The sequence below is a fragment of the Balaenoptera musculus genome, chromosome 1, assembly GCF_009873245.2.
Source record: "Balaenoptera musculus isolate JJ_BM4_2016_0621 chromosome 1, mBalMus1.pri.v3, whole genome shotgun sequence".
Lineage (NCBI taxonomy): Eukaryota > Metazoa > Chordata > Mammalia > Artiodactyla > Balaenopteridae > Balaenoptera > Balaenoptera musculus.
This window is the reverse complement of record NC_045785.1, coordinates 116,059,418-116,203,596: the sequence shown is the minus strand read 5'-3', so window position 1 is coordinate 116,203,596 and position 144,179 is coordinate 116,059,418. Positions and strand designations below refer to the sequence as shown.

Sequence of the window (144,179 nt, the reverse complement as noted above, 5' to 3'; positions counted from 1 at the left end):
GGGACTTGGGCTCTTCAGTAATCCCTAGTTCTGGTACCCAGTTTATGCCTTTCTCTTAGAGACCCCCAAAGTAGGAAAGGTTCCTTTCCTAAAAACCAGTGGACTGAGAAATGAATACTTGAAAGCAAGGCAGTTTATTGTGGTGTCTTTGATAAGCTAAGTAAACTGAGAGAGACTGATAAGCATGAAATAGTTGCTAGGCATTTGGTTCAGTTCCACATAGTCTCTTTCAAGGCCCTCAAATATTTACCGAAGAGCAACTGCAAATACTTAGGCTCATAAGCCATTAAGATCCAGAGACTTACAGCTAAGAAATAGATATGTAGTATATTTATCACTGCTTGGGAATGGCCAGTGCATATCCTCATTTGAACTGTTTAAAATCCTTTGTGGAACAGCTAAAGGAAGGCTTAAAGCTGGGCAGCAGGTCTTAGCAAGACCTTAAAATAATCATTAAATCTTGGGCCTTATTAGTCAATGTCCATTCTTCACAGTTTTTCTGGTAGCTCTGTTTAAATATGTATCTCTGAAATTAGAAATTTAATGGAGTCTAAACCCATGAAGAAGGAAAGGAAACCCTGATATTGAAATTATGAACTGAGAAATGACTTTAAAAAAAATATATGATTCTTATTGTACATTTATCTGAAAAAGACTGAAAAAAATCTGGAGTGGATGGAGATTCGGAGGTTTTTTTTTTTCTGAAAAAGGAGTGAGTGCATCATCGGTATGTTTGGGAAGTTTTGTCTTTTCCATTCTGATTTTTTTAATATCTCTTCGTTTGGCTTATTGCATTTAGTTATGAACTACAATACAGGATTGAATAAAGGCAGTTGCAGAGGCATTTTTGTCTTTTTCCAAATTTAATTTAAATGCTTCTCATGTTTTGATCACCATTAAATGTGATGCTTGCTGTAGATCTCAGACAGATATCCTTTATCACATTAAGGAAGTTCCCTTCTATTCCTGGTTTGTCTGCAAGTTTGTCACTAACAGTCTTTTCAATGGTTTAGTTCCTTTTCTGTATCCATTGATATAATTATATGCTTTTTATTCTTTAATTGGTTATGGTGGTGAATTACATTAATAGATTTTTCTGATGTTGACTCATTCATATGTTTTAAAGGAAAACCCTGCTTGGCCTTTTTATACACTATTGAATTCAAGTTGCTATTTTTTCATTCATTGATTATTGGTCGATAATTATCATTTCCTACTTTATCTATTTTTTGTACAAAAGGTTTGCAATTAGCAACCTCTTTAAATGCTGGGGAACTTTCACCCCTTTTCTATCCTCTGAGCCTGGTGTCTTTTTTTGTTTTTGCTTGTTTGCTTTTTGAGAGAATAGGTTTTCACTACAATCATTTCCACTTTTTAGGGTTATTAGTCTAGGAAATTTTCCATTTCTTCTTAGTATAATTATGGTAATTTATATCTTCTTCTGAATTTGCCCATTTTACATTCTTTTTCAAATAGATCAGTGTAAAGTTGTTCAAGGTATGCTTTTATAATTATTTTGCTCATCTGTATCTGCCCCTTTATCTTTTTTCCTACCTGATTTTGTTTATTATGTCTCTCTGATTTATCATAGTTGTTAGAGGTTATATTTTTCAATTAATCTTTCCAAAGATCCAAAATTTTTAGAAAGTTTCTAGTATTTTATATTTGCTTTAGTATTTTAATTAATTTTATTTCATTATTATTTGTTTCTATTTTCTTTGGGCTTATTTTGTTATTCTTTTTTAAGCTTTTTGAATTAAAATATTTATATTTCCTCTTGCTTTACAGTAAATATTATAAGGCTATAAATTTCTTTCTGAGAACTGCTTCAGATTTACCTTGTTCATTTTGATGTGTAGTGCTGTTGTAAGTTGTATTATACAAACTTTCATTTTTATTTTTTCTTTAATTCACAGTTTATTTAGATGTTTATGTTAAGATAATACACTTAATACAAAAGAGCTCAGATCCTGGAGTTGGGATGCCTGGGTTTGTGTCCCATCTGCCACTTGCTATATGTCACCTTGGGCAAGTTGCTCAGCCCCTCCATGCCTCAATTTCCTTATTTGTAAAATGTGAAGAATAATAGTATTGACCTCAAACAATTGTTGTGAAGATTGAATGAGTAAATATTTGAAAGTTCTTAGAGTAATGGCTGGCATATAGTAAGTGCTATTAAGTGTTTATAAAATAAATCTTCAGTACTATGAGGGGTAATGGAAGGTTTGGCTACATTTTTGGATTGATTTCTTTATTGCATTATGGTCCATGAATATTATTTGTATATCATTGTTTTAGAATTTGTTGAGGCATCGTTTGGGGTCAAAACATTCTCTGTATGAAGATTAGAGTTTTAGGTTAGGCTTGGTACTTGTCATAACCTTTTTAGTCCTATTAACCCATTGATTATTTTATTAGTCCAAAAGAAATGTGTTAGTATCTCCTACTATGATTGGGTGTTTGTCAGTTTCTCTCGGTAGTTTTATTGGGTTTTGCACAATACATTTTGAAGCTATGCTGTTAGGATCTTACAAATTCAGGAATGGAATACCTTCCTGGTGAACTGTTTCGTTTACCAATATTATGTCTCTTAGCAGTTTTCACTTAGAAAGATATTTTGTCTGATATTCATAATGTTACATCAGCTTTCTTTTTGTCAGCATTTTCCTGGATAACATTTCAACCTCTTCATTTTCAACCTGTGACATATTTTTTTTTTTTTTTAAACGGGAAAGTGGATCCTTCCTTTTTTTCAATTTATTTTTAAATTTTATTTATTTATTTTTGTCTGTGTTGGGTCTTCGTTGCTGTGCACAGGCTTTCTCTAGTTGCGGCGAGTGGGGGCTACTCTTCCTTGCGATGCACAGGCTTCTCATTTTGGTGACTTCTCTTGTTGCGGAGCACAGGGCTCTAGGCATGCAGACTTCAGTAGTTGTGGCTTGCGGGCTGTAGAGTGCAGGCTCAGTAGTTGTGGTGCACGGGCTTAGTTGCTCCATGGCATGTGAGATCCTCCCGGACCAGGACTCGAATCCGTGTCCCCTGCATCGGCAGGCGGGTTCTTAACCACTGTGCCACCAGGGAAGTCCCTGTGACATATTGTTTTAATAGTATAGTGTAGATTATTAAAATTCAGTCTGAGAGCCTCTGTGTTTCAATTGATTAGCTTAATTCATTCACATTTATTATAATTAGAGTAGTTGTTAAATATTACTGCCATCTTATTTTATATTTTTCATGTGCTAAGATTTCTTAACCTCTGTTTCTTAACAAGTCTTTTTGTTTGATTAATTTCTTTGTTCCATTTTTCTGGTTAGAAAGTTATATATATACATCATTTCTATTTATCCAAGAGTTAACCTTAATTTTTACAATTTAATTTTATTTTTGTAGAATTAAATGCAGAATTAAAAGGTAGAATTAAAAATACAAAATAGTACTACATTATTAAAACGTTTTCTCTATCCACCCATGATTCTTGCTTCTTAGAAGCACCTACTTTCAACTCTTTTACCTGTGTCTCATATTATTTGCTTCCACATTTCTGCTATATTATATATAAAATGCATATAATGGTATTTAATTCCTAAATTTTAGGCATTATCTCTTCCTAGCTCATTTATAACACCATCATTTGTACACATGAACACAAACCTATGCACATACTTCTCCTCTTGTCATCCTCCCAGTAAGAATTAAATCTATTTTCAAAATATACATTATTACAATATGCAACTATTACTCACAACTGAGCCATGCAGCATACTCTAAGTGTACATCTCTTCCAGTGCAATTTTTGTTTTTCTCGCTAAGTTTTAGTAATTGAGTCTGTGAATGAAAAATGTTGCCTGCCATATCAGTATACAAAGGGTGTTGCAGCCATCAAGCTATCACATTACAGCCGCCCCCAAGGGTGATCCCTGAGGGAACCTAGAATGGAAACAGGATGCCAACTACCAAGCCCTCAGCCACTGTAGCCACACACACCTCCCCTTCCCCCTTCCCCCACCAACCCGACTGTGCACCCTGAGGGGACTCAGGATAGGAAATAACAGGATCCTGGCCCTATATAGCTAGGGTGCATATCAAAGAAATGATTTCAGTGAGCCCAGACTCTTGCATCTTTCCATACATAGTAAAGTACTAAATTCCTTAACTTGAGCTGTCTGGTTTTCTTTAGTTAACAGTAATCTTTTGAAGTGCTGACTACCTGTTCTTTTTTGCAAAAACTCCTGTATATCCTGGCTCCTCCCTTACCTCTTTGCAATAGTCCCTCAGAGCTATCTGAGAGGCTGTGTCCCAGTCTTAAGTTCTCAGTATTGTCTGCCAGATAAAACATAACTCTCAACTTTTAGGGTGTGCACGTTTTTCAGTTGACAGGTCCATTTATTTGTTTAGTTTTCAAGTAGCTGTAATTAATCCAGCCTCAAATTTTCCACCAGAACAGTAAAACCTTCTTCCATAGTTAGATACAGTCAAACATATCAGGTAATATTCCCAAGTCACTTTTATCTGTCTGTCTGTCCATCTATCTATCTAGTTAGTTGGCCTCCTAGTTAGTTTCTTTTTGTCTTAAGATCATCTCTTTCCATCTTCTCCAATCCAGCTCTTGAGTTGCTCTGTAGGACAGCTGCAGGGCTATAATCCTGGAGCTTTCCTTCACCATTATTCCTCCCACTTTAATAATTCCTCCCAGATTTATTAAAGTATAATTGACAAAAACTGTATATATTTAAAGTGTTACTGTGTGATGATTTGATATACATTTACATTGTTAACGATTACCACAATCAAGAAGTATTAACACATCCATCACCTCATAGAGCTACCTTTTTTTGTGTATATGTGGTAAGAACACAAGATCTAATATCTTAGCAAATTTCAAGTATTCAATACAGCATTATTAACTATAGTCACCATACTGTACATTAGGTCTCCAGAACTTATTTATCTTATAACTGAAAGTTTGTACCCTGTGACCAACATCTTCCCATTTTCTCCCAGCCCCTGGCAACCATCATTCTACTCTCTGCTTTTGTGAGTTCAAACTTTTTTTGGATTCCACCTATAAGTGAGATCACACAGTATTTATATTTCTGCATTTAGCTTATTTCACATAGTATAATATCCTCCAGGTTCATTCATGTTGTTGTAAGTACCAGAATTTCCTCCTTTTGTATGGCTAAATAATATTCCATTGGGTGTATATATATGAATGTATGTATACATATGTATATAAAATCTCCCACATTTTCTTTAGTCATTCATCAGTTAATGGATGTTTAGATTGTTTCCATGTCTTGACTATTATGAATAATGCTGCAATGAACGTAGGAGTGCAGATATCTCTTTGACATACTGATTTCACTTCCTTTGGATACATGTCCAGAAGTAGGATTGCTGGATCGTAAGGTAGTTCGATTTCCAATTTTTTAAGGAACCTCTATACTACTTTTCACAGTGACTGTAAACAATTTACATTCCCACCAACAGTGCACTAAGATTCCCTTTTTTTTCCATCCTTACCAGCTTTAGTTATTTCTTGTATTTTTGATAATGGCTATTCCAACAGATGTGAGATGATAGCTCATTGTGGTTTTAATTTGCATTTCCCTGATGATTAGGTGTTGAGCACCTTTTCATATACTTGGCCACCAGCATCCTGAGATTCCCTGATCTCTTGCCTATGTTAGTTTCCCTGTTTCTTGGAGCACCTCTTCAATAACTTCCTGAGAACAACAATATAGGATATACATTTCTTGAAATATTACTTCTTTGAAAATATCTTTATTGTATTCACATAGGTTGTGAATCATTTGCTTAATATATTAACGTAGCTTAGAAATAATTATCCTTTACAATATTGAAGGCATTGCTTCATTGTTTTCTAACTTCTAGTGTGGTTATTAAAAAGTCTAATTTCATTTGAATTATCAGTCTTTATATATGATTTTTTTCCCTCTCTTTCTCTTTTTGGAAAATTTTAGCACTTTTTTACCCCTAGAGTTTTGGTATTACAAGATGATACTCTTTGACATATATACTCTTATTTTTTTTTTTCCACTATGCTAGTCACTCAACCTGGAAGTTGATGATATTTAATATTTTGAAATATTCTTTTCATTGATGTTGTCTCTCTTCTATTTTCTCTATTTACTTGTTCTGAAACTGGTATTTGTTGGACATTAAACCTCTTCTATTGATCCTCACATTTTGTTTTCTTTCTCTTTCATTACCTAACTGTTTTATTCTTTTTAATACAGTTTCTGGAAGACTTTTTCAATGTTATCTTTTTAAATTTACTAATAGAATAAACTGTCTTCTAACAAACTTTTTTGTTATAGAAACCTTTTTTGTTTCATGAATGCACTCTATTTTCTCATCTCTTTGAGAATATTAAATATATATAAATACACATGCATCTATATTTAAATTTTTTTCTCTTCTCTATGCATTGTCTCTCTTTTTCCCAGTATTCATGTTTTTTTCTGTTTGTTCCATCATGGTCTTTCATGTTAGAAACCACCTTGATTTTTCATTTGTATCTAGGAGAGAAGCTCTAATAAACCAGTTGGAAGTTCTGTGTATATGTCTGTGTATATAGGACAATAAAGTGACAAATCAGTTTTCACTGGGAAGTACCCATGTCAATATCTATAGATGAATTCTTTTGGGATTCTCTATTTCCCCAGGGAGGATTACTGTAATGTTCTTTCTGGTGGCTATACACCTTGTTGCCAGAATTCTGGCAGACCACAGGGAAGAAGGAGACTGAGGGGAAGTCTTTCTGCTTGCTATATGGACGTTTTCTTCTTCCCCTATTTTCTACACAGCATTTTTCTTTAGTTCTGCAAATATCTCTGGAAAGTGTGAATTTCCAGTATTTTACCTGAATGTGGGAGGGGCACTGACATTGTTATGCAGAGTGGAGAAGGAACCCCCATTTTACATATTCTGGAAGAGCCACATTTAGAGAATTAAGAAAGTTGGAATGAAGTCATTGTTGAGAACTCTGAAGGATCTGAGATTTACCTTCCTTCCAAACTTACAGATGAGCCTGCTATAGTTCCATGGATGCAGGTGAAAGATGCAAAACACCTTGGACTGAAGCAAAAGACATTATTACTCACAGCAATAGTATTGACAGTTGCACCAGTTCTCCAAGCCCCAATTCTTACAGAGGAACACAAAGAGAGCCAGGAAATACCTGAGCATGCAGTGAGTTGCGTTAGAAAAGTGGAACTCTAAGCTTAGGGAACCTGAGTCTGAGATAATATAAGTAAGCCTGCCTACTCTATGCTCCAGAGAGAGACACTCTATCTTCCAAGGCTGTTCATTATAAAAGTACCCTTGAAATAATAATCTGGAACAAAGGCAGTCAGTGTGTCTCCTCACAAGGCATGTAGAAATGCAAGAGACCCAGGAGAACTGTCAGAGTTCAAATATGTACAGCAAAGTCTAAAAGGGAAGGACGATGTGTTGTGTGTGACAGTGGATGGGCATAAATGTTGGCTTCTATAATAAACTTTAGAAATATTGAGCATCACCTATGGAGTAAAAGCAGCGTGGCTTTTATAAGGGGAATGTATCCTTTAAGAGGCTAGATGAACCATTTGCTGTATAAATAAGAGAAATAATATACCTTTAGTTCAAAAATTGGAAGGGCTCTCTCTCTCTAACATTTGAGCCATTAAAATGAAGAAGCTTTATTATGGTTATATTAGAGGTAGGTAATAAAGGTCAAGATTAATGGTTATTTATCTTCATAGAAATGTATATACTCCTCAAATGTGTGACGATATAAAGTCAAATGAAAATAAATGGCAGGAATTTCTTTGCAGCTGTCAGGAAGAGGCAGCTAAGTTTCCGTGAGAAAATGAAAAATAATGCATTAGAAAAGGAGAGCATAGAGCATGATTAAAGCACAAAGTGCTCTGAGTTATTAATGAAAAAGAAAGTATAATTTGAAGTTACTGTGGGCTACTCCTCAGTATGCAGGGCTAAATGATTTTTTTTTTTAAAGGTGAATTTAATTAGGGAGCATTAAAAACAAAAGCAAGAACCCTCACACAAATCCTTGGTTCACCTTCATGCAGTGCAGGTGACTCCCCATCCATGCTACTTGAGAAGGTTCAGAGAAGCGCTGGTAAATGCCCTTGTGAGAGTGGCAAGGGCTCCCATGTGCAAGTAGCCTGATAAGACAGAGACTCTGAAGTCTGCAATGGCAGAAGCAGAGAAGGGATGTGATTTTACTTCAATACATTATGAATGGTGTGAACAGAGCTAATACAGGTTCGTTCAACTGACACAATATTAGGAAGTACACAATGACGTATGTAGTTCAATCAAATTCAACCTTTGTATTTTGGAAAATCCCACACACCAAGGCACTCTTCAGCTTCAGGATCTCAGCTGAGTTTCTCTTTCTTCCTTATAGGAAGCCCCAAGGACTCAGTCTCTTTAAAGCTGCTATGAACCACAGAGCCTAGACCCATTCAGAACCACACTTGTTTCCTAAAAGTGACATGATTGTCTCTAATAATGATAAAAATCATGGCCAACATCTTTTGAGATCTTACTTCGTGTCTGTCATTTTGCTCAATGATTTATGCATTAACCTATTTGAGCCTCACAATATTCTTCTGAGTTAAGAACTAGTATTGTATAGATAAGGAAAATATGTTACAGAGAGGATCAGACCTTGCCTAAGGTGAAATAAGATTCAATCGTAGGAACCTATGACTTCAGAGCCTCTGTACTTAACTGTAGTGATTCTCTTGCTGCTTCATCTGTATCTTTATAAATGCTGGTCCCTCTAACTAGATGTCCGCAGTGACACATGCATCATTCACCTTTTTCTTACTGTCTTGGGTAATACCTCCTTGATAGTATACTCTGGCCCTACTGCTGAGTTAGATGCCCCTCCTTTATGTTTCCATACCATCTTATACTAATCTCCATCATAGCACTCATTACTCTGTACTGTCATTCCCATTTACCCTTCTCCTCTAATGATGTTCTGAGTTCCTTAACATCAGGGATTCTTTACAATTCATTATTCAGTCAATAAATATTTATTGAGAAACAAGTATGTAGTAGCCATTGAATCCATAGACCTTAGCACATAGTAGAGGAATCAGAAATATTTGATGGACAAATAAATTAATCAATACTCTTCTTTGGGATTCCTCTCCCCTTAAGATCAATTGTGGATTTTTTTTTTTCATTAATCTCACAGAAAACTATAGGAGTTAATTGCATAACCACATTGAATGAGATATAAAACTAATTGCATTCATGCAAGCTTCCTGTAATTATTGCCTTTTATCTTTAGCTTCCAATTCCCACTCTGAACTGATCACTGCAAGTCTTCCTGGTTAAGCACTTCATGTTTAAGGATCTCTGCTTGTGGGAAGCCTCAAACCTCCTATATACTTAGAGTTGACTTATATAGCATTTACTAGGTGCCAGACACTTTTCTAACCACTTTGCATAAATCAACAAGTTAGTCCTCACAACAACTCTGTGAAGACCTTGCCCTCATTAAGCCGTTTTAGAGATAAAGAAACCAAGACACAAAGAAGTTAAGTAACATGCCTATGGTGACATTGTTAGGAATTGGAGGAAAGAGGATTCAGTCCTGGGCAGTGTGAATCTAGAGTCCATGCTTTTAATCACTGGGCCCTATTGCCTCTCATTACTCTCTATCTCCTCTAGAAGCATAACGATGGGAAATTACATTTTGACACATTTTGTGAGAGATCATTTGGTAAAAATTTGTAGAGAAGAACAATACTCTACTAAATACTCTTTAAAGTTTAGGATGCTCATAGTCTTTAACTTTGCATTCTCACTTCCCGGTGTTCACTTATGTGTGAAACGACATGTTTACAGAGTTTTCTATTTCAGAATTGTTTACAATGGCAACAGCTAGAAAAAAAAAGGACCAAAACATCCATCAGTAATAAACTTAGTTAACAAAAATGGCATATCTATAAAACAGAAAGTTACGCCACCATTGAAAAAAATTCAGATAATTATTTAAGTGCTTTACAGAAGGACATCCCAGATATTGTTAAGTATAGTGGGGAGAGTATTAATGTGTATGTGAACACATATGTGTTTTTATATTAGCTAGTATATGTAAGGCATCTCTGTATTTATATACTGTATATTGCCTGGAAGGAATATGGGGTGGAGGGGTGAAGGGAGAAAGTGTGCTTACTGACTATGTTAATGTGACTTTGCTATTTAGTTGTTTTCATAATACAACTTTACTCTTCCATTACCTTCATCAGCATGGCATTACTATTCCAAAACATTCTTGCCCAGGAAGACAAAAGTTGTATATAACTTTATTGTTCTTCTTAGGAACCTCTACCAAAAACTTATGTCAATGACCATCAGACTGTTTGGATTTTTAATAAATAGCATCAAATGACTGTTAATGATGTAAGGAAATTGAAACTCTAATCTCAAAAGTATTACTTTGTTGAGTCTATCAGTCCTAAATTCTTAAGCCATGATCCTTACCCAATCCTAATCAAGTCCATGAATTGAAAGACTGGCGTACACCATACTCCAAAACTTTGTAAATAGCCTAACTTTGCACTTCCTTCTAACTTTGCACTAATACTTTGTCAAGGTGGTATTCTACCTTATCAAAGTAAGAATAATCTCAGCTTTGTTTATCAGTAGGTTATTGGGGTAGTATTTTCAAGGAACCAGCATCCTAAAAGCAACAGGAAGGAAATTGAAAGAAGAATAATATTTAACTATAAACCTGTTTTACTTTTGGATTGCTGTGCAATGTCTGTGTATTACTTGTTCAATAAAAGAATTGGAAGAAAGGAAGGAGGAAAGAATGAAAGAAAGAAATTAAGGTATTGGATGGGAACACTTCAAGAGAGAATATAAATGAAAAATCCCAGACCTCAGTCCTTTGTCATTTCAATACGTAGAGGCAAAATAGGAGCAACCAACAGAGAAGCAGCATCTATGATACGACTGAGCTTAAAAAAAAAAAAAGTTCCAAATGCTTTAAAATTCTTAGATTGAAGCAGGGTTGTTTGTAGAAGAAAGGGAGAGAGGAGGACTGTAACTTACGTTTGTGGTTGTGATTAAATTCCATGAATTCTAGAACACCTTAGAAGCAAGGGGCAAGTAAACTTTAATGTCTCCATATTAAATTCATTGTTTCTTAAGTAACTGAGTCATTCTTTGGAGGGGAGGAAAGATTCCGGCTGCACCAATTCAGGTAAGCAAGACAGAGAGTAGAGTTAACTTGCCACACTGGCATGCCATTTCTTCCTCAATAAATCCAGTGGTCTGGGTCCTGTCTGGAGAGAAAGTGCTGTGCAGAAGGAGAAAAGAGCTGGAATTGTAGTTGGAGATCCAGCACAGACTGCTTTCTCCTAAGAAAAGACGTTTGCTTGTATCTTCCTTCCTCAGTTTCCGCTGTGGGTTCAGTGGCCAACCCCCCTTCCAAATTTGATGAGAAACATTAATCTATCCATCCAAGAAAGACAAGACACAAAGAAAGCCACATGTGGAAACATTATAGTCAGATTGTTAAATGCCAAAGACAAAATCATTAAATCAAGAAGAGATAAAAAACTCATCATATAACAAGGGCCCCAAAATAAGATGAACAGCTGACTTTTCTTCAGATAGTAGAGTCCAGAGTCAGTAAAACACATCTAAATTGCTGGGGGGAAAATCCTGTTCATCAATAATTCTTTTTTTTTCCCCCAAGTTTTCTTTTAAAGGAATGTTTAAAGTACCCAACCTTAAAAAGTGACTTCAGGAAAAGAAATGCAAGTAACTGTGGATCTGAAGAATGTCTGTAGGGAATGATCTATAGCTTCCTCTTAAATACAATCTGAAGCTTTCAAAGCATAATGCCCAAAGTCTTAAGGTCAAGAATTCTATATTTAGCAAAACTATCATTCAAAAATGAAGGTGAAATAAAGACATTTCCAGGTACTCAAAGACTTGAGAGTATTTGTTGATAGCAGACCTGCCTTACAAGAGTACAAGAGGAAGTTTTACAGGCTGAAAGGAAGTAACACTCGATAACAATTGGAGCCCATACAAAAAATATAAATAGTACCAACTATAGTAATTACATAAAGCATAAATGTATGCTCTTATTTAGATTAAATTTTTATATCAAAAGTGATCATTTACCTTTCCCTTCCTACCCCAGCATTGGCTCCCATGGTGGTTTCATGAATGAATCTCTGTTCCAGTAAACTATGACTCCTTATATTTGCCTGTCTCTGCAATCTTAGGGGCAGTACTTTTCCCTGTGTCCTCACCTTTCTTATGGATTCAAGAACTGTTGATTTTTCAGCCTGTTCAGGCTTTCACTTTCTTTCATTAGGATAGAATGGTGTGTTCCACGCTCCTTACATGTGGAACCAGGAACCAGAATTCCCAATCAGATTTTTTTTGTCAAAAAAATCCTTTCGAATAAATCCCCTTTCAAGCATCCGAGTTGAATTAATTCTAGATTTAGTTAACTGTATGTGTTATTATAGTTTATTTCAGTTTATGGTGTACATTGAACATTTTAAGTTTGAATTTTATGCTGAAGACCATATTTTGACTTCATAGAAATCTCAAGAACTAGAATCAGTGGGCATCAATTTAGAGGGCTATATACTTATAATATTAACAATAGGCTGAGGTTATAAGAATTTTTTTTTTGAAGTTTGTACTTGAAGCTCACTTTTATGCTGGCCCTAGTTGTGTCACACGACACATCACCAGTCACCTGAAACCTTGACACCAGTGACTTTATTTACAATATTTCTGTCTGGAAAATTTGCAAAACTACTTGAGAAGAGATTTTAATATCCTTCCAATAATCCTGGAAAAGAGCTTTATTAGCTACAATTATGTCAAGGCATTCTTGACATCTTTACTTTTAAGTATTACAGACTCTGATTAGAGTTGGTCATTGAGATCAACTAATTTTAACCTTTGCTGATCTCACTATCATGTTTGAAGTAAGCTCTAAAGGCATAGCTTTACCAGATGCTCACCATGGTGAGATGAGAAACACAGAGGCAATGTCTTCTTCTGGCTAATGCTATCCTGAAAATGGTAGAAATAATGAAGATATAAGAGTCAAAAGGACAATTGCAAAGGTAGTAGTCAGAAGACTGTCAGTGACAGGATCAGTGATTGGACTAGCAGAAACCAGGTCCAACATGACTTAGACATAACAGAGAAAATGATCAGTGAGTGGATCACAAAAGGTTAGTTAGAGAGTGGCCACAGCCTGAACCAGTGATAGAAGCAATCCTGTTGCACACACTGAGGATGCCAGCCTGACACAGGTCCTCCAGGTCTTGAACTGAGTAAGAGTGGGTTGCAGGTGCCAGTGAAAAGGTATTACCCCATTACTGCTATGGATTGGTGATAAGAAAGCAAAGAAGATGATGATCTGTGTCTCACAGTTCTCCAAGGAGATACTGATTCTTGCCTACAAGACTTGAAAGCAAAATGAGAGAATGCCCATGCTGAACATCTTTGAAGGAAACAGGACACTAAAAAAGAAACACAGGGAGAATGTGATAGTGGTAGCTAATAAAGATTATAGTCCCAATGATGACATTATCAGCCACTGTTATGAAGTATAGGCTTAGGGGCAGAAAAAATCATTCTTGAAAAATAACTCACTCACCTCTACGTATACCATTTCATTGAAAAATTTCACATTAGGAAGATATTTAGAGAAAGTCAACATTATTTATTAACACCAGGTACTGTTCTTTTTCTCTAGGGAGTATACTCTATAGATCAAGAAAGAGACATGTCAAAATTTACTTCAAAAGAGCATTGACCTCCATGTCTGGAAACATGGCTAGTAGGGTAGACTGAATGGCCCTCCCAAAGCCTGGCCATGTACTAGTCATCTTCTCTACACAAAGAAGCAGGAAAGGAGAGCCCAGGACTCAGGATACTGTTCTGGCACAATCCCGGGGCACATACTTTGTGTTGGCAGTCACATTGACAGAGACGAATGGATCAATCCCAGATATTCATCATCCTTCCTTGTGTTGCTGCCTCCTCATTGTGTCATCAAAGGCCCAGATCAAGGATGAGTACAGAAGGTGTTGAAGTGCCAGGCTCACTCAACACCTGCATCTTCTTTGACCTGAACCCACCTCTTTAATGGTCAAGTAAGGTAGTTGTTTTCATAATTCTGCTGTTCATCTTATGTTGAAACTTTCCCTCCCTTCAACCCCTGTCCTAAATTTAGTAAATCATGAAAAACTTCTTAATTTTTTCTCAAGGATGGTGAGCTTTTGGACAGTGGAAGAGCACTGATGTTCCCCTGAGCCTCGGACATTATTCAGTAGTGCTGCTCAGAGTACTGTGTAATCTGTTGTATAGTTAGAACCTCACCTCTCCCTTTCCTTTGTCCAGTTCATTCAGATCCAGATCTTCCTTAGAGTTTAGGCCAAACTCTACTGCTGTTACTGAGATACTCTTTTAAGATTTCTCCAGCTTTGGGTGGTAGCACAGCCTTGTTCTCTTTTTTTGTCCTGTTGACTTTGTACCTGCTGACTCTCTCTGGCAGTGTCATCATTGTGACCATCATTTGCTTGGGTTGTCACCTCCATACTCTGTTGTACTTCTTCCTAAGCATCCTGTTCATCTCGGAGACCTGCTACACTCTGGTCCCTACATTCTGTCTGGCCTCCTGAGCCCATTGCCATTCAAGACTATGCCATCTAGCTCTTGAATGCGTGAGCTATTTCATGTATGCAACCAACAACTATTTCCTGTTCATGGCCATGCAGTATGAGCACCATGTGGCCATCTGCAACCCCCCTATGGGATTCAGTCCTTATATTAGAGTTCTCCAGAGAAACAGAACCAAGAGAATATATATTGATATATGTAAGAGATTTATTATAGGGATTGGCTCATGTGGTTATGGAGGTCAAGAAGTCCCACAGTGTGCCCTCTGAAAGGTGAATAGCCAGGAAGGCTGGTGGTATCATGTAGTCTGAGTCTGAGGGCCTGAGGAACAAGGGGCAAATGGTACAAATCCCAGTCTCAGTGTGAAAGCCTGAGAACCAGGAATGCTGGTGTCTGAGGGCAGGAGAAGATGGATGTCTCAGCTCAAGCAGAGACAATTTGCCCTTCCTCTGCCTTTTTGTTCTATTCAGGCTCTCAACAGATTGGATAATGCCTGCCCGCATTGGTGAGGGTAATCTTCTTTACTCAGTCTACTGATTTAAATGCTAATCTCTTCTGGAGATACCTTCACAGACATACCCAGAATCAATATTTTACCAACTAACTCTCTAGACATCCTTAGCCCAGTTAAGTTGACACATAAAATTCACTATCACAGTCACCCTAGGTAAGAGGCCTATGCCAGTTGGCATCTGGGTCACTGGGAACTGGCCTGGACATGACATTGTACAGGTAACATCTGTGTTTGGCCTGCCCTTCTGTGATACCTTGGTCATCTCTCGCTTCTTTTGTGATGTGAGGTACCTGCTGGAGCTGGCCTGCACAGACAGACATCACTGTCAGTGAGATCATCAATTTGTCATCAGTGTCTGTGGCTTTGTTTTACCCGTGGGCCTGGTCTCCATCTCCTATGTCCTCATCTTCTGCACCATATTTAAGATTGCTTCATAATCTTAAGATTGCCTTGGAATCTTAAGGCCTTTGCCTTTAAGAGTCAGAAGAAGGCCTTTGCCACCTGTGCCTCTCACCTCACAGTGATCATCAACCACTATGGCTGTGCCTCCATCATTTACCTGAAGCCTAAGTCCCAGAGTTCCCTGGGGCAGGACAGACCCAACTCAGTGACCTACACTGTCCTCACTCCCTGGTGGACCTTGTCATGTTCAACCTAAGGAACAAGGAGGTCAAAGGTGCTCTTCACACAGCCACAGTTAAGATACTACTCAGGGACTTCCCTGGTGGTGCAGTGGTAAAGAACCCGCCTTACAATGCAGGGGACGTGGGTTTGATCCCTGATCAGGGAACTAAGGTCCCACATGCGGCAGGGCAACTAAGCCCACGTGCCGCAAACTACAGAGCCCACATGCCCTGGACCCTGCGCGCTGCAACTAGAGAGAGAAAACCTGCATGCCACAACTAGAGAGAAGCCTGTGCGCTGCAAAGAAAGATCCCACATGCCTCAACAAAGATCCTGCGTGCCGCAACTAAGACCTGACGCAGCCAAAAATAAACAAAATAAATAATAAATCTTTTTTTTTTTTTTTTTTTTTTAAAGATACTACTCAACCCTCAGTGCATCCAGACTAGGACAGCTTCTCTGTGTACTCACTCTTCCAAAGTGTTTACGGTCAGGAACGCTCTCCACTACACCAGGTGCCTCCATGGGGACCGCTCCTGCAATGGCATCTCAGGAGATGGCTCCTCTCAGACTGCCAGTCACATTCCCATGACACCAGGTACAAGGCCCTGAGTCTGGTCAGTTCTTATTTTTGCTGAATAATACAAAAAAGGGAAGATTCATGTTAGACACCTTGGAAGAAGCTCCAGGAATTTTATTCTGCTTTGAGGCCAGGGAACCTTCAGAAGGGAAGATGACATTTGTCAATTTAGCTGTCCGTTATACAATTTCCCATCATGTTTTTGTTTACAAACTTTGGTACACGTGCACTGATCTCTCTTTCACCCCCACCCTGTAAAAGCTGGGCTGAGCCTTGCCTGTATGCTGTTTCTCCTCCCTACAAATACCTCAGGCCCTGCCCATCATTAACATGGGGTGTAAAGACTGGGACTTAATATCACACTGATGATAAAATTCTTTATCTTTGCACATACTTTACGGGAAATTTGCACATACAGGATTTTACTTGATCCTCAGTGAAGCCTGTAAGGGAGGCAGGACAACAGTTATCATCCCTATTCTGTAAATGAAGAAAGTAACACACATAAAGATAGGACTGATTTGCCCAGGCATATAAAACTAGGCAGCTGCAGAGTCAGGATTTAGATCTAGTTCTTCTACTGTTGTTTCTTGCTTTTTCTAATTAATCAGTTTACAAGAAGCAGAAACTTCTCGAGCAAAGTTAGGGCCTTCAGTGAATAGGATAGGGAGGACGGCTGCTGGTCTATAGGGTGCTTGTGTGTATTTGAGAAAAAAAGAAACATTCCATCCCCTCCTCTAGACACTGCTGTCAGAAGTTGCCATAGTTATTTTACTGTCTCTCCCAGAAATTATCATAAATCTGTGATGCCTAAAATGTGAATGGCATTCCCTTAGATGTGGCACTGTCCTGTACTGCACAACCTGCAGAATCCTACGCTGTGATTCTGACTGTGAAGATGAAAAAGGGGCCTAGAAACAAGTAAGTGCCAGTTTATATCCCAGAGTCTTTATTTAGTCCTAGATTGTCAGAAAGGCTGAAGTCACTGACTGCTATTATCCACTAGAATACCTCCAGTTTCTCTAAATCAAGTCTGGTCAAGAGAATGTTTAAAATTTATAAGTTCTGGAGTTATTACAAAGGTGAGACCCAACACGGGGATCCTAGACAGGACTAGCCTCTCTGGGTCCTGTAAACCAGAACCATCCCCAAATCTAGCAAGAGCTAGTGGTACAAATTTACATGCATTGAGTTAAATGCCATGGTTACTCACCCTGCCAGCATCCTAGGATATCTTCCTAACCAGAGCTCACATATACAGGGGCTATGATGTTAAATTCCCAGTTCTGAGCCTGGTGGGTCTTGTTCTGATATCAAAGAAGAAAACATGCATGCTTTAAGTATTTACTGTATAACAAGCACTGTGTTAGAAATTATAGGGCTTCCCTGGTGGCAGAGTGGTTAAGAATCCCCCTGCCAATGCAGGGGACATGGGTTCGAGCCCTGGTCCAGGAAGATCCCACATGCTGCAGAGCACCTAAGCCCATGTGCCACAACTACTGAGCCTGCGCTCTAGAGCTCGCACACCACAACTACTGAAACCCACGCACCTAGGGCCCATGCTCCCCAGCAAGAGAAGCCCACACAATGAGAAGCCCATGCACTGCAACAAAGAGTGCCCCCACTCACCGCAGCTAAAGAAAGCAACGAAGACCCAACACAGCCAAAGATAAAAATAATAACACATATATATGGAATCTAAAAAAAAAAAAAAAGTTCTGAAGAACCTAGGGCCAGGACAGGAATAAAGAGGCAGACATAGAGAATGGACTTGAGGACACGGGGAGAGGGGAAGGGTAAGCTGGGACGAAGTGAGAGAGTGGCATGGACATATATACACTATCAAATGTAAAATAGCTAGTGGGAAGCAGCTGCATAGCACAGGGAGATCAGCTCGGTGCTTTGTGACCACCTAGAGGGGTGGGATAGGGAGGGTGGGAGGGAGACACAAGAGGGAGGAATATGGGGATATATGTATATGTATAACTGATTCACTTTGTTATACAGCAGAAACTAACACAACATTGTAAAGCAATTATACTCCAATAAAGATGTTAAAAAATAATTTCAAAAAAAGAAATTATATAGTCAGTACCTAACTATACTTGTATTCTTTAAAACCTAATATATCAATTCTTTATTTCACTCATTTATTCAAGTGATATTTACTGAGGGCTTCATTACCTGTTCATGTTGATGTGATGAAGCTGGTTCTTAGAAGGCTGGTATCATCCCAAACTTTTTGATCAAGGAAGCCTGTATTCTTTGTTCTTTTTCTTTTAAAATTTTTATTGGATATAGTTGCTTTACAATGTTGTGTCAGTTTCCGCTGTATAACAAAGTGAATCAGCTATACATATACATATATCCCCTCTTTTTTGGATTTCCTCCCCATTTAGGTCACCACAGAACGCTGAGTTCCCTGTGCTATACAGTAGGTCCTCATTAGTTATCTATTTCATACATAATAATATATATGTCAATCCCAATCTCCCAATTCATCCCACCATCCCTTTCCCCCTTAGTCAAGGAAACTTTTAAACTCTTAAAAATTATTGAAGACCCTAACAGCTTTTGTTTATATGATTTTACTGTAGTAACAATTAAAACTAAAAAAAAATTATAAGTATTTTTATTAATTCATTTAAAGATAACAACAATAAACCTATTGGATGCTAACATAAATAACATGTTGTTATGAAAAACAAGTATAACCAAAACAGAAAAAAATATTTAGAAGAGTGGCACTGATTTACATTTTTGCAAATCTTTTTAACATCTGGCTTTAACAGAAGATATCTGGATTCTTGTGTGTGCTTCTGTTTATAAACTGATGCCATATCACATGTAGCCTCTGGAAGACTCCTCTCACAGGAAAGAATGAGTGAAAAAGATAATTAATGTCAGTATTATCATGAAAACAGTTTTGACATGACAGACCGTCTGAAAGGAATCCCCTGACCACTCTTTGAGCATGTCTGAGCTAGTGTATAAGACCTTGTCTGTCTGTTGTGAGCTGTATTTGCTGTTTCCCCTCCCTGCACTGACTACACTGACTTTATTTATTTATTTATTTTTTAAACATCTTTATTGGAGTATAATTGCTTTACAATGGTGTGTTAGTTTCTGCTTTATAACAAAGTGAATCAGTTATACATATGTCCCCATATCTCTTCCCTCTTGCATCTCCCTCCCTCCCACCCTCCCTATCCCACCCCTCTAGGTGGTCACAAAGCACCGAGTTGATCTCCCTGTGCTATGCGGCTGCTTCCCACTAGCTATCTATTTTACATTTGGTAGTGTATATATGTCCATATACACTGACCTTAGAATTTAAAAGGGAGCTAGAGGTAGGAGTGGGGAAGCATCACTTCTTAGAAGTAGTGAGTAAAGGAACCAGTGAGAGCTCACAGGTCTCTCTCATCTTTGGGCATTTCTATGGTCCATCGGAAGGGGCATCAAAAATGCCTGAGTGGGTGAGGGGAGCAAATGAGATGTAGAGCTGGGGTCAGGAGGTTCTAAATGGGTCTCTTCACCCGTTAGTGTTTGGTGTATGGGTAAGAGATGGGCTTTACAAAATGTGTTTTCCTGTTGATTTTCTCTTATTCCTGGATCCCAACCAGCAAATTGGAGTCTATGCTGTGCTTCATAGCATCGGTTTCTGAGAATCAAGTGAGACCCTTTTTCCTCCCTCCCTCCCTCCCTTCCTCCCTCCCTCCCTCCTTTTTTCCTCCCTCCCTCCTTTCTTCCTTTTTTCCTCTCTTCCTCCCTCCGTTGTTGGCACACTGGAGTTCAGAGCCAAGAAGTTCAGCTAAAAAAAAATCTAAAGAAAAAGAGCTTCATCATTGCATATATCTAAGTGGCATCTATTAGTCATAGTCCTTTCTTCTTTATCATTTGCCAAATTAGTATATGTGTACACAGCTGTTTTTTATTCTGTTCTTAAGTATGGATCAATTTTGGCTATTTTTGTGCCAATTTTATGCTGTTTTAATTAATATAGATTTATGATTTATCTTGATATCTGTTAGATCAAGAAACCCATTGTAATTTTTTCTAAAAGTCTTGTCTATTTTAGCATATTACTAAATATAAGCCTTATGAAAGCAATGATACTGTTTATCATTTTGATTGCTGCACCCCAGCAGCTTTAATAGAAGTGACACAGTGTAAGCACTCAATAAATCTTTGTTAAATAATGAACTAATTTTGGAATTAGTTTTTCAGTGTACATGCAGCATCTTACTGGGATTGTTCATAGGATTGCACTGAATTTGTAGATTGACTTGGGAAGAATGGACATCTTTGCATCCTTAAGTCTTCCCACCAATGGATATGGCTCCATTTATGCAATTCTTTCTTTAGGTCCTTCAGTAAAATGACATAACATTCTCCAGGAGGACCTTGTCAATTTTTGCTGTATTTTTATAAGGTGCTCAGGTGTTTTGTTATTGCTGTAAATGGATATTTTTATATAACAGCTCTATTGAGCTATAACAGAACATAAAGTTCACCCTTTGAAAGTGCACAATTTAGTGGTCTTTATTAAATTCACAGAGTTGTGCAACTATCACCACTGTCTAATTTCAGAATATTTTCATCACGCTAAAAGATAACCTGCATTAGCAGCCACTCTCCATTTCTCCCCCTTCCTCAGCCACTCACAAACACTAATCTACTTTCTGTCTCTATGGATTTGCTCATTCTGAACATTTTATATAAATGGAATCATACAATATGTTATCTTTTGTGATTAGCTTTTTTTTGCTTAGCATAATGTCTTCAAGGTTCATCCATATTGTAGCATGTATCAATATTTCATTCATTTTTATGGCTAAATAATATTCTAATATATTGATAAACTTTATTTGTTTATCCATTCACCAGTTGGTTGAAATTTGGGTTGATTCCACATTTTAGGTGTTATGAATATAATGTTGCTATGGACGTTAATCTACAAGTTTTTGTGTGGACGTGTGTTTTCATTTCTTTTAGATATATGCCTAGGAATGAATTGTTGCTGGATTCTATTTTGTTGAGGATTTTTGCATCTATATTCATAAGGAATATTGGTCTATAGTTTTTTTTTTTTTTCTTGTTATGTCATTGTCTGGTTTTGATGTTAAGTTAATACTAGTCTCATAGAATGATTTGAAAAGTTATTTCCTCTTCTGTTTTTTGGGAGAATTTGTAAAGTATTGGTATTAATTCTTAATGTTTCATTGACTTTACCAGGGAAACCGTCTGGTCCTGGGCTATTCTTTATGGGAGGTTTGTTCTTGTTATAAGTCTATTTAGATTTTCTATTCCTTCTTAAGTGGATTTTGAGAACTTGTGTCTTTCTGGGAATTTTCCATTTTATATAGGCTGTCTAATTTGTTGGTCTACAGTTGTTCATATAATTCTCTTATCTTTTAAAATTTCTGGAAGGTCACTGGTAATATCTTCTCTTTAATTTCTGATTTTGGCAACTTGCATCCTCTCTCTTTTTCTCTTGGTCACCTTAACGTAAAGGTTTGTCAACTTTGTTGATTGTTTTAAAGAACCAACTTTTGGTTTTCTTAATTATTCTATTGTTTCCTATTATCTAATATCATATATTCCCCCCAATCTTTTTTTTTTTCCTTTTGTTTGCTTTAGATTTAGTTTGCTCTTCTCTTTCTACGTTTTTAAGGTGAAATCTTAGGTTAATGACTTGGGAACTTTCTTCTTTTTTAATATACACATTTACATTTATAAATTTCTCTCTACGCACTGCTTTTTCTGTATTCCATAAATTTTGGGATGTGTTTCCATTTTCATTCACCTTAAAGTACTTTCTAATTTCTTTATGGTTTCTTCTTTGACACATCGGTTATTATTTAGGAGCGTGTTAGTAGCCACATATTAGGGAATTTTCCAAATTTCCTTTTATAAGTGATTCCTAATTAGTTTCATTGCATTCAGGAAATATACTTTGTTTGAAATCAATCCTTTTAAATTTACTGAGGCTTACTTAAGGATCTAACATATGTTCTGTCCTGAAGAATGTCCCTTGTTGAGAAGAATGTGTATTTTGATAGGGTGGAATGTTCCTTGGATGTCTGTTCTAGTTGGTTCATAGTGTTGTTCAAGTCTTCTGTTTCCATGTTGATCTTATGCCTAGTTGTTTTATCCATTACTGAAGATGGAGTATTAAGGTCTCCAACTATTATTATTGAATAGTCTATTTCTTCCTTCAATCTGTCAGTTTTTGCTCCATGTATTTTGGGGCTTTGTTGTTAGGAACACGTACAATTTATAATTATTATGTTTTCCTGATGGATTTAACTTTTATCACTATAAAGTGTACTTCTTTTCTCTTGTAACAATTTTGGTCTTACAGTCAATTTAGTCTGATATTAATGTATCCATTCCATTTCCTGGTTACTGTTTGCATGGCATATCTTATTTCATCTTTTTACTTTTAATGGAATTTGTCTTTGAATGTCTTTGAATCTATAGTCTGTCTCTTGTGAACACCATAGAGTGGGATCATATATTTTTAATTCACTCTGCCAATCTCTCCATCTTGACTGGATTATTTAACTTATTTCTGTTTAATGTTGCTGGCCAGGTAGGACCTACATCTCCCATTTTACTATTGGTTTTCTTTCTTTCTTTTTTTGTTTTAAGTATTTGGTTTTTTTATCTGAAATTCAATTTTTAAAAAAAATTCTTTATTTATTTTGGCTGCACTGGGTCTTTGTTGCGGTGAGTGGGCTCCTCATTGTGGTACGTGGGCTTCTCTAGTTGTGGCGTGCAGGCTTTTCTAGTTGCGGCACACAGGCTCTAGAGCACGCAGGCTCAGTAGTTGTGGTGCGTGGGCTTAGTTGCAGTATGTGGGATCTTAGTTCCCTGACCAGGGATTGAACCCGGGCCCCCTGCATTGGGAACACAGAGTCTTAACCGCTGGACCACCAGGGAAGTCCCTTACTATTGGTTTTCTTTCTGTCATTCTTTATTTTTTATTCTTTTCCTTTTGTCATCCTATTACTGCCTTCTTTTTGTTAAGTAGATATTTTCTTTTGTAACATTTTAATTCCCTTGATTTTTCTTCTCTAGATTTTTTTGAGTTATTTTCTTAGTGGTTGCCCTGAGGAAGATTACAATTAATTTTTACTTAAAAAAAATTCTAGTTCTTATTAATACCAACTTAATTTGCAAAACATACAAGGACTTTGCTCCAGTATAGCTTCATTCCCTCACCTCTCTTGTGCTATTATTGTTATATATATGTGTAATATCTTTATACAATTTTATACAAGTCCATCAACATAATTTTGTTTTGATTGCTTTATGGTTGTATTTTGAGTCAGATAGGAGAAGAGCACAAACAAAATAGATCTATATAGTGTTTTATACTTACCTATGTGTATACATTTTTGTCTTTTTCCTGGCTTTAGTTGGAACGTTCAAATGTTTTGTCATGATATATGCTGTTTGCTGCAGACTTCTGATAGATGCTCATAGGTAAAGGAAATTTCTTTTTAGTCTTAGTTTGGTAAGAACGTTTATGATTAACTGAATGTTGGATTTATATCTAAGGTTTTATGTTTTTCACCTTTTGAGATAATCATGAATTTTATCCTTTAATTTTTATTATTCTGATAGATTCTTTTAATGTTGAATCTTCTTAATATTCTTAGTCTAAACTCAACTTGGACATGCTGGGTTTTTTTTAAACTATGGATTCCTTTTGTTAAAATTTTATTTAGAATATTTGCTCCTATCTGTTGGTGGCATTGGTGTTTAATTTTGTATTTTAACTGCCTATTTCTGGTTTGATATAAGGTTTTTGAAGCTGGTGTTCTCATGATTTGAGGTGGGGAGATTGCCCTCTTCTTATGAGACCTAAAAGAATGTGCATATTTTCTCTTAAATGTCTGGTCTTGTGTCTTTCTCTTGAGTAGGGGTAGAAAGTGTATTTTGATTAAATTTTAATTTTTCTTGATTATTGGTCTATTCATTTTTCTAATTATTCTCAGGCCATTATTAATTTATATTTTTATTAAAATTGTGTATTTAATCTACATTTTTAAATTTACTGATCTAAAAATTTTCCTGCTATTCTCTTACAGTTTTAACAATTTTACTTGTATCCCTAGTTATGTAAATGTCTTTATTTTATTTGTGGTTTTATTTAGATAGTGCTTTTCTCAATTGTTCTTGATTGTATGTACCAAAACTTTTTATTTTCAAGATCTAATTTTTATTTTTATTATTTTTTATTAAGGTATAGTTGATTTAAAATATTATATTAGTATCAGGTGTTCAATGTAGTAATTCAATATGTGAGTCACTATATTGATTTATCTTCAGTATTCATATATTGTCCCCTTATTTCACTCCTATTTGTCTTTTTGTTCTGCTATTCAAGACATTTCATCAAATTTCTCTTGCCACTCTCATACTTAATTTTTTATTTCAGCTAATGTATTTTTAATTTGTAAAATATCTTTCTGCTTCTGAGAACATGCCTTTTATGTAACACTGCTTTTATTTCTCTGATAAAGGATTTTGTTGTATCCTTCTGAAAATGTTAAATAAGTATCTTTTGAAAGATTTTAATCTACTCCCTGCACTGTATCTGATTCTTCCATATTCTTTTTTTTTTTTTTTTTTTTTTTTTTAAATTTTGTTTTTTTAAAGAATTTCACTTTATTTATTTATTTATTTATTTATTTTTGGCTGTGTTGGGTCATTGTTTCTGTGCGAGGGCTTTCTCTAGTTGCGGCAAGCGGGGGCCACTCTTCATCGCAGTGCGCGGGCCTCTCACTATCGCAGCCTCTTGTTGCGGAGCACAGGCTCCAGACGCGCAGGCTCAGTAGTTGTGGCACACGGGCTTAGTTGCTCCGCGGCATGTGGGATCTTCCCAGACCAGGGCTCGAACCCGTGTCCCCTGCATTGGCAGGCAGATTCTCAACCACTGCGCCGCCAGGGAAGCCCCTTCCATATTCTTTTGTTATGTGTTTATTAGGTTGATGTCTCTTTTCATGTTAGTGGTTTTCCTCAAATGCTTGGTGATCCTTTCAGTGCATTATAACTATGATTGACATACTAACAAGCTGTTTAGAAACTGTGTGCATGTATGTGGTGAGGTGGGATATATTGGATGGTGGGCTTTATTTACTAGGGTGATAATGCTGGTTAATGTGATAAAGCTGGCTTTATTAGGGTAAGCTTAATTTTTCAACATAGGACATTGAGCTGTCCATATCTAAGTCTTTGTTCTTGACATGCTGAATTCCTCAGGGGAAAATCCTTGAGTTTCTTGGTGGGGAGCTATAAGCTTCCCATTGAGCAAGAGAAGTGAGTTTAATTTTCTTATAATAAATTACTTTATAAAAAATATTACAGCTTTTTAGCTCAACACTTCTAGTATCTAGTTGCTTCCTCCTGTATTTATGGGGTTTTCTCCCCCTAGTTTTTGTTAGGGCTAGACTCTGTGTCACTGCCATACCTCTTTCTCCATGCCTTTTCCAGACAAGCATTGCTCTTGTCTGGAAACCACCAACACTGTTCTGCTACTGCCTACCTGGGAGCAATAGCTGATGGGGAGGGCTCCTTCTTCTGGGCTAATACCTCCTGTTGCTTTCTCCTGGCATTTATAATTAGTCTTACTTTCCTCTGTCTCTGGGTATGAAGCAACTTTTGTGTTGCTCCCAAGTTTTGTGACTGGACTTTCATTTTTATTCCCACATACTTCTAAGATACCTTATCAATCTGATTACATTTGTTGGGAGTCTCTATTTCATGCCTCATTGTAGCTCAGCATGACTCATATTTTTAGTCCACTAAATAGTCCATTTTTTAAAGCAGTGGCTATATAATCCTAATTTTAAAATCTTTTCTTTCCCTTCTTGGGTTTGGTGCAGGGGTGGGGTTGGGGAGTGTGGAGAGGAGAAATGTTGTATGTACTTATTGGGCCATAGTGAACCTCCAAAAAACAAACGTTCCACTTTCTTCTTTATAATTTTCTGAAACTTTTTTCAAAGAATTAGTATTGCTTTTGTGATCAGGAAAATGCCAATTCACATACTATTATTTTAGAATAAAAGGAGAAAAAAGAAAAATAGGGGACCTCCTTCTCAGATACTTACCTACCGTTTCAGCCAGCGTGGCGTGTCACTCATGCATGCAACACTCCTTATGGCATCCATATCTCCCCATGTTTTCCCTAAGTTTAGTGGGTCACACCAGGAATACCTCAAAGTTCTGCTTTGCTTTTGGTGTTTGGTCAAAATCTGCTGTTGGGTTGCTACTTTGGTTTTCAATCTCTGCAAAGTTGATGGCTCAAAATCTTGTATGCCATTTTTTTGGCATCTCTGAATTTGTAGGTGAACAATGATCATTTAATAGTATGGGTTATTGTCTCTAATCAGTCTAACAACATCAGTACTCTGAATAAAGCAAGTCATTTAGATTTTTTTAAATGTTCAAATATGCATTTTCAAATTCAGTTAATCATTTTATCTGTGACTTAGACTGTGACTTAGACTGAAATAGCTTTATTGCTTTTCATGATAAAATTATATCAAGCAATTGAAGTATACATTTCATTTATTATTACAAGAGTAAAATGCAAGAATAATTGATGATATTGTGAAAGTTGTTAATTTTCTGGACAAATTTAAGAGTTTTAAATAGTTAAATAGGAAAATAATATTTCATATAAATATTGAAATAGTTTGTTGCTTATTAGATAGTTTTAGAAAGAACACTATATCCTTATAAAGCCAATAGATATTTATAAAATTTAAATTGTACAAAGCAGAATAATGGAAATTAGATATCAGAATTCTAATCTTTGTAAAATCATCTGGTGTTTTATATTTATAATATTAAATAAAACAACTTTTAAGCACCGTGTTTTTAGCTTCTTAATTCCATTTAAGCCATGAATCTTATCAAATTTTATACATGAGTTACAGCACAATTTCAGTTTTGCCACCCAAATCATGTATGACAGTATCCAGTATAAATTATTTCTAATCCGTATCTAATAAAGAATATGAAGAAAAGAAAGTGTTAGAGAACAATGAGATATTACCCTCAAGATATTTTGATTTTCTACCAATCTCAGTTTCTCACTTGAAAAATGAGCATCTATCTGGTATACCAAATGTGTGTTTTAGTGACTGCTAGAACAATCTAGCAGCTACAGTGAAGACTAAATGTCCTTCCTCTGAAATGTCAAATGTTTAAATATGATTACCGAATGTTTAATAATAAAATTCCAATGTTATTAAATTTTGAAATAAGATTTTAATTTTATTTCAGTATCCCAGAGACACAATCTGATGATATTGGGCTGAGGCATTGACTTCCGTTGAATATTTTAACTCTCAGTTATTGAGTATTTGGTCAAAATGTGTCTTAGATGCACTTCTCTTCACTAATATTACTTGAATAAAATGAAATAGAACAGAATTGACTAGAATGAAAAACATCAAAATGCATTGCATATAGTAAGGGTAAGTACTGTTTTGTCAATGTTTTGCTTGTTTGTATATGTATGTGTATGTGTATATATACACAGACACACAGAAAATGTATACATGCATACTGGGTTATGTTACAGTATGCATTTCTTATTGAGGGCCATGGACCATGGTAAAGAGTTTGAAATCTACTAAACTAGAAGGAGGGGAAAGTGTTTGATGTAGAGCAGGATAGGCATTAACTGCTGAAGTTGCTAACGAAAGATAGTAATGCAAAGTTTGGAAGTGTTTTTATTTATTTATTTTATAAGGAACTACAAATACATGCCTGCAGATTTAAGGAAGGATACAACAGCAGTTAGAACTTAAGTACAAGTGGGAGGTAGGTAGGAGTCAAAAATTAGTGAAATAATATAAAATAGCCAGGAAAAATTGGAGAGGTAAGAATGCAAGGATCATGTTAGCTAATAATAATAGGGATAATGATACATTATATTTCTTAACACCTCCTGTGGTTATCACAACAATTTCTGCTCTGTTAATTCTACTATAGTTGATTCTTACAATAGCCTAATGGGAAAGGCAGAGCCAGCATTGGTAACCCCATATCGTAGATAAGGAAAGATTCCATTACTTCCTTTGGAATACACAGTTGGGAAGGAATAAAAGTATGTCTTAAATTCACGTCTTCTTATGATTTTGTGTTCTTCCCAACAAAAGAGGCCAGTTGAGAAATGAAGGGTGGAACCAGTATGTCTGGGGAAACTAAGTAAAACAATCACTTTCTGTGCTCATGAGATCACTGAAGCGCTGTGTCAGGCTAAATGACTGGGATGTGTCTGGAGGATTAATCATCCAGAAGCAGAATTGCCCTCATCATTCTTCAGGGTGTCTAAAGAAAGAGACTCGACCTTGCACCAGGAATAGAAATAAAAGTGATAGCAGGCAGACAAAAAAGCAGAATCAGAAATCTCTGTGGCAGTACCCTCCTCAGATGGATGAGATTGAACCCTCTGGGTTTCGTTGATATAATTAGAAGTTTACAGAGATTAGAGCGCTTTTCTTACTCCAATAAAAATAAAGAATATTTGCCCCTGTTGTGTCATTTACAAAGGATTTTCACACTTCTTGTTTCATGTGTTTGTCGTGAGAAACTGACGTTTTGTAAATGAGGAAACAGTGGCTTAGAGAAGTTAACTAATCATGCAAGTATATGTGGTGAATAAGAAGCAGAGCCAGGACTCAAAGTGCAGTCTTTTTCTTACAATGCTTATGTTATATCCACTTCACTCTGCTGGCTTCCAAAAACTGCTACCTAACATTTTCAGTAGCTAACTTTGCCGATATAGATTATTATTAATAAAGTTGAATGAACAGGGCAGCATTTTTGAGGCTACAGTCTAAAATTTAAAAAGTCTTTTTATTTACTGAGTAAAAGTGGTCATTGGCAAACCTGCGGTACCTTTATTTTGGGGTTCTCTTGGATTCCACCACAAATTTTAAAAAGTACTCAAATTTATGTAAGACTGAACCATAATGGGCTATTTATAAAATTACAATATTTGGACATAACCCTAACTTTTGAAATTAACATGAAGGAGAACGCAGCCTGTGAAAAACAGGTCACTTGGTACAAGTAAGACATTAAACTGTCCACTTAGCGAAGTCTTCATCTGGTTACAACATCACTCACTGCCCATTTCAGACTTTGATCCATAAAGACATCATGGGAAATGCTCACTATAGTAATATAATGCATGTATGAGTTTAGAGGTAAGAGAGTGAGGGAGTGATTTCTTCTTCATTAGAAAGTTCATAAAAGAGAGATGCTTTAGTTTGGTGTTTTAAAAGGAGAACACCCTGGTTGAGTGGGCAGTGAGGGTGGCAGTAAGGGATTTCCATTAAGTGGCAATAAGCTGTAGAAAAGCATGAGAATACGAAATGGGAAATGGGAAGCCACAAGTCACCAGGTGTTCTGTGTGGGACTGGATGACAGGCTGGGGGAGGGGTGCTGGAAGTGGAGGTGACTAGTGAAGGATGGCATATTAATTCAGGTCCTAGGGGGTCTGAAATGTTAGTGTTGATAATTTGAGTCTTTTTCTTTTGTTGAGTCACTAAGTTACCATATGGCTATTTCCTTACCCATCCAAATCTTCCCAATCCTCTCACCTGACTAATCCTTGTTATAGATTCTCTCCTGTATTCCCATCCACTAGACACTTCTTTTCATTCTCCAAGCATCTCCAAAGGCAATACTAATTTTTTTTAACTGGGTGAACCATTCACATATATTATCACCAACAACCTTTGTACATTCTCATAATATAAATGCCAATATGATTACTTGGTGCTACCTCTTTCTTTAATTAAATTGCCAAAGAATTTTAATCACTTTCCAGAAATGTTTCTATTACATGGTCCTGAAAACTTAAGTTCCAGGTCGGTCATATGGGAAAATGCAGACTTACGTGAAAAAGATCCAGACTTCAAGGACTGATGAATTGTGTAGATGCTTATTATCTCTGATAGCCATTTATTTATTTATTTTTAATAAACTTATTTATTTACTTTATTTTTGGCTGCACTGGGTCTTCGTTGCTGCATGCAGGCTTTTCTCTGGTTGCGGCGAGCAGGGGCTACTCTTTTTTGAGGTGTGCAGGCTTCTCATTACGGTGGCTTCTCTTGTTGCGGAGCATGGGCTCTAGGTGCGCGGGCTTCAGTAGTTGCGGTGCACGGGCTTAGTTGCTCCACAGCATGTGGGATCTTCCCAGACCAGGGCTCGAACTCATATCCCCTGCATTGGCAGGTGGATTCTTAACCACTGCGCCACCAGGGAAGCCCCGATAGCCATTTATTTATGATGTATAAGATGCAAGGAACTTGAATTGTCCATAAAAGAATGACTTCAATTGGGTGTTAAGCCTTTGTAACTTTAAATGGATAAAAGGGAATCCCATGTCCAAAAAGAGTGTTATAGAATACATTTAAAAGTTTAGTCCTGCCTTGGAGCAGCCTCCCTTCATTAATTCGTTCTACTATCTTGATCTTATTCTGTCCCAGGTGTGCAGACAACCCATCTACTTCCCCAAATCAAGTTCTTTCTTCTATATATATTGCTCCATACCATCTGTGCTCTCTTGTCAAATGCAGGCTTGCTTGTGCTTTGGAGAACCTTCTCCCTTTCTCCAGGGGCTGGTTTTGTAGTCCTTTTTTCTCTTCTACCCAACCACTTCTTAGTAGGCTGCAGAATTTTCACTGTAGGTGCTGTGGGCACTGCTTTACTTTTTCTTCTCTATAGAATCTTCTAAGACCTTCTCTGAAACAGGCCCATCTTCTCAGGAAAGCTTCCTGCCAGTGGCCCGGAGCAGAGCATCCTTGACCTCTTTGTTCCTCAGAGTGTACACCACAGGGTTCAGTAGGGGGGTGATGATGGTGTAGGTCACTGAGATTAGCTGATCCTGATCCTTGGTGTTCTCTAACTTGGGCTTGAGGTAGGCAATGGAGGCACAGCCATAGTGGACCATGAACACAGTGAGGTGGGAAGCACCTGTGGCAAAGGCCTTCTTCTGGCCCTTAGCAAAGGCAATTTTAAGGATGGTGGAGACGATGAGGATGTAGGAAATGAAAACCAATCCCATGGGAACTAGGATCACCAGGATACTGATGATTAAAGTCAGTATCTCATTGACAGTCGTGTCAGTGCAGGAGAGCTTCATCACAGGTCAGATGTCACAGATGAAGTGGGCCACCTTTGTAGCACAGAAAGGTAACCTGAATACAGATGTAACCTGTGTCATGGCTACAATCAGCCCAATGCTGCAGGCCCCCCACACCAGCTGGATGCACGCCCTCTTGTTCATGATGACAGAGTACCTCAAGGGGTTGCAAATGGCCACATAGCCGTCGTGCCCCATTGCTGTGAGCAGGAAGCAGTTGTTGATGGCCAAAATGATGAAGAACATCTGAGTGGCACAACCTGCCAGAGAAATGGGCTGACTCAGGCCTGTGAGGTTACAGAGCATCTTGAGTATAATGATGAATGTGTACATGGTCTCTGAAGCTGACAGCATGCTGGGGAAGAAGTACATGGGGGTGTGGAGGTGACAATCAAGGCTAATGATGGTCATAATGATGATACTGCCTGCCAAGGTTAACATGTACAGTGCAAAGAACATGATAAAGAGGGTGAGCTGGTGCTCATGGAAGCTGGAGAAACCCTGGAAAGTAAACTCACTCACCAAAGTGTGATTCTCTTTCTTCATTAAACCATATATGGCATCTAAGAAAGTAAAAAATTATATAAGGAACCTAGATGGTTGATTTCTGTCAATAGCAGGCTGGGCAGATTCTTTTGGTTCATCTACTTCAGGTCTCTGCTTATTTATATTCATACCCATGCTCATTTCTTTTGGGAATAAACAGTGGAGTAATGTTCTTTTCTCACTAAGGAAAAAGTACATGGCTTTTAGAGTCAAGTGGTATAAACTCATATTTTAGTTCTATCATGTACTAAGTTACCTTGGGCAAGGAATTTACATCTCTAAGACCAGTTTCCTCACCTTTTTATGGATGCAATTGTGATAACAACATCACAGAATTTTTGGTAGAAACATTTTAAACTGTTAAGTATCAACTTATATTAGAATTCAAACAATTATTGAATCCATTCAAGTTCAGTGGTGTAATGTCGTGCAGAGCTCTAGGCTCTGTAGCTACCTACTAATTCCCAAGCTTCTAGGGTTTAAGGTAAAGCTCTTGTCATTATGGTTTACACACTGCATTCTCATTTCAGTCTTTCAACTCTGATGGTACTACTCCTCTCAACTTCTGTGCTACACTCCTTTTCCCTAGACACTACTCAGTTTTCAAAGCTACACAAAGCCCATAACCTCTGTAAAATCCTTTTCTATTCTCTCTCTCTCACCCTGCTCCCTCCCTCCCCCCAGCCCCAAACACGTGTCCTTGCACATGGAGGTAGCATACAACTGTATACTAGCTCTTTTGTGTTGAAAGCACCATAGTGCATTTGTGATTACAAAACGTGTTCACATACATTATTTAATTTCATCACCATCCAATGGAACAGGGAGGGCGAGGATTATTGTTTCTCTTCAGAAGCAGAGACTGAGGATCTGCTCCGTTTAAGAAATTGCCTGTGAACACACAGGTGTCAAAGGATGAAAATCAAGACTTGAACTCATGTCTTCTGATCCCGTGTCCATTGTTCCTCCCATTACACAAAACTGCATCATGGAACTGTTCCCATCATGGCTAGATTATATAGTCTTTGAGAGTAGGGACCATGTATTTCAACGCTTTATAACCCTATGACCACTGCAATGTAGGGCACAATGTCTGCTGATGGAATCATTGCAGGTAACTGGTCCATCAAACAAATTGCCTGTTAGAAAGCAGAGTGCTGGGGCATCACAGTGAGCTCTTCTTCAAAGAAGAGGAGTTTTCAATGTTTTTTAACCTCTGTCTCCTTTCCCTCTGTCTATGTCTGTGACAGCAACAAACAACTAAAGAACTGGGCTGGATTTTAACATTGGAATTATAACTCTAGAAGAAAGCTAACACTATGAACATCTAATTGGAAAATATACTGGTAGTGTAACTTTTCTAGTAGCCTTTACCCTATTACTAAACAACATATAATTATGTAACAGGTTAGCTATAAAAATAAATTTAATAATAGAACACATGGAGTTGACTAAAAAGTGCATTTTGCTGGAAGTAAAGCAAATTAGTCACATTGAAAAATGACTTACTATTGGGTAAATTTCAAAGGCAAGCTTCTTTAGTGCTTTTAAGATTAATCTATTTTTCAGAAACATAACATTTTAAATAAAGGAAATCTACAAAAAGGTATTTATAAGGGATTGGTGCACAGTTACACTTCAACTCGTCCGAGCATGATATGAAAAGAAATGGTATGAGGTTGAAAAAAAAATTTGACGTTAGATGTCAGGGACCATTTCTTAACAGGGAAAGTTGTTTGGCCTTGATGTGTGTACCATGGTAAGTAACTGTAAATGTATACTATGAGGCTTTATAAACAGTGTCTCTGTGGATTATGATTTGTGTGAAGACAAAAATATAGACAAGGAAACATAGCTGCTAAGTAGCAGAGCCACATTCTTTATTACCATATTAGTCAAGATAGTCTTTAATTCTGGAAGTCTTTATTCCTTAGGATTAGCAGAGGATCTTTGAAAGTGGTAAATTAAGGCTAAAGAAGAACAAAAATTCATATACACCTGGACCCTTTCCAGCTTAAAATAATTTGACCCTTTAACAACAATAAAACCCATACATGTATTTTATTCTGTATGTGGCTACCTCTGTAAATGATTGAAGTCTTTTCCCAAATCTCACTTACTTTTCTTCCTGCAAATCTGTGGCTCAACAGAAAAATGGAGGTAGAGATCAGAAATGTGGCCTATTGGTCACAAGTATTCACAAATCAAGGTCATGAAACAAAGGCACCTGAATGTGGTCCTTTCTACCTGCTTTAGGGCCAGTCTAGGGCTGGAGGTAAAAGGAAAGTTACACGGGGCTCCTCAGATACTAGATATTCTCTCCAGCTGGGGGAGGAGCTTTTGACACCCAAGAAAGGCTCTCTGGGGATCATCTCTCAAGGTTTCTGGGTGCCATTCCCTGAGCACCCTCAAGAGTCACCCTGGGGCTAGAAGCAAGCAGACAGCCGGTGCCCAGGGACCTTGTTATGTAGAGGGCACATTTACCAGATTATATGGGTTTGTGCTTTGGGACTCTCATGGCACTTTGCACTGCAAGTAGAAACAGCAGTGGCTTATTTGTCAGGTTTTGTTTTTTAAATAAATATTCTATTTTTATATAGTTGGGCCTTGGAAAACCATGGTTACAAAGCCCAAGTGAGCTCTAGCTAAGAGCCTCTGTCTTGGATTCCAGGAAATTATGCAGCTCTCCCTGTAGTCAAGAAACCTGCTCAATATCTTTTTTATTTTTTCTTCTTCTTCTTTTCTGGAACGAAAACAGTCAATCTGGCTATTGTTTCTGTCCTACTGTGGGATTCAGAAATGGGAGACCAAAGCTCAATAGACAGTAGAGACCTCTCCAGAAGGCCAGGAGACCACTGTCCGTGTCTAAAGAAACCTGAGCCAGGATTTCATTCCCCAGGCCTGTCCAAGAAAATGGTTAAATGCACAGGGCTTCACAAGCCCAGTCTGGGGTTACCTCCACACTGGTTTCCCAGCCCCAAGTCCAGCTGTTTTTTTCTCCCCCTAGGAGTATCTTATTCTCACTATTTTCCTCTTTTATATTGGTAAAAGACTAACTGAGGCATATTAAAAATTTTAAGCTTTTTTTTTTTTTTTTAACAAAAATCAATGCAAATTGGGTAGTGCCAAACCAGAAGTTGTTAGGGGTGTCCCAGGGCCAGGAACTCAGGGAGAGACTTCTATAAAGAAAAAGCAGAAACAAAGTAAGGAGAGTATTGACTGGCTGTAGCTTAAAGCCTGGTTGGCTTTTTGTGATTGTTTGTCCTGAGGCTTTGATTTTATAACCTGGAGGCATTTCCAGCCTTAGATTTTAGTTTGTTTACATAGGCTGCCATGGCATTGGAAGCCCCTCAGTTTGATGGCCTCCTTGTTTAGTTAATTTAACAACATGTACCTTACCTATCTCATGGCCAGATCCTGACAATTCTCCAAGTTAATTTTTCCACACATGGCAAAAAAAATGAAGTGCCTGCATTCATACCTTGATAAACTTAAAAAATGCCACTTGTACTTGGTTTTGGTTTGTTTTTTGGTTAAGTGGGGTAGGGGGTGTTGTGTTTTTTTTTTTGTTTGTTTCGTTTTTTTTGTATTCCCACTTCTCCTTCTCTACTGAATTTGTGGTAGCTTTTAAATTTAGAAAACTATAGAAAGAAAGGTTTATAGCAAACATGAAGATGTTTATAATATTTGCTTTTATCCATATAAGTTTCAGAGACATAAGAGGAAATGCTAGCCAAATCAGGGTTTCTTAGAAAACTCAAAACTTTTCATTAAATTATCATTAATGAAGTTAGTGTCTCAACTTCTTTTCCTGGCTGTTTGCAGCTGAGTAGTATCTTCATAGCCATTATAGCCTTCAGTATTTTGGGGTCAAAGTATGATTGGATAATCTTCCATTTTGGGGCCACCCCTGTGATTAAACTTGTTTTTTTTTTCTCTGCTCTAGTGAGAGAAGAGCCAATTTGTCACTCTAGATATCACTGCAAACACAAATCAGCATTGAGGCATAAAGAGGCTCCCTGCCCCCAGTGGGAAGCAGGTAGAAAGCCTCTTTCATAGGAGACAATCAAGACAGCTCTAGCAACACACAATCAGGGTAGGAAGAACTTTGTACTGTTACAATCTGAGTTCTCTGTGAAAAATTAGGAGACCATGCTGTTAGAAGATGCACTAGTGACCTTATTTTTCCTGAGGAGGTATCTTTTTGTTTTAAGAGCTGAAAAGGAAATCTAGCAGAATCCTAGGTTTATGAATAATCAGGAGAGGAAGGACAGTGGTTAGGGTTCTGTTAAGAGGTTGATGGCCAAACAACCTGACTCCTGGTTAGCAGGTCTCTCTGGGTATGGCTGTGAGAACAACTAAAGGGCTGAGCTAAGGGAAGTGCCGTATTCCTGGGCACTGTGTCCCTGGGTGCCTTAACCTCAGCCTAGCGTTGTGTGGGTAGGCTTGTCCACATGCATGACTGTACTTGTCCACATCCGTGTTTGCTTGTACTGAAACTTGGGTGTTCCAGTTAGTGGCATAACAAACTACTTGAACTTAGTGTCATAAAGCAACAACAGTCCTTCATCATCCATCTCTGGGAGACTGGTCTCAGTGAGGCTCTTCTCACATCAGGTCTCCCATGTAGCTGTGGTCAGGAGGTAGCGGGGGTTTGCTCACTCACATGTCAGTCAGTCAGTGCTGGCTGTTGACTGAAATACCTACACGTAGCCTCTCCAAGTAGCCTGGGCTTCCTCACAGCCTGTGCTCTGGATTCCAAGAGCAAGCACCCCAAGACAAAGAGCCCGACAGAAGCTGTGTGATCCTTTATGTACTGGTCTCAAAAGTCAGGATGTCACAGCATGACTTTCACACCACCATAATTGTCCAGTCAGTCACAGAGACATGCCCAGTCTCAAGGGGAGGGGTACAGACTTTGCTTTGTAATGGGGGTGCAGCACACTAATAGGAGAGCATATGGAATGAGAGATACTGCGTCCAGTTTTTGAAAATACAGCCTATTTGCTATAGTGAATTAGCAAATGACCAGGATCTTCTCTTGAACAGTTTAGGCTCGTTGTCGTCAAAGGGAAACAGGAAACAAAATAAAAATTAGACTAACCAAACTCCAGGCTCTACCTACTTAGGTGTTTCTGTAAACCTGACCACTCTTTTTTTTTTTTTTTTTTAAATTCTGAGGAATATTAAATATTTTTTTACATTTATTGTGCACTTTATTTCTATTATTATTACATTGTAATATATAATGAAATAATTATACAACTCACCGTAATGCATAATCAGTGGGAGCTCTGAGCTTGTTTTCATTTGCCACTCACTGATAGGGTTTTATTTTGTTTTTTAATTGGGGTATAGTTTTTTACAATGTTGTTAGTTTCTACTGTACCCCAAAGTGGAGTTCCCTGTGCTATACAGCAGGTTCTCATTAGTTATCTATTTTATACATATTAGTGTATATATGTCAACCCCAATCTCCCAATTCATCCCACTCCCCCTCTTTCCCCCCTTGGTGTCCATATTGTTTGTTCTCTACATCTGTATCTCTATTTCTGCCTTGCAAACCGGTTCATCTGTACAATTTTTCTAGCTTCCACATATATGCTTTAATATACGATATTTGTTTTTCTCTTTCTGACTTGCTTCACTCTGTATGACAGTCTCTAGGTCCATCCATGTCCTACAAATGACCCAATTTTGTTCCTTCCTGACCACTCTTTTTGAAATGCTTAAGTTCCGGGGATTCTTGGAAAAATGAAGGGGAAATGTGAACAACTCCTCCCCCACCACAACCACCAAGAAAAGGGAAGAATCTAGATCTTCTGCTAATCTAACGTTAGACACTTGAGATGACATTAATGAGTTAGAAAGTAAAATAGGTATATATTTAGTGCATTACATGATAACTGGAAAGGCATACCAAAGTTCTAAACAATTTCAAAATTAACAAAACTCTGGCTAGGCTGACAAGAAGATTTTGAAGCTACTGGTTGCCATTTGCCTATAGGTTTTTGTATATGTTACGTTTGGTGTATGTTATGATCTTTCTTTATTTAAAAAAATATTATATTTACTATAACATGTCATACTTACAAAACACTATGTTTAAAATATGTCGAGATGCATAACAATAAAATAAACATTTGGAATCCCATCACTCAACTCAAGAAGTACTCGACTCAAGAATCACTTAGGTAATTCTCATTTTTCCCACTTCCTTATCTCTTTGCACTGCACCCCCCTACCCTCACCCTCACCCCCAACAGTTACTACTATCCTGAGTTTTATGTTTATTTTCATCTTACTTATTTTATACCTTTATTATATATGTATGTGTGTTTAAACAATACATTTTTTAGTTCTGTTCTTGAACTTTATAAAAATGATATACTGTATACAGTTTTTTGAGACTTGTTTTTTAAAAAATTCAGTGTTCCTTTTCTAAGATCCAGAATGGAGCTACAGTTTATTAATTTAACTGCCTTACGCTATTCCATCATGTGAATATACCGCAATGTTTTTTGTCCATTGTCCTGGTGAGGGATAATGGGGTTGTTTCCAGATTTTTGTTATTATAAATTGTAATGTTTCAAATATTTTACGGCATACTTTCTTGATTAAATGTGCACAAGTTCCTCTAAGGTTTATATCCTTTCAATAAATAACTAGCTCATGGGATATAAAAAGTTTCAACTTTACAGGATAATACCAAATGGAATTTTGTAGTGGTTGTACCAATTTACACTGTGACAAGCGAAGAATAAGAGAAGTTCCAGTTGATCTACATCCTTTCATCCTTGTTATTAGACTTGCTAATTTCTGTCAAACTAGTAGGTGTGACATGGTGGTGGTTTTAATTTACATTTTCCTGAATAATAAGAGGTTGAACATCTTTTCAAAGTTTATTGACTATGACTGTTTTGTCTTCTGCAAAATACTTGTTCATGTTTTTTTTAACATCTTTATTGGCGTATAATTGCTTTGCAATGGTGTGTTAGTTTCTGCTTTATAACAAAGTGAATCACCTATACATATACATATATCCCCATATCTCCTCTGTCTTGCGTCTCCCTCCCACCCTCCCTGTCCCAACCCTCTAGGTGGTCACAAACCACCGAGCTGATCTCCCTGTGCTATGCAGCTGCTTTATCCACGTTTCCATTGGGTTGTTTGTGGTTTTTTTTTTTATTCAACTGTAGCAGCTTTATATGTACTCTGGACACCAAACTCTTGTCCTTAATATGTTATGCAAATATTTTCTACCACTTTGTGGCTTGTCTTTTCACTTCTTTATGGTGCTTTTTATTGAACAAAAATTGTTTTAATGGAGTCAAATTTATCATTCTTGTCTTTTTTGTTAGCACTTTTGCATCTTCCTTGGAAAAAGAAATTTCTACCTCAGTGTCAGAATAGTCTCTTTTATTTTCTTCTAAGCCTATTAATATACTTTTCATATTTAAATCTATCTGGATTTGATTTTTGTGTATGAGGTAAGATAGATGTCCAAATTCATTTTTCTTTTTTCAACTGGATAACCAGTTCTGTCAGCTGTTTGAAGAGTCCTTCCTTTCCCCACTGGTCTATAATTTTATCTCTGTCATACATAATAATTCTTTATAAGCATTGGTCAGTTTAGCCACTCCATTCTGCTCCGTTGGTCAGTTTTATTCCATGTACCCAGATGACACTGTCTTAACAACTATAACTTTATAATAAATCTTAGTTATCAGGGAGATCAACCCATCTTCTTTTATTTTTATGTAGCTGGATCTTTACCTTTCCATACAAATTTTAGATCAGGTTTTTGGAATTGCATTAAACTAAAAAATCAGTAGGGATGAACTGATAATAGGCTCTCTCTCTATTTATTTAAATGTCTTTAATTTTTGTTGTCAGTCCTCAAGATCACTATCCAGCTAGGTGATTCTCTTAGAAGGATTCACAGGGTACAGAAAAACTGTTACAGTCATGGTTATAGTTTATTACAGCAAAAGGGTAGAAATTAAAATTAACAAAGGGAAAAAAGGTCCATGGGGGCAAAGTCTAGGAGAAACCAAGCATAAACTTCCAAGTGTCCTCCCCCAGGGGAGTCACATGGACTTGAGTAATTTTCTCAGCAACAATGCAAAGTGATCATAGGTGCAAAATGTTGTTGACCAGGGAAGCTCACCTGAGCCTTGCTGTCAGGCTTTTTATTAGGAGACAGTCACGTTAGGCATGTAATAACCTGCATTACTGACCTCAGGTACTCAGACTCCAGCCCTTCAGAACAAAAACAGGTGTTCACCATAAATCACACTTTTAGCATAAATGATCTGATCAAACAAATATCTGTGGTTCAAGGCCTCTGACATATCAAAACACTTATCAAGCAGAATTAATTCAAGAGCTCAGAGCTCATCTCCCATGAGCTGGCCGAGGTCCAGTCCTAAACACAAGCCTTTCTTGAGAATGTGCAGGGTTTGAGCAGCCCAGGCCTACTGATTTAACCCTTTCCTGCACAAATATCTTTAAAGAAATTTTAATATTTTTTTCACTTTTTTAAAACTTTTAAAATATACAATTTCAGACTTACAGAAGAGTTGCAGGAGTACTATAAAAACTCCTAAATGTCTTTATCCAGGTACCCCAATTATTCACATTTTGTCCCACTTATTTTATCATTCTCTTTCTTTCATCTGTAATCTATCTATCTATATCTATCTACCTAACTTTTTTCCGAATCACTTGAGAGTAAGTTGAAGCCATTGTGTCATTTTACTCCTAAATATTTTAGTGTGTATTTCCTAGGAAGAAGCTCATTCTCTTATGTATAATTATGTATAATTACAGTATAATTATTAAAAATCAGTGTATATGTATATATATAGAGAGAGAGAGCCACATACACATATATATTAATATCAAATACAACAATACTATTACCTAATCCACAAATCATATTTAAATTACCCTATTATCTCATAATGTCCTTTATAGCTAAATTTTTTTTTGTAGTTTAGTATCCAATCCAAGATTACCCTTTGCGTATTTGTTTTCCTGTTTCTCTAGTGCCTTTTTATCTGAAACAGTACCTTACTTTTCTTTGTCATTCTCTACCTTGATACTTCTGAAAAGTGCAGGCCAGATATTTTATGGAATGTCTCTCAGTTTGAGTTTATCTGAAGAGTTCATCATTTTCCCCTTGCACTCATCTTTGATTCTGTTTCCCTTCTTTCCCTTCTTTGTACTTACTTTGATTTAATATCCTTCATGACTAGATTTAAATTTTGAATTTTTAGTAAGAATATCATGAAAGTGATGTTGTATCATTCTCAGTGCATCATACCAGGACCCACATGATGTCAATTTGTCCTAATATTAGTGATGTTAACTTGTTTAAGGTGGTGTCCACGAGGTTTCTCCACTGTAAAGTTATTATTTTCCCTTTTTATATACGTAATTTGTAGAGTGATATATTGAGATTAATATCCTGTTCCTCATCAAACTTTCACGCTCTAGTTTTAGGATCCATTGATGATTTCCTAACTCCATCATTTCTCCTATAGACTGATATTCTATAAGAAAGAGATACTATTTAGATACTAGTAGACTTAGATGATATAGATACTATGAGATAATGTTAGTTACTGTTAACATTATTTATGTTGATGTTCAAATCATCACAGAATTGGCAACTGGGAACTGCATGAGTCTGGCTCCTTTGTTCTTTTGACATGTCTCCATTATTCTTTGAGCAGTTTTATTTTTAATTGAGGTATAATCGATATATAACATTATATTAGTTTCAGGTGTACAGTATAATAATTTGGTATTTGTATATGTTATGAAATGTTCACCACAATAAGTCTAGTTAAAATACATCACCATACCTAATTATAACTTCTTTTTTCTTGTGATGAGAACTTTTAAGATTTAATCTCTTCATAACTTTCAAATATGCAATACAGTATTATTAATTATAGTCACCATGCTCTACATTACATCCCCATGGCTGACTTATTTTATAACTGGAAGTTTATACCTTTTGACCCCATTCACCCATTTCATCCACCCTTCCCCTAGCCCCCATCTCTGGCAACCACCAGTCTCTTCTTTGAGCACTTCTTTAACCTCAAGATAGAGACGTTCCAGGCTCATCTTGTACTTTCTCTGCACTGTCCGCGGAATCAGCCATTTCTCCGAGAAGCTATGGTATCTTTTAGTGGAGAATTGTATTTAGAAACCAAGATCAGGATGCTAGGTGTACTTATTGCCACTGCTGTATACTTAATTTTAGACTCTAAAGCTAGAAAATTGGGGGGTTGTATTAATATTTATATCGTAATGACCATGATTCAATAATTATACCTCCAATTCTAAACTAATATCTCAGAGTGTGTTCTAGGGTTCCCCCTTTCTCACTTCTTTTCCCAACAATAAGAAACCTATTATTCTTAGTATATTTGCATATTTGTTCAAGTCTAAAATACACAGAATTTTTTTTTATAAATTACTAATCCTTGCCATATCTAAAACCAAACCTGACTACTACAAGCAACTCTATGCCAATAAAATGGACAACCTGGAAGAAATGGACAAATTCCTAAAAAGGTATAACCTTCCAAGATTGAACAAGGAAGAAATAGAAAATATGAACAGACCAATCACAAGTAATGAAATTGAAACTGTGATTAAAAATCTTCCAACAGGGGCTTCCCTGGTGGTGCAGTGGTTGAGAGTCCGCCTGGCAATGTGGGAGACACGGGTTCGAGCCCTGGTGCAGGGGGATCCCACGTGCTGCGGAGCAGCTGGGCCCACGATCCACGGCTGCTGAGCCTGCACGCTGGAGCCCACGAGCCACAACTACTGAGCCCATGTGCCACAGCTACTGAGGCCCGTGTGCCTAGAGCCTGTGCTCTGCAGCAGGAGAGGCCGCCACAGTGAGAGGCCTGTACACCGCGGAGAGGAGTGGTCCCCATTCGCCGCAACTGGAGGAAGCCCGTGCACAGCGGCGAAGACCCAATGCAGCTAAAAATAAATAAATAAATAAATTTAAAAAAATATCTTCCAACAAACAAAAGTCCAGGACCAGATGGCTTCACAGGTGAATTCTATCAAATATTTAGAGAAGAGCTAATACCCATCCTTCTCGAACTCTTCCAAAAAATTACAGAGGAAGGAACACTCCCAAACTCATTCTATGAGGCCACCATCACCCTGATGCCAAAACCAGACAAAGATACTACAAAAAAAGAAAATTACAGACTGATATCGCTGATGAATATAGATGCAAAAATCCTCAACAAAATACTAGGAAACAAATCCAACACATTAAAAGGATCATACACCATGATCAAGTGGGATTTATCCCAGGGATGCAGGGATTCTTCAATGCACGTGAATCAATCAATGTGATACACCATATTAACAAATTGAAGAATAACAACCATATGATCATCTCAATAGATGCAGAAAAAGCTTTTGACAAAACTCAACACCCATTTATGATAAAAACTCTCCAGAAAGTAGGCATAGAGGGAACCTACCTCAACATAATAAAGGCCATATATGACAAACCCACAGCAAACATCATTCCCAATGGTGAAAAACTGAAAGCATTTCATCTAAAACCAGGAACAAGACAAGGATGTCCATTCTCACCACTATTATTCACATAGTTTTGGAAGTCCTAGCCACGGCAATCAGAGAAGAAAAAGAAATAAAAGGAATACAAATTGGAAAAGAAGAAGTAAAGCTGTCACTGTTTGCAGATGACATGATACTGTATATAGACAATCTTACGGATGCCACCAGAAAACTACTAGAGCTAATCAATGAATTTGGTAAAGTTGCAGGATACAAAATTAATGCACAGAAATCTCTTGCAGTCCTATACACTAATGATTAAAAATCTGAAAGAGAAATTAAGGAAACACTCCCATTTACCATTGCAACAAAAAGAATAAAATACCTAGGAATAAACTTACCTAGGGAGACAAAAGACCTGTATGCAGAAAACTATAAGACACTGATGAAAGAAATTAAAGATGATACCAACAGATGGAGTGATATACCATGTTCTTGGATTGGAAGAATCAATATTGTGAAAATGACTATACTACCCAAAGCAATCTACAGATTCAGTGCAATCCCTATCAAATTACCAATGGCCTTTTGTACGGAACTAGAACAAAAAATCTTAAAATTTGTATGGAGACAAAAAAGACCCCGAATAGCCAAAGCAGTCTTGAGGGAAAAAAATGGAGCTGGAGGAGTCAGACTCCCTGACTTTAGACTATACTACAAAGCTACAGGAATCAAGACAATATGGTACTGGCACAATAACAGAACTATAGATCAATGGAACAAGGTAGAAACCCCAAAGATAAACCCACACACCTATGGTCAACTAATCTCTGACAAAGGAGGCAAGGATATATCATGAACTAAAGGCAGTCTCTTCAATAAGTGGTGTTGGGGAAACTGGACAGCTACATGTGAAAGAATGAAATTAGAACACTCCCTAACACCATACACAAAAATAAACTCAAAATGGATTTGAGACCTAAATGTAAGACCGGACACTATAAAACTCTTAGAGGAAAACATAGGAAGAACACTCTTTGACATAAATCTCAGCAAGATCTTTTTTGATCCACCTCCTAGAGTAATGGAAATAAAAACAAAAATAAACAAATGGGACCTAATGAAACTTAAAAGCTTTTGCACAGCAAAGGAAACCATAAACAAGATGAAAAGACAACCCTCAGAATGGGAGAAAATATTTGCAAATGAATCAATGGGCAAAGGATTAATCTCCAAAATATATAAACAGCTCATGCGACTCGATATTAAAAAAAGAAACAATCCAATCGAAAAATGGGCAGAAGACCTAAATAGACATTTCTCCAAAGAAGACATACAGATGGCCAAGAAGCACATGAAAAGATGCTCAACATCACTAATTATTAGAGAAATGCAAATCAAAACTACAATGAGGTATCACCTCACACCAGTTAGAATGGGCATCATCAGAAAAATCTACAAACAACAAATGCTGGAGAGGGTGTGGAGAAAAGGGAACCCTCTTGCACTGTTGGTGGGAATGTAAATTGATACAGCCACTATAGAGAACAGTATGGAGGTTCCTTAAAGAACTAAAAATAGAATTACCATATGACCCAGCAATCCCACTACTGGGCATATACCTAGAGAAAACCATAATTCAAGAAGACACATGCACCCCAATGTTCATTGCAGCACTATTTACAATAGCCAGGTCATGGAAGCAACCTAAATGCCCGTCGACAGACAAATGGATAAAGAACATGTGGTACATATATACAGTGGAATATTACTCAGCCATAAAAAAGAATGAAATTGGGTCGTTTGTAGAGATGTGGATGGGCCTAGAGACTGTCATACAGAGTGAAGTAAGTCAGAAAGAGAAAAACAAATATCATATATTAACGCATGTATGTGGAACCTAGAAAAATGGTGCAGATGAACCGGTTTGCAGGGCAGAGGTTGAGACACAGATGTAGAGAACAAACGTATGGTCACAAAGGGGGGAAAGCAGCAGGGGGTGAGGGTGGTGGTGTGAGGAATTGGGAGATTGGGATTGACATGTATACACTGATGTGTATAAAATGGATGACTAATAAGAACCTGCTGTATAGAAAAATAAATAAAATAAAATTCAAAATTTCAAAGAAAAAAGATAGAGTAATTCACTTTAGAAAGTCTCTGAAAATTGTAATTAGGTGTTGAAATTAATATTGAAAATATTGCAAAGGGGATGAACTTTTCATTACATTCTATCACTTTTTGGAAACACTGATTTTGGCTGAGACGGTTCTCCAATTTTAAACACACACATACACACACACACACAAGTACACACATATGCACTGACATACACATACATCTCTAGCTGCTTTGTTTCTCTGACCATGTAAGAGTGGTGCACTCTTCCTTTTAGACAAAGCTATCAAACAGCTGAGCGACATCCTCTCTTGAACAAATAAAGCAGATGGAGTTGTATGCAAAACAGTCAAACAGGCTTTAGCGTAATATAGAAAAAAATAATAAAATAAAAATATAAAATAAAACCAAACCTACTAAATAGAATTTAGGAATGTTCTCTGCATATACCTATGTGTGTGTGTGTGTGTGTCCTTTTTTGTAATCCAAATGGACTGTATTCTGTGTACTGTTATATGACTTGCTTTTTGACATAACAATACATTTGAGATGTCTTTAGAAAACAATACATGAAGGTTTTTATCATTCATTTGAACAATTGCATATAGTAAGGTAAGAGTATAACATAATTTATTTACTCTATTCTAAATATCCATGGATATTTAGGCTGTTTGCAGTTTTTGGCATTTTTAAAGGGTATTATAAAGAAAATCACTTTATATATAAAGTTCATATATAATTGTACACTTCTGGGAGCACATCTGTAGGATACATTCCTGAAAGTAAGACTTCTTAGACAGTGATATGTGCATTCAAAAACTTAATAACTTTTGCCAAACTGAAACCAAAATAAGAGGTATTAATTTACACACTTTTCATATACTTATTAATCATTTGTACTTCATTTGCTGTGAATGTCCATTCACATATCTTGCTCATTTTTCATATTCTGTCATCATTTTCTCGTAAGAGTTCTATAATAAGGAAATATGCCTTTTATTATACATGTTGCAGTATTTTTCTTCTGTTTACCATTATTACTGAGTTTGTGAGTTTGAAATTTTATTAGCATTTTATTTATGTGTTTATCAAGGTCTTCCTAACTCCAACATTATTTTTTTTAAGTACCCATGTCTTCTATACTTTTTATGTTTCAGTATTTGATTCATCTGGAATCAAATTGGTTGTAAGAAACAAAGATGTACTTCTTAAAATGAAATCAGATGCACCTTTTATTATTACCTATAACTAGGCCATTGTCTCAACACCATATATCGAATAATAAAAATATCTCATATTGTTACTACATTATGCTACCATATGCTAAATCTGCCCCTCCTCCCACAATTATTCTTCTTTGGAATTTCCCCAGTTATTCTCACATTTAACAATTAGTGGTATTTTTATTGATTTCTCATTGTATTCACAGAAATTTAAGAATAAACATCTTTAGTCTATAATACTGAGGCTTTCTACCCAAAGCAAGATTTAAATGGTAATGTTTGTCTTCTTTTATGTGTTTCAGTAGGGTTTTAAAATAGTCTTCATGTAGAAAATGAGTATTTTCGATTTCCATGTATTTGATCTGTTTTGTTTCATTTAGGAATGAGATATCTTCTTCCATTATATTTTCTAAAGGACTATTATTTTCATCACTTAGCTTTCCAGTTCACTCTCACTGGTATCTTAATCTAAATAATTCCTCAATTTATAAAGCCCTACATTTTATATCTGTTTATTTCTGTCATTTTCAAAGTTCCATGTTACTGCCCCCTTCTGTCCTCCCTACCCTGTTAAAATTCCACAGACTACCATTTAATTGCATTCACCTTTAATTCACGTGCCCTTATCTAACCTGACATAATACCAGTCTTGGTTAAATCAAATTTTCCTCTTGTGCAGAGCACCCATGCAGCTGAACTTCACTGGTGGAAAATACATTCTTATGATAACTGGTCTTACTTAGAAGTCATGACATTTAACACTAAGTGGGGTCTTGATGTTACTGGGGAACCCCTCTGTATTCCTGCCTACCATTATTTCTCTCACCCTCTTTGCATCTTTTCACACATTTTTTTCTATTCTCTAACTTCCAAAGATTCTTCCTTATCCTTTTTTAAGCACATGACTTTATTTTCTATTTCATTAAGAACAATTAAAGCAGTTAGGAGAGATCTTCCATGTAGTCCCACCAACACATCAACCCAACCATGTGCATCTGTGCTCAGTACCAATCCTTGTGTACTCTCACTGTGGGGAGCACTCCATGTACTTCTAACAAGACCATCTATGCACTTGTGCACTGCACCCCAATCCCCTTTCCCTTACTCAGGACTTTGCTTTAGCAGTTTTCCTCTATGTCTTTTGAATCATCAAATTTGCATTAGATCACTTTCATTTACAAACTTATTTGCTTGTAATTTTCCTCATCCTAAAGGAACAAATATAAAGGCCAATAAAAACAACCTTCCTGTGATCCCATATCCTTCTCCAGCTACGGCCTCATTTATTTGCTCCCTTTTACGTCAAAACTCTTTGAAGGAATTGCATTGTCTTCAGTTTCTCTCCTTTTTTCTCTTGAATTCACACTAAACAGGCTTTTATCACCATCTCTCATACAGATTTTTTTTGGATGAGACCGAACACCTCATATTGCCAAATCTAACAATCAATTCTAACACAACGTACTGGGCATATTGGCAGCATTGGACCCAATTGACTAATTTCTCTTACTTGGAAATCTCTTTTCATGTGGTTTCCAGGAAACACCCTTTTTTAGTTTTCATATTTTCCCCTTCCAATGTCATATCTCTTTTCTCCTCAATCTCATGATGTTGGACTACCTCAAGTTTCAGCCACAAACCACTTCTGTATTTACAGTTGCAACCTAGTGATCACTTCCTCTTCTGGCTTTAAACAATTTCCAAACTTAAATCTCCAGTCCATACTTCTTTCCAAAATCCAAAGTTGTATGTTCAACAGTCATCCCATTTTCTCTTCTTGAATATCTCCTCAGCATCTCAAATAGAACATGTCCCCAACTGAACTGATAAACTCTTCACTCAAAGGGACACTTTGTTCCAAGCTGCCATCACCTCTAACTTAGACCACAGCAGCAAGGTCCTGACTGGCCTCTCCCTGCTTCTCCTTTGGGTCTGGGAGTTGATTACAGTAGCAGTCAGAGTAAAGATTTTAATGTCTAAATCAAATCAGGTAGCCCCTTTGCTCAGAAGGCTCTACAATGAATTTTTAACCCTCTTAGAATAAAATTCAAAGCCCTTACCATAGCTTATAAGACCATAGTTTCAATCTTCCCCTTTATTGCCTTGGTCATTACCCTCCAGCCACGCTGGCCTATTTTTTGTTCCTCACACATGCCAAGGTTAACCTCTCCCTAGATCTTATCTTAGCTTGGAGCACTCTTCCCCACGTTCTGTGTGGCTCACCCACTCCTTCATTCATTCTTCTGCTCAAACATCACCTTTCCTGACCACCTGATCAGGTGGACCACCTGACCACCTGATGGGCTACTGTTTCCTGCTGCCAGGAATGACTATCCTTTTGTCCTTTTTTCCTTTTGCTTTTTCTCCAAACACTATCACTTCCCAAAATAACATTACATATAACTTATATACTTTTAAAATCATCTATGTACCTCTTGGAAAATAAGTTCTGTGACAGCAGGAACTTTGCTTCGTTCACTGCTTGTTTGTTTTTGTTAGTGACTTTTGCTCTCCTCTGTTTGGTATTTTGCCTGGAATACAGTTTTCCATCCCTTATTTTCAACCTTCCTGTTTTGTTTTAGATAGTGATAAGTGCTAAAACAAACAAACAAACAAACAAAAACATAAAACACCTAATAGAGTGCCCACATTGGTGGGCATTACAGTAGATGAAGTGATCAAGGAAGGAATCCCTAAAGATTACTTCTCATTTTAGTTGAGGCTTGAATGACAGAGAATGAACATGCATAAATGAATGAATGGTAATCTGTAGAAAAAGAGCACTCTAGACTGAAGGAATAGCAAGTATAAAGTTCCTAAGTGGGAATAAACCTATGTTGATTGTTACTGGACTAGTAGGTAAGAGGTTAGACATAAGAGATGAGGTCATTCTTAATGGCATGGAGTGACAAGGACAGGTAGAGCCTATAGGTCATCATGAGGAGAGTAAATTATATTCCAAGTACAATGGGAATCCATTGGGTATTTTTAATTAGGGGAAGAGCATGATCTGATTTTCATCTTTAAAAGAAAACTTTGGCTGTTGTGTAGAGAATTGATTGGAAAAGAATAAGAATAAACAAGGAGAGTAGATACTGAGAGAAGATTGTTTCTGTATAGGAGCAGTTTCAGTGGAGATGGAAGGAAATGGATAAATTTGTTTTGTAGGTAGAACTGACAAAACTTTTCAGGAAATACTACTCGACATGGCCTCAAAGGCTAATTTTCTCTCCCCTTTCAGTAATTTTGCAAAGAGCTGACAGTGGAAGAAGAGGTTGATACTAACTGCTGAGTTCTTGATGCTCCCTCTTCTAACAAGGATCTTTCAACTAAGAAGCTCCTGTTGTTATGTAATCACTTAGATGTTTCCTGTTCCTCTTTTTTTTTTTTTTTTTTAAATATGCCACTCCTATGAAAGATCGTATAATTATATCAACTTGACAGAGAGAAACATTTGACAAAATCCAGCACCCATATATGACAAAAACTCTTAGTAAGTTAAGAATTGAAGGGAATTATCTCAATTTGATAAAGAGCATATCCAAAAAAAAAAAAAAATTCAATAGGATCATACTTAATTGTGAAAGACTGAATGCTTCCTCCCTAAAATCAGGGACAAGGCAAGGATATCTGCTCTCACCACTCTTACTTAACATGGTAATGGAGGTTCTGCCCACTGCAATAAGACACAAAGAGGAAATAAAAGGCATATAGATCAGAAAGGAAGAAGTAAAACTGCCCCTATTTATGTGGGTGACATAATTATCTATGTAGAAAGACCCAAGGTATTTGCAAAAGCAAAATAAAACAAAAAAACTTCCTAGAACTAGTGAGTTAGGTAAAGTTACAACATACAGTATCAACATATGAAAATTAATGACATTTCTATATACTAACAGTGAAAATGAGGGAACCAAGATTAAAAGCACAATATCATTTACAACAGGGGTCCCCAACCCCTGGGTCATGGACCACTACTGCTCCATGGACTTTTCGGAACCAGGCTGCTCAGCAGGAGGTGAGCACCGGGAGAGCGAGCAAAGCTTCATCTGTATTTACAGCCACTCCCCATGGCTTGCATTACTGCCTGAGCTCCACCTCCTGTCAGATCAACGGTGGCATTAGAATCTCATAGGAGCACGAACCCTACTATGAACTGTGCATGCAAGGGATCTAGGTTGAGTGCTCCTTATGAGAATCTAATGCCTGATGATCTGAGGTGGAGCTGAAGCAGTGATGCTAGTGCTGGGGAGCAGCTGCAAATACAGATTATCATCAGCAGAGAGGTTTGACTGCATGGAGACCATAATAAATCAACTGCTTGCAGGCTCATATCAAAGCCCGATCAGTGAGTGGCAAGTGAAAACAAGCTCAGGGCTCCCACTGATTCTGCATTATGGTGAATTGTATAATTATTTCATTATATATTACAATGTAATAATAATATAAATAAAGTACACAATAAATGTAATGTGCTTGAATCATCCCGAAACCATCCACTCCCCACCCTGGTCTGTGGAAAGATTGTCTTCCACGAAACCAGTCCCTGGTTCCAAAAAGGTTGGGGACCACTGATTTACAGTTTCTCCAAAGAAAATGAAACACTTAGGTATATGCTTAACAAAACATGTATAAGATTTGTATGCTGAAAAATTACTAAATGCTGGTGAAAGAAATCAAAGAAGACTTAAATGGAGAGACATACTTTGGTCATGAACTGGAAGACTCAACACTATAAAGTTGTCAATTTTCCTTAAATTGATCTATAGATTTAATGCAATTCCTATAAAAATCCTGGCAAGCATTTTTGTAGACATAGACAAGCTTATTCTAAAATTGACATGGAGATACACAGGCCTTAGACTAAAGGCCTAAACTAAAATAATCCTGATAAAGAAGAATAACGTGAGAGGAATCACTCTACCCAAAATTAAGATTTACTATACAGCTACATTAATCAAGATACTGTGGTATTGGTGGAGCAGTAGACACATAGATCACTAGAACAGAAATGGAAAACTCAGAAATTGATGCACAGAAATATACTTAACTGATTTTTGACAAATATGCAAAATGGAGGATGGTAGCCCTTAAAAAAAATTAAACTGAAGCAATTGGATATCTGCAGGCAAAAATTTAACCTTGATCTAAATCTCACAGCTTATTACCAAAAAACTCACAATGGATCATTGACTTAAATGTAAAAAATAAAACTGTAAAACTTCTAGAAAAAAATTATAGAAAAATGTGTAAAATATGGAAACACAAAAGACCCCAAATAGCCAAGACAATCTTGAGAAAGAAGAGTAAAGCTGAGGTATCATACTCCCTGATTTTGAATTATACTACAAAGCTACAATAATCAAAATAGTATGGTACTGACACCAAAACAGACCCATAGATCAGTGGAACAGAATAGAGAGCCCAGAAATCAACCCACTCTTATATGGGCAATTAATCTATGACAAACAAAACAATATACAATGTACAATGGGGAGAGGGCAACCTCTTCAATAAATGGTTTTGTGAAAACAGTACAGCTACATGCAAATGAATCAAATTAGACTACTTTCTCATACCATGCACAAAAATAAATTCAAAATGGATTAAAGACTTAAATGTAAGACCTGAAACCATAAAACTTTTAGAGGAAAACATAGGTAGTAAACTCTTTGACATTTATCTTAGTGATATTTTTTTGGATATGTCTCCTCAGGCAAGGGCAACAAAAGCAAAAATAAATAAATGGGACCACATCAAGCTTAAAAGCTTTTGCACAGTGAAAGAAACTATCAGCAAAATGAAAAAGCCACCTACTGAATAAGAGGAGATATTTGCAAATGATAGATCCAGTAAGGGATTTTTATAAAAAGCTCATACAATTCAACATCATAAAAACCAAACAACCCAATTGAAAATGGACAGAATACCTGAATAGACATTTTTTCCAAAGAAGACGTACAAATGGCCAACAGGCACATGCTCAAAAGATGCTCAACATCACTAATCCTCAGGGAAATGCAAATCAAAACCACAATGAGACATTACCTCGCACCTGTCAGAATGGCTATTATCAAAAAGATAACAAATAACAAGTGATGGTGAGAATGTGGAGAAAAGGGAACCCTCATACACTGTTGATGGAAATGTAAATCGGTAGAGCCACTATGGAAAACAGTATGGAGATTCCTGAAAAAATTAAAATTAGAATTACCATTTGACCCAGAAATTCCACTCCTGAGTATTTATCAGAAGAAAACAAAAACACTAATTAGAAAAGTTACATGCCTCCCAGTGTTCATTACAGCATTATTTACAATAGCCAAGATATGGAAGCAACCTAAGTGTCCATCAATAGATGAATGGATAAAGAAGATGTGGTAAATATTTACAGTGGAATATTAGCCATAAAAAAGAATGAAATCTTGCCATTTGTGACAACATGGATGGACCTAGAGGGTATTATGCTAAGTGAAAGAAGTTAAACACATACTGTATGATTTCACTTATATGTGGAATCTAGAAACAAAACAAATGAACAGACATAACAAAACAGAAACAGAGTCATAGAGAACAAACAGGTGGTTGCCAGAGGGGAAAGGGATGGGAGAAGGAAAGAAATAGGTGAGGGATATTGAGGTACAAACTTCCATTTGCAAAATAAATGAGTCATGGTTATGAACATAACTATGTACATCTTTGTATGGTGACATCGTAACTAGGGTTATCATGGTTGATCACTTTGAAATGTAAAAAGTAAAAAAGAAAAGGAGATTTAAACCAATGGAAAATAATACTATGTTTTTAATATGGAGGCTCAAGATCATTAAAATGTTGGTTTTTCATAAATTAGTTAATAAATGCAATAGGATTTCAATAAAATAATACCAGAGTTTGGTTCGCTTGTATGTATGTAACTGTGCTGAGTATGTGTGTGTGTTGGGGAGAGGTGTAAGTTAAACAAGCTGCTTCTAAAATTTATATGAAAAATTTGAACAGGCAAAACACCTAAATATATTCTGAAGAAGAATAATGGCAGGTAGCTATCTCTATTAGATGATAAAACATTTTAAAAAATCTATGATAATTAATGTTGACACATTAAATAAATATATAAATACAATAGAATAAAAATTCTACATTATTTCCATATGTCACATTGTTTCAGAGGACTTTCATTTGCCCCAGGGAAGGGTAAGCCCAAAAGAATCCAGAAAAAAAAAGGTCAATTGAATTTCAAAAAGATTTTTTTAAACTCATAACTAAAACATTTGTCTTAAAAGCTGAAATAGTTTTTAACTTTAGCAAACTTTTCTAGAGAGTAAAGCTACATTTAGTTTACAAAGAATTATTTTGAATATCAAAAGTCTAAGCACTAAAAGTACTTTGTATGTGAAATGTATAATGCAAACTACTACAGAGTTAGGAAGAATTTAGGTTTTTCTGCCAAAATAAAATAAAGGTATCCAGCTTTGTGGAGACGATAACACTGGAGTTAGTTGGATATTGAGGAAGGCCCACTCTTAGGTCTACCAGCAGATACCAGGTTTACCCTGCTGTAAGGAAGGACGGGTGACAACTGATAAAGCAGAAGGGATATGTCCCTCACTTCCCAGCCTCAGAAAACATGTGAATCCTGGTGGAGCAGAAACAGTTGAGTGATACATCCAAGTGGATGTCTTGGTGACACCCCACTGTGTCTTACTTACTCCATTATAGGGTCAAGGGTGCAACTGTATGTCCAATTGCCCTCAAGCAGTGGTTGAGAAAGGGCCAGTGGATATAGAGTAGTCACAAGGAAGATGAAGGGCAGGAATCACATTGATTAAAGAACATGATAAGACCAGAGTCATCACAATAGATAACAAGGATGACCACGGGAGTCATGTATTTACATGGAAGTCCAACATGGACAGGTGGAAGTGACTATGGATCAGGTTCCTCTTCCTCCATGCTAAGAAAACTAGAAGGCTTTGTTACCAACCCAGGGTTCTTGGACTCCTTAATCAATAGAAATTGATAAGAGTTCAAACTAGAAATTCAGGCAAGGCTTTATTGGTACTTGTGTTGTGGCACAAGGGAGTGAAAGCAAGTAGCAGGTTCCCTTGCTCACTCCTGAGTGGGGGTGAGCTGGTCCCTTAAATGGGGTGAGGGTAGGGGAGGACCCTTGGGTCAAGCCAGAGGGGTGGCTTAGGTGGTCTGCACACCCCCTTGGTGGTGCTTTGTGCAGGGATCGTGTGCAGGACCCTGCTTTTGCTTGACACCTCAGAAGTGGAAGTTGGGTTTTTGGAAGTTGGGTTTTCATTTTGTATCTTTTTTTTTTTTTTAATGAATTTATTTTTATTTATATTATTTATTTTTGGCTGCCTTGGGTCTTCGTTGCTGTGCACGGACTTTCTCTAGTTGCAGCGAGCGGGGGCAACTCTTCATTGCGGTGCACTGGCTTCTCATTTTGGTGGCTTTTCTTGTTGCAGAGCACGGGCTCTAGGTGCGTGGGCTTCAGTAGTTGTGGCTCACAGGCTCAGTAGTTGTGGCTTGTGGGCTCTAGAGCTCAGGCTCAGTAGTTGTGGCGCACGGGCTTAGTTGCTCTGCGGCATGTGGGATCTTCCCAGACCAGGGCTCGAACACATGTCCCCTTCATTGGCGGGTGGATTCTTAACCACTGCACCACCAGGGAAGTCCCAGTCGTTTTGTATCTTATTGTTCGTAATTGCCTGACTGCCATGTGTGCAGTTACTTTTAGGCCCTTATAGTTTCTTTGTATTCTGTTGCTGGAGGAGAGTTTTGTCCAGGTGCAAGCACTGCAACAAAAGGTCTCAGGTCCCAGGTCCAGCCTGTCTCACCTGCACCAGAACTTGTTTCACCCAGAGGATAATGGGAAAGAAAGGGCAGGAGCAGGACCTTGAATTTCATTGTTTACTCATAAAATGACTTAATTACTAAGTTGCCCCAGTTTACATGAAAAAGACTAGATGACTTTTTTCTGTCAGGCAGATTGGGAGCTCAGAATTACAAAGTAGACTGAACTGCAGAACTGTTTTAAAGTTAGATTTTTAGGTGCTTGCATGCATAGCCTATAAAATGCACAATCATTTTACAGATTTTAATATTTTTATATTTCAAAAATATTTTATAATGAGAATACTGTGTACTCATGTGAATCTTATGTATCTTTTAATAAATAGATCATATAATAATTTTTATTTGCTCAGTAATTATCGATTTTGATCATTATAGTTTGATTCAACACCTATATTGTGTCACAAATTAAGTCTAAAGTTCACGCTGATTCTTTTTTATATTTTTAAGGTGAGGAGCAGTAAATCGCCTTTTATTATTCCATTTCTAACCCAGTTGCTTTAATTTTATGGAAGTTTTCATGTCAAAATCCTTTACTGTCGACTCCTTTCAGGTTTTCAGGACTAATGAAATTACCTAATTTATCAGAAAGGTGTTATGCTGACTCTTCATATTTCCGTTTAATTCTCTTTCTTTGCCTTTGTGACTTAGCTTATAAAGGGCAGGAGAGGACCCAATCTGAAGGACCTTTTCTAAACTCTCTTTGGCTCCTCCTGACCCTCCCCTTGTACTTCTGGCTTCTCTTGCTCTCCTACCACAGGAAGCTCCAATTTGGATCTGCTTCTAACTTTTCTTTCTTTTCAGCCAATTTCACAGCATTCTTTCAACAATTTGCTCCCTGAGCTGTTAGTCTTCTCTTCCTCTGAGGCTGCTGTGCATCCTGTCCATGAGAGAGACCCTTCTTTCAACCCCACAAGGACTTCTTTATGTGGCTCATCTCTAGCCAGGAGAAGCGAAGCATCAGACCAAGTCACGTGTGCTGCATGCCCATCATATGCAGTTAGGAGTTCTCTCCACTTAATTTCCTCACTTCCCACCCCATGGTTCCCTTTCCTTTGAAGTCCCACATATTTGAAAATATTCTCTCTAGAAGGATTTTAGCTCACTGCAAACCCATTTCCTAAAAGATATCTATATTTTTGCTTTGCTTATCTTATTAAAGCACAAGGCACTTAGATTTCTACACAATATCCTCCCTAATGACCACTTGTTCAAGCATCCAATTTATGTTAAAAGGGGATGCAGTGCAGTGGCGATTTTAACGTGGTTTATACCACATTAAAAAGTGGACTGGTCACTTTAAATTTAAGCTTGAGATAAACACTAGATCACATTCTGACCTTGTAATTATCTACTGGAATACGGCCAATGGGTGTCTTTGAGTTACTTTTGCTTTTATTTATGTTAACAAAAGGTTGAGGAAGTGAAAATCAATTATTAGAGGCTAGACCCCAGCTCCACTTTTGCCCTGGCTGTGATGTATGAGACTTCACTAATCATTTGAAATCTTGGTTCTGTAACTTTATCTATATAGGCTTCCTCCTGGAAGGCATGCACACCTATTTGGGTAGGGATTTCATCTTAGGAAAGGGATTTCCTACCCACCACTCTCCACAGAGCCTCCTGGACTTCTTCGTTTCTTAGACTACACACAACAGGGTTTAGTAAAGGTGTGATGACAGTGTAGGTCACTGAGATCATCCTTGGTGTTCTCTGACTTGGGCTTGGGGAAAGGAGTGGAGGCACAGCCGTAGTGGACCATGACCACAGTGAGGTAGGAGGCACAGATGGCAAAGGTCTTCTTCCGGCCCTCGGTGGAGGCGATCTTGAGAATGGTGGAAATAATGAGGATGTAGGAGATGAAGAAGGTTGCAGGGCCTGTAATGACCAAGATGCTGATAATTAAGGTCAGGATATCATTGATGATTGTGGTAGCACAGGCCAGGTCCAACACAGGTTGAACATCGCAGAAAAAATGCTCAATCAGTGCCTTGCAAAAGGGCAGTCTGAAAATGGCCACAGCCTGAACCAGCGAGAGTGAGAACCCCATGGCACAGACTGAGGATGCCAGCCTGGCACAGACCCTCCAGTTCATGATGATCGAGTAATAAAGTGGGTGGCAGATGGCCGCATAGCAAGCATACCCCCTTACTGCCAATAGGAGGCAGTTGGTGATGGCAAAGCCAAGGAAGAAAAAAAGCTGAGTCCCACAGCCCTCCAGGGAAGTGGGTTGGCTCAGACCTACAAGGCTGGAAAGCATGCGAGGGATGATGACCAGGGAGTAGAAAGTCTCTGATAGGAGATGACACTTAGAAAGAAGTACATGGGGGTGTGGAGGTGATGGTCAATGCAGATTACAGTCACAATGATGACATTGCCAGCCAGAGTTAGAATATACAGGGTGAGAAACGCCACAAAGAGTGTGAGCTGATGTTCTTGGAAGTTGGAGAAACCTTGGAAAATAAACTCTCTTACCTCTGTGTGGTTGGCTGTGCTCATTGAAGATCTCAGGTCTGAAAGACAAAGTCAGCACCATCTCTTTGGACCAGAGACTGCCCTGCCCTCTGGTGAGCACACTGTCCAGAGCAAAGATTCAACACCACAAAGACCCAGTTCAAAACTTCATGAATCAACTGCCTTTTCCAGGGGCACGGCAGACTAGGTCCTAGAACTGGAATTAAAGATACAGAGAATTCGGGCTTCCCTGGTGGCACAGTTGTTAAGAATCTGCCTGCCAGTGCAGGGGACACGGGTTCAAGCCCTGGTCCAGGAAGATCCCACATGCTGCGGAGCAACTAAGCCTGTGCACCACAACTACTGAGCCTGCGCTCTAGAGCCCACATGCCACAACTACTGAAGCCCAGGTGCCTAGAGCCCATGCTCAACAAGAGAAGCCACGGCAATGAGAAGCCTGTGCACCACAACGAAGATTATCCCCCACTCACTGCAACTAGAGAAAGCTCGCACGTAGCAACGAAGACCCAACGCAGCCAAAAATAAATAAATAAATTTATTAAAAAAAAAAAAAGATACAGCGAATTCGAGCAACACTATTTAAAAGTTTGAGGTAAAGCATTCTTGTCAAGTGCTCCTGGGTCATGTAAAAAATGACAACCTATGTATGGCCCATGAAATTGGTCTCAAAATTTTCTTAAAACTGGATTTTCTTAAAATGTAGACCACCGTCTCAGGCCACAGTGTAATTAAGTTAGAAATTGTCACAGAAAGGAACTTGAAAAATTACAAATAGTTGATAATCTAACCAATGGTTCAAAGAGGAACTAATAATGGAAGTTAGAAAATATTTAGAATTAAAGAATAATAAAAGAATCATGTACCAAAACATGTACAATGCATTTGGAACATAATTAGAGGGAAGTTTGTAGTTTAAAATGCTTGTTTGTTACAATTTTTTTTTTAAAGGCTGAAAATTAATGAGTAGAGCATCCATCCTAAGAAGTTATAAAACTAAGATAAAAAAAGACAGTAGAAGGAAAAAATAATAATGACACAATGTTAATGATATATAAAAGAAAGATAAAACAGACAAGGTCCACAAGGGTAAAAGTTTATAAACTTTAGGTAAACTGCTAGTGAAACTGACCAAGAAAAAAAAAGGAGGACATAAACTCTAGTATGAATTAATAAAGGGGCACAATAACAGAAGTTTCAGACACAAAAAGATGAAAAGCAACATTATGAACAACTTAATATCAATACATTTTTAAACTTCAATGAAATGGATGCATTTCTAGAAAAATAATTACTTACCAATATTGAATGAAGAAGAAGATTCTTGAAAACTATTGGAAATAAAGACAGTAATGAAAAATCTACAAATAAACCTCCAGGCCAAGAACAATTTACCAATATGTGTTATAAAACATTCAAGGATAAATTAATTTCAGTCTTACACAAACTATGTTTGGTAATAGAAAAAGAGGGTATAGGGGAGCAAAAGAGACCAAAATGTGTCTCTTTAGCATGAGAATTAATTTAGGCTGATTATTTTTTTTTATAAATTTATTTATTTATTTTTGGGTGTGTTGGGTCTTCGTTGCTGCGTGCGGGCTTTCTCTAGTTGCTGCGAGTGGGGGCTACTCTTCATTGCAGTGCATGGGTTTCTCATTGCAGTGGCTTCTCTTGTTACAGAACATGGGCTCTAGGTGTGTGGGCTTCAGTAGTTGTGGCACGTGGGCTCAACAGTTGCGGTTCATAGGCTCTAGAGTGCAGGCTCACTAGTTGTGGCACACGGGCTTAGTTGCTCCGTGGTATGTGGGATCTTCCTGGACCAGGGCTTGAACCCATGTGCCCTGCATTGGCAGGCAGATTATTAACCACTGTGCCACTAGGGAAGCCCTAGGCTGATTATTTTTAAGGTCCAAAGACTCAGGAAGAATCTTTGACCTTTCCTCTAACTGACTAAAAGAATGTAGATGGATGACTTGTTCCAGGAAGGGAGCTAGCACGATAGATAACTATGGTATGAACCAGGTATTGTAGACAGGGAGGAACCTAGCAAAGTCTGCTTTTTAAAATTTCTGGGTCCCATTGTTTCTGCCTGGCCCAGCAAGCATTTGTTTACCAAACATTTGCTTTTCCATCTCCTTGTGAATTGCCTCTCTCTCCTTTGAAGTCTCAAACCACTACTCCCAACATTCTCTTTTTTCTTTGGCTGCAGATGGTATTTAAGATGAGGGTTTTAGCCATTTTGGTGAATTACTCAGTTTTCCTGAATCTCTCCCATGTATACATGTTATTAAACTTTTGTTTGGTTTTCTCTCGCTAATATGTCTCAGGTCAATTTAATTCTTAGACCAGCCAGAAGGACCTTGAAGAGTAGAGGAAACTTTCTTCCTTCCTGACTAGGGAATACTCCTCACCTCATTTTTTGCAGCTGGAATTATCTTGACACCAAATTTATCAGGCCAATCTCATGCACAGAAATAGATGCAAAATTCTTAAGCAAAATGTCACCAGACCAAATCCAACAATGTATAAGATGGGTATGTGACCAAGTTGGTTTTATTTTAGGATGCAAAATTTGTTTAACATTAAAGCAGTCCAGTTATGTATTTCCTCACGTGAATTGTTTAAAGGAAAAGAGACATGATTATTTCAATAGCTGCCAAAAAGCATTTTTAAAATTCAGTGTCTACTTATAAGAGCCCTTAGTAAACAAACAATAAAAGATTTTCTTTAAGCTGATAAAACATGTGTAGAGCAATTCTTCAGCCAACATATACCTAGAGGTGAGATACTGAAGGATTCTCTTTAAGATTAAGAACAAGATAAGGATGAACTGCTTTATCCACTTCTCTTCAACATTGAATATTGAATATTCTAGAATATTCTAATTTCTTACCCAGTAAGGCAAGAAAAAAGGAATTAAAAATACAAGGATTGAGAAGGAAGAAATTCTTTATAGATGATGTGGTTGTGAACATAGAAAATCTAAGAGAAGCTACGGATAAATTATTAGAATTATTAAGAGAGTTTAACAAGCTTTCTGGTATAAAATTTATATATTAAAATTCATCACATTTCTGTACTTAAACAAATTGATAGCAAATTAAATTTAAAAGGGCTATCATTTATAATAGCTTAAAAATAGAAAATACCTAGGAATGAAGACCTTTATTAAGAAAATTATAAAACCTTAATAATGAACACTAAAGAGGACTGAAATGAATGGTGAAATACACAATGCTTATGAATTGGAAGACCTAATATTATGAAGATTCCAATTAATCAAAAATCCATGAATTCATACTCTATGAATTCTGTGCAATTCAATCAGAATTCCAAATGGATTGTTTTTGGTTGGTTGTTTGTTAGATTGACAACTGATTCTAAAATTTATATGGAAGTACAAAGATCCAAGAGAAGCCAAAACACTCTAAAAGGAGAAGAAGAAGAAGAGAGTGTTGCCTTTCAAATACCATTACTTATTATAAGGCTATAGGAATTAAGAAGGTGTGGTATTGTCACAGGGATAAGTGGTCACACCAATGGGGAAAAAATGGAGTTCTGGTATATGGAAACTCTTTGCACCAGAGCTGGCATTGCAGATTGGTGGAAAGCACAGAGTCATCAATTAATGGTCCTAGAATAGTTGGTTTATCCATATGGGAAAAAATGAAATTAGATTAACTTACACCATTTAAAAAAAAATCAGTTTCAAGTGTATTAAAAGGAAATGAACAAAACGTCCTATGAAATGTCTAGAAGATAATATATGAGAATATTTTAAAAATTTGAGATAGTAGAAGATACAAAACATAAAAGAAAATAATGATAAATTTTATTCCATGAAAATTAACTTCTATTTTTCAAAATAAGTCACACGAAAAGAAAAAGGTAGAAACCAGAAAAACATTTACAATAAAATAACAGATAAAATACTAATATCTGGAACATCTAAAAATCAAAAAGATCAGCTTAATATAATGATAGTTTGAAAAGAAAACAGGAATTTTATATGAGAGGAAATACAACTGGCATGTGAACAGATTTTTAACATCATGAATAGCCAGGGAAAAATAAGACCGCAGACCACAAGCTAAGACCACAGACCACTTCACACTTATCAGATTGCAAAAAATCAAAACTATCACAGATATAGAGTAATGGAAGCTCCAGTTCCCTGTTGAAGGGAATGTAAATTGATAAAATTATTTTTGGAAAACAAGTAGAAATTACCTGTCAGAGCTGAAAATGAACATATCCTATGCAATTCTACCATTAGATATTTAACCCAGAAAAACTAAAGAATCACAGGCAAGAAGATTAAAGCAAGTTTGTTTATTATAGTAAAATAAAACTGAAACAAACCATGTTTTTCAGAAGAAGAAAGGATATTTAAATTGAAGTAAATTCTTACAATGAAGTATTATAGAACATTGAATGAATTAATTATAAAGCTGGGGTGGGCAAACTACAGCCCATAGGCCAGCTGCGCTTGTAAATAAGGACTTATTAAAACACAGTCACACCCATTTTTTATGTATTATGTGTGACCGATTTTGCACTAAAATAGTAGCGTTAAATAGTGGCAACAAAGACTGTATGGCCTGCAGAGACTAAAATATTTACTAACTGATCTTTTACAGAAAACGTTTGTTGACTTCTGTTAAAGATCATTAAAGGTACTAATTACATTTTCATGAACCAACACGGATAAATCTCAAAATCATAATGTTGAATAATAGAAGCAAATCAAAGATTGTATACATATGTTTGTGTGTGTATTCCATTTATTTAATGTTCAAAAGAAGGCAAGATTAAATAATATATAGCTTAGAAATAAAAAATATGTACTGTAAAGCAGTATATTCTTTAAAAACATGGGAAATTAAAAACATGGAAATTCTGTAACATAAAATTCATGATAGTGACTATTTGGCATATATTTGAAGTACTTGAAAGTATCTGAAGTATTTGAAAGGAGTATATGTGAGGCTTCTAGCTTTATGGTGATGTTCTGTTTCTTAGTTTTGGCAGAGGGTACCTAGGTATTTGTTTTGTTATTTTTCTTAAAATGTGCATTTGTTTTAATGAACATTTAAATGCACACCATATTTTACAATAAAAATTTTAGTGTTATACATCAAGAAAAGTGTTCATGATATTGTTAGATGGAAGAAATGTTACGAAATAGTAAAGGTCATATGATCCCAATATTGTAATGAAAAGCAAAGATATGTACCCCATAAATGTGGATATGTATGTACAGGAAAAAGACTAAGAATATAGAAATGAATATATGTGTCATTTGTAAACAGAGACTAATACTAATATAATATTTTTAAAAAATATATTCAGCTTTTAAATGATGCATATGAAAAATTTTTAATTCAATGGAAAATCATAGGTTAAAAAGCAGGATATGGTATGGTATATGCAGAATTATCTCAACTAATTGAAAGTATGAATACAGAGAAAGCTAAATGGAAATCATCGAAATGTTAGTAGTGCATGATTCTGCATGGTATAACTCTGGGTGAATTTCTACTATCTCCTGAATTTTTCAAAATGTCTGTGATGAATATGTACTACTTAGGCAGTGGGGTGGAGGATAGGTTTAATTTTTTTAAATTCTCCCTTGAGGTCATTCTTATCACCTTCTTTCTATCTAAGTATCCCTCCAGTCTTGGTTCTATTGGCATTTTTCATTCTCATATGATGGCACATCACATTAGTTGAAATTATTTATTATCTAACTTTTCAACTACATTGTAAGCTTTTTGATGACAGAGATCATACGTAGTCATTTCCACATACCCAGAACCTAGCCCAGTATTTGCCATTTCTTTAGCCCAGTATTTGCCATTTCTTAAGCTTTTGATAACTATGCAAACCAATAAATGAAGTAATACTCTCGAGGTACTTCTAGTCTAGAGGAGGAGACCCATACCTCTGCCAGATATATACAGCAGTGCTGCCTTGGGCACATGGAAACCAGGACAAAGTATTGAAGTCAGAATCTTGACTTAACCCCATTAAGTTGCAGAAATTGAGAGACTACCAGAGGAAAAAGATATGAAAGAACAATATAGGAAAACATGAAAAACTATTATCATTAAGAAGGGACATAGATAATGCATCTGGAGTTAGTTTTCCAATCCTTAATCTGACTTTTGGTGAACAGCTCTTTTCTCCAAAAAGATGGTAGAAAATTATGCAAAATTTTGGCATTTTACAGTTTCCTTTATTCGTCAAAGTAATAATACATCTACTACCCAAAAATAACTACGTGGTAGAAATGTGAGGATGCTTAATCCAAAAAGGACGAAGGTGTTGCCTAATATCACATATTTAGTTCATGGCAGAGAGAATTTGGGAACCCAGCTCTCTTTACCTTGTACTCTGAGCCCTCTGCTTTTGAAAGATCTCAATACTGGAGGGAAGATGTTCTTTCTGTCTCAGCTGAGATACTGATACATGTAACACTGATACACAGAATTTGATGAGCCTTCTCTAGGAAGACATTTAAAAAAAGAGGAAATCACTTTATCTTGTTCTGGGTTGTTTTGATGTCTCTGTGAAGAGACAAGGGCGTGGGTTTGATACGTATTGCCTAATTTCCTTTTAGTTCTTAACATAGTTACTACTGTCTGGTGGAAGGGCAAGACTCAGAAAAACACAGTATTTCCTTTATTTGTTTTCTTCTGCTGCAAGGCTAACATCTATCTGTCTAGAAACTCCAGCTTCAGCCCCATTCACATCCACATCCCACAAACACACACACACACACACACACACACACACATACATACACACACATAGAGATTATGTCAAGCATAGTTCTCTGGAAGTAGTGATCTGGATGCCCCCATGTAACATTGCTGGATGAGAGCAGGGTAAAGAACCTGACCCAGGATTGAGCATAATAAGTAAGGGGAGTCAAAGCAACATATAGACCTCAAAATCTGATGGAACAATAGAGTTGGCCCTTACACTCTGAATGTCTGAGTTAGTTTTTGCATTTACATTTACTAATGCACATTTGATTAAAATATACTATATGCTGGCCTATTAAGACACTCTGCATAACTTACAATTTAGAATTACCCTACAAGGAAATAAAATACATACTCCCACTTTATAGATGGATAATTTGAAGCTGGGAAGGATAAACTACTTGTCAGACTCACATATCTAGTAATTGACAAGACCAGCTGTGAAACACAGTATGTGTGACTCCAAATTCTACATGCTTTCGTTGAGTCAAAACTCTACTGAGGGCTTCCCTGGTGGCGCAGTGGTTGAGAATCTGCCTGCCAATGCAGGGGACACGGGTTCAAGCCCTGGTCTGGGAAGATCCCACGTGCCACGGAGCAACTAGGCCCATGAGCCACAACTACTGAGCCTGCGCGTCTGCAGCCTGTGCTCCGCAACAAGAGAGGCTGCGACGGTGAGAGGCCCGCGCACCGCGATGAAGAGTGGCCCCCGCTTGCCACAACTAGAGAAAGCCCTTGCGCAGAAACGAAAAGCAAACAAAAAAAAAAAAAAATAAATAAATAAATTAATTAATAAAAATATTAAAAAAAAAAAAAAAAACTCTACTGAATGAATATTCAGGAATGAGGTTCCGGTTAGAGGGGAAAAAGACAACAACTGTATGAAAAATGCCTGATGCTCAGCCTTATTCACTCAAAAGATAACAGAGATATCACTGGTAGATGAAAACTCTGGGATTGTAAAGGTTTTTTAATTTACTATCTCTCCTCCATGATTTTAAACAGATTCTTCCATTAATTAAAATGAAACTTCTGAGGATATTCTTGTTCACTTTATAGGCACCTGGTCTCAAAAAGTCATCATGCAAAACACAGGAAAATTATGAAACTCTAATGTTCAAGAAAATCATCAGAAAACCAGGATGAGAAAAGGAAGAAACTTAGAAAATTTTAAAACAGTTCTTCTCTCCTTTTTTTTCTACCATTAACCACTTCTTGCAAAGTTGGCAAAGGAGATGAGAGAAGTTCTTTTAATTGCTGTGCATCTGAACTTTAAAAAAAAACAAAAAACAAAAAAACAGAGATAAGTCTCTTTCCAAGAGGCCTATAAGGGAGAAATTGAAAACCCCAAGGCTTAGAAGTCCAGCATTTCCTGAGTGTCAGAAGGAAGCTCAGGGTGTGGGGACCAACTTAAGGTCCAGAGCATTGCATCCTCTGGCCTGAGAGGATCTTCCTGCAGAGTTGAAGCCTCTTGAAATCCCAAATCCAGGAACTCTGCTTATTCCCGAAAGAGGACCAGATCCATCTGATCTAGGACTCTAGGGACTTCCCCCTTGAGAATCATTCCAGGGCACAAGGGACAGCAGAAAAAGAGTTTGAGGCTCTATCCCAGGGGCCTGATTAGGAACTTGGGCAATTAGTAGAACAAAATTCTGCCTTTGGTTACTGACTCACAAGAGCAGCTTGCATTGTAGAAACTGAAATATGTTTTGTTAAAAAACCATTGAACCCAGGAGGAACATACAAAATAAAATACATGTCAATAATTCTGTGCCTGAGGATTATTCCTTCTTTTAATGAAGCAGCAAATATTAATGAATATCTACTTGTGTTCCATGTAGTATGCTGGATATTGGAGGTACAAGCATGATAAAAACAGTCATGGTGTTTGCTCTCATAGAGCTTATCAAGAAGGGAGGCATATAGAGCTGTAGCTAATCCATTTGGTATCTTTGTGCAAATTAGAAAAAAAAAGCCTCTTTTGGGTAGATGCATCCCATGTGCACACCACTTGATGAGTAGACAGTATATTTTTGTAATTTGTAAAAGAGCATCTTTTCAATTGATGGATGGAGCTCCATACCAGGATATATGACTTGTCAAGTGGACTGTGGGCTTAATTTTATCCTTCACTCTCCCTCTTGATTAGGTATCCCTGTTCAGTGCTTAGCCTGCACACTAGGCAGGTTTCAAACAAATAGTCTCAGAAATAAATACATTATTATAAACAAAAATAAATGCTATAAGGAAAAATGCACGGTCTTATGAGAGCATATAATAAAGGAGGGCAAGTTTTGCTAGTCTGGGGAGTCTTGCAGTATTTTTCAGAGGATTGATGTTTGAGCTGGAATCTTTAAGATGAGTATGGGTCAACTAGGTGAAGTTAGGGAAGAGAATTTAAGGCAGAAAGAAAAACATGAGTGAAGGACTTGATACATTCATGATAATAACTCATTCCAAGAACTGAAAGAAAGATAAATTGCGCACAGAGAATCTGAGGGAGAGATGAAGTTAGAAGGTAATGGGGAGGAGATTGTGCAGGGTTTCGTACCACTTCAAGCTTATTGTGAGGCTGACGTGGAGCCAGGCAATGCTTTGAAGGAGGTGAATAGCACCATCAGATGTGCATTTCCAAATGTCTGGTTGAAATGTGGAAAATAAATTAGAGAAGAGTAAGTTTGGAAGCGGAAGGGTCAATTTGGAGGCTGCTGAGGTTTTCTAGTGGAAACATAGGAGCTAGAACTTGGGAGGCAGACACGGAGATGCTTTAGCTTGCTGAGACACACAAGACCAATTCATGATAGGCATCCTAGGTCCCATGGTCCAGTGACCTGCCTTTACCAGGACTCAGAAGTGATTCGGAAGTCATTTCTCAGAAGAATGCTAATCTAGAGAAACAAAGTATGGCTTTTTATAGAAGTCTGAGAAATCTGAACTGTGATCTTCCTGTTGGAGTCTGACAGAATCTTGACTTAGTTCACCATCATGGAGAATCATCACAGCCTCTCACCTAGTTCTCTAACTAGAACCCTTGAATGAGGGGGTAGACATGTCCCCTTGAGGACAGACTCTGTGGTACTGCCACAAATAAATATTGTATACACATATATCTCAATCTCTATAAAAAATTGACTCTCTTTGAGTACATTGTATCCTTGGGGTCATAAGGCTTTAGTGGTAGAGTTGCTTGCACTATATCTTGGACCAACTTTGGAGCCTTCTCTTGTTCTAGGCCCGCTCAAAATTGACAGCATCATGGCTTACTCAGAAAATGGATTGAAGTGGCAGATGTGCAATATGTTGCCAAGCATGTCTATTTAATAATATATTTGGAAGTGGGGAAATAAACCAGATTGTGTTTGGGAATCAATGGCCCTACTGTGAAATGAATTCAGGCCTGAATTCCATTTTTTACTTGACTTTCCATGCTAAACTGTGTTTGCTATCGAGGGGATAACGTCAGTTCAGAGATAGTGGCCAGTATTCTCCCCAAAATATATTCCTTATATTCAGTCATCCTGGCAAATAGATGCAGGTTCCTTTAGGGAAGGCTACAGAGTGATGAAAACTTATTTTATAAATACATTCAAAGAATTAAAGGAAACTATGTTCAAAGAATTAAAAGAAAAATATGGTAGTGAGTCCACAAGTAGTAAATCTCAAAAGAGAAGTAGAAGCCATAAAAAAGAAGCAACTGCAAATTTGAGAGATGAAGACTATAATAACTGAAATGATAATATAAACAGCAGATCTGAGATGGCAGAAGCAGGATCAGTGAACTTGAAAATCAATCAATAGAAATTACCCAATCTGAAGAACAGAAAAACAGAAGAATGAAGAAAGATGAAGAACCTCAGAGACCTGTAAAAAAAAAAAAAAAAAAAAAAAAAAAAGTAAACTTTTCAACACAAGTGTAGTAGGATTCTCAGAAAAAGAGGAATAAAAGGGCAGAACAAATTTGAATGTATAATGACTAAAAACTCAAATTTTATGAAAAACGTTAACTTAATAGACTCAGTAAGCTCAAGAAATCTTAAGGTAAATGCAAAGAGAATTATATGTAGACACTTCAAACTGCTGAAAGCCAAATACAAAGATAAAATCTTGAAAACAACCAGAGAAAATTGACTCATCATATACATTTTTAACAAAAAATTCTATCTAGCAACAATATCCTTCAAAAATGAAGGTAAAATAAAGGTGAACTCAGGTAAACAAAGATTGACATTATTTGTTGCTAGCAGACTTACTATACAAGAAATACAAGAGGAAGTTCTTCAAGCTGAGAGGAAATGACAATTGACAGTAACTCATATCCACAGGGAAGAACAAAGAAAACCGGAAATGCTACCTATGTAACATATGTAGGTAATTATAAAGGACTGTATGTATGTGTGTGTCTGTTTATATATCTACATTTCTATTTTCTTCTTTTAGTTTCTTTTTAAAAAACATAACATTGTTTAAAACAGTTATATAATTATAATACTGTATTTTTGGAATTATAAAAAATAGACATAATTCATATGACAATAATAGCACAAAGGAGAGAGAGGAGGAAATGGAGTCATACTGAAGTTAAATTGCTATATGTCTTTGAAATCAAATCAGTATTAACCTGAACTAGATTGTGATAATTTAAGTATGCATAGAACAGTCGCTAAAACATTTAACTATAACATCAACAGAGGAATTAATATGGTACAATAAAAATATTTTAACAGAAAAGGCAGTAAAAGGAAACAAGAATGAAAAAGACATGAAACATAGAAAACAAATAGCAAAATGGAAGACATTAATTCAGTCATATCATTAATTACATTAAAAGTGAATGCATTAAATCCTCTGATTAAAGGGGAAAATTGTCATATTGTATTTAAAAAAGCAAGATCCAACTATGTGCTGTCTATAGGAGATACACTTTAGAATCAAAGACACAAATACTTGAAAGTAAAAGCTTGTGAATGGACCTATCATGCAAACGGTAGCCATAAGAGAGCTAAAGTGGCTATGTTAATTTCAAACAACATAGACTTTCAGATAAGGGATATTGCAAGAGACAGAGAAGTATATTTAATTATGATAAAAGGTCAATATATTAGGAAGATATGAAATTATAAATGTATACCTGACAAAAGAGCCCCAAAATCCATGAAGCAAAAATGACAGAATGAAAAGGAGAGATAGGTAATTCAACAATTATAGTTGGAGAAGTCAATAATTCAATTTCAGTACTTTATAGAACAACTAGACAGAGGATCTGTAAAGATATAGAATACTTGAACAACAGTCATTAACCAGCTTGATCTAACTGACATTTATGTAAAACTCCCTACAAAAAGATCAGAATACATCTTCTTTTCAAGAGTATATAGAACATTCTCCAGACTAGACTGTATATCAGGCCACAAAAGACCTCAAAGTTTTTTTAAAAATTGAAATCTTTGGCTGATATGAACATAAAACAATTACTTTCTTTTAGTTATTGTTTATATTGTATTTTTTTTTACTCTTTTGTTTTCAATCATTCTGTATCCTGATAATTAAGGTATGCCTCTTGTTAACAAAACTTTGTTTTCCTATCCATCTGACAATCTATGTCTACTAATTGGATTATTATTTTACATTAATGAAATTTACATTGTAAATTTAATGAAATTACTGATATATTTGGGTTTAAGTATACCATGTTAGGATTCACATTCTTTTTTCCCAGTTTTTTTGTGTGAGTACCTTTCCTCTCATCTTTTTGTTTTATTTTGGAGTAATCAAGCATTTTTATTAATTCTTGCCTTTTTCATTTGTTACCTTTACATCATTTTAATGGTTATTTTAGAAATATATTTCAAGGACAATGCAAAGACTATATGAAGCCTTAATTTAATTCATTACCATTTTCATGTTATTGTTGTATATTTTAACTCTATAAATATTTAAAAATTCATAACACATTAATTTATTATTGTATAATATTAAGTATAATACTAATTTATACTTGCCCATGCATTTATCTTTTCTGTTATTTTTATTTTTATTTTTTTATTTTTTAACATCTTTATTGGATTATAATTGCTTTACAATGGTGTGTTAGTTTCTGCTTTATAACAAAGTGAATCAGTTATACATATACATATGTTCCCATATCTCTTCCCTCTTGCATCTCCCTCCCTCCCACCCTCCCCATCCCACCCGTCCAGGTGGTCACAAAGCACAGAGCTGATCTCCCTGTGCTATGCGGTTGCTTCCCACTAGCTATCTATTTTACATTTGGTAGTGTATGTATGTCCATGCCACTCTCTCACTTTGTCACATCTTACCCTTCCCCCTCCCCATATCCTCAAGTCCATTCTCTAGTAGATCTGTGTCTTTATTCCTGTCTTGCCACTAGGTTCTTCATGACCTTTTTTTTTTTTTTTCCCTTAGATTCCATATATATGTGTTAGCATACTGTATTCGTTTTTCTCTTTCTGACTTACTTCACTCTGTATGACAGACTCTAAATCCATCCACCTCATTACAAATAACTCCATTTCGTTTCTTTTTATGGCTGAGTAATATTCCTTTGTATATATGTGCCACATCTTCTTTATCCATTCATCTGATGATGGACACTTAGGTTGCTTCCATGTCCTGGCTATTGTAAATAGAGCTGCAATGAACATTTTGGTACGTGACTCTTTTTGAATTATGGTTTTCTCAGGGCATATGCCCTGTAGTGGGATTGCTGGGTGGTATGGTAGTTCTATTTGTAGTTTTTTAAGGAACCTCCATACTGTTCTCCATAGTGGCTGTATCAATTTACATTCCCACCAAAAGTGCAAGAGTGTTCCCTTTTCTCCACACCCTCTACAGCATTTATTGTTTCTAGATATTTTCATGATGGCCATTCTGACTGGTGTGAGATGATATCTCATTGTAGTTTTGATGTGCATTTCTCTAATGATTAATGATGTTGAGCATTCTTTCACGTGTTTGTTGGCAATCTGTATATCTTCTTTGGAGAAATGTCTATTTAGGTCTTCTGCCCATTTTTGGATTGGGTTGTTTGTTTTTTTGTTATTGAGCTGCATGAGCTGCTGGTATATTTTGGAGATTAATCCTTTGTCAGTTGCTTTGTTTGCAAATATTTTCTCCCATTCTGAGGGTTGTCTTTTGGTCTTGTTTATGGTTTCCTTTGCTGTGCAAAAGCTTTTAAGTTTCATTAGCTCCCATTTGTTTATTTTTGTTTTTATTTCCATTTCTCTAGGAGCTGGGTCAAAAAGGATCTGGCTGTGATTTATGTCATAGAGTGTTCTGCCTATGTTTTCCTCTAAGAGTTTGATAGTGTCTGGCCTTACATTTAGGTCTTTAATCCATTTTGAGTTTATTTTTGTGTATGGTGTCAGGGAGTGTTCTAATTTCATACTTTTACATGTACCTGTCCAGTTTTCCCAGCACCACTTGTTGAAGAGGCTGTCTATTCTCCACTGTATATGCTTGCCTCCTTTATCAAAGATCAGGTGACCATATATGCATGGGTTTATCTCTGGGCTTTCTATCCTGTTCCATTGATCTATATTTCTGTTTTTGTGCCAGTACCAAACTGTCTTGATTACTGTAGCTTTGTAGCATAGTCTGAAGTCAGGGAGCCTGATTCCTCCAGCTGTTTTTTTCTTTCTCAAGATTGCTTTGGCTATTTGGGGTCTTTTGTGTTTCCATACAAATTGTGAAATTTTTTGATCTAGTTCTGGGAAAAATGACAGTGGTAATTTGATAGGGATTGCATTGAATCTGTAGATTGCTTTGGGTAGTAGAGTCATTTTCACAATGTTGATTCTTCCAATCCAAGAACATGGTATATCTCTCCATCTATTTGTATCATCTTTAATTTCTTTCATCAGTGTCTTATACTTTTCTGCATACAGGTCTTTTGTCTCCTTAGGTAGGCTTATTCCTAGATATTTTATTATTTTTGTTGCAATGGTAAACGGGAGTGTTTTCTTAATTTCACTTTCAGATTTTTCATCATTAGTGTATAGGAATGCAAGAGATTTCTGTGCATTAATTTTGTATCCTGCTACTTTACCAAATTCATTGATTAACTCTAGGAGTTTTCTGGTAGCATCTTTAGGATTCTCTATGTATAGTATCATGTCATCTGCAAAGAGTGACAGCTTAACTTCTTCTTTTCTGATTTGGATTCCTTTTATTTCTTTTTCTTCTCTGATTGCTGTGGCTAAAACTTCCAAAACTATGTTGAATAATAGTGGTGAGAGTGGGCAACCTTGTCTTGTTCCTGATCTTAGTGGAAATGGTTTCAGTTGTTCACCATTGAGGACGATGTTGGCTGTGGGTTTGTCATATATGGCCTTTATTATGTTGAGGAAAGTTCCCTCTATGCCTACTTTCTGCAGGGCTTTTATCATAAATGGGTGTTGAATTTTGTTGAAAGCTTTCTCTGCATCTATTGAGATGATCATATGGTTTTTCTCCTTCAATTTGTTAATATGGTGTATCACGTTGATTGATTTGCGTATATTGAAGAATCCTTGCATTCCTGGGATAAACCCCACTTGATCATGCTGTATGATCCTTTTAATGTGCTGTTGGATTCTGTTTGCGAGTATTTTGTTGAGGATTTTTGCATCTATGTTCATCAGTGATATTGGCCTGTAGTTTTCTTTCTTTGTGACATCTTTGTCTGGTTTTGGTATCAGCGTGATGGTGGACTCGTAGAATGAGTTGGGAAGTGTTCCTCCCTCTGCAATATTTTGGAAGAGTTTGAGAAGGATAGGTGTTAACTCTTCTCTAAATGTTTGATAGAATTCGCCTGTGAAGCCATCTGGTCCTGAGCTTTTGTTTGTTGGAAGATTTTTAATCACAGTTTCAATTTCAGTGCTTGGGATTGGTCTGTTCATATTTTCTATTTCTTCCTGCTTCAGTCTCGGCAGGTTGTGCATTTCTAAGAATCTGTCCATTTCTTCCAGGTTGTCCATTTTATTGGCATAGAGTTGCTTGTAGTAATCTCTCATGATCGTTTGTATTTCTGCAGTGTCAGTGGTTACTTCTCCTTTTTCATTTCTAATTCTATTGATTTGAGTCTTCTCCCTTTTTCTCTTGATGAGTCTGGCTAATAGTTTATCAATTTTGTTTATCTTCTCAAAGAACCAGCTTTTAGTTTCATTGATCTTTGCTATCGTTTCCTTCCTTTCTTTTTCATTTATTTCTGATCTGATCTTTATGACTTCTTGCCTTCTGCTAACTTTGGGGTTTTTTTGTTCTTCTTTCTCTAATTGCTTTAGGTGCAAGGTGAGGTTGTTTATTTGAGGTGTTTCCTGTTTCTTAAGGTAGGATTGTATTGCTATAAACTTCCCTCTTAGAACTGCTTTTGCTGCATCCCATAGGTTTTTGTTCGTCATGTCTCCACTGTCATTTGTTTCTAGGTATTTTTTGATTTCACCTTTGATTTTTTCAGTGATCACTTCGTTATTAAGTAGTGTATTGTTTAGCCTCCATGTGTTTGTATTTTTTACAGATCTTTTCCTGTAATTGATATCTAGTCTCATAGCATTGTTGTCGGAAAAGATACTTGATACGTTTTCAATTTTCTTAAGCTTACCAAGGCTTGATTTGTGACCCAAGATATGATCTATCCTGGAGAATAGTCCATGAGCACTTGAGAAGAATGTGTATTCTGTGGTTTTTGGGTGGAATGTCCTATAAATATCAATTAAGTCCATCTTGTTTAATGTATCGTTTAAAGCTTGTGTTTCCTTATTTATTTTTATTTTGGATGATCTGTCCATTGGTGAAAGTGGGGTGTTAAAGTCCCCTACTATGATTGTGTTACTGTCGATTTCCCCTTTCATGGCTGTTAGTATTTCCTTATGTATTGAGGTGCTCCTATGTTGGGTGCATACATATTTACAATTGTTATATCTTCTTCTTGGATCGATCCCTTGATCATTATATAGTGTCTTTCTTTGTCTCTTATAATATTCTTTATTTTAAAGTCTATTTTGTCTGATATGAGAATTGCTACTCCAGCTTTCTTTTGATTTCCATTTGCATGGAATATCTTTTTCCATCCCCTCACTTTCAGTCTGTATGTGTCCCTAGGTCTGAAGTGGGTCTCCTGTAGACAGCATATATATGGGTCTTGTTTTTGTATCCATTCAGCCAGTCTGTGTCTTTTGGTGGGAACATTTAATCCATTTACATTTAAGGTAATTATCGATATGTATGTTCCTATTCCCATTTTCTTAAATGTTTTGGGTTTGTTACTGTAGGTGTTTTCCTTCTCTTATGTTTCTTGCCTAGAGAAGTTCCCTTAGCATTTGTTGTAAAGCTGGTTTGGTGGTGCTGAACTCTCTCAGCTTTTGCTTGTCTGTAAAGGTTTTAATATCTCCATCGAATCTGAATGAGGTCCTTGCTGGGTAGGGTAATCTTGGTTGTAGGTTTTTCTCCTTCATGACTTTAAGTATATCCTGCCACTCCCTTCTGGCTTGCAGAGTTTCTGCTGAAAGATCAGATGTTCACCTTATGGGGATTCCCTTGTGTGTTATTTGCTGTTTTTCCCTTGCTGCTTTTAGTAGGTTTTCTTTATATTTAATTTTTGATAGTTTGATTAATATGTGTCTTGGCGTGTTTCTCCTTGGATTTATCCTGTATGGGACTCTCTGTGCTTCCAGGACTTGATTAACTATTTCCTTTCCCATATTAGGGAAGTTTTCAACTATAATCTCTTCAAATATTTTCTCAGTCCCTTTCTTTTTCTCTTCTTCTTCTGGGACCCCTATAATTCGAATGTTGGTGCGTTTAATGTTGTCCCAGAGGTCTCTGAGACTGTCCTCAGTTCTTTTCATTCTTTTTTCTTTATTCTGCTCTGCAGTAGTTATTTCCACTATTTTATCTTCCAGGTCACTTATCCGTTCTTCTGCCTCAGTTATTCTGCTATTGATCCCTTCTAGAGTATTTTTAATATTATTTATTGTGTTGTTCATCATTGCTTGTTTACTCTTTAGTTCTTCTAGGTCCTTGTTAAATATTTCTTACATTTTGTCTATTCTATTTCCAAGATTTTGGATCATCTTTATTGTCATTATTCTGAACTCTTTTTCAGGTAGACTGCCTATTTCCTCTTCATTTGTTAGGTCTGGTGTGTTTTTACCTTGCTCCTTCATCTGCTGTGTGTTTTTCTGTCTTCTCATTTTGCTTATCTTACTGTGTTTGGGGTCTCCTTTTCACAGGCTGCAGGTTCGTAGTTCCCGTTGTTTTTGGTGTCTGTCCCCAGTGGCTAAGGTTGGTTCAGTGGGTTGTGTAGGCTTCCTGGTAGAGGGGACTAGTGCCTGTTTTCTGGTGGATGAGGCTGGATCTTGTCTGTCTGTTGGGCAGGTCCACGTCTGGTGGTGTGTTTTGGGGTGTCTGTGGCCTTATTATGATTTTATGCAGCCTCTCTGCTAATGGATGGGGTTGTGTTCCTGTCTTGCTAGTTGTTTGGCATAGGGTGTCCAGCACTGTAGCTTGCTGGTCGTTGAGTGAACCTGGGTCTTGGTTTTGAGATGGAGATCTCTGGGAGATTTTCGCCGTTTGGTATTACGTGGAGCTAGGAGGTCTCTTGTGGGCCAGTGTTCTGAAGTTGGCTCTCCCACCTCAGAGGCACAGCCCTGGTGCCTGGCTGGGGCACCAAGAGCCTTTCATCCACACGGCTCAGAATAAAAGGGAGAAAAAATAGAAAGAAAGAAAGAAAGAAAGAGGATAAAATAAAATAAAATAATGTAAGATAAAATAAGATAAAGTTATTAAAATAAAAATGTTATTAAGAAAAAAAATTTTTAAAGTAAAACAAAAAAACGGACAGAACCCTAGGACAAATGGTGAAAGCAAATCTATACAGACAAAATCTCATACAGAAGCATATACATACACACTCTCAAAAAGAAGAAAAGGGGAAAAAATATTATATCTTGCTCCCAAAGTCCACCTCCTGAATTTGTGATGATTCGTTGTCTATTCAGGTATTTCACAGATGCAGGTACATCAAGTTGAATGCGGAGCTTTAATCTGCTGCTCCTGAGGCTGCTGGGAGAAATTTCCCTTTCTCTTCTTTGTTCACACAGCTCCCTGGGTTCAGCTTTGGATTTGTCCCCGCCTCTGCATGTAGGTCGCCTGAGGGCATCTGTTCTTCGCTCAGACAGGAGGGGGTTAAAGGAGCAGCTGCTTTTGGGGCTCTGGCTCGCTCAGGCCGGGGGGAGGGAGGGGTATGGTTGCGGGGTGAGCCTGCGGCGGCAGAGGCTGGCATGACGTTGCAGCAGCCTGAGGCGCGCCATGCGTTCTCCAGGGGAAGTTTTCCCTGGATCACGGGACCCTGGCAGTGGTGGGCTGCACAGACTCCCGGGAGGGGTGGTGTGGAGAGTGACCTGTGCTCACACACAGGCTTCTTGGTGGCAGCAGCAGCAGCCTTAGCGTCTCATGCCCGTCTCTGGGGTCCGCGCTGATAGCCGCGGCTCGCGCCCGTCTCTGGAGCTCGTTTAGGCGGTGCTCTGGATCCCCTCTCCTCGCGCACCAGGAAACAAAGAGGCAAAAAAAAGTCTCTTGCCTCTTCGGCAGGTCCAGACCTTTTCCCGGACTCCCTCCCCGCCAGCTTTGGCACACTAACCCCTTCAGGCTGTGTTCACGCTGCCAACCCCAGTCCTCTCCCTGGGATCCGACCGAAGCCGGAGCCTCAGCTCCCAGACCCCGCACGCTCCAGCGGGTGAGCAGACAAACCTCTCGGCCTGGTGAGTGCTGGTTGGCACCGATCCCCATGCAGGAATCTCTCCGCTTTGCCCTCCGCACCCCTTTTGCTGTGCTCTCCTCCGTGGATCCGAAGCTTCCCTCCTCTGCCACCCGCAGTCTCCACCCGCGAAGGGGCTTCCTAGTATGTGGAGACCTTTCCTCCTTCACAGCTCCCTCCCACTGGTACAGGTCCCGTCCCTATTCTTTGTCTCTGTTTTTTTCTGCTTTCTTTTACCCTACCTAGGTACGTGGGGAGTTTCTTGCCTTTTGGAAGGTCTGAGGTCTTCTGCCAGCGTTCAGTAGGTGTTCTATAGGAGCAGTTCCACGTGTAGATGTATTTCTGATGTATCTGTGGGGAGGAAGGTGATCTCCACATCTTACTCTTCTGCCATCTTCTCCTCTCTCTTTTTCTGTTATTTTTAAATTCATTTTGTTTTTTTTTTCATTTTTGTTTCCATCTAGGATGGATTTTCCTTCTACCTGAAGAACTCCTTTTGATATTTCCTTAATGCAGGTCTGATGGTGAATTCTCTCATTTTTTTTCCATTTCTAAAAATGTCTTTGTTTTGCTTTTTTAGTGAGGGAGATTTTCCCTGAATATAGAATTCTAGTTTGACAGTTATTTTCTTTCAGCACCCTGAAGATGCCATTCCACTGATTTGTGTTTTCCATTATCGCTACCAAGAAGTCATATAATAGTCTTATTGTTATTCCTTGAAAATAATGTATCTTTTTTCCTCTAGCTACTGTAAAGACTTTTTATCTTTATTTTTTTAGTTGTTTTACATGATATGCCTACATGCCTTTTGTGTGTAGGCGTATGTGTATATATCCTGTGTGTAATTCAGAGTGATTCTCGAATCTGTATCTGATGTTTTCCTCAGGTTTGGAAAACATATGGCTATGATTTCTTCATATATTGTGTCTGATACATTCTATCTCTCCTATCCATGTGCAACTCCAATTACACATATGCTAGACCTTTTAATTGGGTTTCTTATGCCTCAGGTACTCTTCCAAGCTTACACGGTTGTTGGCAGAATTAGTTCCTTGTGGTTATAGGACAGAGGTTGTGTTTTCTTACCAGTTGCCAACTGAGATTGCTCTGTTCCTAGAGGCTGTCCACATTCCTTGCCAAATGGCCTTCTTATAAGCCCTCTCAAAACTTGGTAGCTTATTTCTTCAGAGCCAGCAAGGAACTATCTCTTGTTCCTGTTTGCTGAGGTGAATTTTTATAGATGTATTATAAGCATGGGTGTGACATCCATCACCTTTGCTTTATTCTACTGTTCTTAGAGTAGAGGCAAGTAGTAGAGGCAAGTAGGCAAGTAGTAGTAGTAGAGGCAAGTCACAGTTCTGCCCACAGTCCAGAGGAGAGGATTGTATTATACATGGGTGTGACTCATTGAGGGTCACCTTAGATGAATTTACTACAATCTATTTATCTTAAAGTTGTATCTGATAATTTTAATACAGTGATTTTTGTTATGGGTCTGTTTCTGTTGAGTGCTTTTTTTTTTCTTTTTTTTTTTCTTCTTGATCTTTAGCCTTTTGGTCTTTTCTCCTGGTATGTTTGTTGTATTTTTATCACATCCTGGACATTCTATATCATTTATAGATGTAAAAACCATTATATAGCTTGCAGGCTGTGCAAAAACCACTGGTGGGCTCATGGGCCAGTAGGCTGTAGTTTGCCTACCTCTGTTATAAATGAAAAAAAAAGTTGTAAATTGTAAAAATAAATTGAGGCTGTACATTATATTATCTTCCTCTAGAGAAGGTTTTATTTTATCTTCTGTTGGGTAGTTAGTCTAAAGGCAAGAGCAAATTAATACAAATAGAGATTAAGTAAAATTGAGCTGGATTCAGTGTTTGTGAGGGTTAACTTATTTCCACTTTACCCTTTTGCCTAGGGTATAGCCCTTAAGCATATGGAGACTGCCATTTTTTCAGTCTTTTGACCAAAGAATACAGACAACAAGTTACAGTTCCTCAAGGAAACTATAAAGAATTGGGTGTCAGGCTAACATTTCCACATATCTTTTCTTTCTTTCTTTCTGGAATCTTTGCCCCTCAACTCTTCTCTTACTTAGAAGCTGTATCTACATCTTACAGTCTTTATAACATCATTCTAGGGATGAAGGAGAACTAGTTCTTTCCTTCAACTTTATAGGAATAGGAAGGGTAGCAGGATGGAAGGAGCCCTGGTAATGGTCAGGGCAACTCTTCCCTCCAAAACATTAATCTCTGGATTAGGAAATGAGCTGCCTGAGTAATAGGGTCTCCAAGTATTCTGCTGTTTGGATTGTGTCTTCTGATATTGATCACTTGGGAGCAGTCAGTGCTGTTTTGGGAAGGAGACCCAGGAGTCTGGAAGAGACAATTTGCACCTTATAAAGAAACCTTAAGCCAGAGTTACTGCTTTGTCACTCAATGAGGAGCTTCTTCCAGGAGGAGGGGCAGTGAGAATCTAGAGGAAATTAATGTGACTTTGTCCTTCACTTCTAATCTAAGACACTGGAAGACTGGGATAGGCATTGTTCCTTCCTGTCCAGTTCTTTTATATATTGCATCCAAGAGGTATCTAAAGATTTGCCAGTGAAGGGGAAATTCCTATTAAACCATAGCTCTGCTCAGTAAGACATTAGTGACCTTCAGATTTAAAAAAAAAAAAAAATGTAGACTATTTGCTAAAATAGCAAATTTTTACAATGTGGTCTAAATTTAGATAACTGATAGGTTTTAAATATTTATCAGGAAAGACACTGATAATGATCAGGGAAACATTTCATAACTATTCGTAAAAATCCATATCTAATTTGTAGGCAAATTCCCAGAGTGGGGATTATGACTCTCAGGAATGAATACAGCTCTCTAGAAGACCCAAGAATTAGGCCACTTGGTGAGTTTCACTTCCTGATATGCCAGAATGTTTATTATAGTATATATTCTGTTATCACACAGCCAGTGATAAGTCTATACAAGGAGGAACATGATCTCTCCTAGAGAATATTGTGATTTCTATGATTTTGGAAATGTGGATGTGTAAACTAACGTAGAAAAGAGGGACATAAGACTTCAAAGGCCTTTAATTGGGTCCTTTACAAAAGGCTGTTCAAAAATCTAAACTCCATGAGGACAAGGACCATTCTTTGGTCATCTTTGTTGTGCTAGTATTAGCACAGTACTTATACTTTGTGACTATTCAACACATTGAACTATTGAAAAAATGGTTTTGTTTGGATTTGAAGCAAAATTTTACTATTCACAGGAAACAAACAAACAAACAAAAAACAGAATGATGAGATAAATAAGCTCTCTTCACTGGAGGAAAAATGTAAATAGTATATTCATCCATGATGAAGTCACGAGCAGGCTTTGTTTCACTTTTTTTTTTGGTGGGGGGGTCATTTATTTGAAAGAAATAAAAGGTAGTAAAAATTCTAAAGTCAAAGACTTTATATGAATTTTGAGGTTTCTGTCCATCTGTACTCTCCTTATTTTTTGGTCTCTCATGTTTCCTTCCTACACCCTAGATGAGTAATCCTACCCTTGCCAATGTTTCTCATTTCCCCATCCCACTCTGCAGCCCTTTACTGATTGTTCTGTCTGTTAGAGTCTCCCACATGATGGTGCTGGGGTACAGTTTTTTAGGGTGTCAACAGTTAGAGCTGATTAATGGTCTGGAGGAGGAGGGAAACAGAAATATTGTAGGCTACCAGCATGAGTAAGATCTTCTGGCCAAGAAAGTGGAATTAAATTATAAGAATAATGTGGATGGGGGCTTCCCTGGTGGTGCATTGGTTGAGGATCCGCCTACCAATGCAGGGGACATGGGTTCGAGCCTTGGTCCGGGAAGATCCCACATGCCGCGGAGCAACTTAGTGTGTGTGCCACAACTACTAAGACTGCGCTCTAGGGCCCGCGAGCCACAACCGCTGAAACCCACGTGCCTAGTGCTTGTGCTCCGCAACAAGAGAAGCCACTGCAATGACAAGCCCGTGCACCACAACGAAGGGTGGCCCCCACTTGACACTAGAGAGAGCCTGCATGCAGCGACAAAAGCCCAACACAGCCAAAAATAAATAAATAAAATTTTAAAAAAATCAGTCACAGGACTAGAAGGGACTGAGGAGACTATGCTAAATCCATTAAAAGAAAAAAAAAAATAACCTGGATGACTTTCAAATCAAGTGTGCAAGTATAATGAAAACTGTGATTTTATAGTGGTGGATTCCAAACTATTACTTATAATCCAGAAATGCAATCTAGAAGTCACTGAAGATTAGTCTTAGATATATTAGCTGGGTGGGCTACTGTGATCTAAGGGAGAAGTAAAATGTTGGGCATCTTCAAGAAGGGGATTAGAAGCAAAAATGAAAGTCTTATTCTACCTGATCCATACCTGTGTTGATATAGTACATGTAACAGTGCATTGTTCTGATCAATGTACCTCAAGAAAGATTTTTAAAGAGCATGAAAAAGTCCATATGAACAATTGGAAGGGAAATGATAAAATTTATAAAATCAAGGCTAGGATAATCACAGACTTCTTTACACATCCTAGAATGCTAAGCTGAAGCCTGTCTATCTCCTCCCGCTTCTCTTAAATATTTAAACTGGTTCATATGTGGAAAACAAAAAGAAGTACTAGGGAATTCCCTGGTGGTCCAGTGGTTAGGACTCAGCACTTTCACTGCTAAGGGCCCAGGTTCAATCCCTGGTTGGGGAACTAAGATCTGTGCAGCGTGACCAAAAAAAAAAAAAAAGAAGAAGTACAAATAAAACTACTATTTATTAAGGGCTTCCTATGTATCAAGTGCATGTCAAACTCTTCAAATACATTAACCCATGTAATACTTATGGCAACTCTGTGGAGTATTACTATATTCAATTTATAAATGAGTTTAAATATTATGCTTAAAATTTAGAGGGGCTACTGAAGGAATTTATGCAAGAAGTCTCCATTAGCAGACTTTTTTTTAAAAGAATGTTATGTTAGCATATGGTTTTTGTTTTTCTCTTTCTGACTGATGAACCTAGGGGCAGGACCCGAATAAAGACACAGACGTAGAGAATGGACTTGAGGACACAGGGAAGGGGAAGGGGAAGCTGGGACGAAGTGAGAGAGTAACATTGACATATATACACTACCAAATGTAAAATAGATAGCTAGTGGGAAGCAGCCGCATAGCAGCACAGGGAGATCAGCTCAGTGTTTTGCAACCACCAAGGAAGGTGGGAGGGAGACGCAAGACGGAGGGGATATGGGGATATACGTATGCATATAGCTGATTCACTTTGTTATACAGCAGAAACTAACACAGCATTGTAAAGCAATTATAGTCCAATAAAGATGTTAAAGGAAAAAAAAGAAAAATAAAGCAATGTTATGACAACATTCGGAAGGAAGACTTGGACTAAGGTCAACTGAAATGAGGGGGATTATTTAGGAGACCATTGCAGTCATCATAGAGAATGATGATGGTGGTCGGAAGTTGGGTGTTGGTAGAAAGTATGGAGAGGAGGGGACAGAGTGGAGAGAATTTCAGGAAGCACTGTCTTCAGGATGGAAAAGGGAAGGGAGATAGTTAGGATGGTTCTCAGCTTCCTGAATGGAGGTAATGGTTAAACACGGTGGGTAATCAGGAGTAGATATGGGTTTAAGGGCAAGGTTAACTCTGTTCCAGTATAGTCTCCAATTCTGAGCTCACGTGGAATAAGCTCAATTCTATCTTCATCACAACTTGGAATATGCAAAATTAAAGTGAAAAACAGAACATCTGGCCCTTCACTGATTAAATGAGCTTTATCTTTGCTCTCACACTAGGAATACCATTCCCTACTTGAAGCGACTTGAAGGGATATCCTCAGATTTATTCCAGCCTCTCTCCTGCCTTTGGCTAGAATTCATGGAAATAAGCTAAATACCTGCATGGCCTTAGAATATCTAGAAGTGCTCCCTTTTTGAGTCTTTCATGATCACAGTAGATTTTAGTGCAGGGCTTAGGGAAGTGAAGCCTAGGACCTAGGGTTCTGGGGAGGAGAAGCCACTCTAGGACCTTCATGGGACATTTGATATTGACAGTGCATTTTGACAGTGTTGAAAGGTTATCAGCCTCAGGTATCTTTTGTCTTTCACTTAGGTTACTGTTCCTCACTGGGTGCTTAGAGGGCTAAATCAAGAGTGTTGGAGGAGGAACTATAGAACTGGGCTTCTTCCTGGACCTGGACTCACCTCTTCAATGGCTAGGTAATTATTTCTACAAATCTGCCTTTTGATGTGTCTGTACTTTCCTTCTCAGATCTATCTCTGCCATCAACCCCAGGGTCCTGGGGTAACACTTCCATAGTAACAAAGATGAGGGTGGGGGGAGGGTGATGGCTCTGAGCAAGTGACCAACAGCTGAACACTGATGACCCTTAAGGTCTTGGGCATTGCTCAGAGGATGGACATACCCTTTACTGAAGGCCTTGGTCCAGCCTACTGTCTTTCAGGATTAACTCATCACACATTTCTTTCCTTTGCCCAGCTCTTTTAAACCTAGACCTCCCTCATTGCTAAAGCCAAACTCCACTGCTGTGCCTGAGTTCCTTTTTGAAGGTTTCCTCAGCTTTAGTTGGCAGCACAGGCTTGATTTCTTTGTTCTCTTTCTAACTTTGTACCTGCTGACTCTCTTTGGCAGTGTCATTATTGTGACTGTTATTCACCTGGACCGTCACCTCTATACTCCCATGTACTTTTTCCTGAGCATGCTGTCCATCTCTGAGACCTGCTACTCTGTGCCTATCATTCCCTGTATGCTTTCTGGCCCCCTGAGTCCTCATCAGCCCATTTCTATCCAAGGCTGTACCACTCAACTCTTCTTCTGTCTCACCTTTGGTATCAATAACTGCTTCCTGCTCACAGCCATGGGGTATGATTGCTATGTGGCCATCTGCAACCCACTACAGTATTCAGTCATCATGGCTAAAGAGTCCGGTATCCAGTTGGCATCTGGGTCCCTGGGAATTGGCCTGGGTATGGCCATTGTCCAGGTAACGTCTCTTTTTGGCCTGCCCTTCTGTGATGCCTTTGTCATCTCTCACTTCTTCTGTGACATGAGACCCCTGCTGAAGCTGACCTGCACAGACACCACTGTCAATGAGATCATCAACTTTGTTGTCAGTGTTTTTGTCCTTATTCTACCCATGGGCCTGGTCTTCATCTCCTATGTCCTCATCATCTCCACCATCCTCAAGATTGTTTCAGCTGAGGGTCGGAAGAAGGCCTTTGCCACCTGCGCCTCCCACCTCACAGTGATCATCATCCACTATGGCTGTGCCTCCATCATTTACCTGAAGCCTAAGTCCCAGAGTTCCCTGGGGCAGGACAGACTCATCTCAGTGACCAACACTGTCATCACTCCTCTGCTGAACCCCGTCGTGTACAGCCTGAGGAACAAGAAGGTCAAAGATGCTCTGTGCAGAGCCAGGGGCAAAAGCCCCTCTTCCTCTCAGTGAGGAGGTTGTTGAAGGCCTTTTCTTTCATTTTGTAAATATGTATTAATTTTAATGCTCTATCAATAATACCTTTAAGTATGGGATCAAGAAGAATAGACTAAATTGAATTGGGTGCTAAAACTGGAGGCTTCCATTTGAGCTAGTCATGGTTCTCTGTGCCCTCCTTTAGAGAGGATAGAAAATGACTTAGCATACACTTAATAATAGAGGGGAAAGATTTACCTGCCTGGGTCACTCATACCTATGTTCTGCTACACACCCATGTACACATCTACATATGCCCTGAGAATATATTGGGTTATACAACTCCAGTAAAGCACAAAATCCATCAAGGTTCTAAAAAGCTAATGAACAAAGTGTTTGGAAACCACCTCAGAAAAACCTCTGTTGTTGTTAAGGGTGTGTGAGTAATTTATGCAAAATTGTAACAAATAAGTGTGGAGACACATGCATGTCCTTTTCTGTGGACGTTGAAGGTTTTCTTGTAATCTGTTTTTGCTGCTTACTAATATCTCATCACAGCCTGAGGACTCTTCAGAAGGCCAAACAAACAAACAAACCCAACACTCTCCAAGTGGATAGAACTGCCCTAACTGACCGTTCCTGGAAATGAGGAGTACAAATGTGGGAAAGCAAACAATCATCAGCTACTAGCACACAGAGGTGGGTTGTCCATAGTCCCAAGATGCCTAGGTGAGAAAACTCCAATTTGGAAAGGAGAGCATGCTGAACAGTTCAATGCTTTCCATATCTCCAATGCAGGAGTGAAAGAGGATGGAGACTGGAAGAAGCCAAGCAAAATCATAGTTCCTTTTGCAGGGTAGACCTAAATCTTTGAAATAGTGTTATAAATGTAAGCACTTTAACTACAACTTCTGAAATTATTTATTAATGAGCAGAAATCTGAAGCTTGACTTAATGAAAAAATTTTCCAGTAAGTTCCTAAGCTGTCAGAGGTTAATCTTCAGAAATTTCTTCTTAGATACTCCCAACTTAAAACCTGAGTTAAAAAACAGCAGTTCGTGTTTGAGCATCACAGAAGGTGAAGGCGTATGCCAAGGTCCTCTCTCCCTCATCCTTCCACTCCACTCTGGCCTTCTATACTGAAGAACAGGTATAACCTGAGTTTCAAACCCAGTTCTTGCAGTCTCCAGAATCCAGCTGATCCCATGGGGTGACGCTGCAGAGGCAAGATTTCACTTGTAAGAGTGTCATGAAGTTAGCTGGGTGCTGAGGATAGGACAAGCCAGTGGAAATTAACAAATCTTCTAAGTCAAGTTAACATGTCTAGCTTTGCCAAGAAACACTGGTGTGTGCTATCTGACCAGAGATAAAAGATATCTTTGCCTTTGTGACCAGATTTCTAGAAAAGATAGAGTCAGTTTATTTCTGTTAGGATAGCCAAGGATAGCCAAAAAACAGTTAATTTTTTTTTTTTTTTTTTTTTTTTTTGCGTTGTGTTCTGCTTAGTCTAGATAAAGCTGTTAGGTAAAGGTCTGATGACCAGTGTCAGTTTCTGATAAGGCACCAGATAGGGACTTTGGCTTGGTAACTAACTGTCCATGGCTGGGTAGACAACTTAAGGCAGGGAGACAATACTACTCTCTGAGTTTCTCTGGGCACCCAGGCTGGCGAGTACCTCTGCCATTCTCAGCATAAAGCTTCCATCTCTGACTTCAAGGAGATGCTCTTGTTGTCCCATTTCCCATTTAATGAGAAGAGAGAAAGAGCAGAGCTCTTCTTCAAGTACTCAATTTCCCAAAATACAAGGTGTATCTTTTGTCCGAGTTTCCACTCTTGAGGTAGCCAAGGAAATTTGTCTTCCATTGCCCACTAGTAGGGAGCTACCAACTTGATTTCCAAAAACCAATGCTAATTATTGGGAGTTTGTGACATTTTGTAGCAGACAATTTGGAACAGCAATCATGGGAAAGAAATTTGCTCTATGGACTGGCCTAGACCAATCTGGTAAGATATTGGAGGTAACAGAGGAAACCCCAAGGGTGAAGCTGGGGTGAATTATTTCTATTCTAATCATTTGTATAACATCCATACTTCCTCTCTGGCACAGATAGACTTTATGTATATTAAAATAAAAAACACTTTTATAAATGCCATATTTTGGGGGTCCACAAAATACTCAAGACCTCACTGTGTGTTCCACATTCCCTATGGAACAGATGTATGAATATCAGGAAGAAAAAAGGTGGAAATAAATGGTAGACATAAGTCTCATATGAACCTGAAATTTAGATACATGGGAGAGCACAATGAAGGGAGAGACCAGTGTGTAGAGGATGAAGGAGAAATTCACACTGGAGCTTTTTTGGGAATGTGTTCTGAGCCTTTGTGCTGGGAGGTCACCACATAGAACTGGGTTCCCACGTAATGAAGGACAAAATGGGCTCAAAGGGAGCTTAGAGACCACCTAGTCCAAACGCCCCTTGTTGCAAAGAAGAAATGGAATCTCAGAGACTGGCAAGAACTTGCCCCAGTCACATAGCTGATTAACAACAGCTCGAACTTCCAGGTCTGTGCTCTGTCCATAGCCCTTGCAAGGTGGGAGTGAGGATGAAAATGGAGGTAAAAGTGAATTGGAGGTAAAGTGAAAATGTGAAAAAGTGAAAATAGAGGTAAAAGTCACTCAGAGACTCAGAAAATCCCTCAGAAGATGTATCTGAAGCTTATAAAGCCTCGACTTTCTCTCCATGTTCAGTCTCTCTCAATTCTTAACTCCGGGTCACTTGGCCTCAGACCATATAAAGGAGTAAGTAACTTGCTGTCTAGCCTGATGCATAACTGTGTGTAAAACACTGTGAGGCAAGATGTTGTTAATGAATGTTCTGTAAGACTGTGGTCTCAAGGCTGTAACATCTAACAGACCTCCTGTCTTTCCTTAAAGGTAGGGAAGTGTCCAGGAACAACACCAAGGAGCTTCCTGTAGGGACTTTTCCTGGCCTATGGTTGCAGGAAAAATCTCTTCTCCACTCATCAGGCTTCTTTACACAAAGCCAAGTACCAAGGCTGTTCCCTGAGAATCTGGTCATTTCCTGTCTCTCTGAAATGATTTTTTAAAAAGGGACAGTGTTAAGGAGGTTCATATCAGTGTTGGGACTCAGGGTGGGCTGCCCCTAAATATGCCACAATGACATATCGATTATTTTGAATTAAAGTTACTTAAGAATCAGGGATGGATGGATTGGGAGTTTGGGATTAGCAGATGCAAACTATTATATATAGAATGGATAAACAACAAGGTCCTACTGTATAGCACAGGGAACTATATTCGATATCCTGTGATAAAACATAATGGAAAAGAATATGAAAAAGGATATATCCTCCTATTTTTTCATTTTCCATATATATTTCTGTCTTCCTGAAAGTAGGAAATAAATCTCGCACATGAGAGGTATACTCCTTGCATCTGGAGGTAGAAGGACACCCTTATTGCCAGAGAGAGGGAATTCAGGGCTTAGAAGCCTATATAAACAAACCTTGTTACTTATTTTATTTACCACCTCAAGCCCAAACTCTGTATAGATTCTTCACGAATTGAGCACCCCAAACCTAAGCTTCTTTGTCCTGTCAATTCCTCTCAAATGTATCATTTCTTTGTCTAAAAAGTATAAAAGCTGCCTGCTTTGACCCCTTTTTAGGTCCCATTTCTATGAGACCTCTGTGCACATGAATTAAAAAGTATTACTTTTTCTCTTGCTAATTTGTCTTGTGTAGATTTTATTATTAGTTCAGCCACAAAAACTCAAGAGAGGTCAAGGGGAAAATTTACCCCACCTCAACACCAAATACCTATATATATATTTTAAAAGCTTTAATAATTATTCTCTGCTTTATGGCCCCAAACATCCTTCAGAGAAAATGGGCCTTGTCAGTCTCATGGATATTTACAAATTTCCCCCCTAGTTCACTTCTTCCTTATGTTACGTTATCAATTGTTCGAAAACACAGGTAAACTAAAGGTGCTCTGATCGTCCGTTGCCTGTTGTGAACTCTTGGTCAGCACTGATAGTATGTTGCCTCTCCTCCCTGATGCTTTCCCCAGGCCCCCACTATAACTGTCTCCATAAGCAGAGGTGGGGTATGGGTGGGAGATCAAAGATTGTGTCTTTGTCTGAGATCTTATTCAGTCCTGGACTGTTTTCAGAGTGAGAGTTATGATTATTATTTGCTAGAATTTCGCTAAGATGCTTAATTCAGGTGTTGCAAGAGGGTATACAAGATTTAAATTGGGGAGATATTAGAGGAGTGAAACAATCACAGGGAAATCTTAGACTGAGCCTCATCCCCAGAGACCTACGGCTCAAGCCTGCCCCAGGTTCTGCCAAGAACTAGAAGTTCATATGATACTAAGTTGAAGAGAGAGCATAAAAATGATCAACTTCATCAGCATCCTACCATGTCTTCTCATTCCTAGCTCAGACTTACAATGGAGAGAACATTAGAAGAGAGAACATTTCTAATCTAGAACTTCATGGTTCTTGCCTCTAGAAGCAGAAAAGAAATTAGCAAGCCTCAAATACTTAGGAACGTCATGTTACGTGGTTTCATACTTCTTTTATTCAAGTTGTATGTCTCTTTTAATACTAATAAATGAATCTATTCATTCTTTTACTTATTTAATTGATGTTTATTGAGCACTTACTATTACATGTCACTTGACCAGTTTTGATTGGTTTAATGAAGCAGTTCTGTAAAGCCTTGAGCACTTGGTACCTTGTGAGCTGTGTTTAACCATTAAGAAGCAATTGCTAATGCCAGAAAGAAATTGCTATTGCAGATATTTCTTGAGCAGTAACATCAGTTCTTTGGGGGTTCTGGTCTGGGCTGTGGGTCCATAAGTCTGTTGCCTTTCCTGGTTCTCTTAATCTTCAAGAGAAATGTGAACTGCTGCTGGGTCGAGATAAACAAACATGTGTCCACAACAAACAGAATCTTCACCAACAATGGGATAAGAAATTGTAGCCAGAAATATTTGCTTTGGGGAGCTGGAGTGGAATCTAGATGCAACAAGAAACATAACTCATATTAGAAAGTGAAAAATGAGTTTAAGGGTGTCATCCTCCCTAAGAGAAGGACCCAACATGGTCTTTCATTTTCTAGCATGATATGGCATCCAGGAGGAGAGAGAAAACACTCATGAGTTTGGGTTCCTCAGTCTGTGCTCCCTGGAGCCCTAGGGAGTCCTGAGTATTTCCCCCACAGCCCCTGTCTAATGGTTTGTCTAGCCAGTATGCCCAAGGGGAAGGGTCATAGGAAAGATGGCCACTTCCTTGGAGCTGACAAGACCAACATCCACATATGATTCAGAGGTGGAAAGGAGACAGAATGAGGGCAGGGGGTCACCAGTGCCTTATTTCTCAATCAATCAATCAATCAGTCATCATTTATTGCATGTCTGTTGGGTGAAATGAAGATATTGGACTAGATCATATTTAAGTTGCCTTCCAATTCCACTGTTTTGTGATTCCGTTACCCTATTTGCAAAGTATTGATTTTTTGTGATTGCTCTAGAATTATAGAACCCTAGAATATTACAGCCAGAAATTACTTACAGATCACTTAGACTGATGGCTCTCAGCACTGGCTGCATATTACCATTACCTGAAAGAGATTTTAAATACTGATGCCTAGGCCTCATTCCAAACCAATTAAATCAGAATCTCAAGGGATGATATGCAGACACCAATTTTTTTTTTTTTTTTAGTTCCCCAAGTGATTCTAGTGGAGTCTAGTCCAAATCCTTTAGTTTACAAATAAGGGTACTAGAAGCCCAGCAACAATAAAATAACAGGTCTCAAATTAGTTAACAGAGAGCAACCATTAGAGCTTAATTCTGGCTTCTGGTCTCATGCTTTTTAAGATATTAACATGGGCAAAGTCCACCAAGCAAACGTCTGATTTCTTCATTGCAAGACAAATATTTCAAAGGCTCACTTTTTTATATGAAGTTTGGAAAGAGCAGCCTTTTTCACTGGCTAGAGAGGCAGCCTACCTGCCTATTCTTTCCTCATCAAGCCCTCTCTCTCATCTCCTAATTCACAGGCACACAACCTATTGACTTGTTGGTTTCCTTTCCCATCCCACCTAGGCTAGAATAGACTCTTCAAGCTCTTTATAGCCTTTGTTCCTTCAACTTTGAAACTCTCTTTCTTTTTTTTTTTTTTAAACATCTTTATTGAAGTATAATTGCCTTACAATGGTGTGTTAGCTTCTGCGTTATAACAAAGTTAATCAGTTATACATATACAATATGTTCCCATATCTCTTCCCTCTTGCATCTCCCTCCCTCCCACCCTCCCCATCCCACCCCTCTAAGTGGTCACAAAGCACCGAGCTGATCTCCCTGTGCTATGCGGCTGCTTCCCACTAGCTATCTATTTTACATTTGGTAGTGTATATATGTCCATGACACTCTCTCACCCTGTCACATCTCACCCCACCCCCTCCCCATATCCTCAAGTCCATTCTCTAGTAGGTCTGTGTCTTTATTCCTGTCTTGCCACTAGGTTCTTCATGGCTATTTTTTTCCTTAGATTCCATATATATGTGTTAGCATACTGTATTTGTTTTTCTCTTTCTGACTTACTTCACTCTGTATGACAGACTCTAACTCCATCCACCTCATTACAAATACCTCCATTTCATTTCTTTTTATGGCTGAGTAATATTCCATTGTATATATGTGCCACATCTTCTTTATCCATTCATCTGTCGATGGACATTTAGGTTGCTTCCATGTCCTGGCTATTGTAAATAGAGCTGCAATGAACATTTTGGTACATGACTCTTTTTGAACTATGGTTTTCTCAGGGTATATGCCCAGTAGTGGGATTGCTGGATCGTATGGTAGTTCTATTTGTAGTTTTTTAAGGAACCTCCATATTGTTCTCCATAGTGGCTGTATCAATTTACATTCCCACCAACAGTGCAAGAGAGTTCCCTTTCCTCCACACCCTCTCCAGCATTTATTGTTTCTAGATTTTTTGATGATGGCCATTCTGACCGGTGTGAGATGATATCTCATTGTAGTTTTGATTTGCATTTCTCTAATGATTAATGATGTTGAGCATTCTTTCATGTGTCTGTAGGCCATCTGTATATCTTCTTTGGAGAAATGTCTATTTAGGTCTTCTGCCCATTTTTGGATTGGGTTGTTCGTTTTTTTGTTATTGAGCTGCATGAGCTGCTTGTAAATCTTGGAGATTAATCCTTTGTCAGTTGCTTCATTTGCAAATATTTTCTCCCATTCTGATGGTTGTCTTTTGGTCTTGTTTATGGTTTCCTTTGCTGTGCAAAAGCTTTTAAGTTTCATTAGGTCCCATTTGTTTATTTGTGTTCTTATTTCCATTTCTCTGGGAGCTGGGTCAAAAAGAATCTTGCTGTGATGTATGTCATAGAGTGTTCTGCCTATGTTTTCCTCTAAGAGTTTGATAGTGTCTGGTCTTACACTTAGGTCTTTAATCCATTTTGAGTTTATTTTTGTGCATGGTGTCAGGGAGTGTTCTAATTTCATACTTTTACATGTACCTGTCCAATTTTCCCAGCACCACTTATTGAAGAGGCTGTCTTTTCTCCACTGTATATGCTTGCCTCCTTTATCAAAGATAAGGTGACCATATGTGTGTGGTTTTATCTCTGGGCTTTCTATCCTGATCCATTGATATATATTTCTGTTTTTGTGCCAGTACCAAACTGTCTTGATTACTGTAGCTTTGTAATATAGTCTGAAGTCAGGGAGCCTGATTCCCCCAGCTCCATTTTTCGTTCTCAAGATTGCTTTGGCTATTCGGGGTCTTTTGTGTTTCCATACAAATTGTGAAATTTTTTGTTCTAGTTCTGTGAAAAATGCCAGTGGTAGTTTGATAGGGATTGCATTGAATCTGTAGATTGCTTTGGGTAGTAGAGTCATTTTCACAATGTTGATTCTTCCAATCCAGGAACATGGTATATCTTTCCATCTATTTGTATCATCTTTAATTTCTTTCATCAGTGTCTTATAATTTTCTGCATACAGGTCTTTTGTTTCCTTAGGTAGGTTTATTCCTAGATATTTTATTCTTTTTGTTGCAATGGTAAACGGGAGTGTTTTCTTAATTTCACTTTCAGATTTTTCGTCATTAGTGTATAGAAATGCAAGAGATTTCTGTGCATTAATTTTGTATCCTGCTACTTTACCAAATTCATTGATTAGCTCTAGGAGTTTTCTGGTAGCATCTTTAGGATTCTCTATGTATAGTATCATGTCATCTGCAAATAGTGACAGCTTTACTTCTTCTTTTCCGATTTGGATTCCTTTTATTTCTTTTTCTTCTCTGATTGCTGTGGCTAACACTTCCAAAACTATGTTGAATAATAGTGGTGAGAGTGGGCCACCTTGTCTTGTTCCTGATCTTAGTGGAAATGGTTTCAGTTTTTCACCATTGAGGACAATGTTGGCTGTGGGTTTGTCATATATGGCCTTTATTATGTTGAGGAAAGTTCCCTCTATGCCTACTTTCTGCAGGGCTTTTATCATAAATGGGTGTTGAATTTTGTCGAAAGCTTTCTCTGCATCTATTGAGATGATCATATGGTTTTTCTCCTTCAATTTGTTAATATGGTGTATCACATTGATTGATTTGCGTATATTGAAGAATCCTTGCATTCCTGGGATAAACCCCACTTGATCATGGTGTATGATCCTTTTAATGTGCTGTTGGATTCTGTTTGCGAGTATTTTGTTGAGGATTTTTGCATCTATGTTCATCAGTGATATTGGCCTGTAGTTTTCTTTCTTTGTGACATCTTTGTCTGGTTTTGGTATCAGGGTGATGGTGGCCTCGTAGAATGAGTTTGGGAGTGTTCCTCCCTCTGCAATATTTTGGAAGAGTTTGAGAAGGATAGGTGTTAGCTCTTCTCTAAATGTTTGATAGAATTCACCTGTGAAGCCATCTGGTCCTGGGCTTTTGTTTGTTGGAAGGTTTTTAATCACAGTTTCAATTTCAGTGCTTGGGATTGGTCTGTTCATATTTTCTATTTCTTCCTGCTTCAGTCTCGGCAGTTTGTGCATTTCTAAGAATCTGTCCATTTCTTCCAGGTTGTCCATTTTATTGGCGTAGAGTTGCTTGTAGTAATCTCTCATGATCTTTTGTATTTCTGCAGTGTCAGTGGTTACTTCTCCTTTTTCATTTCTAATTCTATTGATTTGAGTCTTCTCCCTTTTTCTCTTGATGAGTCTGGCTAATGGTTTATCAATTTTGTTTATCTTCTCAAAGAACCAGCTTTTAGTTTTATTGATTTTTGCTATTGTTTCCTTCATTTCTTTTTCATTTATTTCTGACCTGATCTTTATGATTTCTTTCCTTCTGCTAGCTTTGGGGTTTTTTTGTTCTTCTTTCTCTAATTGCTTTATGTGCAAGGTTAGGTTGTTTATTCGAGATGTTTCCTGTTTCTTGAGGTAGGCTTGTATTGCTATAAACTTCCCTCTTAGCACTGCTTTTGCTGCGTCCCATAGGTTTTGGGTCGTCGTATCTCCATTGTCATTTGTTTCTAGGTATTTTTTGATTTCCCCTTTGATTTCTGAAACTCTCTTTCAATTTGATAAATATAAGTTTCTCCCCAGGAGCAACAGATGACTTTGCTTGGCTAGTATTTAACAATCCATTTCACAAATATTACATTTAATGTTTATAAAAATTCAATGTGAGCAGGTATCACTGTTGCCATTGAACAAGTAAGGAATCTAAGACAGACTGAGGGATACACTCTACCCCTGGTGCCCTCATTGCAAGTCTAATAGACTTTCCAAGGAATCACAGTGGCCCCCATTCTACAGCTGCTATCACTTTAGGCTCAAATATTCTTTCTCCTTTCCCCTTCTATGGACTCCTTCCTTTTCCTTCACCAACTTACCTTTTTTAATTTTAATGATGAGGTGATTAGAAGTATAGCGTATCCGCTGAATTGTGCCCATGCAGTAATAGGTGCCACTGTCCCCTGTTGTGGCGTTGGTAATGGAGATGTTGTGGTTCTCATACCAGTACTTAAGGGCTTTGTCATTCTTGAAGTAAGTCACCTTGTAGACATTCAGATTCCTCCAGCCGTGGCACCTGAGGAAGAGGTGCTCACCCTCCAACACCATCTCAGCAGAGGCCTGAAGGAGCAGCCAGTCTGAAGAGCATTTGTTATGTCATTTATTCAACAATGATAGATAAAATTAATAATAAATAAAAATAAAATTAAAAAAATAGATAAAAGTGGTCATGCAGAGAGTGTGTGTCAGAAACTTTTATCATTAACCCATTTCTTGGCTCATAAGGTCAATAAAAAGGAAACACAAAATAATGCTTACAGCCTGTCTCCTCTATTGATAAATCCTCTCTCCTCCTGAAAAGTAATTCTGGGACCACAACATCGCTGACCTTTCTAATGAGCCCACCCGTAGAAGGTCTGAAACCCATTATCCCACTCAGCTCCATTGTTGCATTTAGTCACTAAGGGGGAAATAAACCTACTCTGCCTGGGGAGTCTTAGCCTAGGAGAGTGTCTGTTTTGTCCTCTCTAACCTTATAGGTGCTTCCCAGTTCTATTAGTCACAGTTAGCCTCTGACTTCTTCAGAACATGTATCACACTTTTAATTAGTTATTTGTGTAATTACTGATTGGATGTCCTTTTCCTCATTGGGCTCTATACTTCAGAGGTCTGAGGCATGTCTGTTCCTTACATCGTATTTCCAGTGCCTAACACAATACTTAGGAGTTGGTAGTTTCTCAACCAACATTTGTCAATGAGTCAGTAAAATATGAGTCAGGTTGCATGGCTAATGTCATTTTAAGATCTGAAAAGTATTCACCAAAGGAGACTCTTCAGTGGAAATGTGGCTAGGTTGCACAAGCATATTTTATTTAGGAGCAATCCTTGAGGACTTTTCTAGAATCTACTCCAAAGAAATAAAGAAGATATTTTACACTGCTTTAGTTTCTATTTGGAATTTGTATACAGCTGTTGAAACATCTCTTTTTACTAGAGAAAAATACAAAGTATGTTTATGCTTTAAAATATTTTTTTATTTAAAAATATAAAGCAAAATATAACAATGAGCTAGCCATGCAAATAAAATCATTGCTTTGTTCATTCAACATTTACGAACTAACCCACATGTGCCTGAACATGCTGCACTAATTGTTGACAGTAGAAGAGTGATAAAGATGAAGCAAACATAACATTTGTTCTGAAGTAAAAGCAGAGGACATGAGGAATGTACAGAGAGATCTTTCAAAATGAAGATTGCAACTTAATATTCAGGTTGTGATACATAGAAATTGCAGAGCAAATCTTTAAATCAATCTTTTGATCCTATTTAACATATACAGCTCTTTGCAATGTTCACATATCCAACATGCCATTTGACCATAAAACATGCATCTGCACCTATGTAGAAAAGATAGTCAGAAGTGAAATAGAGTAGAGGAGTAACACTGGGAGATTGCCAGAATCTTGAAAGAAGGCAGAATGGCAGACAGAAGGAGTAGAGGTAGAAGAAGAGAGATGGACAGGTCTGGTGAGAGACCCTGAGTCCCACCTTGGTGCCCTAAGCCTTGGAATAACTTGCTTTCTCCCCATCTTCAGGTGGGCCATTCCTCACATGAGAGAACTGATATTTCCATAACCCTGGAACTTACCACTGATGACATCTAGGTACACAGGTTCACTCATGATAACTCCTTTGTTTTGGCATCTATATTCCCCATTGTCCTGGATGCTTGCATTCACGATGTCCCAACGTGAAGTTTTTACTTCCAAAGGATTTTTGTTGTGGGTCCACAAAGTGGAGTCATCTTCAAGGGAATTGTTCCCTCTACATGTAAGAGTCACATTCTCTCCCCTAAATACTCTGTTCCATGGGGGATTCAAGGATACCTTAGATTTCCAGATGGCTTTGAGAAGAGCAGATTGTGGAAAGAGATATAGAAGGGGGAAAATATCATTGAAAACTGTACAGCCTCCAAAGTACAGACATACCAATAGTCAGACAATCAATGACCAGTCTACCCTTACTTATACCATTGGTAATAAGAAACTGCCCTGATTCCTAGGATTAAAGGAAGGAGAAAAGGGTGTTGTGACCCCACAAAGCTCCCAACCTAAAGAGAAACATAAGACACAAATGCAGGATATTCAAAAACAAACAAGCAAATATACTATGTGATGTAGGATAGCTCCCTCTAATTCTCTAGATTTCAGTTCCAATATCTGTAAATGAAGGCTGCAGTCTCTTCAGGCAGAGATTATGTCTGTGATGTTCAACCATAACTCAGCACAGTGACTATTACATAGTAAGTGTTCATTACATATTTATTGAGTTGATGAATGAGTGAATAATGGATGAATTAAGGTATTGGACTAGATGAAATACATGATCTCTCCCAGCTTTAAAGTTTTATGACTATTTAATTGTGAGTGAATATGGAATTAAAAATATATGTCAATTCTGGATGGTAGTGAGAAGCACCAAGAGGATCAGTCTTAAAAGGCTTTCAGGGACAAAGAGATGTGGTACAAATTTGAACAGAAACTTCGGAAGCAGCCAGGTGGTGATGAGGAAGAGATGCTGCTGCTGAAAGACTTGGATTCAAGGGACTTATGTTACAATCCAGTCCTTTGTTAGCTGTGTAACCTCCAGCAAATCACTTAATCTGAGTTTCAGCATCCTCAATTATAAAATGGCAATAATAATAATAGCGATGATGGTGTAAGAAATGAACGAGGACTACATGTTCTTTGGTGGGGTTAATGGTGGATGCTGGGAGGGCTCATGCCAAGGAGTGCATCCCAGAACTTCTGCTGCCAGTGTCCTTGTCCCTGTGGTGAGACACAGCCACCATCCACCCCCCCCCTCCCCAGCCCCCTGCAGGAGACCCTCCAACACAAGCAGAGCAGAAGCAAGAGGAACTACAATCCTGCAGCCTGTGGAACAAAAACCACATTCACAGAAAGATAGACAAAATGAAAAGGCAGAGGACTATTTACCAGATGAAGGAACAAGATTAAACCCCAGAAAAACAAGTAAATGAAGTGGAGATAGGCAACCTTCCAGAAAAAGAATTCAGAGTAATGATAGTGAAAATGATCCAGGACCTCAGAAAAAGAATGGAGGCAAAGATCAAGAAGATACAGGAAATGTTTAACAAAGACCTAGAAGAATTAAAGAAAAAACACCTAGAAGAATTAAAGAACAACCAAACAGAGATCAACAATATAATAACTGAAATGAAAAATACACCAGAATGAATCAATAGCAGAATAACTGAAGCAGAAAAACGGATAAGTGACCTGAAGACAGGATGGTGGAATTCACTGCTGTGGAATAGAATAAAGAAAAAAGAATGAAAAGAAGTGAAGACAGCCTAAGAGACTTCTGGGACAACATTAAATGCACCAACACCCTCATTATAAGGGTCTCAGAAGGAGAAAAGAGAGAAAAAGGAACCGAGAAAATACTTGAAGAGATTATAGTTGAAAACTTCCTTAACATGGGAAAGGAAATAGCCACCCAAGTCCAGGAAGCACAGAGAGTCCCAGACAGGATAAACCCAAGGAGAAACGCACAGAGACACATAGTAATCAAATTGACAAAAATTAAAGAAAAAGTAAAATTATTAAAAGCAACAAGGGAAAAACGGCAAATAACATACAAGGGAACTCCCATAAGGTTAACAGCTGATTTCTCAGCAGAAACTCTACAAGCCAGAAGCGAGTGGCATGATATATTTAAAGTGTTGAAAAGGAAGAATCTATAACCAAGATTACTCTACCCAGCAAGGATCTCATTCAGATTCGATGGAGAAATCAAAAGCTTTTCAGACAAGCAAAAGCTAAGAGAATTCAGCACCACAAAACCAGCTTTACAAAAAATGCTAAGGGAACTTCTCTAAGTGGGAAACACAAGAAAAGAAAAGGACCTACAAAATCAAACCCAAAACAATTAAGAAAATGGTAATAGGAACATACATATCAATAATTACCTTAAATGTGAATGGATTAAATGCTCCAACCAAAAGACACAGGCTTGCTGAATGGATACAAAAACAAGACCCATATATATGCTGTCTACAAGAGACCCACTTCAGACCTAGGGACACATACAGACTGCAAGTGAGGAGATGGAAAAAGATACTCCAAGCAAATGGAAGTCATAAGAAAGCTGGAGTAGCAATACTCATATCAGATAAAATAGACTTTAAAATAAAGAATATTACAAGAGACAAGGAAGGACACTACATAATGATCAAGGGATCAATCCAAGAAGAAGATATAACAATTATATATTCAAACAAACAACATAGGAGCACCTCAATAAATAAGGCAGATGCTAACAGCTATAAAAGAGGAAATCAACAGTAACACAAAAATAGTGGAGAACTTTAACACCTCACACCAATGAACAGATTATCCGAACAGAAAATTAATAAGGAAAGACAAGCTTAAAATGACACAATAGGCCAGATAGATTTAATTGACATTTATAGGACACTCCATCCTAAAAGAGCAGATTACACTTTCTTCTCAAGTGCGCACGGCACATTCTCCAGGATAGATCACCTCTTGGGTCACAAATCAAACCTTGGTAAACTAAAGAAAATGGAAATCATATCAAGCATCTTTTCCAACCACAGTGCTATGATATTAGAAATGAATTACAGGGGAAAAAACGTAAAAGACACAAACACATGGAGGCTAAACACTACGTTACTAAATAACCAAGAGATCACTGAAGAAATCAAAGAGGAAATCAAAAAATACCTAGAGAGATATGACAATGAAAACATGACGATCCAAAACCTATGGGATGCAGCAAAAGCAGTCCTAAGAGGGAAGTTTATAGCAATACAATCCTACCTCAAGAAACAAGAAAAATCTCAAGTAAACAATTTAACCTTACACTTAAAGAATCTAAGGAAAGAAAAAACAAAACCCCCAAGTTAGCAGAAGGAAAGAAATTATAAAGATCAGAGCAGAAATAAATGGATTGGAAAGAAAACAATAGCAAAGATCAGTAAAACTAAAAGCTGGTTCTTTGAGAAGACAAACAAAATTGATAAACCTTTAGCCAGACTCATCAAGTAAAAGAGGGAGAGGACTCAAGTCAATAAAATTAGAAATGAAAAGGAGAAGTTACAACGGACACTGCAGAAATACAAAGCATCATAAGATACTACTACAAGCAACTCTATGCCAAAAAAATGGACAACCTAGAAGAAATGGACAAATTCTTAGAAAGGTTTAACCTTCCAAGATTGAACCAGGAAGAAATAGAAAATATGAACAGGCCAATCACAAGTAATGAAATTGAAACTGATTTAAAATCTTCCAACAAACAAAAGTCCAGGACCAGATGGCTTCACAGCGGAATTCTATCAAACATTTAGAGAAGAGCTAACACCCATCCTCCTCAAACTCTTCCAAAAAATTGCAGAGGAAGGAACACTCCCAAACTCATTTTACAAGGCCACCATCACCCTGATACCAAAACCAGACAAAGATACTACAAAAAAAGAAAATTACAGACCAATATCACTGATGAATATAGATGCAAAAATCCTCAACAAAATACTAGCAAACAGAATCCAACAACACTTTAAAAAGATCATACACCATGATCAAGTGGGACTTATCCCAGGGATGCAAGGGTTTTCAATATATGCAAATCAATCAGTGTGATACACCATATTAACAAATTGAAGAATGAAAAACATACGATCATCTCAATAGATGCAGAAAAGGCTTTTGACATAATTCAACACCGATTTATGATACAAACTCTCCAGAAAGTGGGCACGGGGTAACCAACCTCAACATAATAAAGGCCATATACAACAAACCCACAGCAAACATCATTCTCAATGGTGAAAAAAGTGACAGCATTTCCTCTAAGATCAGGAACGAGACAAGGATATCCACTCTCGCCACTCTTATTCAACATAGTTTTGGAAGTCCTAGTCATGGCAATCAGAGAAGAAAAAGAAGTAAAAGGAATACAAATTGGAAAAGAAGTAAAACTGTCATTGTTTGCAGATAACATGATACTATACATAGAGAACCCTAAAGATGCCACCAGAAAACTACTAGAGCTAAACAATGAATTTGGTAAAGTTGCAGGATACAAAATTAATGAGCAGAAATCTCTTGCAGTCCTATACACTAAAAATGAAAGATCAGAAACAGAAATTAAGGAAACAATCCCATTCACCATTGCAACAAAAAGAATAAAATACCTAGGAATAAACCTTCCTAAGGAGACAAAAGACCTGTATGCAGAAAACTATAAAACACTGATGAAAGAAATCATAGATGATACAAACAGATGGAGAGATATGCTATGTTCTTGGATTGGAAGAATCAATATTGTGAAAATGACTATACTACCCAAAGCAATCTACAGATCCACTGCAATCCCTATCAAATTACCAAAGGCATTTTTTATGGAACTAAAACAAAAAAATCTTAAAATTTGTATGGAGACACAAAAGACCCTCAATAGCCAAAGCAATCTTGAGAAATAAAAACGGAGCTGGAGGAATCATGCTCCCTGACTTCAGACTATACTACAAAGCTACAGTAATTGAGACAATATGGTACTGGCACAAAACAGAAATATAGATCAATGGAACAGGATAGAAAGCCCAGAGATAAACCCACACACCTATGGTTAACTAATCTATGACAAAGGAGGCAAGGATATACAATGGCGAAAAGACAGTCTCTTCAATAAGTGTTGCTGGGAGAACTGGACAGCTACATGTAAAAGAATGAAATTAGAACACTCCCTAACACCATACACAAAAATAAATTCAAAATGGATTAAAGACCTACATGTAAGACTGGACACTATAAAACTCTTAGAGGAAGACATAGGAAGGACACTCTTTGATATAAATCATAGCAAGATCTTTTTTGATCCACATCCTAGAGTAATGGAAATAAAAACAAAAATGAATAAATGGGACCTAATGAAACTTAAAAGCTTTTGCACAGCAAAGGAAACTATAAACAAGACAAAAAGACAACCCTCAGAATGGGAGAAAATATTTGCAAACGAATCAACGGACAAAGGATTAATCTCCAAAATATATAAACAGCTCATGCAACTCAATATTAAAAAAACAAAAACAAAAACAAAACAAACAACCCAATCAAAAAATGGGCAGAAGACCTAAATAGACATTTCTCCAAAGAAGACATACAGATGGCCAAGAAGCACATGAAAAGATGCTCAATATCACTAATTATTAGAGAAATGCAAATCAAAACTACAATGAGGTATCAACTCACACCAGTTAGAATGAGCATCATCAGAAAATCTACAAACAACAAATGCTGGAGAGGGTGTGGAGAAAAGGGAAACCTCTTGCACTGTCAGTGGGAATGTAGGTTGATACAGCCACTATGGGGAACAGTATGGAGGTTCCCTAATAAACTAAAAATAGAATTACCATATGACCCAGCAATCCCACTACTGGGCATATACCCAGAGAAAACCGTAATTCAAAAAGACACATGCACCCCCAATGTTCATTGCAGCACTATTTACAATAGCCAGGTCATGGAAGCAACCTAAATGCCCACTGACAGACGAATGGATAATGAAGATGTGGTACATATACACATTGGAATATTACTCAGTCATAAAAAGGAGCGAAGTTGGGCCATTTGTAGAGATGTGGATGGACCTAGAGACTGTCATACAGAGTGAGTAAGTCAGAAAGAGAAAAACAAATATCGTATATGAACGCATATATGTGGAATCTAGAAAAATGGTACAGCTGAACTGGTTTGCAAGGCAGAAATAGAGACACAGATGTAGAGAACAAACATATGGACACAAAGGGGGGAAAGCGGGGGGGGTTGTAGGATGAATTGAGAGATTGGGGTTGACATATATACACTAATATGTATAAAATAGATAACTAATAAGAAACTGCTGTATTAAAAAATAAATTAAAAAAAGGATTGAACGAGTTTACATGATAGTGGCTGGAGGAGTGGCTGAGACACTTAGATGCTCAACAGACATGATTGTTGGCATTAAAGAGGAAAGGGTGACTTGAGAGAATGAAGTGGCATGTGGGAAACTTTTGAATGGGGGAAAAAAGGAAGATTATGCAAGGTGGAAGTGGGTTGGACAGGGAAGAGCAGATTAATAATCATTAGAAAATAGATGATGGGATGAAGGGAAAGAATGAAGGGAGGGCAAGTCCCAGACACATTGAAATGCTGAGGGAACAAGGACAGAGGACTCACCTGCTGATATGCCATCTGGAGCTGCAAAAAGTCCAGAGAGGATACGTTAGTGTCTATCCCCAGCCTTCTGGACACCTAAAGACTGGGATCTGGAAATGGTGATGAGGTCTACATCCACGAAGTTTTAAGGGCCAACCATCTTTCCAGGAATCTGACTCAGGGAAAGAAGGAGCTTCTGTCTTTCCTCCCTTGCCCTCTGGAAGATGCCAGCATGATAGTAAGGACCAGACTTTCAGTCCAGCTTCCCCCTTAGATGGTGTTCAGCCCCACTTCCTCTGCTATCCAGCTTGCCTTCCTTACAGAATCCCTGGGAAATTCCCCACGGTTTGCACATAGCCTAGAAAAAGTCACAGTAAAATGATCAACTTTCCCACTCCAGCTGCTCCCTCAATCCATTTTGGCCCCTTCAGGGGCAGGTAACTGATCTCTACTTACAGAAGAGCAACAGAGCTATCCACAGCAGGGCAGGGGTTCCCATGGCAGTAGGCATTTCCTCTGTGGCTGCCAGCTGCCAACTGGCCTGGAGAGACCTAGAGCCTTAGAGTAAGCTTGAAACTAAAAAGGAGAAGGAAATGTTCTCTGTTTCATATCTCATTAACTCATCAGCTGCACCTAGGTTTGCTTCCTTCTCTGGAGATAATATTCAGGGTGGTGCCTAATAGGGCAATTTTGTATTTACCCGCATACTGCACTCTCCATCCCACCTCTGTGTACACATCTGGAATCTAGTGGTAAAGAGGCATAGAGCTAGGCACACAGGCACAGAGCTTTCTTAAACTGTCTGTCAATGTACAGCTATGTCATTTCAAACTTAGAAAAGGGTGCCAGGGAGAGCAGAATAAAACAACAACAGTTAATTATTCAGCGCCTAATATATGCCAGGCACTACGATAAATACATCTGGTATTTCATTCATTTCTCACAATAACCCTATGAAGGAGGTACCATTGTTATCGACATTTTTTTTTTCTTTACAATAATGCAGTTGACAAGAAAATTAGTTATTTCCGAGATATACATTTTAAAGTAATAACTAGGATTATTACTTGTAACATTATACCAGAACATATAAGATTTTTAGAAATTTCATGTAATGTCTGAAACATTTATATTAACATATTTCCATACAAATACAAATATAAGATTTTTAGAAATTTCATGTAATGTCTGAAACATTTATATTAACATATTTCCATACATATTTCCATACAAATACAAATATAAGATTTTTAGAAATTTCATGTAATGTCTGAAACATTTTTATTAACATATTTCCATACAAATAACCCAATGAAAGTTTAGTATTAGTTGTTTTGTTTGTTTTTTTATACTGCAAGTTCTTATTAGGCATCAATTTTATACACATCAGTGTATACATGTCAATTCCAATCACCCAATTCAGCACACCACCATCCCCACCCCACCGCAGTTTTCCCCCCTTGGTGTCCATATGTCCATTCTCTACATCTGTGTCTCAATTTCTGCCCTGCAAACTGGCTCATCTGTACCATTTTTCTAGGTTCCACATACATGCATTAATATACGATATTTGTTTTTCTCTTTCTGACTTACTTCACTCTGTATGACAGTCTCTAGATCCATCCACGTCTCAACAAATGACTCAATTTCATTCCTTTTTATGGCTGAGTAATATTCCATTGTATATATGTACCACACCTTCTTTATCCATTCGTCTGTTGATGGGCATTTAGGTTGCTTCCATGACCTGGCTATTGTAAATAGTGCTGCAATGAACATTCGGGTGCATGTGTCTTTTTGAATTACGGTTTTCTCTGGGTATATGCCCAGTAGTGGGATTGCTGGGTCATATGGTAATTCTATTTTTAGTTTTTTAAGGAAACTCCATATTGTTCTCCATAGTGGCTGTATCAATTTACATTCCCACCAACAGTGCAAGAGGTTTCCCTTTTCTCCACACCCTCTCCAGCATTTGTTGTTTGTAGATTTTCTGATGATGCCCATTCTAACAGGAGTGAGGTGATACCTCATTGTAGTTTTGATTTGCATTTCTCTAATAATTAGTGATGTTGAGCATCTTTTCATGTGCTTCGTGGCCGTCTGTATGTCTTCTTTGGAGAAATGTCTATTTAGGTCTTCTGCCCATTTTTGGATTGGGGTGTTTGTTTCTTTAATATTGAGCTGAATGTGCTGTTTATATATTTTGGAGATTAATCCTTTGTCCGTTGATTCATTTGCAAATATTTTCTCCCATTCTGAGGGTTGTCTTTTCGTCTTGTTTATGGTTTCCTTTGCTGTGCAAAAGCTTTGAAGTTTCATTAGGTCCCACTTGTTTATTTTTGTTTTTATTTCCATTACTCTAGGAGGTGGATCAAAAAAGATCTTGCTGTGATTTATGTCAAAGAGTGTTCTTCCTATGTTTTCCTCTAAGAGTTTTATAGTGTCCAGTCTTATATTTAGGTCTCTAATCCATTTTGAGTTTATTTTTGTGTATGGTGTTAGGGCGTATTCTAATTTCATTCTTTTACATGTAGCTGTCCAGTTTTCCCAGCACCACTTATTGAAGAGACTGTCTTTTCTCCATTGTATATCTTTTCCTCCTTTGTCATAGATTAGTTGACCATAGGTGCGTGGGTTAATCTCTGGGCTTTCTATCTTGTTCCATTGATCTATGTTTCTGTTTTTGTGCCAGTACCATATTGTCTTGATTACAGTAGCTTTGTAGTAGAGTCTGAAGTCAGGGAGTCTGATTCCTCCAGCTCCATTTTTTCCCCTCAAGACTGCTTTGGCTATTCGGGGTCTTTTGACATTTTATAGATAAGAAAATTGGAGCTTAGAGAGGTGAAGTAGCTTGTGTTAGGGTATTCCCTAGTAAATGGCTAATTTGGGGCTCAAAATATTTTAAAAATCTAACCCCAGAGTAAAACTCTTAATTATGATGATATATTGTTTATGCATGTCTACAAGTATGGCCAGCAATTGCTGAAATTCTGCTGTGGTTCTGCAGAGCTACCAACCCCCTTGTTACCTAATTTTCTGCTGAAACATTAGTTCACAAAGCCACAAATTTTCATTTGTTTCCCTGATGATCCACTATCCAACCAGCCAAATTAGATATATTTTCAGAGACTCCTTCTCTCCCATGGGGTCCTGATGGGGCTCACAACACAGGAAGGCGGACGTTAAGCCTTAACTTACAGGGATCTCGGTCATATAATTTATTTTATTTTCTTTCCCAGCATTTTTCCATTTTTATCTTTCTAATCTCCAGCACGATCACCCTTTCTCCTATAAATCCGCATCTGTTCTCCTCCCTCCAGGACCCCTTTGCCTAATTCTTCTGTTTTTTAAATCTAGGTCAGAGTTGGTTACCTTCTTCCAGGATTTGGTATTGATAGTGATACTGGAGATAATAACCCCATAAATATCTACAATGGTTTGCCCTTTACAAAGCTTTTTCATATGCACTATTATTATTTGGTCCTTGCCAAAACTCTGAAGTAGGCAGAGCAGTACAAAGTAAGCAAGGCCCCAGTCTATCATGCCATGCTTTTCCTCACAGACTCTTGAATTAAGTTAAGTCTAATGAATTAAACATAAAGTCACTGCACGTAAAGATCTAACCAAAGCTTCCAACTTCTATGAAATTAGAGAATATGGCGTTACAGATTCATAAATAGAAAGTTTCATATAAGAAAGATTGTGACTGGTCCCAGGTCATGCAATGTTTTAGTGACAGATCTTTAAAGAAAGCAGCAATTTATTTTGGAAAGCGTAAGTATTTAAAGATCTGAATTCAAATACTCCTAGTATTTATGTGATTAAGGTTTACCTGTAAAATAAGGACATAACGGTATCCAGGTCATGTCTTTATTATGAGGTTTAATAAGATAATAAATGTGTAAAGTGCATTACACAGCATCTGGTATGTAAAAGCTGCTCAGTAAATCTACCTTTGCCCTCCTTTATTACCATTATTTATTAAAGACTCAGGAGAAACATGCATTTCAACAGGGTTAAGGCAATCAGCAAATACACAGGATGCTTGATTTGATAACCAGTATCTTAACGCCAGTATAATTCATGTAAGCAATCTCACTCCTCTCCATAGTCACGAAGAAGGGAGCATGATAAGAAAAAGTTGTTTGCTGGTGGGGGGGGAGGGGGTGGCGGGACGGAGAAAGAAATGGGGAATATGCAATTTTTGAGGCACTGTCAGAGGGCAATACGTATTTGAATATACCAAGATCCTGGAAGAGACAAAGACAGAAGCTATTTCACCACTTTGTTGAGTTTATCCAGGGGAGTTATCAGATATTCTTTTTCCCTAGGACAGCGATTCTACAATAAAATCGTCCTTCATAGACGATCACTTTACTGCGACTCAAATAATCTATTTTAAAGCTTCCTCCTTCAGTTATTCCCTGCTTGAATGGGAGGTAGACTGAAATTCAACAGGACGTAATATTTCCTAGTTTGGAGAGTATAAGCTTTGGAGTTGAGACATTACTTTCATTTCCTCCACCATCCTAAAGCCTTTTTTGCTTCAGTGTCCAGCAGTGAAATTAAGGTAGTATTTTGGTAGCAGTAATGTTAAAGATCAGCAGATTCAACAAAAGTAGTTCATTAAAGCTCAGAAAACAAAACAAACCATGCATCCATCAACCCCTACAACAACAACAACAAAATCAACAATATCAACCTCAGAAAGAATAAACTATACCCTAATTCCCATAGTATACAAGCCCAGGTACCCAAAGGAACAAAATGAGAATTCAGAAGGGACAACACTTAAGATTAAACCATAGTTCCACTCCACTCTGCCATAACTGGTTGATGCACCAGTTGAATTCCACACATCCTTTATCTTATAAAAAAAAAAAAAAAGAAAAAGTTCTCCAAATTTTTTATCCACTGTCTGGGTGGTATGTGCTGTTGATTCTTGTATCCTACCTGTCAATGTCAGGATCGCTGGGATCAATAGATTGTGTCTTAACCTCACTTCTTACTACAAACTTTGAACCCAGGTACTCATGTGTTCAACACTCATAAACAGCATCTCTATCCCCAAATTTTGACCTGTTACTGGTTCTCAGAAAGCTTAATCTATTCTTCACTTTGTAGCAGTGGGGAAATGAAACTCAGCTGGCCATGCATGAACTATAGGGCCTATCCACTGTGAGGTGTCCAGAGTAAAAGACTTTTGCCAGGAACTTTGATGATTTGGGACATGATGGCAAAGGAGGGATCAGTCCATAGTGTGTCTGAGCCTTTGTGCCTTCCAAAACTGGGAAGCAGAAGAAAAGCTAATCTACTGGCTTTTTCCTCTCTGTGTTTTCCAGTATCAGGCAAGGTTGATATAAAATTGGATATGAAATGGTGAAACAGCAAAACAGCTGTCTGCTCATGGTGTGTATGTACCCGATAAATACTGATTTCTTCCTGAGGACTGGGTACAAGGCTAAGTATGCAACATGCCTTATCTACTTTGCTCATCCCACCAACTTTATGTAGTTAAAGAATGAGGAAACTAAAGCACAGAGAGGTTAAGTGACTTGTCCAAGAACATGCAACTGCTAAGTCGAAAAGTTACAATGGGAATCTAGCTGAAGAGTCCACACTCATGACCACTTCTATATAATATGTATCCTTATTCATCCAATCTACAGATTGTCCTTAAAGTTGACATAGGTTCATAGTCCCCATGCAAAAATTTCATGGATTCCAAGGATCCATGACCCACTCACAGATGGAAAATCATTGATCTAATCCCACCTCTAGAAATTGTAGAAAATGCAGTCCTACAATTTTTTCTTGTTTTTGGAAATGACATTTCAATCCACAGCCACAATGCTGTGAGCACTGTTGACATACTAGTTATGTATATTTCATTGATGTACCTATAAAAGAAGAGAGAAGAGAGAGAGATTCTTGCCTTTTTACTCTAGATTCTTAGGGCGAGGAGGACACCAGCTCCTGCCACCTTGAACAGGAGTCTGCTCAAGAAAGAGCTCTGAATAGCTGGTGCTGACTGCCTGGTGAATTTTCACAATAACATCAGTGGCTTTAATACTTTTAAAATGCCTTGATTTGAATGGTTACCTGCTTTGGATGGATCATCAAGGAATAAATAGAAACTCCTAGGACTCCCAAAGTAAACGCACTCAGGAAGAGATGGAGAAAGGGTTTATGCAAGCTAAAACTTTAGGTGTGGACAGAGATTCTTCCCCCAGAAAAAGAAAAATGAGACTTCAGGAAATAATCCCAAGGTTGATACTTTCCCTTGCATTTTTAGAGACTAACTTCTGTCTATCGTGGAAGGCAGAATTGGTGGAATTTTTCACAGAAATAAGGATTTGAATGGAGACTAGTTGTAAAATATCCTTCCGACACCTGATTTTATTTTACTTTATCTTTTTATTTTTAAAAATATTTATTTATTTTTGGCTGCTTCGGGTCTTAGTTGTGGCACGCAGGACCTTTCGATGTGGCACACAGGCTTCTCTCTAGTTGCAGCATGTGGCCTTAGTTGCCCCGTGGTATGTGGGATCTCAGTTCCCTGACCAGGGATCGAACCCGCATCCCCTGCATTGGAAGGCAGATTCTTAACCACTGGACCACCAGGGAAGTCCCCTGACACCTGATTTTAATAACAAAATATGCTATAGCTCAAATTCAAAAGTGATCATACTATTTGGATATTACAAATTGATATAGATAGAACTAATATCTTACAGACTATTTATAGACAATATTCTACAGATTGGTTATAGACAGGTCTATGAGATAGCCAATTAAAGGTCGTCAGTGGAAGCCTAGAAGTCAAAGGGTCTGGGTCAGGTTCATGGTCATGTACTGAATGAACATAAAAATGCAATAGACTGGGAAAAGATTTCCTAACTAGTGATACAATTCTGAGGTATCACCTAAACCTATAAAATACAGAGAAAATCCTTGAGTAGGTCTCCTAAAATTCCTCCAGCCTGGACCACTGACTGAACCTAATTCCTACTGTTTTATAGAGTATATTGTGGGCAGCTGGGGTATCAAGCTGCCTGTCTTTGAGATGTGAAACCAGCTATTCACCTTCCAGTTGAGGCATCTCTGCAGCGCCTTGTAGTTAAGAAACAGTCTGAACCATAAGGTGCACTCAGGCAAATTGACCGGGACCTTTGCCTTATAAATACTATGTTCCAGCCAAGAGACCCAGAGGGCCTCCGGCTTGCCTTCCTGCCTTCCAACAGTTAAAAGACGTTAAGTGAGCTGATCTTTCCTTCAGAGTAGAGAGAACAGAATTATAAGCCTGCTGAGGAAGATTCCTAGGAAGAATGATGGTGTTTAAAAAAAAAAATTGTTTTTTTAATGCTGGACTATTATATTAAATTTTAAAAATTAAAAGAAAAAAATTATTATCCAGGTATATCTTAAAGAGATTAAGTGTAAGACTGATTAGGCGTCCAGGCTCTGAGCAAGCGTTGGAGTTTGATTCTCAGCTCAGATCACTTATTGGCTTTGTGACTCTCGTCAAGTTACTCAGTCTTTCTGTGACTCAGCATCCTCTCTGGTAAAATGGAGACAGTAACAGCACTTGTTGAGAGTATTAAATGAGTTAATATAGTGAAAGATTTAGAAGAGAGGCTGGCAGATAGTAAATGCTGTATATGATAGTTATTACTGTTATTATGATCATTTTGTTACAGCCTTTGGACTTGAGAGCAGCAGAGAAAGAGATTCCTTCTGTCCATAGGGAAAAGATTTGGAAAGGCTACTGGTCCAGAAGGCAAAAACTGTCCTCAGAGGGTGCAGCCCAGATCACACAGGAGCAATTGTGCTTCAAGCAGACCCTATCTGCACTCACAGGCTGGGGGGCTGGAGAGGAGGAGTTGATCTGTGGGGGTCCTGAGATCATTCTCAGGTGTGGTTCTAGACAGAGAAACCCCAGTCTTGCAGAGTCAGCCCTCAAACCATGTGCGCTGCAGGCTAGATTTATTTTATGCTTCCTTACAGAATTACACAGTTAAAAATGGAAACAACTTTCTCTTAAAGGAACCCCTTTTAGGCTGTTAGCAGATAAGGACAAGAGGTCTTAGCCCAGCCAAGTATATTTGCATTTTAGTAAGTAGCTTTTGGAAGCTGGGAGGAGTTTCTTGTTGCTTGTCTCAGTAATGGGTGTGCAGGATACATTTTTAGCATTTAGAAGGCAGCCCAGTGTCCTGTAATACCCAGGACAGGCTTCCATAATAAAGAACTTGTTCTGCCTTTGCAATGCTTTTGACTGTCCAGCCAGATATTTTATAATTATTTGAGCCTTGCATCTGACTGTTTGACAAATAATGCAAAGTATTTTTACATTTTTTCATATATACTGGATTTTACAGGGAAGAAACTATTGTGTACACTGAGGGAAGATTAGTCTTTGTGTTATTTGAAAACTGGCTTTGCCTCTTGGTGGGTGTCGAGCCAAAAGATACAACCAAGCCAAAAGATTGGGAGAAGGAAGGATTTATTATTACTTGCAGCAAAAAGGAGAACACGGGGGATATTTCCCAAAGCAGTGTCTCCTGGAACAGCAAAAATTGGGAAGTTTTAAGCTAAGGGTACATGCATATTCTTTTTCTTTTTTCTTTTTTTTATTTTTTATTTATTTATTCATTTATTTATTTATGGCTGTGTTGGGTCTTCTTTTCTGTGCGAGGGCTTTCTCTAGTTGCGGCAAGCGGGGGCCACTCTTCATCGCAGTGCGCGGGCCTCTCACTATCGTGGCCTCTCTTGTTGCGGAGCACAGGCTCCAGACGCGCAGGCTCAGTAGTTGTGGTTCACGGGCCCAGCTGCTCCGCGGCATGTGGGATCTTCCCAGACCAACCAGGGCTCGAACCCGTGTCCCCTGCATTGGCAGGCAGATTCTCAACCACTGCGCCACCAGGGAAGCCTTACATGCATATTCTTGAAGGGGCTCGAGCAGAGGAGAATCAGCATAGAATTGGGGTCAAGGTAAAGTCCAAGCTTTAGTTGATTAAAGCCACAAGGGTCAACATCATCATTCAATCCTCCCCCTTGGTGGGGACCTTAGTTCCTGCAGAACTCAAAGACTGTATCAGAGTGTCATGTATATCCCTTGAGGAGGAGCTAGGACCCTGTTTTATAGCTGTACTATTGTTTCTTGACTACTTTTCCTTTGTTTCTTCATTCCCTTACTTCCTGATTACTGAGATCTGTTCATGGGCAAGCATTGTGGCCAAGCTTAGTTCACAAGATGACTTAGGCCAGATATGGCTTCTCTTATGTCAAGAAAGCCATGCCTGGTTCTCTTTCTCTGGGGAACACCTACCCTATCTGCTCACATTTGCTTTTCCTAGAACAGCATCCTTGAATTTTTCACTGTTTCCCAAAATCAGATCACCAACAGCTACACTGTTCATGATCATTGTATTGTTACCAAATTAGTCAGCTAGACCCCAGCAGGGTCCTAGCCTGGGCCAAGACCCCTTGGCTCAGCCAGGGAGGTTCTTTTTCTGCTTGCATTTGTGCAGCCAATAAGAAAACTGATGCTGGGCTTCCCTGGTGGCTCAGTGGTTGAGAGTCTGCCTCCCAATGCAGGGGACACGGGTTCAAGCCCTGGTATGGGAAGATCCCACATGCCGCGGAGCAACTAGGCCCGTGAGCCACAATTACTGAGCCTGCGCATCTGGAGCCTGTGCTCCGCAACAAGAGAGGCCGCGATAATGAGAGGCCCGCGCACTGCAATGAAGAGTGGCCCCCACTTGCCGCAAGTAGAGAAAGCCCTCATACAGAAACGAAGACCCAACACAGCCATAAATAAATAAATAAATAAATAAAAATTAAAAAAAAAAAAAAAAAGAAAACTGATGCTGAGGCTGGAACAGCACAAACTTTATTCAATGGCCAAAGAATGAAGAAGCAGGAACTTTTTGCAAATCAACTTCTCAATCCAGTTCGGGCAGAGACACCAAATATATAGGAGGGTCGAGGTAAAAGGGAGGGAAATCGGAAAGAGTGAGAGGAATATTCATGAGTTATCCAAGCACAGGGGTGTGGTTTGCACCTGGAACTGATGCAAGACTCCTGTTCAGCCTTTGCATGGGCTTTTCCAGTTGTTGTCATGGCAATTGTCAACTGTCATGGCACCTGTGGGTGTATCATTTAGCATATGCTAATGTATTACAATGAGCATATAATGAGGCTCAAGGACTACTGGAAGTCAAATCTTCTGCCATCTTGGGCTTAGTTGGTTCTAACCAGTTCTTGGTTTTCTCTTTACAGCTTCCTCCTGAAACTTAGATAAGAGTAATTGGTTTCTTGGAGAGAGGGGCTGGAGAACGCCTCTGGGGTAACAGCCTTGGTTTCAGTATCACCAATACCTCACTATCATATTAGGCTACATTTATAGCTGTCATATTCATCATGGATATATTTTCTTACTGTAAAGTCAATTCATTTTATTTCTTTTTTATATTAAGACTGGGAATTATATTGATTTTAAAATCTATATGTGTGTGTAGGTAGGAGCGATGAATCCAGTTTCAGGTGCCTGAAACTTCCACAATTTGGGGTGTCTTCCTTAAAAAGTTGAATAGAAAATTATGAATACAATATTAGGTATTAGAATGACTACTTATTTAGAAAAAGAAAACAAACTGCAACAAACTGCAAAATGTAAAAGCTGGAAAATGACATGAACATTATAAAATATAGAAATACTTTTCTTTTCCTATATACCTTTACTACATACTCTGATCTCTTCTTCATTAGACAGTTATATTGTAATATCACTTTTTATAGAGTGTTGGGAAGGAAAAAACTTTCCTCTACCCTTCTAGATTCTTCAGGCTGGTCTAAGAATTAAATTGACATGAGACAAATTAACAGGAGAAAATCAAACAAAGTTTAATATCGTGTATACATGGGAAGAACCCAGGAGAACTGACTCCAGATATTTCAACCTTGTCTTACTTCACTGCCCACAAATTTCCAGTGCTGAGTACTGGAGGATGCATTCACGCTTCAGTGTGACCTTTGCCCCTCCACCTTCGTGTCCTAAAGTCAGGAGAGCTGGCTCTTGGTGGCGTTTTCTTGGAAGCCATTTCTACACCAGGGTGACTTGCAATACCTTCCCATACCTGGAAGTGACTGCGAACCGTGTACATCTATTACACTAAACCAGAACTAAACAAATCCTTAACTCAAGTTCATCTTTGCTGGATCCCAAAAGCTTTCTGCAGCTACTCTCATGCTGCCAGTTAAAAAGGAAGCATGACAGAGGGAAGTCTGATGGGGAAAAGACAGTGGTCTTATCCAAACGTGGCTAAAACATCTTACTTTTGCAAATTTTATAAAAATATATGACCACTTGCAGGATCTTGGAGGGACCCATGCAAATGAGGGGTCATGAAGTTTAACTTTCATTAGCTTCACCGTAACTCCAACTCTGCTAGGTGAGTTCATAATTTCTTATCAGCATAGCAAAGAAAGTGTTAGAAAATATAAACCATAAAATGGGGTCTGGTAGGATTTGAATACCACCGGTCTAGATTTTGAAGAACAGAAAAGGGCCAGAAGGTGAAATAGGGGACTTAAACATAGACAGTTCCCAGTGAAATTTTCCTTTCCTTCAAAACAAGAAAGATTATCATAGAAGTTCAAGAAAACATATGAATATTGAGTGTCTGACCAAAAATTAAAATGTATAGTCTAACATGTGATTTGAACATTGGACTAAATAATGCAAATAGGTGCAATGTCAGAAAATTTAGTACATTTTAGTGACCATTCCTATAGGCCAGTGTTTCTCACAATCAGAGATTTGAAATTTTTTTAAACAAGAAAATATGTACATTTTTAATTAGTGACAATCTAAACAAATTAATATAACTATGTTATGGATCATCCACATGACCGTTTCATAACCAGAAATTGTCACTTGATCTCAGGACCTACGTTTGCACTATTTTTTTTTTACAATTTAAAATTACATCAAGTGACTGTCAAATTAAGTCATGTTGTACCCATGAAAATGGGTTCAATTAGAGAAAAGTGGAGAGAAGAGTGAATCAACATAAGGCCCACAACAGAATAAGCTGCAGAACACAAAACAGTCCTCTTTATCACAGCTAATACCATAGTCACATTGCAGAAATACACATGAAGAGAATCCTCTCTTCATAAGACCCATGGGGCAACAGTTAATTAGAAGGAAAGTATAATGATAAATATGAAATAAATTAATTTTAATATTTCCCATTTTTAACTTGGATTTATACTAATTCACTATATATTTTTCAGTAATGTCAGAGTGCTAATCTTATATTTAAGAGAAAAAGAGAACTACATAGTATTATCAAAGCCTACATTATTAAAGTCAGCATTTGAACATAGCTTGCTGGTAGAGTTTTGGTTAATTATATGCCCTGATTTCTCAGAGTGAACAAACTTAAGTCTTGAAGTCTATTAATATCATTTGTACAATATACTTTTCCAAACAGGCAATCCCTGAACTTGAATTATTACTGCCAAATATAGGAATGACTTAAATATAGATACAGAGCTGATAGTTGATCATTCTACCATTAAACCCAACACAACACAATTTTGTTTTAGCACAAGAACATTAGTCATCATATACATTCACTTCTTTATTTGTTCAACAAATATTTATGGCTAAGCATTCTGTTATTTGCTGATAATACAAAAGAGAATTAGATAGACAAGCTCTTTTCCCTCATGGAGTAAGGTTTCTGTTGGAGAAGATAGACAATAAACAAGTAAACAAATAAAGTTTACAAAAAGTAAATAATGTTGCTATACAGAATCACAAGAGTAACATTTTAGATAAGATGGTTAAGGAAGGCCTTTCAACAAAAATGACTTAAAGCATGAGATAGAAGGGACCAAGAAAAAGCTGGAGTAAGACTATTTCAAGCAGTGGGAAATTCAAAGTCCCCATAACAAGAAAGACTTTAGAGAACACTAGGAATTAAGAGAAGACAAGTAGAACTGAAGTACAGTAGGGAACAAAGGGAGACTATGGCATAAAATGAGATTAGATACGTATATAGGGGCCAGTTGGCGAGGGCCTAGTAAAACAGGGTAAAGTGTCAGGATTTTACTTGAAGGGTAATGAAAAGCCTCCAAACTGTTTCAAGCAAGGGAATACACAGACACACATGTGTATGCACACACACATACACAAATGCTTATGCATTTCCTTACTTTAAATGATTTGATGGGTTTTCATGTATATGTTTATATACACACATACATACATATTCACACTGTAGCTACATGTGATAAATATTTTTTGAGTGGCTATTGGGAGATGGTTAGGAGACAGTAAAATGCAATGATAGATTGGCCTAGAGAAGGAGCAGTGGAAATAAAGACAAGTTGATTGGTTTGAGATGTATATTGGAGATAGTATTATCAGGACTTGCTGATAGATTAGAGGGTGAGGAAAACATGAAATATGATTCCTAAGTTTCTGGCTCTAATCACTGGGTAGGTGGTTATACCATTTATTACATGGGAAGGTCTGAGGAAGTTCCAGATTTAGGAAGGAAAATCAAGTCTTTAGTTTGGAGATGTTGTAGTTTGAAGTGTCTCTGTAATATCTAAGTGTTTATGTTAAATGGGCAGATACAAGAGTTGGGAGACCAGAATAAATGTCTGGACTAGAAACATAAATTTGTAAGTCATTGGCATATGTTTAAAACCATTGGAATAAGATGAGGTCAGCTAAAGAGAGAGGAAGAGCAGCTAGAAAACAGAGAAGGTCTCATGACAGAGCCATAAGGAATTCCAATATTTAGAGGATGGGTAGAAGGGGAAGATCTAGAAAAGAGACTAGAGGAAACAGCCAGTAATGTAGGAGGAATCTCAGGGAGTTGTGTCACTGAAGCTGAAGAGAGTACGGCTCTAGTGGAAATCATTGATTATATTTAATCTTATTGAGAGGTGAAGTAAGATAAGAGAATAAAATTATTCTTTGGACTTAGCAATACGGAAATTTTGGGGACCTTAGCAATGGCAGTTTCAGTGGATTAGTATGTGTGGAAGTCAGGTTGAAGTAGGTAGAAAAGTAAATAGGAAGTGAGAAAGTAGAGATAGCATGTGTAGACAGTTTTCTGAGTTTTGCGGTGGGATGGTAATATAGGAAGATGTGGGTCAAGAGAGGGTTTGTATTTTATAGGAGATGCTAGATCATATTTGTTAGCAGGTAGGAATAATGCAGTAAGCAGAGACAGAGAATGAGGGAAGACAAGGTTAAATAGTTAAAAGAGTTAAGTCCTTGAATAGGCAAAAAGGGAGAAATGATTTTCACTCATTCAACTCAACAGTTCTTGAACATAACACAGGTGTTTTTGCTACAACATCAGATGCATTGATTTTAAAAAGTCCTTGCATTCTGAAAAAACACACTAAAAATAACAAGTCTTTTGGGAAAAAAATATTGTGGCAGATCATGCAAAACCTATAACCAGAGCACTAACAAAAACATTAGCGTTTCTACTAAATAAATTAAATGGTTAAAAAGATAATGTTATACTCATGTAAGGTGTTACTAATAGGGGAAACTGGGTGTGTGGTGTATGGGAACTCTCTGTACTATGTTGCCAATTTTTCCGTAAATCTAACACTGTTCCAAAAAATAAAGTCTATTTAAAAAAAGATATGTTAAATTTCTAATTAAATGAATAAAATCAATAATAGACATAGGGTTTGATCTTCTTCAGAGATAAAGGTAGGTTGATAGAAGAAGGTCACAAGGAGAAAATGCACAAAAGCCAGGGAAAACCATTTAAAAACACTCTCAAGACAGACATGCAGTAAAACTAAGCCAAGAAGAAAAGCTTAAAGTGAATGGTTATTGAGTAGGGTACCGTATTCCTTGCTGAGTTCCATTGTGCTAGTAAGATCAGTGTTCAGCTACTATTCCTTCATAATAAAAGAACATTAACATTCTCAGAAAAATCTTGTATGAACTCACTTCCACATTATATTAACATATATTGGTTTACCAATAGTATGTGGAATATTTGCATTTCGGAATCATCCATCGTATCACAGAAACTGTAGTGTATTTCTTGACTTGTTCAGCAGCTGCTACATGAATACCAATATACTGAGTACTGTGTAGGGTACAAAGATGCATAAAAGGGAGATCCTGTAACCACATTTGACTTTATCAAAATCTTGATTTCCATAGGCAGAAATAATAAAGGAAAAATTGTAATGTACTTCTTTCAAAACAGTTGAAAGAAGAATTGTACTTCTTTCAAAACAGTTGTGTCAGGACTTCCCTGGTGGTCCAATAAAAATAATAAATGTGTAGCAGCAACAATAATAATTGTTAGCACTTACTCTATATCAGAGTGCTTTATGCCATTTAATACTCGCAAGTATTTAATACCTATGAAGTAGGTACCCTTAGCATTCTTGTTTTCCATGAAGTAGAGAGATCATACAACTAGTGAATGATAGAGCCAGGATTTGAAGCTTAGAGGTTTGAATAGCTAGGTTCTTAAAAATGGGAAAGGAAGGCATTCAGTGGGGTGCCCCAACACCTTTCCCACAACATTTGGGATTATCGAATCATTCCCTCCACCTCCAACAACTTGAGAACTCATGGCCATCTTTTGCTTAAGGTTTATGAAGCATTATTCTGGAAGAGTATCTAATGCTGCTAGAGCTTACAGGAAAAGTCCAGAAAGAAGTGATGAACCTGAGAGGTGGGGTGCTAGGAGTTACCTTGTATTTCGTCAGCATTCTGTGTGGCAAGGCTAAGCAAATGTCCCACGGGTTAGGTGAACAAAACAGAAAGTGGTAGGGGCATGCCATCTTGCCTATCTTCCCCCAAAGAGTCACTCTTTGGGTGATGGGCACTCCAATAAGAAGAGACTGTGGAGTGGGCTGCCTGCAATCAGAGCTGAAGTAAATGAGCCTTAGATGGATAGGCTGGAACTGTGCAAAAAATGGAACATAGGTTCCTCTGAAAAGCCTAGAGGTACTCCTACAAAAGCACCTAACTGACAAATAAGAAAGAACAATCAACAATGCTAAAGAAATCTTGGCAACCAACAAAAAGTGTAAATTACCACAACTGTACCTCCACTTATAAGGTGATATTCATTTCAGGAATAGCAGTGACAACAAAACAAGGAGTTGACAGCTAATACACTGTGGATATTGCTTTTTATTCTCCATTCTCTCTTCTCACCTCCCAGGAAGGAAGTGGCTGATGTTGGGAAGAGAAAGGGGTATGTGGTGACTACACTTCACCTCCCAACACATATAAGCCACTGGAGCCATAAGCCTACTCTATGCTTGGGGGAAGGTAGAAGGATAGGGGGTGATGGAGACTGGAGAGAATTTCAAATAAAATATAAATTTTTGGAAATAACAGGATTGTGTTTAATAACTCTAACGAGACAGTTTTAATAACACAAAGTAATTAAAGTTTATGAGGTACTTCTCTGGCAGTCCAGTGGTTAATGCTACATGCTTCCACTACAGGGGGGCACGGGTTTGATCCCTGGTTGGGGAACTAAGATCTCACATGCCGTGCGGTGTGGCCAAAAAAAAAAAAAAATTTATGAAATTGGTTTAAGGGAGTCTGCTGCCCAACAGGAATGAGGCCACAGTAGGAGTTATAGAAAAAAAAAAAAAAAACAATTTCCTGTTTATACCGCACAAGTTGAGACTTCTTTCAAAACAGTTGTGTTGGGACTTCCCTGGTGGTCCAGCAGTTAAGACTCCACGCTCCCAATGCAGGGGACCCCGGGTTCGATCCCTGGTCAGGGAACTAGATCCCACATGCATGCTGCAACTAAAAGGTCTTATGAGCCGCAACTAAGACCCAGGGTAGCCAAACAAATAAATAAATAAATATATTTTTAAAAAGTTGTGTCTATGAAATGGAAAGATTGGACTACATGAATTCTAAGGTCTTCTACAGGTCTAACACCTGAGCATTTTTTGGCAATTAGGATTGTAGGAGTTCAATAAGATAAGTTACTGGAATGGTGTGGCCCTGTGGTGGTTCCCAGAGAGAAGTGACTCCTGCTGCCTGGTTGATGAGTCCTTCATTCTCCTTTCTGGTCTGCTAGGTTGATAGTTCAGGATATATAGTAAGTAACAGGAAGTGGTGGTAGATTTGAAAGTGGAAGTCAAAGAAAGAAAGGAATTGAAAGCAGAATACTGTAAAGATTGTGGGATTGATGATAACCATGGGACATTTGTTAGAAGTGACTTGGGGGAGAGAAGGTATTTTCAGTTTCCTATCAGTTTTTATCCTAAGTCCCAAAGTAGAGAAAAATCAAAATTTAAAATAGGGAAGGACTAGGTAACAATTTAAACGGGAAAAAAATTTGAAAAAAAATAGATACATGTATAGGTATAACTGAATCACTTTGCTATACACCTGAAACTATCACAACATTGTTAATCAATTATACTCCAATATAAAATAAAAAGTTAAAAATAAAATAAAATAGGAAAGGACTTTAGAAATCATCCATTTAAATTCCTTTATTTTAAAGATTGAGAAACCTGAACACCAGAACATGGCTTGTGCAAGTTTTCTATTTGAGCTATTAATCAGTGAGTGGCAAATACAGAGCTAAATCATGGGGATTTGTTTGTTTGTCTGTTTGTTTGTTTTGACTGAAGGTTTAGGACTGAAGAAAGGATGAGAGACTAAGTGCTCTCAAGGACTAGTAATCCAATGGGCAGAGAAAGACAATAATGAAATGAATAAAGAAATGAACAAAAACATACCAGGTAGTAACAAGGCAGAGAGTTAAATCAGTGATGTGATTGAGTGAGTGGGTGGTTAATTTAGATATTTAGGTTAATCACATACTGAAATAACAGTGCAGTAGAATCTCTCTTAACAACCTCAAGTTCACTGACTGACTAGATTAAATGGCATTCACCATCCCCTCTGTAAAACAGATTGACAAATGCATACCACATGCTAAATGACCACCCCTGGTAAGCTTCTCTGTAGTAGAAACACCAGGAGATAGTAGTGGTATCACAAAATCAAGGCTGGAGAAAATTTCGAGATGGAGAGTGATTAGCACTGTTGAATGCATCAGAGTTATCAAGCAGGAGAAGAACCAAGAGCAGCCCAGTGAATCTGGTAATGAGAAAAACGTTGGTGTAGCTCCCACCATCCAGTGTCTGTCTCAGCCATGCAAGCCCCAAATCTCAGTGGTCAACTCACTAAAGCTGACCAGTCTCTGAGACATTATTCAAACTCACAAGATAACTCAAAATGCTAATTCATTCATTTTTTGATGGTGAATATTCCAGACCAGTCACCTCCATGTGGCTTTTGCTTGTGGATATAAGTAATTTAGTATATTAAAATGCATGTCATGGGAATTCCCTGGTGATCCAGTGGTTAGGACTCTAGGATTTCACTGTCGAGGACACAGGTTCAATCCCTGGTTGGGGAACTAAAATCCCACAAGCAGCACAGTGTGGCAAAAAAACAATTAAAATTTTAAAAAATAAAATAAAGTGCATGTCAGAAGGTTACTTATTGTGCCCATATTACTCCATTCTTATCAAAGCATGAATCACAGTATATAAGAATTTTATATTTTCTTGTCTTGCTCCTCATCACATACTATATGTGTTTGATTGATTGCTCTTTACCTGGTGCTTAGCATGATGCAGAGCATGTTTAGATTTTCCGTAAATACGTATTAGAGATATAAATGAGCAATTAACTCATTGATTATTTCTATTGTGATGTTGCAACCTGATAAATCTTCCTCTCCTTTCTTAGAGATAATTGCTTTAAAAAATCATCTCTTGAAGGGGAGATGATAAAGGGGACCTTTAAGGTCACGGAGGAGTAAGATGTGGAGATCACCTTCCTCCCCATAAATAAATCAAAAATACATCTACATGTGGAAGAACTCTTACAGAACACCTAATGAACGCTGGCAGAAGACCTCAGACTTCCCAAAAGGCAAGAAAATCCCCACTTCCCTGGGTAGGGCAAAATAAAAAAGAAATCACAGAGACAAAAGAATAGGGATGGGACCCGTACCTCTGGGAGGGAGCTGTGAACAAGGAAAAGTTTCCACACACTAGGGAGCCCCTTCACTGGCGGAGACAGGGGCGAGGGGGGGAGCTTTGGAGCCACACAGGAGAGTGCAGCAACAGGGGTGCAGAGGGCAAAGCAGAGCAAATCCTGCACAAAGGATAGGTGCTGACCAGCACTCACCAGTCTGAGAGGCTTGTCTACTCAACCGCCCAGACGGGTCGGGGCTGAGAGCTGAGGCTCAGGCTTCGGAGGTCAGACCCCAGGAAAAGGACTGGTGTTGGCTGTGTGAAGACAGCCTGAAGGGGGCAAGTACGCCACAGTTAGCCAGGACGGAGTCCGGGAAAAAGTCTGGACTTGCCAGAGAGGTAAGAGACCTTTGTTTCAGGGTGTGCAAGGGGAGGGGATTTCTTCCCAGTGTGCCCACAGAAGGCAGAGCACTGCCTAAGTGACCTTCAGAGACAGCAGTGAGCAGTGGCTATTAGCTCGGACCACAGAGAGGGGCATGAAACACTAAGGCTACTGCTGCTGCCACCAAGAATCCTGTGTGCAAGTGCAGGTCACTATCCACACACCCCCGGGAGCTTGTGCAGCACGCCACTGCTGGAGTCCCAAGATCCAGAGACAACTTTCCTGGGAGAACACCTGGCACACCTCAGGCTATAGCAATGCACGCCAGCCTCTGCCACCTCAGGCTCACCCCACATTCCAATTATGACTACCATACCCCTCCCCCTGGCCTGAGTGAGCAAGAGAGCCCTAATCAGCCACTGCTTTAACCCCCTCCTGTCTGGGCAGGGAACAGATGCCTGAGGGAGACCTACACGCAGAGGCAGGGCCAAAACCAAAGCTGAACACCAGGAGCTGTGCGAACAAAGAAGAGAAAGGGAAATTTCTCCATGCAGCCTCAGGAGCAGCAGATTAAATCCCCACAATCAACCTGATAAACCCTGCATCAGAAGAATACCTGAATAGGCAATGAATGTTCCCAAAATTGAGGCAGTGGACTTTGGGAGCAACTGTAGACTTAGGGTTTGCCTTCTGCACCTAATTTGTTTCTGGTTTTATGTTTATTTTAGTATAGTATTTAGTGCTTATTATCATTGGTGGATTTGTTTATTTGTTTGTTTGCTCTCTTCCTTTTATATATATTTCCTTTTTCTCTTTTTTGTGAGTGTGTATGTGTATGCTTCTTTGTGTGATTTTGTCTGTATAGCTTTGCTTTTACCATTTGTCCTAGGGTACTGTCTGTTCATTTTCTTGTTTTTGTTTTTGTTTTTCTTCTCTCTTCCTTTTCTTCTGAGCTGTGTGGTTGGCAGGGTCTTGGTGGTCCAGCCGGGTGTTGGGCCTGAGCCTTTGAGGTGGGAGTGCTGAGTCTAGGATACAGGACCACCAGAAACCTCCTGGCCCCAAGTAATATCAATCAGCGAGAGCTCTCCCAGAGATATTCGTCTCAACACTAAGACCCAGCTCCACCCAACAGCCAGCAAGCTCCAGTGCTGGACGCCCCATGACAAACAACAAGCAAGACAGGAACACAAACCCACCCATTAGCAGAGAGGCTGCCTAAAGTCATACTAAGTTCACAGACACTCCAAAACACACCACCGGACACGGCCCTGCCCACCAGAAGGACAGGTTACAGTGCCACCCACCAGAACACACACACCACTCCCCTCCACCAGGAAGCCTACACAAGCCACAGAACCAACCTCGCCCATTGGGGGAAGACACCAAAAATAAAGGAAACTACGAACCTGCAGCTTGCAAAAAGAAGACCCCAAACACAGTAAGTTAAATAAAATGAAAAAACAGAGAAATATGCATCAGATAAAGGAACAAGGTAAAAACCCACCAGACCAAACAAATGAAGAGGAAATAAGCAGTCAACCTGAAAAAGAATTCAGAGTAATGATAGTAAATATGATCCAAAATCTTGGAAATAAAATGGAGAAAATACAAGAAACATTTAACAAAGACCTAGAAGAACTAAAGAGCAAACAAAACATGATGAACCACACAATAAATGAAATTAAAAATACTCTAAAAGGAATCAATATCAGAATAATGGAGGCAGAAGAACAGATAAGTGACCTGGAAGATAAAATAGTGGAAATAACTGCTGCAGAGCAGAATAAAGAAAAAAGAATGAAAAGAATTGAGGACAGTCTTGGAGACCTCTGGGACATTAAGCGTACCAATATTCAAATTATTGGGGTCCCAGATGAAGAGAAAAAAAGTGTCTGAGAGAATATTTGAAGAGATTATAATTGAAAACTTCCCTCACATGGGAAAAGAAATAGTCAATCAAGTTGAGGAAGCACAGAAAGTCCCATACATGATAAATCCAAGGAGAAACATGCCAAGACACATATTAATCAAATTATCAAAAATTAAATTCAAAGAAAAATATTAAAAGCAGCAAGGGAAAAGCAACAAATAACATACAAAGGAAACCCAATAAGGTTAACAGCTGATCTTTCAGCAGAAACTTTGCAAGCCAGAAGGGAGTGGCAGGACATATTTAAAGTGATGAAAGGGAAAAACCTACAACCAAGACTACACTACCCAGCAAGGATCTCATTCAGATTCAATGGAGAAATTAAAATCTTTACAGAAAAGCAAAAGCTAAGAGAATTCAGCATCACCAAACCAGCTTTACAACAAATGCTAAAGGAACTTCTCTAGGCAGGAAACACAAGAGAAGGAAAAGATCTACAATAACAAACCCAAAACAATTAAGAAAATGGTAATAGGAACATACATATCGATAACTACCTTAAATGTAAATGGATTAAATGCTCCAACCAAAAGACATAGACTGGCTAAATAGATACAAAAACAGGACCTGTATATATGCTGTCTACAAGAGACTGGCTTCAGACCTCAGGACACATAAAGACTGAAAGTGAGGGGATGGAAAAAGATATTCCAGGCAAAAGGAAATCAAAAGAAAGCTGGAGTAGCAATACTCATATCAGACAAAATAGACTTTAAAATAAAGACTATTACAAGAGACAAAGAAGGACACTACATAATGATCAAGGGATCAATCCAAGAAGAAGATATAACAATTATAAATATTTATTCACCCAACATAGGAACACCTCAACACATAAGGTAAATGCTAACAGCCATAAAAGGGGAAATTGACAGTAGCACAATAATACTAGGGGACTTTAAAACCCCACTTTCAACAATGGACAGATTATCCAAAATTAAAATAAATAAGGAAACACAAGCTTTAAAAGACACATTAGACCAGATAGACTTAATTGATATTTATAGGACAGTCCACCCAAAAACAACAGAATATACTTTCTTCTCGAGTGCTCATGGAATGTTCTCCAGAATACATCATATCTTGGGTCACAAACCAAGCCTCGGTAAATTTAAGAAAATTGACATCATATCAAGTATCTTTTATGAGCACAACGTTATGAGACTAGATATTAATTACAGGAAAAATCTGTAAAATATACAAACACATGGGGGCTAAACAATATGCTACTAAATAACGAAGAGATCACTGAAGAAATCACAGAGGAAATCAAAAAATACCTAGAAACAGATGGCAATGAAAACACAATGACCCAAAACCTATGGGATACAGCAAAAGCAGTTCTAAGAGGGAAGTTTATAGCAATAAAATCCTTCCTTAAGAAATAGGAAACATCTCAAATAAACAACCTAACCTTACACCTAAAGCAATCAGAGAAAGAACAAAAAAAACCCAAAGTTAGCAGAAGGAAAGAAATCACAAAGATCAGATCAGAAATAAATGAAAAAGAAATGAAGGAAACAATAGCAAAGATCAATAAAACTAAAAGCTGTTTCTTTAAGATAAACAAAATTGATAAAACTTTAGCCAGACTCATCAAGAAGAAAAGGGAGAAGACTCAAATAAACAGAATTAGAAATGAAAAAGAAGTAACAACTGACACAGCAGAAATACAAAGGATCATGAGAGACTACTACAAACAACTATATGCCAAAAAAATGGACAACCTGGAAGAAATGGACAAATTCTTAGAAAAGTACAAACTTCCAACACTGAACCAAGAAGAAATAAAAAATATGAACAGACCAATCACAACACTGAAATTGAAACTGTGATTAAAAATCTTTCAATAAACAAAAGCCCTGGACTATGTGGTTTCACAGGTGAATTCCATCAAACATTTAGAGAAGAGCTAACACCTATCCTTCTCAAATTCTTCCAAAATATAGCAGAAGGAGGAACACTCCCAAACTCATTCTACGAGGCCAACATCACCCTGATACCAAGGCCAGACAAAGATATTACAAAAAAAGAAAACTACAGACCAATATCACTGATGAACATAGATGCAAAAATCCTCAACAAAATACTAACAAACAGAATCCAACAGCACATTAAAAGGATCATACACCATGATCAAGTGGGGTTTATCCCAGGAATGCAAGGATTCTTCAATATACACAAATCAATCAATGTGATACACCATATTAACAAATTGAAGGAGAAAAACCATATGATCATCTCAATAGATGCAGAAAAACCTTTAGGCAAAACCCAACAACGATTTATTATAAAAATTCTCCATAAAGTGGGCATAGAGGGAACCTACTTCAACATAGTAAAGCCCATATATGACAAACCCACAGCCAACATTGTTCTCAATGGTGAAAAACTGAAACCATTTCCTCTAAGATCAGGAACAAGACAAGGTTGCCCACTCTCACCACTATTATTCAACATAGTTTTGGAAATTTTAGCCACGGAAATCAGAGAAAAAATAAATAAATAAAAGGAATCCGAATCAGAAAAGAAGAAGTAAAACTGTCACTATTTGCAGATGACATGATACTATACATAGAGAATCCTAAAGATGCTACCAGAAAACTACTAGAGCTAATCAATGAATTTGGTATAGTGGCAGGATACAAAATTAATGCACAAAAATCTCTTACATTCCTATACACTAATGATGAAAAATCTGAAAGAGAAATTAAGGAAACACTCCTGTTTACCATTGTAACAAAAAGAATAAAATACCTAGGAATAAACCTTCCTAAGGAGACAAAACACCTGTATGCAGAAAACTGTAAGACACTGATGAAAGAATTTAAAGATGATACAAGCAAATGCAGAGATATACCATGCTCTTGGATTGGAAGAATCAACATTGTGAAAATGATTATACTACCCAAAGCAATCTACAGATTCAGTGCAATCCCTATCAAGCTACCAATGGCATTTTTCACAGAACTAGAACAAAAAATTTTACAATTTGTATGGAAACACAAAAAACGCCGAATAACCAAAGCAATCTGGAGAAAGAAAAACAGAGCTGGATGAATGAGGCTCCCTGGCTTCAGACTGTACTACAAAGCTACAGTAATCAAGACAGTATGGTACTGACACATAAACAGAAATATTGATCAATGGAACAGGATAGAAAGCCCAGAGATAAACTCATGCACATATGGTCACCTTATCTTTGACAAAGGAGGCAATAATACACAATGGAGAAAAGACAGCTTGTTCAATAAGTGGTGTGGGGAAACCTGGACATGTAAAAAAATGAAATTAGAACACCTCCTAACACCATACACAAAAATAAACTCAAAATGGATTAAAGACCTACATGTAAGACCAGACACTATAACATCTTAGAGGAAAACATAGGCAGAACACTCTTTGACATCAATCACAGCAAGATTCTTTGTGACCCATCTCCTAGAGAAATGGAAATAAAACAAAAATAAACCAATGGGACTTAATGAAACTTAAAAGCTTTTGCACAGCAAATGAAACCATAAACAAGACCAAAAGACAACCCTCAGAATGGGAGAAAATATTTGCAAACAAAGCAACTGACAAAGGATTAATCTCCAAAATATACCAGCAGCTCATGCAGCTCAGTATCAAAAAAACAAACAACCCAATCCAAAAATGGGCAGAAGACCTAAATAGACATTTCTCCAAAGAAGGTATGCAGATATCCAACAAACACATGAAAGGATGCTCAACATCACTAATCATTAGAGAAATGCAAATCAAAACCACAATGAGGTATCACTTCACACCAGTCAGAATGGCCATCATCAAAAAATCTACAAACAATAAATGTTAGAGAGGGTGTGGAGAAAAGGGAACCCTCTTGCACTGTTGGTGGGAATGTAAATTGATACAGCTACTCTGGAGAATAGTATGGAGGTTCCTTTAAAAACTAAAAATAGAACTACCATACAACCCAGCAATCCCAGTACTGGGCATATACCCTGAGAAAACCATCATTCAAAAAAAGACATGTACCACAACGTTCACTATAGCACTATTTACAATAGCCAGGACATGGAAGCAACCTAAGTGTCCATCGACAGATGAATGGATAAAGAAGATGTGGCACATATATACAATGGAATATTACTCGGCCATAAAAAGAAACGAAATTTAGTTATTTGTAGTGAGGTGGATAGACGTAGAGTCTGTCATACAGAGTGAAGTAAGTCAGAAAGAGAAAAACAAATACCGTATGCTAAAACATATATAAGGAATCTAAAAAAAAATGGTTCTGATGAACCTAGGGGCAGGACAGGAATAAAGACACAGAGGTAGAGAATGGACTTGAAGACACAGGGAGGGGGAAGGGTAAGCTGGGACAAAGTGAAAGAGTAACATGGACATATATACACTACCAAATATAAAACAGATAGCTAGTGGGAAGCAGCTGCCTAGCACAGGGAGATCAACTCCGTGCTTTATTACCACCTAGTGGGGTGGGATAGGGAGGGTGAGAAGGAGGCACAAGAGGGAGAGGATATGGGGATATATGTATACATATAACTGATTCACTTTGTTTTACAGCAGAAACTTGCACAACATTGTAAAGCAATTATACTCCAATAAAGATGATTAAAAAAAAATGCATACTGAAGACATCCTTGATGACTTTTTATCTCCAATTGTTTATCTTTCATGGGAATCACCAATCTTTGCATCTCTTTTTCATACTCATCAATGAATTCCTATGGTAATTATATCACAGAATATTTTCTTTTATAACTGATGTCCTACCAGCCCTATTGAGATATGTAAAATATGTGCAAGATAGGGTCTTCTAATACTCTTTCTGTATTCTAACCACAGGATATTTAACTATAAATTTAATTAACTTGAAATTCAGTATAATAAAGTCAATAAATGAAGAAGAAGATGAAATTCCTGGTGCTGCCTAATTCTGATCATGTCACATGTCACATAGCTGAAGAAAGGGGGTCTTCCTTTGACCTACCTTTACAGTCTGTTTGTGAACAAACAGACCTTTCAGGAACTACAAGCAATTTGACTCTCTATGGCACATCCATGGCTATGTACTTGGCTTTATGGATTATTTTGAAATGTGTTACTCAGAATGTGTTGCCAGAATGAAAGGAAAATGAAAAAATGGCACAGATTCTTTAATTGTGAGTCACTCTCTTTTCCTCTGGATGCCATCATTTACCCCTCATTTCTAGAACTTTATTTTTTCCTGCTTAGAGAATCATTTCTGAATGATTGCAGGCACCACTCCAACCCCCTCCTATATTTCTACCATCTTACATCTCTGCTAATTATAAGATATAGGCTTGCTGGAATATGACTATTTGTAGTCACATATCATCAACCAATCGAAAGTGAATAGTCTTTTTTCACTGGTTGGAATGGAATGCACACTAGACTCAGAAATAGAGAACCCAGTTTGAATTCCAGTTATACTCAATTCTATTCAATATCTTTCACTCTTGCCCTAATTGATGAAATAAACTTTCATACCAAAAAAAAAAAAAAAAAAAATCCGTAGAAGAAATGACATGATTAGAAAAGCATTGCTTGCATCACCTAATAAAAAACTGATTTAGCCAAAAGTCGTTAAAAGATGAAATGATGAAAGGTTGATGGGATCAACTTGAATAGAGCATTAGGCTGTTTCTCCCTGAAACACTGATCAATTTAGCATTGCTGAGAGTAGTATAATCAAACAATATGTGCCTCCTGATGAGGGTTGACAGATAAAATATGGGATGCCTAGTAAAATTTGATTTTCAGATAAACAATAATTTTTAATATAAGTATGACCCATACAATATTTGGGATATCCTTATCCTTAAAATGTTATTTGTTAGTTATTTAGTATTCAAATTTAGATAGGTGTCTTGTATATGTATGTGTTAAACCTGATAATCCTACTTGATGTAATGCAAAAGTTTAATATATATATATATTGTGTAGTTTAACATAGTTATATATATGGCTTAATATAGTATAATATAGTTTATAGCATATATATATATTTAATATAGTTTAATAAATTTAACTTGCATCTAATTAAGCCTTTGGAACTGACTTCCAATCTGCAGGAAACACAGGATATAGAAGAACAAATTTAATGGTACAATGAGTAAGTAGATATCCAGAAGATGAAACTTTGACCTGGTTTTTAAACATATCAATGAAATGAAAAAACAAAGATGGGTGGGTGGGGGTGGGGAGAACAGCAGAATGCTCTAGACCAAAGATGCTCAAATGAGGATGATTTTGCCCCTGGAGGATATTTGGCAATATTTAGGGACATTTTTGGTTTTCTCTAATGTAGTGGGGGGAGAGGAAATGATGCTACTAGCACCTAGTAGTTAGAGGTCAGGGGTGCTGCTAAACATCTTGTAACACATGCAACAATCTCCCTCCTCACTCCCCTCTCACCTTCCACACACACGACAAAGAATTGTTAGGCCCAAAATGTCAACAGTGCTGCTGTTGAGAAACTCTGATCTAGTCTAAAAAAACTTTAAAGATTTACCAACCACATGTAAAGCACAACGATCATGTGAATCTTGAAACCATACTATAATATGGAGCACTTCTATGATAGAAGGCAAGATAGCTATTTAAGAAGAATAATGTAGAAAATTTTTTTATTGATATGGGAAAGGTTCACAATACATTGCTAAGAGAAAAAACAGACTGGATATAAAGAAGTTTGTTTAACATACCCTCATGTTGCTAAAAAGGAGAAAGTGTTACAAAAATAAAAACCATCCCATTTTTGCCATAAACATAAGTGTGTGTGTGTAAACAGATATGAATGCATAGAAAAATGATCAGAAAACCAGTCATCAAAATGTTTATAGTGTTGATATTTCTAAGTTGGAGATCAGAAGTGATTGGTGTCTTATTTTTCCTTTCCTGTTTTTTCTATAATGAACATATATTACTTTTTTTAATCAGAGGGAAAATAGAATAATTTTAGAAAGAAAATTATTAGTCAAAGTTCAATATCTTTATGGCCATTCCCTTTTACATGGTAGAGCTAAAATGGTTTCTCAAACATCTCCCAAGGGTACAGAGACCATCTTGATGGAGAGGTCATGCTGAGCCAGAAACTCAACTTACTGGAGTGGAAAGGTACTGCTGTTTCATACTCTCTCCAGAATAAGCTGAGAATGAACCAAAGGGAGCACAAGGGATGGGTCTGAAAGTATCTTCTGTCCTTTCCAAACACAGGAGATGGACCTCTCTAAATGGGAGAATTAGGCTGAGATGTATGTCAGTGAGACATAAGGAAATAGGCTGTAGGCTGAAACTGGACAAGAGAAGCCCTGGCTCCTATAAACACTCTGCTTGCTCTGATCTTATTTGAATAACTTTCAGGAAGTTGGCTGCTCTCTAATCCTGAAAAAACAAAATTTAGGGTCTTCTCTTTGTAAACTTATCCAGTATATTTATGGTTGGCTAAAACTCAATGCAGTATTAGTTTGTGAAACCTCCAAAATCCCCCAAAGTGAGTAAGCAAATGAAAGCATCTCTCTCATCTACTACCCAAGTTCCTAACAAAGTCCTTGAGATAAGCTCTAGGGTTCTCTCATCCTTACCTTCTAAGTACCCTGGAGGGATTTTGAAACAGATGGTCCCAGGAGACTTGGGGTACAGGGATTTGCTCCTCTTGGGGAAAATAAATATCCAAAGCTCCTGAAATTTGGAGTTTAACAGACTGCATTTTTTTTCCTGGGCCACTTCCCAAGCCAAAGGAACAAATGCCCCCAGCCTAAGGAATATAGCAATAATTTGAGGTTCTCTTTGATACTAGAAGAGCTGAGTTTTTCTTAATTTGTGGGTTTTAGCTTTCCTTTTAAATGCCTCTTGAATACATGGTGTTTTCACCTGCTTCCTCTGAATAGAGTCAGCCTTCAATGTCTTTTAAAGATCACTATCTGGAAAGTGGCTCCTCCTTCTTATTGCTAAGGTCAGGCACAGCGAGTGGCTGTTGGCAGAACTAAATGAAAATGGAATGCTATGGTATTTTCCAAGACATTACTGTTTTCCCTCTATGGTTTGCAGTACTTTTTGGTTATATTGATTCTCTTGTTCATTAATATTACATTTTTTCATGCTCATCTTGCTGTGGTAATGGATTCAAGGACATGAAATTTAGCTGAGACATTATAATGATCTCGAAATATTTTAATTATTATCAGGTTGAAAAGGAAATAGAAGGTGGGATAATGTGGGGATATGGCAAGTTGCAGGGAGAGAGAAATTGAGTCAATAGGAAGTAACATTTTCTAAAAATTAGGGCCACTCAAAAATAGAATTGATGATCATATATGGATCTATGTAATGAGATAGTATGCACCATTAGAAATGAAAAGAGTGAGACAGATTTACAGTACCATTATGGAAAGTATTCAAGATATAATATTAACAGAAAAAAGCTAGTTGTAAATTGGTATGTGCAGTCTAATTCCATTTGTGTAAAGTTGAAATGATACAGAAATATACATAATTGTACAAAGAAATTTTCTAGACAGAAATAAACAAATTAAAACAAACAAACAAACATAAATCATGTTTACCTCTGGACCAGAGAATGCAAAGTACAGAAAGAGAAAACTAACTTTTCCGGTTATACCCTTCTATCCAGATGGCTTTTTTTCCCCCCTGAAGCATTTTTATAATATGAAAAGCCTAGTTTTATTTTTTAAATTTATTTATTATTTATTTATTATTTTATTATTTTTGGCTGTGTTGGGTCTTCGTTTCTGTGCGTGGGCTTTCTCAGGTTGTGGAAAGCGGGGGCCACTCTTCATCGCAGTGCGCGGGCCTCTCTTGTTGCGGAGCACAGGCTCCAGACGCGCAGGCTCAGTAGTTGTGGCTCACGGGCCTAGTTGCTCCGCGGCATGTGGGATCCTCCCAGACCAGGGCTCGAACCCGTGTCCCCTGCACTGGCAGGCAGACTCTCAACCACTGCGCCACCAGGGAAGCCCTAGTTTTATTTTTTTAAGTAAACTTAGTTTCTTTTAAAAAAAAACAAGGGAATGCTAACTTGTAAGATAATGAAATTCCAATCATTGGAAGCACTGAAGCAGAGTTTAGGGGCTATTTTTGAGGAGTGCTGTGCTTTTAAAATTACCTCCTAAATCTAAGGACCTATGATTCAGTTACATTTAAAGGACGTAAAGCTACCACAAACATGAATTTTTTCCACCTTGCTTCCAATTGGAAGCAAAGGCTTGGATAATGAAACGAATAAGATTAACCCCTTGCCTAGGACTGGTTGTCAGGTCTAAGCAGAAAATGATGCCTCTAGAAGGAAACACTTTTACTTTTTTTAGCATGGAGAGATATTTTTGGCTAAAGATCCAGAATCCAAGGAAACAGAAAGTGGTGTAAAGTGTTGCTTTTTTTCACTGACGTGAATTCCACACAAGGAGGCTGCCATTTTGTGTCAGTTATCATGCTCTTACCATCCTAGCGTTACCACTTATCAGTTCTTTGCCATCTTAAGGAGTCTCCGTTTTCCTGAGGGAGTGACGGGGGGGGGGGCGGGGGGAGATGGAATTGCAGGAATGTGTAAGCTCCATTCAATCTTTTCTCTTCTATAGCCTAGCTTTTTTTTTTTTTCATTCCCCTTCATATAGGTAGGATTGATTTTTCCAGTTACATAAGCTTTGAATTTTGTCTTGTTCAGTAATACATCATGAATCTCAGTTAAACAGAAGCGGTTAAAGATTAGTCAATCACCACATCTCAGAGGAAAAGGAACACATATTTTGCTCTACATTTTCTCTATATTTTGAAAATATTTTATATTTTTCTGCTTTGCAACATCTGCCCTCATTCAGCTACTTGCATCCCAATATAGTAATAGTTAGAAATGGTTCTGTCTTTATTTAAAATTTTAATATTTTGTTCATCTTGGATTGTTGCATTCATTTTTTTTTAATACTGCATTAAATCTAATTCATCTTGATTACTGAGATTTTTGTTTTTGTTTTTTTGGTTTTTTTGGGTTCTCCCTTAAATCCTGCACCCAAGGTGAGGCCTCACTAGCCACCTTCTATTTCCAGCCACTCTTCAGAAAGTTTTTCTTTTTACCAACTAACATCTTTCTTTAAAAACTGAAGATAATTTCCTCTGAATCTGGCCCTTGGGTACTCAAATTTCTATAAAATGCCTGTTCAGAGACTTTAAGTTAGTTGCACATTATATTGTCAACTTTTTCTTCTCCAAGGTAAATTAACCCATTACTTTCACCTTTTCTCCTCAATCCTCTGCAGCCTCATTAGAAAGTTCCATTTTGGAAAAGAATTTAACAGTTTTGTTTTTGTGTTTAGAAGAGAATAATTAAGAAGAAAATCTTGAATATATAGAAAGCATAAAAAGAAAATCAATTTAAGATAATTCATTACCCAGAAAAAAATATTTTTAGCATTTTGGTATATTTACTTCCAGGCTTTTTCAAAGGCATGTGTGCCATTGAATGTGTTTCCTTTCTTTGTTAATTCCTTTTTTCCTTTTCTTTATTTTTACCAAATTATGATCTATTTATCTATCTATGTATTATCTATCTAATGTATTTATCTATATCAGCCCTTTTAGACATATAATGGCTGCATAGTTGCCAGCAGATGGATATAATTTATTTAATCATTCCTGTATCCATTTACATTATTTTTGGTATTCATTATTATAAATAATATCATAAAAATTTCTTATATATATATCCTGATACATATCTCTGATTATTTCCTTAAAATAAATACTTGGAAGTAGAAATATCAAGCCAAGGAAAATGGACATGCATTGTCACTAATATGCTAATATTTCATATACTTATTTAGACAGGTCCAAATTTTTCCAGTTTTCACAATGTTTTTTAGTTTTTCCAAGTTTTTCCTAATATAATCTCATTCCCAGAATGAGGAAAATGCATTAATTCTTTTTAATAAAAGCAAAGCAAAACAAAAAATGTTTATTCTTCCTCATCAGCTTTGTAGTCATAATGCTTCTCAGGCAGTTGTGGTGCAGAACAAATTACACTGGCTTTAAAATTTACAAAGTGGATCAAGGACTTAATAATTTTGGACAGATCACCTAATCCTAGGTGTCTTTAGGTTCCCCATCTGCAAAATGGAGATAATTCTTACCTAACATATGGGATAGTTATGCTGTTACATAATATAGATAAAAACTCTTTATAAACTAAAAAGTGCCATAAAGGGCTATTATTGTTGTTGTTGTTATTATTATTAAACTTTTTTTATTAATGAGAACTTTCTGATCTTCAGTAACTCCCCAGTAGGGAATAGAGAGAGATGTGCAAACTGGTTTCCCCAAAGATACCTGTTTATAATTCTGAAGGAATCAGAGAAGAGTGTTCAGAGTCTAGTAGTGAGTCAAACTACCTGTGAAAATCCAAATCTAAGCACAAGGTAGAAAACACACAGAAATACACACCGTCCATGAGAACAGTTATGGTGTGGCACTAAGCAATTGAACTACACTACAGAGAGCTTGGATTGATCGGTTGTATTTAGTCCTGAGATTTTCTGGGCAAGAGGAGACTTGAGGTAAGTACTGAAAAAAAAATAGAGGAATGTGGCTTGTTAAAAAATAATGTGTATGTGTGTGGGAGACAGGGGCAGTCAAATTGGAAGCTATTCAATGATTTGTGAAAAGCGTTCATGAATGGTGCAAACAAGTGGAACAGAGAGAAAGCAAAAACTTATGTCTTGTTGGATCAGAGAGCATTGTCTTGTTTGGCAATTTAGCAGGGAAGATGTCTGAGAAGATGATAAAACTGTGCCTTAAAGAAAAGTAGAAGAGTTGTGGGCATAGTTGGAAAATTTGTTTTAGGTAAAAAATCTGAAACTGTAATCCATGAGAAAATTATTTCCAAATTTAACTATGGATTTCCTATTTCTTTAGCCTCAGTTTTCCCCAACACCAATGTCCTAAAACACCAGAAAACTTTTTCCACACTTGACATAGCCTTCCTTCCTTCTATCTTATCCCATCCCTATTCATTCTTTTGTATAAATCCCCATACATGAAATTGTTTCCTGATTGTGTTTTTCTTTTTTTTTTTAAATTTTTGAATTTTATTATTTTATACAGCAGGTTCTTATTAGTTATCCATTTTATACGTATTAGTGTATACATGTCAATCCCAATCTACCAATTCATCACACCACCACCCCACAACACCACTTTCCACCATTTGGTGTCCATACGTTTGTTCTGTACATCCATCTCTCAATTTCTGCCCTACAAACCAGTTCATCTGTACCATTTTTCTAGGTTCCACATATATGCGTTAATATACGATATTTGTTTTTCTCTTTCTGACTTACTTCACTCTGTATGACAGTCTCTAGATCCATCCACGTCTCTACAAATGACCCAATTTCATTCCTTTCTGTAGCTGAGTAATATTCCATTGTATATAGGTACCACATCTTTATCCATTCGTCTGTCAATGGGCATTTAGGTTGCTTCCATGACCTGGCTATGGTAAATAGTGCTGCAATGAACATTGGGGTGCATGTGTCTTTTTGAATTATGTTTTTTTCTGGGTATATGCCCAGTAGTGGGATTGCTGGGTTATATGGTAGTTCTATTTTTAGTTTTTTAAGGAACCTCCATACTATTCTCCATAATAGCTGTATCAATTTACATTCCCACCAACAGTGCAAGAGGATTCGCTTTTCTCCACACCCTCTCCAGCATTTGTTGTTTGTAGATTTTCTGATGATGCCCATTCAAACTGGTGTGAGTTGATACTTGATACCCCATTGTGGTTTTGATTTGCATTTCTCTAATAATTAGTGATGTTGAGCAGCTTTTCATGTGCTTCTTGGCCATCTGTATGTCTTCTTTGGAGAAATGTCTATTTAGGTCTTCTGCCCATTTTTTGATTGGGTTGTTTCTTTTTTTTAATATTGAGCTGCATAAGCTGTTTATATATTTTGGAGATTAATCCTTTGTCCGTTGATTCATTTGCAAATATTTTCTCCCATTCTGAGGGTTGTCTTTTCATCTTGTTTGTAGTTTCCTTTGCTTGGCAAAAACTTTTAAGTTTCATTAGGTCCCATATGTTTATTTTTGTTTTTATTTCCATTACTCTAGGAGGTGGATCAAAAAAGATCTTGCTGAGATTTATGTCAAAGAGTGTTCTTCCTATGTTTTCCTCTAAGAGTTTTATAGTGTCTCATCTTACATTTAGGTCTCTAATCCATTTTGAGTTTAATTTTGTGTATGGTGTTAGGGAGTGTTCTATTTCATTCTTTTACATGTAGCTGTCCAGTTTTCCCAGCACCACTTATTGAAGAGGCTGTCTTTTCTCCATTGTATATTCTTGCCTCCTTTGTCATAGATTAGGTGACCACAGGTGCGTGAATTTATATCTGGGCTTTCTATCCTGTTTCATTGATCTATATTTCTGTTTTTGTGACAGTACCATACTGTCTTGATTACTGTAGCTTTGTAGTATTGTCTGAAGTCAGGGAGTATGATTTCCCCAGCTCCATTTTTTCCCTCAAGACTGCTTTGGCTATTCGGGGTCTTTTGTGTCTCCATACATATTTGAAGATTTTTTGATCTAGCTCTGTAAAAAATGCCATTAGAAATTTGATAGAGATTGCATTGAATCTGTAGATTGCTTTGGGTAGTATAGTCATTTTCACAATATTGATTCTTCCAATTCAAGAACATGGTATATCTCTCCATCTGTTGGTATCATCTTTAATTTCTTTCATCATTGTCTTAAAGTTTTCTGCATACAGGTCTTTTGTCTCCTTAGTTAGGTTTAATCCTAGGTATTTTATTCTTTTTGTTACAATGGTAAACAGGAGTGTTTCCTTAATTTCTCTTTCAGATTTTTCATCATTAGTGTATAGGAATGTAAGAGATTTCTGTGCATTAATTTTGTATCCTGCAACTTTACCAAATTCATTGGTTAGCTCTAGTAGTTTTCTAGTGGCATCTTTAGGATTCTCTATGTATAGTATCATGTTATCTGCAAACAGTGACAGTTTTACTTCTTTTCCAATTTGTATTATTTTTATTTCTTTTCCTTCTCTGATTGCCGTGGCTAGGACTTCCAAAACTATGTTGAATAATAGTGGTGAGAGTGGACATCCTTGTCTTGTTCTTGATTTTAGAGGAAATGCTTTCAGTTTTTCACCATTGAAATGATGTTTGCTGTGGGTTTGTCATATATAGCCTTTATTATGTTGAGGTAGGTTCCCTCTATGCCCACTTTCTGGAGAGTTTTTATCATAAATTGATGTTGAATTTTGTTGAAAACTTTTTCTTCATCCATTGAAATGATCACATGGTTTCTATTCTTCAATTTGTTAATATGGTGTATCACATTGATTGATTTGCATATATTGAAGAATCCTTGCATCCCTGGGATATATCCCACTTGATCATGGTGTATGATCTTTTTAATGTGTTGTTGGATTCTGTTTGCTACTATTTTGTTGAGGATTTTTGCATCTATATTCATCAGTGATATGGGTCTGTAATTTTCTTTTTTGTAGTATCTTTGTCTGGTCTTGGTATCAGGGTGATGTTGGCCTCATAGAATGAGTTTGGGAGTGTTCCTTCCTCTGCAATTTTTTGGAAGAGTTTGAGGAGGATGTGTGTTAGCTCTTCTCTAAATGTTTGATAGAATTCACCTGTGAAGCCATCTGGTCCTGGACTTTTGTTTGTTGGAAGATTTTAAATCACAGTTTCACTTTCATTACTTGTGATTGGTCTCTTCATGTTTTCTATTTCTTCCGGGTTCAGTCTTGGAAGGTTATACCTTTCTAAGAATTTGTTCATTTCTTCCAGGCTGTCCATTTTATTTGCATAGGGTTGCTTGTAGTAATCTCTTAGGATGCTTTGTATTTTTGTGTTGTCTGTTGTAACTTCTCCTTTTTCATTTCTAATTTTATTGATTTCAGTCCTCTCCCTCTTTCTTGATGAATCTGGCTAATGGTTTATCAATTTTCTTTATCTTCTCAAAGAACCAGCTTTTAGTTCTATTGATCTTTGCTATTGTTTTCTTTGTTTCTATTTCTGCTCTGATCTTTATGATTCCTTTCCCTCTGCTAACTTTGGGTTTTGTTTGTTCTTCTTTCTCTAGTTCCTTTAGGTGTAAGGTTAGATTATTTATTTGAGATTTTTTCTTCTTTCTTGAGGTAGGCTTGTATTGCTATAAACTTCCCTCTTAGAACTGCTTTTGCTGCATCCCATAGGTTTTGGATTGTCGTCTTTTTGTTGTCATTTGTCTCTAGGTATTTTTTGATTTCTCCAGCGATCTCTTGGTTATTTAGTAACATACTGTTTAGCCTCCATGTGTTTGTGTTTTTTACTTTTTTTCCCTGCAATTGATTTCTAATCTCATAGTGTTGTGGTCAGAAAAGATGCTTGATATGATTTCAGTTTTCTTAAATTTACTGAGGCTTGATTTGTGACCCAAGATGTGATCTATCCTGAAGAATGTTCCATGAGCGCTTGAGAAGAAAGTGTAATCTGCTGTTTTTGGATGGAATGTCCTATCAATATCAATTAAATCTATCTGGTCTATTGTGTCATTTAAAGCTTCTGTTTCCTTATTAATTTTCTCTTTGGGTGATCTGTCCATTGCTGTAGGTTAGGTGTTAACCTCCCCCACTATTATTGTGTTACTATCGATTTCCTCTTTTACAGCTGTTAGCATTTGCGTTATGTATTGAGGTGCTCCTATGTTGGGTGAATATATATTTATAATTGTTATATTTTCTGCTTGGATTGATCCCTTGATCATTATGTAGTGTCCTTCCTTGACTCTTGTAACATTCTTTATTTTAAAGTCTATTTTATCTGATATGAGTATTGCTACTCCAGCTTTCTTTTGATTTCCATTTGCATGGAATATCTTTTTCCATCCCCTCACTTTCAGTCTGTATATGTCCCTAGGTCTGAAGTGGGTCTCTTGTAGACAGCATATATATGGGTCTTGTTTTTGTATCCTTTCAGCGAGCCTGTGTCTTTTGGTTGGAGCATTTAATCCATTCACGTTTAAGGTAATTATCGATATGTATGTTCCCATTACCATTTTCTTAATCGTTTTGGGTTTGTTTTTTAGGTCCTTTTCTTCTCTTGTGTTTCCCACTTAGAGAAGTTCCTTTAGCATTTGTTGTAAAGCTGGTTTGGTGGTGCTGAATTCTCTTAGCTTTTGTTTGTCTGTAAAGCTTTTGATTTCCCCATCGAATCTGAATGAGACCCTTGCTAGGTAGAGTAATCTTGGTTGTAGGTTCTTCCCTTTCATCACTTTAAATATGTCATGCCACTCCCTTCTGGCTTGTAGAATTTCTACTGAGAAATCAGCTGTTAACCTTATGGGAGTTCCCTTGTATGTTATTTGTCATTTTTCCTTTGTTGCTTTCAATAATTTTTGTTTGTCTTTAATTTTTGTCAATTTGATTGCTATGTGTCTCTGTGTGTTTCTCCTTGGGGTTATCCTGCCTGGGACTCTGTATTTCCTGGATTTGTGTGGCTATTTCCTTTCCCATGTTAGGGAAGTTTTTGACTATAATCTCTTCAGATATTTTCTCGGGTCCTTTCTCTCTCTCTTCTCCTTCTGGGACCCCTATAATGAGAATGTTGTTGCATTTAATGTTGTCCCAGAGGTCTCTTAGGCTGTCTTCATTTCTTTTCATTCTTTTTTCTTTATTCTCTTCCACCATTCGGTCTTCCAACTCACTTATCTGTTCTTCTGCCTTGGTTATTCTGCTATTCTGCTATTGCTTCCTTGTAGTGTATTTTTCATTTCAGTTATTGTATTGTTCATCTCTGTTTGTTTGTTCTTTAATTCTTCTAGCTCTTTGTTAAACATTTCTTGCATCTTCTCAATCTTTGCCTCCATTCTTTTTCTGAGGTCCTGGATCATCTTCACTATCATTATTCTGAATTCTTTTTCTGGAAGCTTGCCTATCTCCACTTCATTTAGTTGTTTTTCTGCAGTTTTGCCTTGTTCCTTCATCTGGTACATAGCCCTCTGCCTTTTCATCTTGTCTATCTTTCTGTGAATGTGGTTTTTGTTCCACAGCCTGCAGGATTGTATTTTTTCTTGCTTCTCTTGATTGTGTTTTTCTATCTTTTACTTATAGGTGAACAATAGTCCTCATTAACCAGACATCCATCTGGAGCAGATCCTTATTATTTCCGTCTCCTAGAATTCCCCTGCTCAAAGCACTGGACACTGATGTGTTCTGACTGCTTGGCCTAAGTCTCCAGCTTTTGGACATGGAATTTATCAATGAAGACTGAGAACCATGCAGTGGTGGGTGAATTTATTTTCTAGGGTTTTACCAGCTTTCATGAACACAGCTCATCCTATTTGTGGTATTTCTTACCTTATACCTTTTAACCTTGTCTGGCAATGTCATCATTGTGACAATTATCAGTATTGATCACCACCTTCACACACCCATGTACTTTTTTCTTACTATCCTTTCCACTTCAGAGACCTCGTACACATTGGTCATTGTACTCAGATGTTCTCCAGCCTTGTAAGCCTGAGCCAACACATCTCCTTGGCTGGCTGTGCCACCCAGATGTTCTTTTTTATCACTTTGGCCATCAACAAGTGCTTTCTACTCACAGCAATGGGATATGACCGCTATGTGGCCATCTGCAACCCCTTGAGGTACACAGTCATCATGAACAAGAGGGCGTGTGCCCAGCTGGTATGGGGGCCCTGCAGCATTGGGCTACTTGTGGCCACAATTCAGACTTCCTCTGTGTTCAGGCTGCCCTTTTGTGACAGAGAGACGGCCCATTATTTTTGTTACATCCGCCCAGTTATGAAACTCTCCTGTGCTGACACCACTATACGTGACATAATTAATTTCCTTGTCAGCTCACTCATTATTGTGGTGCCCATGGTTTTGGTCTTCATCTCCTATGTCCTCATCATCTCTACCATCCTCAAGATCACCTCTGCTGAGGGCCGGAAGAAGGCTTGTACCATCTGAACCTCCCACCTCACTGTGGTCATTCTCCACTACGGCTGTGCCTCCACTCCCTACCCCAAGCCCAAGTCAGAGATCATGAGGGATCAGGACCAGCTGATTTCAATGACTTACACTGTTTTTACTCCTCTCCTTAATCCTGTGGTGTATACTCTAAGGAACAAAGAGGTCAAGGATGCCCTTCACCGTGCTGTTGGCAAAAACCTCTTGCCTAGGATCTTTGGTAGCTTGATATATACCCTATCATACTGTGGGTATTTTTGTAATCACAAGAAAAATTGATCCTATCATTCTTCCTCTACTCAGAGAGAGTTGCACAATTTGGTGGTAAGCCTGCATTAAAGAATTGAGTTTCCCTGACTTGAATTCTGTTTTTACCATCATTCTCCCATACCCTCTATTCATTTGGGGGGTTACCACCAGGCACATGGTCAGATGCTCCTCACAAAGTGGAAAGTCGGTAGGGAATAATAAGCAAGAGGGTGACTGATTGTTTCCACTTTGTTAATGCCAGAAAAGTGGGCTGCATAACGCCTGTTTGAGGTGCTGGGTTGAAAGATCAACCTAAATGTCAGGTAGATATTGAGCTCTAAAACTTCAGAGATAGCATGGTCGGTGGGCAAGATTTGTGGAAAGCACAGTCAAAACCACCTTTCCGACTTATCACTTTCTCCTTTGGGCAATGACAAGAGTAACAGACTCTGACATTTCAGAAGAAATATTACCAGATTAAAACATTCTCACCTGCCTTGGAGACGCATGAAATTTTTTTTTTTCTCAATTTTGCTGAAGCTCACATTAGGACTGTTTCCTTGGTGAGTTTTGTATGTTTACATGTTAGTAAGTAATTTGTCACACCCAGCAACTGAATTTCACTGCAGTTATACATGCTTTCTCTGGGAGTAATGCATATGCCATAATGTATTCACAAGTGTAGGGCTAGCTTTCTGAAGATCTGTTTTGAAATTAAATTTATTAAGGAAATTTCCTCGTCCAGTGGTTAGGACTCCACAATTCCACTGCCAGTGGGCTGCGTTTGAACCCTGGTCAGGGAACCAAGATCCCACAAGCTGCATGGCCCAGCCAAAAAA

General features: G+C 37.7%; 2 protein-coding genes, 1 non-coding gene and 4 pseudogenes across 4 annotated transcripts; 4 read left to right on the top strand and 3 right to left on the bottom strand.

Moving 5' to 3' along the window:
- The first annotated feature begins 13,517 nt into the window (after positions 1-13,517).
- Positions 13,518-16,465, top strand: LOC118904546 (annotated as a pseudogene).
- A 14,682-nt stretch (positions 16,466-31,147) lies between these two features.
- LOC118904480 lies at positions 31,148-32,157 on the bottom strand (annotated as a pseudogene).
- Positions 32,158-57,506: 25,349 nt separating this feature from the next.
- On the bottom strand, positions 57,507-58,424 carry LOC118906082 (annotated as a pseudogene).
- A 23,128-nt stretch (positions 58,425-81,552) lies between these two features.
- On the top strand, positions 81,553-85,426 carry LOC118904430 (olfactory receptor 10J3-like). Its single transcript, XM_036870582.1, has 2 exons — positions 81,553-81,650; positions 84,457-85,426. The coding sequence occupies exons 1-2, from the start codon at positions 81,553-81,555 to the stop codon at positions 85,424-85,426; spliced, it is 1,068 nt and encodes a 355-aa protein (XP_036726477.1).
- On the top strand, positions 82,583-82,655 carry TRNAE-UUC. The gene has a single exon. It is a non-coding gene; the product is annotated as a tRNA-Glu (tRNA).
- A 4,665-nt stretch (positions 85,427-90,091) lies between the features above and the next one.
- FCER1A (Fc fragment of IgE receptor Ia) lies at positions 90,092-104,239 on the bottom strand. 2 transcript variants are annotated; one of them, XM_036869375.1, is made up of 5 exons: positions 104,160-104,239; positions 103,725-103,745; positions 97,106-97,360; positions 95,336-95,593; positions 90,092-90,441 (listed from the first exon to the last, which is right to left on the bottom strand). In XM_036869375.1, exons 1-5 carry the CDS (start codon positions 104,212-104,214, stop codon positions 90,242-90,244), a joined length of 789 nt encoding a protein of 262 aa, XP_036725270.1. In that variant the 5' UTR covers positions 104,215-104,239; the 3' UTR covers positions 90,092-90,241. The 2 variants fall into 2 exon arrangements, with proteins under 2 accessions (XP_036725270.1, XP_036725277.1); XM_036869382.1 differs by lacking the exon at positions 97,106-97,360.
- An 8,398-nt stretch (positions 104,240-112,637) lies between these two features.
- On the top strand, positions 112,638-143,370 carry LOC118904374 (annotated as a pseudogene).
- The last annotated feature ends 809 nt before the right edge of the window (positions 143,371-144,179 follow it).

Coding starts and splice junctions, on each gene's coding strand:
- LOC118904430 (XM_036870582.1), top strand. CDS start 81,553: ATGGTGCTGGGGTACAGTTTTTTAGGGTGTCAACAGTTAGAGCTGATT. Junction 81,651..84,456: donor ATTGTAGGCTACCAGCATGA/GTAAGATCTTCT, acceptor TCCTTTGCCCAG/CTCTTTTAAACCTAGACCTC.
- FCER1A (XM_036869375.1), bottom strand. CDS start 104,214: ATGCCTACTGCCATGGGAACCCCTGCCCTGCTGTGGATAGCTCTGTTG. Junction 103,746..104,159: donor GATAGCTCTGTTGCTCTTCT/GTAAGTAGAGAT, acceptor GACTTTTTGCAG/CTCCAGATGGCATATCAGCA. Junction 90,442..95,335: donor CATCATTAAAATTAAAAAAG/GTAAGTTGGTGA, acceptor TGTTGCATCTAG/ATTCCACTCCAGCTCCCCAA.